The following is a 136,998-nucleotide window of genomic DNA, read 5'->3' as shown; positions in this document are numbered from 1 at the left end:
TAGGCAAGTACTCCAACACTGAGCCACCCAGGGCCCACCCTAACAGCCTCATTTAGCTCATCCTCTGGCCAACCTCATCCAAGCACAATTATATTCTGAGGTATGAGGATAGGGACTTCCGTGTACGGATGGGGTGGGGCACAATCTAGCAGACAACCCCATTGTCCCTGCCATTCAGTGACAGCAAGATCTCTCCACAGCAGCATCAGAAGGCTGAAGACAGAGGGAAAATGCCTTCATGCCGCAGAGAAAACAAGTCAATTTAGAGTTTTATACCTAGCTAAATTACTAACCAGGGATAGTTGGGGGAAAAAAATTTCAACACACAAAAATTGAATCATTAGCATTCACATTCCCTCACTGGAATAATTCTAAAAAGATATTCTTCAGAAAGATGAAAATTATAAAAAGGTGGAACTAAGATAACAACTCAGTATAACCTGTGAAACGGGATATCATTAGAGCTTACATATTCTAGGACCTGTGTTCTGGTTTGGATCTGGAACGTCCTCCAAAGATTCGGGTGTTAAAGTTGTGGTCCCCAGTGGGTCACAACGTCCAGAGGTGGAGCTCTTTGGGGGTGATTGGGTCCCGAGGGCTCTGACCCCATCATGGAGTGGACTCCTGGGAGGTGGTGCAAGTCAGAAGGTGGGGCCTAGAGGGTCCCTAGGGGTGTGCCCTGGAAGGGTAGATCTCAGCCACGGCCCTGTCCTCCCCGGACCCTCGCCTGCTCCGGCTGCCTTGAGGTGGGCAGCTCTCCTCCACCACGCCCATCTGCCATGATGATCTGCCTCCCTCAGGCCCCGAGCTATGGAGCCAGCCGCCCATGAACTGAGACTTCTGAAACCGTGAGCCAAGATCAGTGTTTCCTGCTGACATGAAGCTGTTTATGTTGGGCGTTGAGATCCCAGCAGTGACAAGCTGACGCAGTCTTGTTTGGGTCATAGAAGGCCTCCGAGATTTTGACTGAATAGTGTTTAAAAATCTTAAAAGTACCTACTAAAAGGATAGAAATAGAACTGAGAATATCCATACCATGAGAGGGGAGAAGAAAGGACAAAGACCATGCCATCGACCCAGTAGAAATCAGAAATGGAAAGCAGAGAAAAACATCGCAGGAAATCCCATGCTTTCCTAAGACATCTGATGTACGAGCACAGAACATTCATACGTCAAATGGGGAGAAAAAAACACTATGCTATTTTCTTAAAGTTCAGAAATCTATAATACTGTCAGAAAAAGAGATATCAAGAATAAAGCCTTAATAAGGATTAAGAGAATTACTACATACTGGTGAATATAGTTTCAAATAAAATATCAACTAAAATGCACAATATCATTGTCAATGAGACATTGAGAAATCGACACTCAGATTGGAAGATCAGTTTCACTTCATTACTGAAAATCACAAAAACTAATCAGGATAGGACGGAAGTGGAGAGATAGGCAGAGTGGTCCAGTGAAATGTAGCTAAAGCAATCCTCAAAGGAAAACGCACAGCCTGAAGCTGCTTATAGTATAGCAGAATGAATCATCATGATTCTTTTTTTTTTCCCCGGAGCTGGATTTGAACCCTTGTGCATGTGAGGCAAGCTCTCTACTAGCTGAGCTCTATCCCAGTCCCCATGAACCCAGGGCTGAGGTGCACACACGATGCCCTGGGTTTTATCACCAGCACTGCAAAATTTAAATAAAATCCAAATCAAGGAATAGAAAAATAATAACAGGATAAACCCAAGAAAGTAGAAGCAGAAAATCAGAAAGTCATGACCAGAAATGCCTGGGGCAGGAAGCAGGTCACAGAACTAACCACTGTCCCCGGGACAGAGGCCCTGACAGGCCGTCTCGCTTCTGCCACACCCACCAGCTCCCTGGCCTCGACTGTGCCCCACGAACGTGGCTAAGTCCCTTCATGATCTGCTCTTTGAACACAAACTGTTCATAAGCGTCTCTCCTTTCTCAGCTGTGGGTTCCATTTTGATGACTGACTCCTAGTTTACTGCACTTTGATCAGAGGTGTGGCCTGCCCGACCCCTGTGTGTGTGTCCACTTGTAGCCACTTCTCCAGCTGCCCCCTGGGTGCGGCCTCTGGCCACAGCAGCTGCCACGCCTCCCTTGGGCTGACCGGCCGGTGCGTATCCCATCTCCCATCCTTGCCCATCTCTGTAACCGTTGTGTTCCTTGTGTCCAACTGGTGCAAGAAATTGAATCTTATGCTGCACATGACGTAGACTAATTTAGATTTAACCAGCTGCACGTGGCTAGTGGCTGCAGGGTTTACAAAGCAGGCACAAATCTGGTCTCTTCAGCAAATGACGCTGGTAACGCGGCCTCCCACACAGGAAGGACTTGCACATTAAATCCCAGCTGGTTAAAGAAATGGGCAAAGGCTCTGGAAGGAGGCATCAGAGAGCCTGAGCACAGCACTGACCGGGAGCAGTCGATTAAGCCACAAGATCAACAGGCCTAAAGAGCACATGAGTGAATCTGCCTAGTGGCAACTATCAAAGTCTGAATGTCAAAAATGTACCACTAACAAAGAAAAAGACCTGGAGGAATCTCAGTAGTGCCTGTGGATAATTCAAAACCGGAGTCCAGAATACCGAGGAGCACCTGTAGGAATGCAGGTGAAAAAGAAGACACAGACAGCCCAGGTGGACACCTGAGCAGAGGGCGTGGGCGAGGGTGCTGTGTCCCAGCTCCTCCTGCTTCTCTCCCTTGCAGGGATGCCCCCTCCAGAGGCACCAGCCTCTGGCCACCTCCAGCCCTCTAACTCCTTACCAGACAGGATGGTGGGCAAGAGACGGCACGGCCCTTCTCAATGTCCACGATAGAACCAATTTATTATAGGGCTGCAAGGCACAGTCCCCGGGCAGGCTGCCCAGGGGGAGTGAAGGTGACCACAGAGTGCCCAAGCCACACACTCAGGTGGGCCTAGCCCCGCCACCTTCCCTCTGACAGGTGGAGGGTCATCTTCCCAGTGCCCGCGGAGCCCCAGGTCCTACTCACACAGCTCCCTGTCTGCTCGCCCCCGACACCCCAACAGGAGAAGCCAGCAGGTACGTCCAAGAGGGGAAGGCAGGACGGCCCACCTCAGGTGAAGGACCGCCGCACCACTGGGCAATGCCCGCGGAGAGGGGTGCTGTTCCCAGCCAGGGCGAGCCACCTGCTCTGGGGTGCCATGAACACGGCGGTCACCTTTGACCACACCAATGCCAGTCCTGCTGGGCCTTAGCGGCGAGTGCTGGAGGAAACGGCCTGTCTTCAGCCAGCAGCATCATGGGTGGGATGCCCCCTCTGCCAGAGCGCCCGCCCCAGGCACCTGCTGGTCTCCTGGGTACACACCTGCACTCAGGCGTGAAGGTGTGCGGCCCCCCAGGGCCAGCTTCTGCCCAGGGGGACGTGAAGCTGCTCTTGAGATCACAGGGTCCAGCGCAAAGCAGCCTGATGGTGGGCCACTGTGCTGGCGGTCAGGCTCCCGAGGAAATGGCAGCAGCCCGGGGCCCAGGAGTCGAGGCTGCCCGGTCTTGGCCCGAGACCCCGAGGAGCTAGGAGTGGGGCCCCTCAGTGGGGACAGCCATGCCCGAGGCCAGCTCCACAGAGACCTGAGTGCATGGCCACTGGCCTCCCACCTGCTGTCCTGCTGCCTCTGCAGCCCATGTGGCCCCACCTGACTGTGGGCACAACCTCCCCTGAAGCCAGGCCTCAGGCTGTTCCCAGCAGGATGGCCACGGTCTCTTCCCAGCATGGAGCCTGCCTTGTGACCCCTGCGGGTCCTTGACAAATCCAGCCCAATCCCTTTAGCCTGTTAGAGAGCCAGGGAAATGGCACTGGTGGGATGACTGCACTCAAGGACACCCACCAGGTGGAACAGCTGCTGCAAGTTGTCCCCCGGGCTCTCCAGGCGGCCAGGGTGCCTACTACCAGGACGAGCCCCACAGCACCCCAGCCTGTGTCTCACAGTCCCCAGGCCACATAGGGCTAGAGGGCTGGCCAGGAGCCGTCCTCGCTCCTCCCACCTGGGGGGCCCTGAAGGCAGACAGGCCCCTGCCTCCATCTCCCCCCCTCTGAGTGCCCCCCAATCACATCCACCTAGGACAAGACCAGGACCTGCCCCTTCCCTCTGCCCAGCACTGCAGCTGCACTGAGCCACGTCCTCCAGCCCAGCCTGGCCTCTCTGCCCAGCCACCCCCTGGAGACAGAAGGAGCTGGCTCCAACTGAGCCCCTAACCCTGGCCCATGGCCACATATGACAAGGAAACCGAGGCTCAGGGAGGTGACAAGCATCAGTCCAGCCTTGTGACCCCCAAATCTGTGCCCCTCGGGGGAGAGAAGATCAGGGCAACTTGCAACGGAGGCTAGGCCTGGCGAGCAGAGGCACAGGCCTGCCCAGCACCTCCTGTAGCCCACTGAGCCCACAGGGAAGAGGAGCCCCCACAGCCAGCCCAGAGCTGCCCCAAGAGGGCCCAGAGAGCCAACGGCAGGGCTGGGACATCACACAGGGGAGTCCAAAGGAGCCACTGACCCTCTGTGGGACCAGTGGGACCTGGGAGTCCAGTGACACCTCTAGGTGAGTGTCTTCCCTGCAGAGCCTCCTTCTCCATGGGGACAAGCCCGTCCACACCAGGATTTACTGCCCTATAGGGAGGCGGAAGTCCAGGAGGAGGGGGCTGCAGTGGGCAGACCACCTTTCGCCCTTAGTGACCCAGACAGCAATCCAGGAAGAGATTCCGAAATATTCTGAAGACATTCCCCTGGGGTAGACTCCAGACAGGTGAGATGGACCCCACAGGTGGACAGTGATGGGCTCTGCGTGCCCCTCAAACCCAGTGGCCTGAAGTGGGACAAGGTGTCAAGGCTCAGCAGTCACCAGAAAGAAGGGCACACCAGGGGGTCTGGCATTCCAACACCTCAGGAGCCCCGAGGGCTGGTCCTGGTGCCCGGAGGGACCTGCAGCCGGAGGGCCACCACATGCCCAGGTAAGAAATGCCTCCATGAAGACACGGAGCCTGTGGAGACCACCCGCCAAACCAGAGGTCCTGGGCAAGTGGGGGGAGCAGCGAGGTGGCGGGCAGGGCCTCCCCTGCATCCTCAGGTGAAGGGCACCAGAAGGCAGAAAACCTGGCCCGTCCTGGCCAGGCCAGCTAGGACATGGCTCAGTCCCCGGATTGCTGGGCCCTGACCTGAGAGGAGGGGGCTTTCCAGCCTGTGGAGAATGAGAAAAGGGGCTCCGGTCAGCTAGGCAGAGTTCCAGGGCTGCCTGCCCCTCCTGAGGCACATTTGGCCCTCAGATGCACCCCACCTGCCCCCCACTGACCCAGAGTACACAGGTCCCAGCCTCAGCTCGGCCCCACCCCTTCCAACCCACCCTCTCCCCTCCCCACCTCTCCCTGCTAAGTTCACAGCAAAGCGCTGTAGACAGGCTTCAACCAGAGGCGCCTCTCCTCTGAGGCTGGGTGGAAGCCGGGGTCTCCGGCAGGGGTCTCCTCCCAGCTGGCAGGGATGTCCAAACACAGCAGAGAAGGAGCCAGCCATCTAGGGTCTCTTCTTGCGGGACCACTGATCTTCCTGAGCCCACCTCTCACAGGGAGGCAGGGTGTGCACACACCCCACCTGCTGAGGGACCCTTGGGGCAGCCAGGCGGGGAGGGCCCAGGAGAGGTCCCTGCAGGAGACAGCTCAGCAGGGCCTCAGGGGACCGCACAGACTGCCAGGGCTTCCGGGCCAGCCCTCCCTGTGACATCAGGTTCTGGGAAGGGCCACTGCACCATGGCCCTCTCCTGCGAGGCACTGAGTCCCCATGTGAGGACGCCCAGGCCCACAGAGGACCTGCACTGGACGTTAGCCCCCCAGGAGGCTCTGCAGTGACCCACGCAGGAGACCAGCAGCCACTCGGTCCACCGCACAGCGCCCTCCCAGGAGGGGCGAACTCCATTGGGCTCAGCCGGGTGCACAGCACGGAGAGGTCCTGCCACGTCCGGCTCTTCTGCCCAGCAGGGGAAGTGCCACCTGCCCCGTCCACGCACAGCCCCGACCTCCAAGGGATGCCATGGCGTGGGCCACTCTCCCTGCCAGGACGCCCTCGTGGGCTGGGTCCTTGTCCCCCCAGACTCCCCCCAGCTCCGAGCTGCTCCCACAGTAGTTCCCAGGCCCAGGGCGGCCAGGCCCCACCTCCATGGACGCCCCCCCCCCACCCGCCACGAGAACTGCGAACCCTTCACAGGGCGCTTTGGTTTAATGGTGCACGCGGGCTCTCTGAGCTGCTGCCTTTTATTTTACGACTAAATTAACATTATACACACAAGAGCACGTTTAAGACACACACCACAGGAGCGGGGTGGGGGCCGTCACCAGGGAGGGGATAAATTTTTACACACACTTGTCTCTGGGCCATTAACAGGACGTGTCCATCCGTCTTTCGCGCTGACCTTTATTCCCAGCCCAGTGCTCATGGCCACCGCTCGGGCTTTTCCGGCCCACTAATTTGCCCGTGTTCAGGATATATTGAGTTTCATAACTTTCATATGCAAATAAAAAGCCCTTTGTTATCTCACTTAAATCACTGAATAATGAACCAGGTCAAGCCCCACCCCAAGCACCCCATTCCCGGCAAGTGAAGGGGTCAGCCTCTGCCAGGAGGACTGGCCCCATGGACTGCCCCCACCCCAGCATGGCAGGGGTCCTTATCGACCCCAGGAGCCCCGGGGCATCGACAGGAGCCTGGAATGGGACCACACTCCGGGATGTCTCTGAGAGGTCCTTTACCCAATGTGACCCCAGATGTCACCCCCCTGGGTCTGAGAGAGACCACTCAGGCTCTGGGAGACCCCTTAAGTGACAGGCAGGAATGGGAGGTGGGGACAGAGGCCTGTCCACTGGCATGAAAACCCACAGGCCCTTGGAGGGCCCCACGCACCCCTCGGCTCCATGCGCCAGCTGCACCCCAGTACCCTCCTCGCCTCCCTCACCCCTGCAGCCCTCCCTTCCAGCCCCTCCCTCGCCTCCATGCTCTGAACCCCCTTCCCTCCGTTCTCTCTCCCAGCTGCCCGATGCCCACCCTGCTCCTGGGCCTTAGAGAGCACAGGAGACGCTGAGGCGGGTGAACCAGGCCCTCGACACCAAGAGCTCCCGCCCCGTCCACGCACACTGCAGGTCTCCACAAGGGCACGGGTGTTGCTGGAGGAAGCTGGAGGAATCTGGGACACGGTGCCAGGCCCTCGTGTCCCTGCCTTCGCGGAGCCCTGGGCCCCGCGGGCACAGCAGCCAGAGCCTTCCTGGGTGGAAGGTGCTTGCTAACCCCTCAGGGACTCTACCACCATGCCTCACCTCCCTGTGTGAAGAGGTCCCACAGTTTTCCTGCTTTGCAGGTGAGACGCGGAGGTAGAGAAGCCCAGGGCAAGCCGCAGGAGGCCAGGGACAGCGCAGGCCCTGCCCACTGCCCTGTGCAGACCAGGAAGGAGGTCTCTGAGAGCCAAGCCAACACCAGAGGGCAGGGCTTGGGCCAGGATCGTCACTGCCTGTCCCAGCTGAGTGACCAGCAGGGACCAGACCTGAGAGGCCAATCCAGGTGTTGGGGTGGGGACCAGAAGAGGGCACAGGTGGGGTCCTGAGTGGTCTGGCCACCTGGGGCTGGGGTCCCAGGCGAGAGCTTCCAGGCTCAAGCTTCCTAGGCATGAGCAGGTGGGAGACAGCGCCTCTTCCTCTCCTCATAAGGACACCAACCCGTCATGGGGCCCCACCCTCAGGGCCTCACTGAAGCCCATCACCTCCCAAAGGCCCACCCCCAAATGCCATCGCACTGGGGGTCAGAGCTTCCACAGGCAGCCCCCTGCAGGCCACGGACCACGGTCAGGGGAAGCCAGCAGGTGCCACAACGAGGCCCAAGCCCTCCAGGGCAGACCAGAGGGGCAGCAGGTGGAGGAGAGGCGGCCGTCTGAGGGCCTGCCCCGCGGCAGCGATTCCATCAGTCCTGACTACAGGAAGCAGACCCATGGAGGCTGGGCCAGGGGGCCGTGCAGGACGCCACCTCACCTGGTGCCTCTCCACAGCCGCCCGAGTCCTGCCCTTTACAACAAGTTCCCACCAGAGGGGCAGCACTTCCCCAGTCTGCAAACCGGGCTCGTGAATGATCAAACCTGAGGGGAGTCTGGACCAGTTGGTCACAGTGCAGGTGGCCTGGGACCTCAGTGGGGACAGAAGCCAGGGACTGTATCCCTCAAACTGCGGGGTCGGCCCTGCCTGGGCGTGGCTTGTGCAGAACTGAAGCTTGGACCACAGTCGAGGGAAGCAGAGGAGTCTGCACCCACCAGGCGACACTCTCCGGGGCATCAGGCCAGATGGGACTTCCCCAGTGGGCTGGACGGCCAGGGTGTCCTGTCCACAAACCCTAAGGGTCACCCGAGGAAGGAGCTCTGGCTGTGACCCCAGAGACTTCCCAACATGTTTTGGTCAGACAGGGAAACCCCAGTGTCACACACCCAGACAGGCGTCAGCAGCTTGGCGGGGAGCCCGAGGGACGTGGGCGTCTCCTTGGGAGCATGGCACCCTCAGCACACTCCCAAGGCCCAGGGAATGACTCTAGACGGAAGAAACAGGACCCTGGTGACACGGAGTTGAAATCCGACTGAGTTCTGAGAGTGAAGACATTTTAGGATCACCTTAGCTCAGTATTCTTGCTTTTATTTCCCTTTTTGCAAATGCTTAAGAGCGAGCTCTGATAACAGGCTGTGATCACGTAAGTCTGCGGAACCACGCTTCGTGGAACGCACAGCCTCTCCGTGATGAAGCATCGTGACATGGCTTTACCGGCAGCATTTTTTCTTTCTTAGAGGTTCATAAAACAAGTGTGCACCTGACAACCCACGGCATTCAGCAAAGTGAGAACAATGCCACAGTCCCGTGTGCTCTCCACAGAGAGCAAAACGGCTCCCATTCCATCAGTCCACCAGAGAGCCACCAAGTCCTCTGGAAGGACTGAAGGACCAAAGTCCCACTGGTCTCACAGACACAGGAATGGACCACACAGAGCCCCGCACATACCTGTAATCCCTAAAGCTCTCAGAAGGCCACAAATAAACGAAGATCCTTTACTTGGTAAAACAGTTTCCCAAGACGCTCCGGAAACACCAGACATGAGGAGCCTAAGCCACAATCTGCAGGATCAGAAGTCAGACAAGAACGTCCCTTATCACCCCTCTGCTGATGCAATCTTGAAAGTCCCAGCAGGCACCACAAGCCAAAAAATGAAGGCAGAGGTGTGAGGATGGGGAAGAGAGAGACAAAGCTACTGAGACAGGGCCATCTCTGCAGGAAATGCAAACAGAGCAGCGAAGTACTGGATCGGGAACAGTGCAAGGTAAAGCTGCAGAGCTCCATCCTAGTCCTCTACGCCAACGGGAGTCAACCAGAAAATGAGCCCCGTTGTCCAGACAGCAACCAAGCAATTAAGTAGCTGCGGATTAAACTACCAAACAATGGTCTGGATTTTCAGGGAGAAAATGCTGGAGCTCCAGGAAAAGGCTGAGGCCAGCAGCAGAGAGGAGAAAGTGCCGTGATGGGGTGACTCGGAACTGTCACCCACCACTGTCCCCAAGTCTCTAGATTAAGGCCATGCAAATCAAAGTTCCCGCAGGCTTTTTTTTTTTTTTTCTGAAACTCAACAGCCCCATTCTAAGCACGTTGTGGAAGAAAAAAATCCCATGAAAGCGAAGCTGAGCGGGAACAAAGCAGAGAAAGGGCTGGCTCCCCAGGAAGACGCCGAGCCGAGCAGGGGCAGCTGAACACGGGAGAGCACAAAGCCGGTGGTGCCTGAAAGGAGCAGGGGATGGGTGACCCCACGAATCCAGGGGGGCCCCAGCGTCAGGGAAAGTGGATCCTCAGAGGGAGAGAAATCAAGCTGGGTCCTCATGCTGTCCCCTCTAAAAAGCTGGCTGCAGGTGGAGTAAAGGAAAACAGGGAGCCTCCCCCTGGAAGCCGCCCGGAGGAGGGTTCTTTTGTGGACAGGGATGAGTGCATCTCCCCCTGGACACAGAAGGTCAACCAAAAAGGGTCCAGCCGCAGAGCACGGCGGGGGGGGGGGCTGAGGACACGGTCACTGTCCCCAGGGGTACTCACCAATGTCAACATGCCCACCCCCCACTCTGCCAACTAGATCTTACTGAGGTGCACATGACTGCTAAACTCCAAGAGGGAACTGCTGCAGGCTCTGGCTTTGCAACTGGGGGCAAGGGTGGTGACTGTGGGGACTTTGCAGGTGTCCTCACAGGTCAGCAGGAGCCACTATCTGGGACTTGGGTGCAGATATCAGGCAAGCACTGGCTGGAGCCACCAGCTGGCAAAGGGAAGCTCCTCGGGGACAGACTCAAGTGACAGGTTCCAGCCCCCTCCCTAGAGACCCCACATCCCCGCCACCACCACCAGCACCAGCTTCAAACAGGTTCTTTGAGGGGGAGGAGAAGCAATCTCCTTCATATAAATGTTTAATTGGGAATAAATATTTATGAGGCTCTTGAAGGACAGGGCTGTGGGTTTAATAAATATTAACATGAAATGGGCCTCCCCCTCCTCCTGTGTTAATACCCCTGTTTGCATAGCATGCATTATTCAGGGACCCTCTGCAAGGACACGGTGTGGGACCTGCCCCCTTCCTCCTGGCTTCCTGGGAGAGCTGCCCCTTCTTCCTGGCTGTGGAGGGCATTGCCCAGGTGCGAGGACAGGAAGCCAGGACTGGCTGAGGACTTTGGTGGTCCTGCCCTAATTCCAGGATGCCCACCCCCCATCTCTCCTGGGCACAGACACTCCTGCTGGCCCCAGAAACCAGTGTCCAGCCAGAGTTCACCAGGCGTCCTCTCCCCCAGGAGGCTCCCAGCCTGTGGCCCCCGCCACGGGGGGGGGGGGGGGGTAGGGGGTAGGCAGCACCTCTTCCCCCCGGAACCCGCAAGAGCTCCGTGGCCCAGGCGCCCACCGCTCAGTTTCCCCAAAGCTCTGGGTCGGACCAAGCACCAGACTCCCGCCCAGGCCGTCGGCGGAGCTCTGGCGACCCCGTGTGGCCAGTGTGGGCACGACCTCCACTGCGTTTGGACAGCGAGGACCTGGATCCCGCCAGGCCCTAGCTCCACCCACAACCACCCTGCCCAGCTCCCACAGAGAACCGTCCCGGCCACTCCCACTCGGAGGGACTGGTCCTCAGCCCCAATCCTGGACCTACCCTGCAGGGATTGCGGGGCGGAGCACTTATGGCCACCCCACACTGGGCACAGGGAGAAAATGTTGGAGCTGTGGGCACAGGACTGGCAGCCTGGCAGCCCAGACCTACCTCCCCTTGGCTCAGACCCCCCTCTCCATGCCCCTCCCAAAGATGGGATGCCAAACCCCTCTAGTGACGCCCCCAGTGACCAGGCCCAAAGCCCTGGAGCCCCGCACTCCCCACAGAGTGGACTGCCGTGGGAGGGCCCCAGCGATGCCACCCACCTGGGCCACACCTCTGGGTTTCTTTGCCCACCCCATCCCTCCATCTGCCAGTGCCTCCCTGGGCCCCACCAATGCCCAAGAGGAGGGGGAAGCAGGGAAGAAGCCAACGGACCACCCAGAGCAGAGCACCCCACACTGGGAGCTGGAGGTCCCCAGAGAGGCCAGCTCTCCTAGGGCTACGTAGACCACCCTGCGGGCTGCTGCCTCCAACCCAGCCAGCCTAGTGACAGACAGGGGCTTGGGACCCCAACCCCAGCACAAGGCTTGGGAGGTGAGCCATCCCGAGGGCAAGGGGACTTCCTGGTGGTCAAGCCTTTGGGTAAGAGATTCTAGGAGCGAGGGGCCAGTTCCCAGCCTTTCCCTAACCCTTGCCATCCCTCCTGGCCCCAGGGGTCCCAGGAGGAGGCAGGCTGAGACAACAAGGAGGGGACACCGGTAGGGCTGTGGGCACAGGACTGAGGTCCCAGAGCTTCTGACGGCCCCATGACCCTCCCTCCCACAGCGCCACGGGAGACTGCCCTTCTGGCCTGGGAGAACTGTGCTTGGGGCTCCGCTCCTGCGACTGTACTGCCCAGCCCAGGCCCTGGCCCCAACCCCTGGGGCTGCCACAGTCCACACCCACCTCCTCTGCAGGCCCCTCCCTGCCCAGTGACCTCCACCCCACTCCCCCTGGGGACCCGCCCAGCCCTGAGCTTGTCACCACCAGGACCCTAACCACCACCTGTCTTCCTGCCCTCCGTCCCTCCACCCTTCACTCAGCAGGTGCAGACCTCCTCTGTCCCCGGCTCTCCCATGAGGCATCCCTGCAGCTGTCTTCCTCCCCTGCCCAGCCCCGAGGCCCAGTGCCATGGTCCAGGGAGGCACAGGTGTGGTGCACGGGAGGCTGACAGCTCTGGACCTGAGGTCAGTGCGGGGCCTGGCCTGGCCACCTAGGGCATTCTGCATGGGCACATGACCCAAGCCTGACCAACCAAACCTTCCTTGGGTCTTGGCAGGAATGTGGGAAGCAGGGGATAGTAGAGAAGCCCAGGTCCCTGAGATGGGCACCGGGGACCAACCATGGCTACGCCTGCCCTGCACAGTGGGCCCACACAGAGGCACCACAGGGAGTCCTGGCACACTGAGGCCTGCCAGCAGGTCTCCCTGGCAGGACCACAGGCCTGCGCTGGGGTCACACCCATCTCTCCCTGTCTGCGCTGTCCCCTGTCCCCACCTTCCCCCTGTGCTTTCTCCAGCCTGTCCCTTCTTCCCAGGTCCAGCCCTCACTGCCCCTGCTTCCGTCCTGGGCCATGCCCTGGCACCCCTGCAGCTGCGGCTCACAGCCCCACTGCTGATCCTGCGGGACACACAGAGCCCCTCCCCACGTGCAGCCCCCAGGACTCCCAGAGCCTCCAGGGCTCATGGACCTTCCTGTTCGGACCTCCCTGGCTCCCACTTGAAGGGCATCTGAAGCCCACCAGCCACCCCCACAGGGGTGTGTGACTTCTGGGTGTGTGCCCAAGACCAAGCGCCCTGGGGCCTGCTCTTTGTCCTCTGAGGTCTGGCCAGGCTGCCCTCTCTGTCCTCCCCGGAGAGGAACTTAGGCTCAGACCAAGGCTGCCTGCCCAGGGAGGCCACAAGCAGGAAGCAACCGTGATTGTTCTGCAGGAGCTGCACAGCTGGCCCTCCCCGCTGAAGTCCCATTTCCTTCCTTCCTGAGGCCACAGCTGGGCTTTGCATCCAGTCCCACCACCCTGCCTCGCCCAGCCACACGCTGGGACATTGCCAGGACGTGTGGGGCTCCACCTGCTCCCTGCTGTGGGAGTCTGCTGGGATCCACTGGGAGGGCCTGGGGGAGAACCAATCCTGCGGCACACAGTCTGGGGCCAGGGCAACTGTTCCAGCACAAGGCCGTTCTCGGGGCCTCTCCGGAGCCAGCCCTGAGCACTCACTGGGCCTCCCCGAGCAGGGGGGGCACGAGATGTGCTGCTCTGCGCCTGCTGGACAGGCTGAGGGCCGCAGACCACCGTGCTCAGCCGCACCTGGTGGTCAACCTGGCTGAGTCAATGGAACCGCCACCTGGGCTGGTGTAGGGGCCACAGCTGTCCCGAGTGAGAAGAGCCCTGGAAAACTTCCAGAAGGGCTTGGGCCGTCTTTGCCTGGGACAGGTGGGAGGGGCAGGGCTGACTGTCCGAAGTGTGGTGCTGCACAGGGCTCCAGACAGGAGGGTGCCACCCTCTGCCACCCCAGGTACTCCCCCACAGCCGCAGCTCAGGCACCGCAGGCCCAGGCCTGGCATCCACTAATGGAGACCCACAGCTCAGTATCCCTCACAGGGTCAGTCCTCCAAGTCTGGCTCTGCAATCACTGGTGCTTCCGGGGGTTCAGGGAAGATGGTAAAGGTGAAGAGAGTTTCTGCTGTTTGCGGAAAGTCCCTGACTCCTGGTTAAAATATCTTTAAGGAGAGCACGAGAGGCTGTCGGCAGGGAGCGCATCTGCAGAGCTCCCACTCAGATCTGCACTGCAGAGTGGGAGGGGCTCCACACCCCCAGCACCCCCCAGCCCCTGGGCTCTGGCAAGCTGGCCCTGGGGAGCGGGGGGCGGTATGGTGCCCACCCCAGGTCAGTGCAGAGCACTGGGCAGATGGGGAGGGACAGGGCCCCAGGCTGGGGAGAGCGCCCCAGCACAAAGTCCTCCCCATGGGCCAGGCCCTCGACATCCAGCAGCCCCGCTTGCTCTGGAGAAGTGATGGGCCTAAGGCCCCAACCAGGGAGGTCCCCCTGATACGTCTGAAGAGGGAGAAGAGGAGACAGAGCCAATGGCGGCATCCTATCAGATGGCGGATTTCAGCGCAAAAGCATGCAATGGAATAAGCAGGATATTCCTTCAGATAACACACGCACCCCGCCCGTCAGCAAGCCCTAGGAGAGGTGTGCTTTGCCCAGACATTGACCTCCAAGCAGAGAGCAGCCCCTGACCCCCGTGAGCAGCAACACCTTGCACATTCACAGACAATGCACACAGCCAGCCACTCCACACCACGGAGGAGGAGGCTCTGCAAGCAGGAACACCAGAGCCGCAGGACAGGATGACCTGAGGGTCCAGTGGTCCCCAGCAGTGCCACGGGCATGGTCGGGGTCTCCAGAGAAACAGAGCCAACAGGACTGTTACAGTCTGGGTGTGAAGCGTCCCCCAAAAGCTCACATGTGAGACAGCACAAGAAGGTTCAGAGGGGCAAAGATTGGGTTCTGAGAGCCTTAAGCAATTGGTGAGATTGAGTGGGAACTGAAGGCACGTGGGCGTGGCTGGGGGGTGGGCATCGGGGCGTGGCTGGGCATGTATTTGTATCTGGAGAGAGGAGCCTCTGTGCCGTCTGATCATCATGTGAGCTGCTTCTCTCCACCACGCTCTTCTGCCAGGATGTCCTGCCTCACCTGCAGCCTGTCGTCACTGGACTGAGGCCTCTGAAGCCACAAGCCCCTAAATAAACTTTTCCTCCTCTGCAGCCATTCTTGAAGTCACAGCAGCAAAAAACCTGACTAAAACAGGGACGGGTGGTGTCCTGGTCAGTTTTCCATAACTGCGACACCTGACAAGAGCAACCTGGAGTGGAGGAGTTTTGTTTTGGCTCCCAGGTCCAGAGGCTCGGTCCATGGCCAGCTGACTCCACTGCTCTGGTGAGAAGGAGCGCCCTGGCAGTGTGGTGTGTGCAGGAGAGCTGGGAAGCACAGCGAGGGGAGCCAGGGGGCCAAGACAGAATCCCCAAGTCACACCTGGTGACCCACCTCCCCCAGCCACCTGCCTTCAGTCACCACGCAGCACAGTTGTCCTCTCAAATTGCCGACCCATCAGATCCACCATTTATGAGGCCATGGCTCTTGTGACTGAGTCCCTTGTGCCTCAGACATCCCTGCATTCACACGGGAGCTCTGAGGACACCTCACACCCAGACCACGGGGGGCATAGACGCACTCACAGGGGAGGAACAGTCAGCAAGCCGGAGACCCAGGAGTCCCCGGTGCAGTTCCGGCCCAAGGCCAAAGGCCTGAGAAGCAGGGAAGCCAATGGTGTGAGTTTCAGGCTGAGCGCAGGAGAGGGTGGAAGTCCTAGCTCCAGCAGACCTGCAGAGGTCCCTTTGCACGGCCTCTTTGTTCTAGTCAGGCCTCCCACTGCCTGGACAAGGCTGCCCATCTAGGGGACAGCAGTGTGCTTTGCCCTCCTGCTTGGAGAGACTCCCCAAGACCAGCCCAAAGCAGGCCCCTCCCAGGGACGCCCCCACCACCTTGTGCTCAGGGACCCACACAGCCTGGTCCTGGCAAAGCTTTGTAGCCACCCCAGGTCCCAGTCCCATGGGAGCCAAGCCCAAGAAGTCCCTGCTGGTCATGGATGAGGCCCCAGCCCTCCTCCCTTTGCTAGCCAGAGGACACCCCAGCTCCAGTGTGGCACATGCAGGTGGCACTGGGCATCGTGTCTGCCTGTTCCTCAACTTTCTTTCACTGGCATAGAAGCTGAGATTGGTGTTTTGTTTCCTAAAGTCCTTAAGGAGCAAAATCCCACACCGTCTTGGAGGAAATTAAATTTAGAAATTAGATGCTAAGCTTGGCAGGGACCTTGGCGGAGCCCCAACAGGGCCAGCCTGACACATCCGCTGAGACCACATCACACCTATTAACCTCGTGCTCCACAGCATATGGAGAAAAGCTGCCAGAAACACGGGGGGGGGGGTGTCCTAACCCACAGTCACAGTGGGAGACTTCAATGTACCTCCTCAGTAACTGCAGATCAAAAAATGAGTAAAGGAAGAGAGGATGTCAATAAAACAATTAGCCACGTGCATTCATAGGCAAACAGGACGTTGCCCTCTACAAAGGAAGAAGGCAGGTTCCTCTCAAATACCAAGCAAACAAAGGACACGGGAAGGACCCAGAAAGCCCGAGGAGGTTCCGAGAGGGCACAGTGCGCTAAGTCATGCAACTAACAGAGACCTCGCTGCGGAAGCTCTCACCTCTAGTCAGCTCAGCATCGCCTCAAGGACAAGCCCACACTTGCCCTCCTGTGCCCTCACGGGCAGGTGGCGTCTGCCTTGTGTCTGTGGAATGAGGACCACGCTGTCACACACTCTGCCTCTGGAGAGGACAGGCAGCAAAGCTTCAACATGCGCAGCACAGGGGACACAGAGGGTGCTCAACAAATGCTGGTGTGAGACAAGAAGCACGGCCTTCTGCATGTCTCTGACTCAAGGAGGAAACGCAATCCCAGATTGCAGGCTCTTGGCCCAGGGGCTTAGCCAAAGCAGCTCTCAAAGGACAAGGTGTGACCTTAAGGAATTCAGCAGGAAATAAGGACGAGTGAGCCCACGCCTGTGTTCAGGAAGCCTGGCCAAGGTCGCATTCGACTGGACAGAGCTGCTTCCCTCCCTCCACCTTGGAGCTGTGTCTCCTGGGTCTTTATAAGGAGCCCGTGTTGCTCCTGCCTTCCGGAGAGCAGCAGCAGGCTGTTCCTGCTGCAGTGGGTCCCAGGCCCACTCGGCCTGCATGGATACGCTTTCTGGTCCACCCCCCGCCCTTCCCAAGACCAGGGACACTGCAGGGCAGCCGGCCTGAGCTGGGCAGCAGGCATGCACCAGCCACTGAGGCCGAGGCTGCCCGCCCTCTACACATTGTCCTCATCTTCTATTAGGAAACTTTCAAACACAGAAAAGTTGAAATCACAGCACGGAGGCCACCTCTCCCCCCGCAGTACGTGGAGTCCTGGATCTGTCCCCTCGCCTCCCGACCCCACTGGCCTCCATCCCTCTGCTGCTGGAGCTGCCGGCTGCTCCCTTGAGCCTTGCAGGTGGGTCGTGAGCTGGGTCAGGTTCCGTGCGTGCTCACCATTCTCTTTTCACTTGAAGTAAAATCTGCACGCAGCCAACGTCATTGGGCCACAGCCAGCTTGAGGACAGGGTGCCGAGGGAGAGGAGCCATCACAAGAGAAGACAGCAAGTCCATTCGTGAAAAGTCCAGCACAGGGACAGAACGTGGATCTGGGTCGTCCAGGGCTGGGGGACTCAGGGGCGGGGCCAAGAGCTCTCCTGAATGTCCCTCAGGAAAACCAGCCCACCCTGGCAGCCCACACCCTTCACCCCAGAACATCCCTCCCACCATCTCCTAGCCAACCCCCCCCCCCAGGCAGCCATGGGGTGACTTTGGCCCTGTGACTTCTGCTCAAGGGCTGATTTTGGCCATTCTGGAATTCCACATCACAGCGCTCCGTGGGGGTCTCTCTGGCATGAGATGTCTCTTACTTCGAGAGATGTCTTTGAGATTCATCAGTGTTGTCCTCTGTATCATCAGCAAACACTGACCTGCTTTCAACCACCGTCAGATCTGTCTTTTAAGAAGATCTAAACTGCAGGCCCGGGGTGCCCGCTGTCTCCCACTGTAAAAGACGATCCTGAACAGGCACCGACCTTTCTTTTACCTCCTACGTCCATTCCATTTGACCCACAGAGTTCTGAACCAATGTCTATGTCTTACACCTGAAAAACATTCACTGACTACTCCTCAAACAGCTACCGTTGGGACCAGCTGAGGGTCCCCAGGGTTCCTGTGTTGAAATTCAGCCCCCACCTGAGGTAGTGGGGGTGCAGAAAGAACCGACTATGGAGTTGAGGTCAGAGGTGGGGCCGCGGGGCGATTCAGACGGATAAGGGAACGGGGTGGGGCCCCACGACTGAACCTGCAGGCTTAGGAAGAGGGGACAGAGAGAAACGCACCCGCAAGCACTCTCCCTTTCTCTTGCTGTGAGGCCCTGCACCACCTGCCGGAGCCTGTCAGCGAGACTGCCCCTCGGCCTGGCCTCCCCACCTGGCACCTGGAGTCCTGGATCTTTTCCTTCAGAGTGCCCACAGTAGGGCGGGGGTGAAGCTCAGCGGGAGTGCTGCCTGGCTTGTGCAAAGTCCTGGTTCAGTCCTCACCTGCACTAAAAGGGGAGGGAGTTCACCCAATCACTATGTAATTGGCCACAGAAAACAGAGCTATAACACACCAACTACAAGTGGAAATGCCACTTCCCTGCTTCTGATCCCAGGGCTGGGACTGAATCCAGAGCTCTTGATGGGGGCAAGTGCTCTCCACGACACCCCCCACCCCTCCCTGCCTGGCACTTGGATTCTTTACCTCCTTAAGCTCTTTGTTAGTCCACATTTCTCTGCCAGATTTGGCTATTTTTACAATTATCAGCTCACAACTCGTCCAAACCACAATTTGGATGTAAATGATCTATGTCATACGTTTTGACACAAAGGTATTATGCACAAAAAGCCCGTCCCGTGGCCCTCCCGCTGCCGACGGGGCGGGTGGGGTGTAGCTGCTCACGTTTCCATGGATGAAAATTACTTATTGTTAAAAAGACACTGCTCAGCATCCAATTTACTCCTACTTTAGGGTTTTCAAAGATGTTAGCACCAAGCAACTGGTTCACATAAATGAGCACAAAGGGACAAAAGGAGCTTTGTCACAGAAATTCCAAAAACCACAGAGATCCATTATCAGAAATTACGGCAGTGGTCAGCTGATGTGCAGGGCCATCTGCCTGGGCGCCTGCGTCTCCCACTGTCCACAGCGGGCTCTGTTGGGCCCCCAGGTGGGGGTGACGCCCCAGGGCAGTCTGGACACCCTTTCACTGTCCGGCCTGGGGAGACCCTGCCCAGGGAGACCCTGCCCAGGGAGACCCGGCCCAGCTGCCCTGGGACAAAGAGGAGCGGCACCGCCTCTCACCAGCAGAAGGCGCACCACACCGCCAAACGAACTGGGGCCGGCAGACTGGCTCCTGTATCTGCCCAGGCTGGCGCGGGGACAGAGGGCGGTGCTGCCACCTGCATCTTGGGTTCCAACAGGAAACCCTCCTGCCTGTGTAGGCGTGGGGGACTCTTACCTATGTGAACCCCCAAACCAGACCAGAACTTGGAGGCACCCTGATGTGACTGGGCGCCCCCATACCCAGCAACTCTGCCCCCAGGTTGGGGAAGACCAGCCAGCACCCCAGCCTAGGTCCTGGGCCTGGAACCAAGTCTGTGGAGAAGAGCCAGGGGTGGCCTGGGCATCATGGACACCCTTTCTCCCTTCTGAAGGCGGCTGAGCACCTGCCCCTGCTCCAGGGGGCGAGGTCCTGGGCCCTCACAGGGAATAGCCTGATGGCTCAGGACCCTCCCCTGGGGATGGCCACACCCAAAGCAAGCCCTGACTTGGCCAGTAGGAGCTGGGTGGCCTGCTGCAAGTAAGGCTTGCCCCCAGCCTATGCCCAGGCACTGGGACTGCCCTTATGTCCCCTGCCAACCCACCTGTGACACAAGGGCTCAGCATGATGCCCAAAAAGAGGAGGGCCCAAGGTGCAGGTGGCCCTGGCTGCCCTGCCCTCCCCTCCCCTCCATCTCGGCCCAGCTCTTCCTGGAACTCACCTCCGGGCCCCAGCTTCCCCCTGTGCAGAGCAAGGGTGTGGACGGCTTCCAGCTGGAAGACTGGACCTGCGGAGCCAGCCCGAGCAGGCCATCAGAGCACGGCATTTCTGGCCCAGGACACTCCAGGGGCCACCAGCGCTTCTTGCTCTCCCTCAGTGATGTCACTCCCAACCTGTTGACCGCCCTCTGACCAGGCTGGGCCCCACACAGCCCCAGCTTCAGCTCCTGGGCAGGGAACAAGCCCCGGGCATTGCTGGCCTCGACCTGAGGATAGGGATGGAGGCCTTGCTGGCCCTTCCTCCAGCCCCAGGGCATGTTCAGGCCGCCAAATAGGCCCAGGGCCCTTCCTGCTGTCCGGCTGGAGAACTGGCAAGGAAGCAGTCTATCGGGACTACCATGGGCTACTGCTGTTAGGAAAGTCTTGGTACAGACATCACACCTGGCTTGGGGACCAGGAGGCTTCAGGAAACTGTCAGGGTCAGGAGAGGCTGGCGCTAGCCTGGGCCCAAGTGAGGGAGACAAGGCAGAGCTCACTGTGCAGGAAGAGCTCCCCAAGGCCCAAGCTCAGGAGGAAGGACACCCCTGGGGCAAGTGGGCAGAGGCTGGGCCAGCTGTGAGGTTTCTGCAGGGCTGCACCTCAGAGGAGGGTACCCTGAGCAGCCAGAGCCCCTTCCACTCCAGAGGAGGCTTTTGTATCCAAAAGGCACAGGGGCAGATGGCCTTGTAAGTCAGCTGACCACTGCCAGTCTTGGGTGGCTCCAGAGCCCTGACCACCAGGCCCACCCAGAGCATCACTCAGATTGGATTCGGCAGCGCCCAGAGCACACCCAGGAGTGCAGGCCCGTCTGCTGCCTTAGCTCTAGCCAACACCTGGCTTGTAGCTGCCTGTCTGCTGGCTTCTCTGGGCACAGCTGGAAAGGGCAGACAACCCCTCAGGGAGTGGCAGGGTGAGCACAGCTTCTCCCCAGAGCTCTGGCCCTCTTGTTCATGGTCGAGTCAGAGACCTGGGGAGAGGTCTAGCAGCAGAAGGTGGGTGTGAGAAGCCAGAGGGCAGGATTTGCCAGAGGCCCCCAGCCCTCCCAGGATAATGAGAAGGGGAATCCCAGAATCAGGAGTGGACAGAAAGTTCCCTGGCTGGGAGGCAGGACCTGGGCTCCCAGCCCCACCCCTCCTAGCCCATCCACCTGTCTGCACCACAGAAAGGAGGTGCACCCTGCAGGCCTGCTGAGCTCAGTGCTCCCCCTGGGCCTCCTGCCTGTGCTGACATCCCAGCTCACTGTGGAAATAAAGGCCACAGAGCCCAACACAGAAGATGAGGGGCATCTGCTGGTCCCTGCTCATGTGCAAGACACGCCACAGCCAGGGGTCTGCAGGGCCTTACCTGGCTGAGCCGGGACCGTGGCCTGGACAGCCACCCTTGTCAAGTGGGGACTCTGGGGACTCCTGGCAGGCAGGTGTGGGCCAGACGGGAGGCTGACACCAAGGTCAAGTAAGAGGAAGGTCCCTAGTGGCCCAGGAGTGGGGGACAATCGGGGCCAGCCACCTCACAGGGAGGCCGCATGAGGGGCTCTGGCTGTGGAAAGGCCAGCTGAGGGGAGCAGGACCCAGGCAGGGGAGGAATGAGGAGCAAGAGCCACTCTTCAGCCTCCCCGGGAGGACGGCAGGACATCGGGACGGCAGGACAACGTCCTAGAGGCAGAGGCCAGGGGCAGCCAGGCGACGGGTGTCAGGAGAGCCAAGGCCCAGGTGGCCACTGGCACAGGAGCTTCCTGACTGTCCAGAGCAGCAGGGCGTGCGGTGCCCTGACCATGGGCTCAGCTCTGCCCACACTCCGGGAGGCCCTGGCTGCAGTTAGTGGAACATGCACTTTAAGAGCAATCTGGGCCCCAAGGATGCCTGGGCTCCTGGGCTGGTCAGCATCTTCAGGCAACGTGAAACCACTCCGCATGCTAAGGTGAATGACCACTGTCCAGTGCATCTGGAGCCCCATTTTACCTCCTGCACCTGCGTCCAGTCCTTGGGACTGTGTCAGTCAGCGTCCTCCAGAGGAAGAGACCCAGAGAAGGCAGCTGTAGGTGCGGCTGTAGATGGCGGATTGATTAGATGTCTTACACCCCACGACGGCTGGAGAGCTGGAGGAGCCTGGAGCTGGGGCCCCAGATGGACCAAGGTGCAGCCCAGTCCAGAACCAGAGGCCGGGGGTGCCTTGGAGAACCGGGGGGCCAGGGTCCACTTGGGAAGAGTGAGGGAGCTGGAGTCCCACGTCCTCCCGGGTCCCAGCAGCAATCAAGCACCTGCTCAGGAAGCAGCGAGCTGGCGTCTGGACGGCTTCCTCCTCTCCCGCCTCCTTCCCACCAGGACCCCACCCCACTGGACTGTGCTGCCCACACTTAGGGCAAGGCTCCGCCTCAGTTTGCAGTCCTGCCAGCCAGCTGTCCCCAGAAACACCTCCCTGGGTTTTCAAGTTCGAGGCCAGCTGCAGCAACTTAGTGAGGCCCTGAACAACTTACCGAGACCCTGTCTCAAAATAAAATATAAAAAGGGCTGGGGGTGTGGCTCAGTGGCTGAGCACCCCTGGGTTCCCTCTCCAGAACCAAAACAAAAGTGTGGGGGACACACCCTCCCTGGCACACCCAGAAGCCTCTTAATCTTGGGCATCCCTTAATGATCAAGTTGACAATCCAGATTATCCACACCCATCCATACCCGTCTGCTCCCCGGATTTCCCCCGAGAGCCCCCAACACCAGGCAGTGCCTGCACTGAGCTGTTACCCAGCGCTTGTTCCCATACCTGCAGGAGAGTCCTCTAACCTTGCCATCCTCTTGCCTCAGCCTCCGGCGTGGCTGGGATGGCAGGCCAGGGCCCAAGACCAGCTGTTCATCCACATCCTGAAACATCTCCCACCGTTTACTCGCTGTGTCCCCCGAGTTTATTATCTAAAAGGTTTTCCGTCTTGTTTATTTTTCTTTCCCAAGTTCGATTCTGTCTTACGTTAATGCTTCATCTGCTCCACCACTGTTGTTCCACACCACCTGGACCTGGACCCTGAGAACCAGCCCAGGTGCTGCCAGGAGAGCAGAGTGCAGCACACGTAGCACAGGTCAGGGAACCCCCGAGGGAGGCGGGGTCCTGGCTCCTGCAGCCTGGACCAGAAAGAGCACAGCGGGGACTCTCCCAGGCTGCCTGAGCCTGGTTTACCTCAGGTCACGTCAGGTGCAGTCCTGGGCCGGTCTGGCGGTGAGCCTGCCCTGTGACTCCAGCTCTGCATCTGTTGGCGGGCTGCTGGGAAACGAGGCAGGGAAATCCAGCAAGCGCTCAGGACGGTGACTCACGACCCCACAGTCAGCGCTCATGACGGTGATGACTCGGACCCCGAAGGCAGGCCGGGCTGAACCCACACCAGTCTTCAGGGCCTGGACCTGGTTTGAGGTGCTGGGCTTGGTCTGGGCAGTGGCTGAGCCCAGGGACCTCAGTACCCAACTGCCCGGAACCTGCTCACAGTGCCCTGGCTGACTGGCATGGCTGGCACAGGTGAAGGTGCCCTGGAGTTGGCTGCCTGGGCTTGGCACAGGGGAGCCTTCACGTGGGGGCAAGCAGCCGCCAGTGGGAGGCCGCCGCATCCCCACGGAGAGGCCGCCGCAGACTGGCTCTTTCATCTACGTGGGTGCGTAAGTTTGGTAAAAACTGAAACTTAAAATAGAAAAGGGAATCGAAAACATAAGCGAGAAACAGGAGGCTACCAGAAATTTTCAGACAGATTAAAAAACAGAACTTCTAGACATTAAAAAAAAACACATTCTCATTGAAATTAAAAACTCATTCGTCATCACCGTGAACCCATTAGGATGAGTACCAAAAAAAAAAAAAAAAAAATCCAGAACCTGACACACAGTGGTGAGAATGTGGAAGAACTGGAACCCAGGCCACCGTGGAAGCATCACCGAGCGGCACTCCCATTTCCACTCAGCCAGGACTCCCTGCGAGCCAGCCGCAGTCCCACTCTGGAGACACACCCAAAAGAACTGAGAGCAGGGGCGTGGGCAGGCGCTCACACCCAGGTTCACAGCAGCACTGCTCACGGCAGCCAAAAGGTAGCCGCCACCCTAGTGTGCCGGGGAGACACGGTGGATGAACAGTGGGCGGTCCAGCCACACAGTGGTACTCATCCCTGCAGAGGGAAGCCCTGTCACGTGACCCAGCATGGTGAACCTTGAGGACACTGTGCTGAAGGCAGGACAAGTGGACACAGGACTTTAGAAGGACAAGTGCCACCAGACTTTACCCACGGGGAGTTCCTGGAGCAGCCAGGGCCATAGGCAGAGACAGGACGTGGTTGCCAGGGGCTAGGCAAATGGACGGTCCCACAGCACAGACGCCAAGCCGTGTGCACCCCCTGGTGCTGGGGGGAGGGTAGGACTGAGGAAGCCAGGCCTGAGGCACCACCCGCGACGGCCTGGGAAGCGACTCAGGGAAAGAAAACAGGAGGCGGTGTGCGGGTCGCCAGCACGAAACTCCGCATCAGTAACTTGAGAGCTCTGGGGCAAGATAGGTCCAGCTGCTGGCGAGCAGTGCCCTGCAGGACAGAGGGCATGGCCGGCCAGCTCCCCCACTGCCCCTGCGGCACCAGACACTGGCTATCTTCAGATTCCAAACACAGTGACCTTGTTAAGACAGAGCCCAGAACCAACCTCCACTTCACATTTTGAGGGAAAAAACACTCAAGTCTGGTCAGAGCCAAGAAAGAGCACACCCAGCAGAGAGCAGCCCTGCAAAGGCCCTGGGGCCAGAGAGGCACAGTGGGCTGATGTCAGCACCCTGGGGGCAAAGGAGACGTGCAAGATGCAGCTCAGGCAGCTGGCCCAGAAGGCAGGGCCAGGCTCTGGGGGCCAAGGTCCAGCTTCCCCACAAGCAAGAGCAACTGCAGGCTTCACCCGCAGGGAGGGGAGACGGGTAGGGACTGAAGTGGAGCTGGTGGGCCAGGTGAAGGAAGGAGAGCAGACCTTCAGGCCCTTGACACAGGGCAGGGCAGGGGAGGGGTTAGACTGGACAGGTTCAGGAAGGATCACCACCCCTGGGAGCCGGGGAGGCCAGGAGCAAGGCCAGGGCTGGCTGAGCTGAGCGGCAGGGTCATCAGCTGGGGTGGAAGCCCCCCACTGGCCTCTCCAACTGTGTGCCTCTGGTCCAGTCTCACTTGCTCCTGCAGAACCGACGGGAGGCGAGGGCCAGGCAGACTTCCTGGAGGACCTGGGTGAGGCTGAGCTGGGGTCTGCAGCAGGCAGTGCTGAGCCAGGGCAGGTGGACACCAGGGAGAACAAGAGCAAAGGGGGGCAGAGGAGGTGGTGGCAGGTCCTGGGAGCTGGGTGTGCTTCCAGGGAGGTGGGGGGCATCGTGTCCCCGAAATCCACATCTGGAAGCTGCTGGGGCAATCTCCCACCGTGGGCCTCAGAAGCAAGGTTCCTCCTGCTCTGTCCCCCCTCCTGTCGCTCACCCGCCACTCCCCCGAGGCAAGCCGTGGAAACTAGAATTCCTCTCCCCAAGATGGTCCTGGAAAGCAGAACCTGCTTCCCCCAAACCAGCCACAAAACACAAACCACTGCTCTAACTTTCCCTGCCCTTCCGGGTAGGTCCTACCCCGATTATAGGTCACAAGAGCTGTTTCCAGAAAGGGAGCCTCCTGCCCGCCACCCAAGGGAAGAGGGGCACAGAGGACCCTGGCACACCAGCTGGTCAGGCCCACTGAGCCTGAGGGTGAAGTGGCCAGCCCCTGGGCTTCAGGTCTCCAAGTCCCCAGTGCTCCTGGCCTTGGTTTTCAGTGAGCTGCCTTTCGTCACAGAGGTGTTGGCGTGACCCTGTATGATGGACAGCACAGGGCCAGCTCCCTTTCTGCCCCTACAGAGCTCAAGCCCCCATGTGGCCATATTTGGGGACAGGATTTTCAAGAGGCAATGACAGTCACAGCAGGGCACGAGGGCGGGTCCCAATCCTGCAGTACAGTAGCCTTCTCAGGACCTGTGAGGCAATGCTGTGGTTTAGCCGCCGCCTGTCTGTGGCGGTGTCACGGCTGCAGGGTTGACTGGCAAGGGGGAACCGAGAGTGTGGGGGCCGCGACACCCCGAGGGCAAGAAGGAACAGAACTGCAGCCTGCAGAGAACCACGAGACAAGGGCCCTGCACAAACCCGTGTATCAGCAAACAAGCATTTTCCTAATGCACACATGCACTGCCCAGACAGCTGCCCCCGGGCCTCAGAGGTGCCCCCCTTGGCTGCAACACTGTCCCCACACTTCTCCTGGACCCAAGCAGGACTTTGCATGGAAGTGAGCTGAGCGACCTGCTAGGATGGATTCTTTTTTTTTTTTTTTCCCCGTACAGGGGATTGAACTCAGGGACACTCAACCACTGAGCCACATCCCAGCCGTATTTCATATTTTATTTAGAGATAGGGTCTCACTGAGTTGCTTAGTGCCTCTCAGTTGCTGAAGCTGGCTTTGAACTCACCATCCTCCTGTCTCAGCCTCCCAAGCCACTGGGATTACAGGTGTGTGCCTCTGTGCCCAGCTGCTGGGCTGGATTCTGAGGATGCCACACTCATTCGTGTCACCCCTCTGGACACTCACTCTGGCACCCCAGCTCCACACTGCAGGGAAGCCAAGCAGTCCCTGGAGCCTGCAGAGACAGGAGCAAGGCCCTAACCCCAGCACAAGTGAGTGAGCCTTGCAGAGAGGCCCCGCCAGCCCCCACCTGGCTCCTCCTCAGGACTCTTCCTCTTACAGCACTCAGGCCTGCCCTGGAAGCCTGAGCTAGGTGCTGGGGCCTTCCCACCACGCCTGCACAGTGGGAAGCCTTTTGCCTGGCAGACGGGGCACCCCACTTACACAGCAGGAGGTCAGCCCTGGAAGCCAGGGGGTCCTGGCGAGGTGGTAGGGGCCCTTTTGCAGCAGTCTGAGCCGCACCACAGGAACACAGCCCCAAGCTGCCTCCCCTCCAAGTCCTCCAAGTCCTCCTGTGCCCAGCCCACCCCCAGCCCACCCTCAGCCTCCTCCAACTCTGCCTCCCTGTCTGTTCTGGGAACTGAATCCTCTGCTGACCGGTGGAGCAGGAAAGGAGGTGGTAGAGATGGGTAAATTGAGGCAGAGGTCGTGGGCATCCTCGCGGATCCCCAGCCTCAGCCTCTCTCTCCTTGCACGGGGCTTTACAGGCTGCTGCGAAGCCACCACTGGCTCCGCGCCCCTCCCGTCCCTGGGCCTCAGTTTCCCGGGCAGGAAGGGCGCGGGGTCTCTGGGCCTGGGGTCCGGGCTCGCCGGGACACCACCCAGACGCCAGCCAGTCTCGTGCGACGGAAAGGCCCGCCTCGCTGCCCTCCTTCCGGCGAGACTCCGCCCGGCGGCGGCGGGTGCTGGCACTTCCTAGGGGGCAGTGACCCGTCGCCTGTGGGCGGAGTCCGGCGGGTCCCCACGCCGCCCGGCCACGGCCTCTGGGCGCCACCCGGACCCGCCGCACCTGCTCGGGCTGCGCGGCGGCCTCGGGCCCTCGGGCCCTCGGGACCGTCCTCCGGACCGACTCGCTGCGCAGGCCGCGGGTTCGGTTCGCAGAGATCTGGGTTCAAACCCGCCCGCGCCCCCCGCCGCGCTCGGGGAGCGGCCGCCTCGCAGATCCTCGGCTTCCCCTCGAGGAGGAAGAACGGCCCCAGCCGGGGTCGCTGGGTGGCGGCGTCGCCAGGGGAGCACCGAGGAGTGTCCGGCTGGCGCTGCGGGGACTCCCCTGGCGGGGGAGCTGGGGTGGCCAGCGGAGGCGGAGGCCCAGCCGCTCACCCTGGGCTCGCACTGGCTCCAGCCACCCGGGGTGGAGCGCAGACCCCGTACGTCCTGACCCCGTCCCCGCCCGGGTCCTCGCCCCCACCCCAGGCCTTCTACGCCTGTGCCCAGGTCTTGCATCCTACCATGGGGGGACAGCAAGCCCCTCGCCTGGGCCATTTTCTAAGTCGTCTTAGATGCTTTTTGACCTGTATTCCTGGACGTAAAATCTAGATGACATTCATCATTTTCTTTAAAAGTGGAAAAAAAAAAATAGGAGCCCGAATCACATTGAGTATTCTTCCTGTCCACTCTGTTGGAATTATAGAATGGTTGCAGGGGGCCACCCTCAAATGGCAGGGCTCCTCGGGGTGTGCCTCTCCCCACAGCACTCCTGGGCCTGGGGGAAACTCCTCTCCCCATCAGGGGGCCCTGCCAGCCCGAGACAGGCGCTCCCTGCACACACTTTATAAGGAGCCCTTTTTAAAGTCCTCCCTGAGCATCTGATTGGAATGCGAACGTCCTTCCTGCTGGCTCCCCATAGATCTAAGGGGTCCTCCTGGGAGTTCAGGAACCAGTCAAGGCACATCCCATGTGGATAGATCACAGGACAAAAAGTATTGTTTTTTTCAAGTGATACATTAGTGACTTTTTAAAAATCTGGCAGATAGGGGCAGGTGAAGCCTCCCTCACAGGTGAACTGTTCACCAAAAACCCACCACAGAAGTACATTTGGGGGCGGTAGCTACGTGTAGACGTGGTGCTGGTCTAACAGGTGTGAGTCCTGGGTTCCATCGGAGCACTGCTAAACAATAAAAATGAAATGAAATGAAAACAAATTGGTGATAGCCAGGGGCTTGGGGGCAGAGAGGGAGTGGGTGTTAAGACAGGTGGAGCACAGGGGACTTGGGGGACAGTGAAACTGTTCCGCATGTCATTGGAATGGGGACAGTGACACTATGCCTGTCAACATAGCCTGACAGCAAAAGGCTGAGCCTTACTGACAGCAAGTTTAAAGACCTAGTAAAAGGTGAGGGTCCCAGGAAGTGGGCAGGCTGTGGCAGAGAATCTCACAAGTGCAGGGAACAGCCTCCCAGGGGCACCAGGGAGGAGCTGCCCCAAGTCTTTTCAGGAACGAGTAGAAATTGAAAACTGAAAGTGAGGCAGGTGGGCTAGCACTGTTGCCTCCTGTAGGATGGGCCACTGCTGCACTGGAACTCAGCAACAGGTGGATGGAGGGCTCGGGCCCCTCCATTGGAGAGGGAGATGCAGATGACCAAGGTAGGGGCAAGCAGGGTCCACATGGGATGGACTAGAGCCCGAGACATTGGCGCCAATTCATGTTTAGTCTAAATAGACAGATGGTCACACAGAACTACATATAGACATGTGTTTACGCAGAGCTTAGTATGAACACACTGTCTTACTCCGTTTTCTGTTGCTGTAACCAAATATTCAAAGCAGGGATCTTTATAAAGAAAAGAGACTTATTTAGCTCATGGTTTTGGAGTCTGAAAGTCCAAGATTGGGCCACCATGATGAGCCACATCAAGCACATGGGGTGGCCTTGCTTTATGACCTCTTGCTCTCATGAGAACAAACAGGGGTCTCTAAGAACCACATCAGCACCTTGCAAAGGTGATGCTCCTGTGACCTACTCACCTCCCACAAGAACCCATCTCTGAGGGGTGCCAGCTCTGGCCACCACCACCTCTCAGGCTCCCAGTGTGTGAACCTGTAGGGGACACACTCAAACCACATCTGAACCCAGCACACACACTTCCTCACTCCGTCAGTCCCCTGAGGTCCCAGAAGGCGCAGCACCCCGGCAACAACAACCACACCTGCACCCAGATCTGGGTGTCTAACCAGGTCCTCCAGTGCCAGGAGCCAGGGCTCCCTGAGGGGACGGCTGGGGCCAGGGCTGGGCCAGGAAGTGCACAGGATGAGCCTGCAGCTTCTTCAGAGCCAGGAAGTAAGAGCAGCTCCAGCACCCAGGGAGGGGGTGTGTCAGAGGACGCGGGTGCCAGTGAGATCAGGAGCTCCCAGCGGCCAGAGCTGGCACAGATGGTACCACAAAATAAATAACAGAGTACTGGATTAAAGCTCCAGTGGAGAATGGGTACCCACGAGTCCACGCTAACATAAATAGATGAGCACGTGGCAGGAGGCAAGTGTCCGGGTAGAACTCCAAGTAAATCTGTGCATGCCTCCAGGAAGGGTTCCCCTGCGCAGCCCCCAATAGACCTCGATTGTCCTGTTGGTAGGCTGCCCCCCTTGACGTGATGTGGTGAACATGCCACTGCCCATTTGCCTTCCTCCAAAGACCTGTGCCCCTGGCTCACCAGGAGAGAAGCAGGCCCATCCCAGAGGAGGGGCATCTCGCAGGCCCTGACCAGGACTCCCCGACCAAAAGTCAAGGGGAGAAAGATCTGAGAAACTGTCTTCTGGATAATCCGGAGGAGACAGGGTGACTGAGTGTCACCAATAGAAGGCGGCCCAGAGTAGACAGTCCCATTCTACAAGAATAAGGGCTTGGAAAGACGGGTGGGACCCAAGGGCCACGTGGACCTGCCTTCCCTGCTGCTCAATCCATATCCAAATTCAAATCCAAATCCATAACCAAGCCGTAGCCCCCCCACCGTTTGAGTGTTACACATTTTTCAAGGAATTTCATCTAGGTTTGGGGGTTTATGATTTTAAATAAACACATTATCCACAGTACACCTCTAGTTTTTAATCTTTTCTTTGTCTGAATTCATGGTACTGTGGAGAGAACCCAGAGCCTCACACATGCTAGGAAAGTGCTCTACCTTGGAGCTACATCCCTGGCCCTTTCAATTTCTATGTATTTTGTGACAGAATCTCACAAAGTTGCCACGCTGGTCTCAAACTTGCAATCCCTCTGCCTTGTTCTCATGAGTCACTGGAATAGAGGCATGTTCCTCCACCCCTGGCTGAATCTGTTGCATGTTATAACTTTCTTTCTAGCACTACTCCAGCCGGGTCTTGCGCGTCTTGGTGTTGCAGAGGGTTCTTAAAATCTCACAGGAAGGACTGCAGATAAGTTGCACGTGGCAGCAGGAATTTGGGAAAGTGAGCATAAGAGAAATCAGCATATAGAACAGGTGCTGACTGGCCTGGACCATCTCTGAAGGGAATAGCCCTTGGAGATTTGGGGGCTGGAAGGGACTTGGGCTTCTTTGATCTTGTTCTGTTCTCTTGGACCCCGTAAATGGCTGATTATCCCTGGGGGTAGCCTTGAGCCAGTTTCCTATGTGAAGGCCATGATGACCCAGTCACAAGGGGTAGTTGTGACATGATGTTGGTAATAAGGGAGGTCCTGGTGATCTGGTCACAAGAGACTGTGGTGACATGGTCTGGAGCCTGTCATTCCCTTAGGGATTGTAAGGTTCAGATGCACTGGGAGGTTCAGACGCACCAGCCTTGTGTTCCTGAAGCTTGTCCACGTCTACAAGGTCCCCCATGATTTTAAGTGATCGTTCTCCCAAGTCGGGCTCCCCCTGGCCAGGGTCTCACCTGTCCAGTAAGTCTCCCTCTGACCTCAGCTGTGACTCTCGGGTCTTCCTGGGGCTTCCCTGCAGGTTACTGGCCCTCTCTGCCCTTCCCCTGCCCACCTGCCTTGGCTGGCCGCCTATCTGACCTGGGCATTTGTGTGCTGTCATTTCATTCACCCTTGCTCTCCTCCCTCACTTCCTGTCTAACCCTAACCCTGTGGGGACAGCAGTGCTGCTTGTGTGCCCTCACGACAGTCCTCCAAGCAACTGCTGAATGCACCTTTTATGTTCCTGGCTGACACAGGGGGAAACAGGCCCAGGGCCACAGCGTGACTTCCCGGCGCCCCAGGTGCCGCAGCAGCCCAGGACTTGACCTGACTGCCCAGCACCTCCTTCCCTCCTGCCCCCTCTCGGGTGGGACCCAGGCCTTTGTGTTCTTGGACGCCTCTAGCAGCCTGGTGGAGCCCCTTTCACAACCTGGCTGGTAAGAACCCCGAACAAAATGCACCAGATTACAAAGGGAAACCAGTGATGTTGAAATCCAGTGACCAAAGCAATAACAAAGTCCACTTTGTTGTACAGTGAACAGTGGCCTCTCCCGTTAAGGTGTTGATCAAGGCCCAGCAGCAGGTCCCAGGGCCACCTCAGTGTCAAAGCAGGAGCAAGAGTGAGGCCTCGGGATGGCACAGCAGTTTCCTCCTCTGACTTTGAGAAAATACTAGCTTCCTGCTGGCATGGTGGGTGGCAGGCTCCGTGGTGCTGCCCACCCTGGCCTGACCCTTGCTGAGCAGCACCTGATCTGGGGGGTGGCGGGGGAGACAAAGAAGCAACGTGTCTCTGAGTGCCAGGGCACAGGATCCCCTCTTCAGGATGCTCCAGCTTGGTACCCGGGAGGGGCCCACCCTCCCTTCCCTTCAGCCTCTGCCACCCGAGGGGCACTGCTCCCAGCTTTACTTGCTCCAAACAGGTTTTTGGCGTAGGTTCTGCAAGAGAAGCTGACATGACAAGATCCCAAACAGCTGCCTTCTCCCATGGGTGCTGCCTTATCTGCCCTAATGCTGTTTTCCACATGTATCCCTGGCATTTATTACAACTTTTGATTTATGTATTTCAGCAACCGTGTCTGCAAACCTAATGTCGCAGGAGAAGAGGTGTCTCTAAAGGAGTCCCAAGGGAGAAAGGAACTCATTCAGGACCAGCGGGGGTCTTGGCTTATGTGACAGAATTTCAGCACGTACCAGTCAAAGGCCCAAACAGAGGTTTATTGAGGAGGTGAATACGCATTTGAGGGAGAAGCAGGCCATCTCGAGGGTGTGAGATGCATCTGTGGAACTCTCAGTTTTTCTTTTCTTTCTTTCTTTCTTTTTTTTTTTTTAAGGAAGCCTGGTGAGGGTGGGCAGGGAGAGAGTGGAGGGAGGATCTCGGTCTGGTGATCTCAAGGTGGGATCTGGTGCTGGGAGGTCTTCGTCACCGCATCAGTAGAAAGCACTGGGCAGTCCCCTGATTTACAGGTGTCTTCAAATACCGTATCTCATTTTTAATAATAAATTTTTTTGGGTGTTGGTTAACCGTGTGCAGGTAGATGCACAGATTCCAGGCATTCGGGAGGAGCGGCCGGCAGGGACTGCCCTGGAGCGGCAGGCCTGGACGGCACGGGGACCCCTGGGCGGGGTCTTGTTGGGCCTTGGTCTCCCTCTGGCCTCTCTCACTTCTCCCTCGCTGGCTTTGCCGCAGGTTCTGTCCTGCGACTGGTCCCTTCCTGACCACGCTCCTCCTCCTTCTCCTAGGCACACCTACCACTGGGCTTCATTTTTCCCGTGCGTATTTCAAGTTCCCCGTCCATCTTCTCCAGCAGCCATGCCTCATCCAGGGGAACTTTCAGATCCTGTCTTTCGTGGCCTGAGACCTGGGCGCCCTGCCACAGGGAGGGCAAGGGGAGGGGGGTGTGCCCCAGGATGTTGACTCCAGCCAACCCCCTCCGCGCCTCCCCTTTAGCCAGGAAGGGCTCCCCATGTAGGCCCCACACCGGGGCTTGAGGACAGAGGAGGGAGGAAGGAGGTGCCAAACTGGACCTACAGGTACCATCCTGCAGGAGCGGGAAGGGGAGTGGGCACCGAGGCCTGCTGAGTGGGCAGGGTGCTCTAGGAGACCCTCCTGGACAGTGCATGGGGTCATTGCCACCATCCCACGGGATACCGAGAAGGCATGGAGAGAGACACGGAGAAGGGCCCCTGGAAGGACTTGTCAGGGTTTGGAAATGAGGTGTTCCTCCAAATCTCCTGTGTTGGTTCAGGAATATTCAGAGGTGAAATCATTGGATGATGAGAGCTGTCACTTAGTTCATCCTAGTTTGAACGGACTGACTGTGGTCCCTGCAGGCAGGTGGGCCACAGCTGAAAGAGGGGGTCACTGGAGGTTTGCCCTGGTGTACTCTCCCTGAAGCCCCTTCCCCTGGCTCTTTTTGATGTCTGGTCACCATGAGGTGAGCAGTACTCACCCTTCACTGTAGGTTCTGTCTCACCTGCAGCCCAGAGCAATAGAATCGACCACTGTGGACTGAAACCTCTGAACCCCCCAGCAAAAATTCTTTTCATCCTCTAAATCAGTCTTGTTGTGTACTCTGATCACAGTGGTGAGCAGCCGACTAAATCGCTCTTGTCGGGTGTTTTGGTCATAGCAATAAGAAGCTGACTAGAACAGAAGTCAGTACTGAGAAGTGGGGTCTTTGCTATGACTAATCTGACCATGTGGTTCAGAGCCTTTGGAACGGATTTCCAGAAGAGTTTGGAAAAGCTTAGAAATGCAAGCTGGGGAAGCTTAGAGTGTTATAAGTGGAGTTGAATGGGTGATTCTGGTGGGAGCTCCGAAGACCAGAATGCAGACAGTGAAGACTGTAAGACTGTGCTCGGGAGGTGGCACAGGGGAACAAGGATCGTATTTGGAACTGGAATAGAGACCACTCTTGTTCTATTCTGGCAAAAAATAAAAAAAGAAAGAAAGAAAGAAAGAAAGAAATTCATCTACATTTTGCCCATGTCCTAAGACTTGTGAGGCTAAATTTCAAAGTGAAGGACTAATTAATCGGGCAGAGGAAATTTCAAGGCAGCCCAGCATTCAGTCAGCGGCTGGCAGCTTTTAGCCAGGTTTACTATGAGAACTGGGAGCAGAAAGCAGAACTGAAGATTTTTTACAACTTGCAATTTGATCAGAAAAGTGTGTGTAAACATGGGGACAAGAGGGTGTAGTTGTTAAAGAGATAAAGCCCCTTAAGAGATGCTGAGTACTTTGCCCAGAGACACTAGGAAAGATGGCCTGAGGACATCTCAGGAATTTATCAGACCATATCCATTGTAGGGCCAAGCATATAAGAAGGAAAAGTCCCTTGAGAAGAGATCCTGGAGGCACCCTGTGTGAGCAGAATCCTCTCACTGTGCATGGTTGTCCAGACACTCAGAGGCCCTCTAGGCAGGGTGACAGGGAGCCCAGCTCTGCTCAAGCTGCAGCAGACCTTGGAGTCGTCTGCTTGGTGCTGCTTCTTCAGGAATGCAAAATGCTGGAGTTAAGGGGTCTTGGGAGGCTCCTACCAGGTTACAGTGGAAGGTCCGGGAGGTCAACCAAAATGTAGTGGGTGAGAGCCCCTGAGAGGGTGACATGGGAAGCTGTGGAGGTGAAGCTGAAGCTGGAAGGGAGGCCCAGGAATTGAGAATTACCAGTCATGTGCCTGTCTGCCAGGAGAAGCTGCTGGCCATGGGGAAAGCCAGGCTACAGGAAAGCCGGAGTACGCTACGACCAGCGAGGCCAAGGGGCAGGGCTGCCAAGCCCTGGTAGGGCGCTCATCTGCCCAGTGTCCAGGTGCTGTGCAGGCATCCCAGGACCTGTTTGCCCAGCTGGGCTTTGGTTTGCACTGGTCCCCTCCCTTCACCCTATGCCTTATTCTCCCTTTGGGATGGTACCATTTACCCTGTGCCACTGTGTATTGAGGGTAGGTGAGTTGTTTTTGCATCTTTACAGGAGATCATAGCCACAGTTTGTCTTGAATGTCCCAGCAGATTTAGGACTTAGTCTTCCGAGGAGTACTGGAAATACTAATAGAACTCCTGAAGATGGACTAAATGTATTTTGCACTGTGAGATGGTAATGACTTTGGGGGGACCAGAAGTGGAATGTTATAATTTGGATATGAGGCATCCTCCAAAAAGCTTAAGTTAATGCAGGAATATTCAGAGGTGAAATGATTAGATTATGAGAGCTGTAATGTGGTCAGTCCATCCTAGTTTGAGTGGACTGACTGGGTGATACTACAGGCCCGTGGGGTGTGGCTGGAGGCGGCTGCTCCGGGGGTGAATCTCCCCTGGCCTCTTCCCTGCTCTCTCTCTGCCTCCCATCTTCCCTGAGCTGGGTAGCCTCCTTCCTCCACATCCTTCTTCCATGAAGTTCTGCCTCACCTGGGCCCAGAGCAATGGAGTCAGCCCGTGGGGGACTGAACCTCTGAAACCATGAGCCAAAGTGAACTTTTCCTCCTCTTAGTTGATCTTGTCAGGTGTTTTGGTCACAGCAACAAAATCCTGATAAACACAGGACCAAACACCAATATGGGCACCAGGACCATTGTCCTCCCAAAGCACACACAAAAACGCACACACATACACACAAGCACACACACGTGCAAGGCCTGCACAGCCTTCTCAGGCCACCTGGTATTTTCCCTGTTCCAGTGCACACAGCAAGACCTGAGAGAGAATCTGGGCAGTGGGGAGATGCTGTCTGTCCAGCTTAAGCAAGCCCGGGTACTCATTAACTAGGTGAATGTTCACAGTGAGCTAAAGTACCATAACAAAAGGCATCTAAATTTTCACCCTGACCAGAAACTAATTCCCTCCTCGCAGGTTCTCCAGTGGCCCATTGCCCTGCTGCCCCAGCCCAGGTGGATGTCCTCCCCCATTTCCTGCCTGTGAGGAGACGCCATGGCTGTTAATGCCTGAAATGTGAGCCCTGCAGAGCCAGAGGGAGCCTGCTGGACCTGGGAAGACCTGGGGAGGGAGGAGAGGGCCACAGTAGGGAGCCTGAGAAGTAAGGGAGCCCTCCCCGGGGTGTCGCTGATGCTCCGCAGGCCATGTGCACCCAACCCCAGGGCTGGGTCCCACCTAGCTGCCCAGGTGGCTGAGTCCCGGCACCTCTACCGCCCCAGACTGATGCCCTCTCCAGCCCTGGAGCAGGACTGTGCCCCACCCCCACCTGGCCAGTTGCCACTGCTGGTTAGAGGTGCTGCCCAGCAGCTGAGAGGCCCAGCATGGTCCTGAGAACTGGCCAGCATTCAGCAGCATCTCAGAAAGAAAGGCCTTGTGTCCTTGTGAGCCAACCTCTGAATGTGGCCCGCTGCCCACTCCTTGTTACAGGGTAGAGGGTGTCCTTGCAACAAAGAGGCCCAAAGGGCTTTTGTGACCCTGAGCCAGGTGGAGCTGCAGGAGGGGCAGCGTCCCCAGCTCACGGAGGTCTGCAGCGTCCCCAGCTCACGGAGGTCTGCAGCGTCCCCAGCTCACGGAGGTCTGCAGCAGGGCCTTTGCCATCTCCCCAGCATGTGCCTGGCTCAGAGCTTGTGCTTAGAGCCACCTGGAGGGCCGAGAAAGTGCCTCTGGGGCTTCGGTGAGCAGGCCCGAGGCACCGGGGCCTCTGGCCAGGAACAATCCACGTCAGGGTTACAGAGGTCCCGACTCGCAACACTCACACGCCTGAGGCCTGCGGGCTTTAGTGCAGGGAAATAGAACCTCAGAGACGCCTGGTCACAAAGATGCAGTCGTTGATCTAAAACACCAGAAAATATAGGCCAAGCAGCCAAACCCTGAATCACCACGAGGGCAGCTTCCCTAATAGGTACCCAACATTACAGGGTGCATAAGCCCCCCTCTTTTTCATCCAACAAACTACTTACAGTTGGAAATTTTCTTTCTAGGGTTTTTCTTCCAACTTTCCAAACAGCAGTGCTCAGCTATCCTGCCGCCTTAACATTCGAGCACCTTCTCAGCTGTCTTGAGACTGAGGCCCCGGGCTCATCTGTGGGGTTGGTGATGCGGGCTTCGGGGTGTGGGGTTCATTGTGCGGGTGCAGTCTCAGGTCCCACCCAGAGACTGGAAGTGTTGAGCGGCCGGAGCTTTTCCATTCTACCTGGGCAACAAGGTGCCACTCTTGGGTGCCGACCAGAAGGCAGGTGAATGAGCCTCTACAACTAAAACCAGTGCCCAGGCTTCGGCTTCATATGGGAAATGGTGGCTCTCCGAGGCGGCTGCTCCCCCCGCCCCAACTGAGGAGCCAGGCCCACTGCAGAAACCTTCCCACCAAGCTAGCTTCAGAAGTGGGGGGCCACGGGGCAGGTGGAGAACGGTCCCGGAGCTGGCGGCCCACTGCCCGTCTTTTGCGGGGACATTTGCCCCTTGGGGTGCGGGCTTGGTGCAGGCAGGAGCTGCAGCTCCAGGGAGAGGAGATCAGCCGTGCTTCCCACAGGCATGGAGGTCAAAGAGGCAAACTTGGAGATTCCAGGGGCCTCTGGTGCTGAGCGGACCCCCATCCCCCTCCAAGACCAGGGTGAAATCTTGACCCTGCATTTTGGGAAGGTGAAGGCTCCAGTCTGAACGCCTCCGGGCTGCCCAGCTCAGACCTGCCCGGCTTCCAGATGAGCTTCGAAGAGGCCAGTCCCTGAAGCAGGCAAGCCAGAGGAGGAAGACCCGTCTCACCAAACTCTGACCCAGTCCTGCCCCCAGGCCAGCTGGGATCCAGTCCTGCCCTGTCCACCCAGCTACTTCTGAGGTTTGGGTACAGAAATGACTCCATGAGACCATCTCCTGTGCAAATCACAGCCACAATTGCTGACCAAACACAGGAGACACTCGCCAAGGGGCCTGGAGGGGGCCTGAAGCCAGACCCAGACTGTGGGGACAACACTCGGGAGGAAGGATACCAGGGGCAGCTCCCTTGGTGCCAACCCCTGACAACCCATGGGATCCCTGACTGGTAGAACCAGAGGGCAGAGTTTGGGGTGACCACAGCAGCCTGGAAGTGAGGGGGAAATCCATAAAAAAGAAGGCCACAGGGCCAGGTGCAGTGGCACATGCCTGCCTGTAGTCCCAGAAGCTCAGGAGGCTGAGGCAGGAGGATCACATGTTCAAAGCCAGCTTCAGCAAGAACGAGGTGCTAAGCAACTCAGTGAGACCCTGCCTCTAAATTAAAAATACAAAATAGGGTTGGGGATGTGGCTCGGTGGTTAAGTGTCCCTGAGTTCAATCGCTAGTACCTGCCCCCTCAAAAAAAGCCACCGGGAGGGATCTCCAAATCCTGCACTGCAAACTGCTGAAACCTCTGGCTGACCCTGGAGCTGAGCTGGCCTGGGACAGAGTCCAAGCAACCCAGGTCGCTGGGCCAGGACTGCACCTGCCTGCCATGTGGGCAGTGTCTATAGTAGAAGTTCATTGGGTTGGTTGCTGGGTAAAATAAAATAAAAATAATGTTAAGAGGCGGGTAACAGAGTCCTGATGTTACCGTAAGGTCTGGTTTTGCTGCAGGGTGGCCAGGTATTCGGGGACCCGAGTTGGTGAGGAGCAAATTAGGTCTTACTAGGATAAGCTTCCTGATCCCAAAACCAGAAAACAGCCTCACAAATCCTGATACATTTTGTTTTGTTAGTTTGTTTTTGTTTTGTTTTCCAAAATAGGAAAGCTATTTTTCTGTGCTGCTGGTCTAGCTGCCACTGACTGCATATCGTTGGGCAAGTCTATTAGCCTCTCTGAGCCTTGATATCTACAAACGTAAAATGCAGATACTAATACCAAATTCACAGGATTTTCATGAGGATTAAATTCAATTATTAAATTTCAATTTAAATTATTACTGGGCTGGGGTGGTGGCTCAGCGGTAGAGCGCTCGCCTAGCATGCATGAGGCACTGGGTTCGATCCTCAGCACCACATAAAAATAAATAAATAAAAATAAAGGTATTTGAAAAACAAAACCTTTTAAAAATAAATGAAATGAAGCTATTTTGTCCACCTAAAACTAAAAAAAAATAAATGTTTAAATAAATAAATTATCATTAGAATTCTATTCTTAGTTTCTAAGTGCCTAGAGAGGGAAGAAGGCATGAATAGGCAGAGCTGCGCTTCCTGTGGTGGGCCTAGGTAGCAGACTTGGCCCCAAAGGAGATCACAGACCCGCAGTCAGGCCACTCCCAGGGCTCAGCCTGGGGTTCCAGGGACAAGAGGCTCTGTGGCTCTAGGGACAAGAGGCTCTGTGACCAGGAGGGCTCTGAACTGAGGTTGCCACGGCCTCCCACGACAGGGGACACCTGGGCTGCACCCAGCGCTGTGGGGTGCAGGCTGGCATCCTGAGCTGTACTGAGCTCAGGGAAGCCCTGGGGGTTCTTGGGCTCCTGAAGTGAGCAGGAGGGAGGCTGGGGGCTTGTCCCTAGAAGAAGTGCCTTCCTTCCTGGTCCTGAGGAGCCTGGGAGGCCCCAACCAAGGTCTCATGGGGCCCCTCAGGGGGCCAAACCCAAAGCTGCTTTGGAGAAAGCCACCCCCCAGGCCCCAGGGAACTGGCCTGAGTGGGCCCTCCCTTCTCCCTGTCTCCTCCTCCTTTCCCTCCTCCCCCTTCCTGCTTTCCCCAGGAGGCAGCTGGCGGGGGAACCTGCTTCCTCCGTCTTCCTTCTTCCGGAGCATGACTCAGTCCACAGCTGCTCACCCCCCGCAGGCAGTATGTCCCCCAGCAGGGGCCTGCTGGCCAGAGTCTCCTAGCTTCTGCCCACACCAGGGTCTCCCCAGATCCCCCAGTAACTCCGTCTGGGGAGTGCAGGGCCGCACAGCTGAGGGTCCCCACCAGGACCTCCCCAGGCCTGGGTGGAAAATGGAGCCTGAGCACACCCCCCAATCCTGGTGGCTGAGCTCCTGGGGGACCCCTTAGGGCCTGTTCCCATCATGCCCTGGAGAGCAGTGCAGAGGAGAGTACCTTCAGGGCAGGGAGGCTCTGGACTGGGCTGCAGCTTCTTCCAAGGGACACAGTGGACCTGCTGCTTCCACCCTCCATAGTGGGGGGAAGAGGGCTGCAGGGGAAGCCCAGGGGACAGCACCAGACAACACGGGAGGTTGGGAAGCATGGAAGTTCCTGGAGCAGGCGGCCAGCCAGGGCGGGAGCTGTGGGAACCGGGCAGGGCAGCCTCCACCCCGCCCTGGAATGCCCCTGGGGACAGACAGCAGGCCCTGAGCCAGGGACCGCTCCCCTCCTGCTCAGACCCTGGGGGGGGCCCCACGGGGGGGGGGGGGCACCCCAGCTTCTCTCTTCTGGGACCCACCTCAGTCACCTCCTCCTCTTTCACTTTGCTCTGTCTCACGGGGGGACCGGGCACCCCAGGCTGCTACTCAGCACCTCTGTGAGCTTGGGCTGTGGTCAAGGCCCCACTTCCAGTCCTAGAAGATGAGACCCCTCTGTTGTCCCCACCTCCTGCCTCTGGACTCCAGCCCTCCCATGTCCCCAGACAACAGCCACTGAAACAGAATCAAGGTCAAATTCCCTCACCCAGGGCCACGGCAGCTACGTGGTGACGCTGGGAGTGACTAGGGTCTCTGCGGCTCTCTTTCCACTTGAAAGCCCACTAGAGTCAGGCCGTGCAGGGGTCCAGGACCCTTGGCTGCTGGCCTCCTGCCAAGTAGGCTGCATGGTTGACTGAACACCATTGCCTGCAGGCCCAGGTGGGCCTCTGTGCCCCACAGAGGTCCCCCAAGAGCTATGCCAAGGGCTGATGTCCAGCCATGACCAGGCTCCTCCCTGGCCTCTGACAGCAACTGCCCCAACTGTCAGCTTGGGCTTCTGCATCTGTACATGGGGACGATGAGAACCCTGCCAATTGCCCCTGGAGACCTGCAGAGTTGTGGGGAAGGGGTGGGGTGCAGGGCACCCACCTCCTCTAGGGGTTGAATTGCCACTCCAAGGTGCTGCCTTGTGCCCACCAAAGCCCAGACCAAGTCACAACTGAGGCGCCATCTCCAGGCCTTGAGTGAAATCTTTGCAGGGCCTGGCTCTCTGCTGTCTCTGCCCAATGCAGTTCATGGGGCTGTGAGCAGCTGGCCCCAACCACATGGGCGAGTGTGAAGGGCAAAGTGAGGGTCTGACTGCATTGCCCACATAGGACCAGAGGCAAAGCTCCCAGTGACCTGTGGCTCTGGTCATTTCTGGCCTTGGCGGCGAAAGGGCAACAGAGGAGCCAGCCATCCCTGGAGGGACCCCAGCAGCTGTGGCTCTTCTCCAGGGGTCATGAGCTGAATGGGGGACTGAGGCCGCAGGGGAGGGCAACAAGTGGATCAGACTGACCCCCAGGGTGCCCAACTCTTTGTAAATTGCCATCTGACTCATCCTTGCCCAAACCAGCAGCTCAGCACGGCCAGCGTCCCTGGACGTCCACTAAGCAGACTCCCTGTGCAGAGATTCCTCCGCAGCCTCATACCTACCTCCTTAACTCAGTCCCCACCACGGCCTCCCCACCTCCCTACCCTCATCCTCTCAGCCTCTGGCCACTACTGGTGGGCAGAGCTCCCATAGCACAGGCAGAGCTGGGCAGCGGTCAGCACCCCTCCCCAGCCCCCATAGCCAGCTCTCCGAACTCCAGCTGCAGCTCCAGGGAGAGGGGATGAGTCAGGCCCCAGTCAGAGCCTCACAGGGAGGCAGCCACACAAGCGGCCCCAGGAAGGCCAGGCTCCGCCTGCAGGGCCATGGGAGCCCTGGCTGGAGCCCTGGACACTCAGGGAGGTGGATGGGGCTGGACTGACACCAGCCAGGGGAAGAGAAGCTAGAGTCAGTGAAGCAGGGTCACCACTCAAAGAGTTCGTCCCATGGGCCCCCCACATGGCAGGCCACTCACAAACCCCCACTGGAAACTCCAGGCAGGCCAAGGACACCCAGCAGCCACTGAGTCACTCTCAGCCACCACCCGCTCCAGGCAGGCCCTGGAGCTGGGCAGGGGCAGGGGTGCAGGAGGAAAGAGCCCTGGGGATAAGCGTTCCTGCCACTGCAGACCAAAGGGTCCTCTCCACACCCCACTGTAACATGGGCGGACAGATGCCTCTGTGTCCTGCAGATAAAGACGACATAAAATGTGCAAAAAGAAATAAAGAATGTTCCGGAGACAGCCAGCCACAGGAAGCCTGGCAGCCTTCTCCCTCACCTCCCAGACACTCCACGTGGGATGTGTGGGGATGCTGTATCCCATCTGGGCTCAGAGCTGGTGGGGGCGTGCAGGGAGGACTCACTGTAGAGGCTCAGTTTGGCTCAGACCCCCGCGTCAAAACCCATGGGCTATGCATGGGAATCCCCAGCCACCAACAGTGCAGAGATGCCCATGGCCAGTTACTGACCAAGAGCATCCCGGCAGGCTGGCCAGGCCCCTCTCGGGGCCTGACTGGCATTCCATTTTGCAAATGTAACCAAGGCTGGGGCAGCGCTGGAGGAGAGGAGGTGAATGCCAGCTGGGGGGCTGCAGAGGACATGGAGCGAACGCGGAGAGCCACACGTGTGCAGGGTCTGAGGAGGGGGGCCCCAGCCCTGGACACCAGGGTGGATGGCACCATGCAGGGCATGGAGCTGGGCCTGGGGTGGGGGTGGGAGAGAGCCACGCAGGCTGCTGCAAGAGGAGACCCTCCACCTCCTGCCTCGCCTCTGCACACGGCCTCCCCTGAGAGCGCAGGTGCAAGGGCCTTCCGAGAAGGTGAAGGAGCACAGGTGACTGAGCACAAAGCAGGGCTCACCCTGATGGGAGAACAGGGCACCTGGAGGCCTGAGCTGGGTCACCGGGGACGAGCAGGGGGCTGTGGGGCCTGGGAGCCTGAGCTGGGTCACCAGGGGCCAGCAGGGGGCTGTGGGACAGGGGACCTGAGCTGGGTCACCAGGGGCCAGCAGGGGACTGTGGGGCCTGAGCTGGTTCACCCGAGGTGAGCAGGGGACTTTGGGGCCTGGGGACCTGAGCTGGGTTACCCGGACCAAGTGAGGCCCACCAGCTGATGGGCAGCAACCCCTGGAGTCTCAGGGTGTCCTTGAAGGCTACAGGGCCTGCCTATCCAGGTAAGGGAAGAGTGCAGATCAGGACTCAGCCGTTAAAGGAGTAAGGGTCCATGGGGCTGGGAGCAAGCTGGACGAGGGCAGTCTTATCTACCCCCAATCTAGCAGTAAAGCTGAGGTTGCATAAGAACTGTAAGAAGCGGGTGTTACTCAACCTAATTCAGGCGCCCATTGTGCAACCACCCAGATCCTAAGGGATGGCCTAGGTGGCAGATTGACCAGCCCCCAGTCCAGGACATGGGTAGCCATCACAGAACTCCCGCTTCCCTCCTGGACAGTCTAGTGTGGATGTGGAGAGAAAGACAGCTGAGCCCGGGATTAACTCGTCCTGCCTGAACTGAGGTCACCGCTCACACTGGCAGGTGCCCAGATCACTGACACCTTCTCAATGCTAGAGAAACACAGTGTGTCCATGGGTGGTTCGGTGTCCTGCAGCCCAGTTGGAATGGCACTCAGGGCTGGGCCAGGAGGCACTTGCTGCCCATGGGCCCCAGGATGCTCCATAGGTCAGACTTCAGGGTGTTCTCCTCGGTATCAGCGCTCCTGGTCCAGCTCAGTCACAGGTAACCGAGTCATAGATTTCGTGATTTTAAGTAAAAAGAATAAACTAATTTAGCCCTCTTTGTAAGTGATATTAAGACTCTTGAAAGAACTTGAGAATCGTCATATTTAAAGGTTTGTTCCATTAATTCCACTGCCTGAAGTGTTAATGACGTAAATCACATACCTTACCTCATGAACACACTGGAAACGGAAGAGGAGCCACGCTGAAAGTCTCTCTTGGAACTTACTGGATTCCCAGCAGAACAGTAAGATGGTCAAACAGACCCCGGGCCAGTGTTGGAAGGGTGGCGAGGAAAGCGTCGCCTTAACAGACTGAGGCTTCGTGCTGGAAACCCAGGCCTGGCTTCTCAGAGTGCCTGGGCGTGGCCGGGCAGAGAGGGCCAGGCAGGGAGGGTGACCAGCAGACCAGGGTGGCCTGTGGGAAGGGGCACTGAGGGGGGCTGAGGAGAGCTGGAGTGAGGAATCGGGGGTGCCGCAGGAAAGGCCGGGACCTGCCGGGCAGTCAGGAGCCCGCTGACAACCGCGAGCAGCAGATGCAGGAGCGTCCATTCCACATCCCTCCGAGGCCTGGTGCCTGGCCTTGGCTGTGTCGACAAAACAGTCCAGGGCCCAAAACCACCAGCAATGAAACTGGGTCCTCCACACCTTGCGGGGGACCCCAGGCAGGTTCCAGTGCCTCAGCCCAAGTGCCCTGGGGTTGTCCTGCCCAAGCTTCTCTGCTCCTGCTTTCCAGCTGACCCTGCTGAGACACCTGGCAGGGCGGTTAGGAGCAGGTCTACATTCCTGCAGAAACCAGGCCTCGGGGCTGGGGGACTCAGGCGCCTCTCTCTGCTCAATGTCCCCAAGGAGCACAGATTCCACCTGTGCACCCGAGCCCCACCCCCAATTCCCAGCACAGGGTGCGGGCACAGCAGCTCCCCACTCCTCACTGGCAGAAGCCCTTAGGGCAAAAGATGATAGGGACTGGCCTGGACAGTCACAGCCGAGCAGATCCTCACCCCTTCCCACCAAGCCATCGATGCAGAACCAAGACTCTCAAGGGGCCAACTGAAGCCACCACAGAAAGGGAGGGGCGCCCAGGGGTCATGAGGGGTGGGTTGGGGTCAGCAGGCTGCTCCCCTGGCCAGTCACTAACTGCCTTGGACAGAGGGCCCGGAGCTTGCGACACCGCCAGCTCTGCCAGCTCCCTGTTCTCTTTGCACCTCCTCAGCTGGGAGGCCTTGCTGCCCGTCCAGCCTGCAGACCTGGGAGCCATGGCCTAACGTGGGGAAGCAGCTAGGAGATGGCGGCCCAAACCTGGCCCTGCCCAGCCCTGGAGCCCTGTTGGTTGGCTCAGAGGGAGAACCAGAGTCAGGGCTGAACACCTGCATCTGCAGCCCCCTGCGGGACACATCCAGATGCACAGGCCCTACAGCTGGACTGCACCCACCCACATGGCCAGCAGCCGTCCAGTTTGCTCCGAGGGCAGCAGCAGCCATGGAAAAGGATGAGCTGCTCACTGAGCAGCAGGATGGCTCTCGGCCCCGCATGGAGGAGAGAGGCCAGCCACCGGCACGCCTCCACAGCCAGGAAGGGGACGGGCCATACACAGGGGAGAGGAGAAGTGACCCTGGGGTGCATTAGGCACTAACTAGACTAGGGAAACACCTGGCAGCGTGCCATGGCTCCATCTGGGGCAGTGCCACAAGGAGGGAAAACTCCCGTGCTGTGCGCCTAGACTCAGTTGCCCATCAATAAACACATGCCCAGCGACTCTCGTCCTCACGGCAGTTGTGGTGCCTAGAGTCCCTGACTTGGCACCTATGGAGCCATTGCTCCCAGGGTAGGCTTCTGGGAGCCTCTGATTATGAGGTTCCTCCTCCAATCAAACACAGTCCCCTTGTTTTATGTGTCCCAGCTGCAGACGCCTAACGCACATGTGTGTCATCACCATAAACACTGAGCTCATGCCCCACCTAGCCCAGCACACGCGTGTTCTCCATGAGTCACAGCACAGCCTGTCTGTGCTTGGGAACGCCAGGCAGCACCTCAGCACTGTGCCTGGGGCCACTTGAAAAGCAAAGTCACCAATAAAAAGCATATATATATATATATATATATTTTTTTTTTTTTTCAAGGCACTAACTAGACCAAGAGAGGGCCCTTCATACAGGGTGAGTGCAGGGCAGAGCGGAGAGCGGCCTGGCTGGGCCCCAGGAGCACCTGCGCAGCGGGGGCTCCAGCCTCCACGGATGATGGCAAAACTCAGGTACTTGATCTTAGGGTTACAGGTACGCTTTAGGGTTACAGATAAATTAGGTAGGCAAATTCACAAATACAGAACTAGCAGGTATGAGATGCTGCTCTCTGTGTGGGTGACATTCAAATGAGGAGTACAGAGGCTCCTGACTGAGCTGAGCCTTGACTGACAGCTAAGGGACCGACTGTTCCTTCTAAGAGCAGCTGCGTGGTCCCAGCTTCTGCCTCCCCTTCCCCAGACCACGGATGACCCTGAGCAAGGTCCACCTGAGGTCAGCCTCCTGCAGCCGGACACTCAGCTGCTCTGAGGGTCAATGGAGTACAGGAGAAATGGGGGAGGTGGGCTGTGGGTGATGAGGGGTGGATGGAGGTGTTTTTAATGACTTCACTGTGTACCACACCAGAGGTCATCTCAGGGCACCGGCGCCAGGCAGAATGAGAGATCTGAAAAGGAAGACTGCAGAAAGCTTCTGGGAGCCAAGCTGACAAAGGAAACGAAACCCCCGCCAGGCTGTTGCTGGGGTCCGAGTGGTCCCGGTGGCGCTCTGGCCTGTGGACAGCCACCTGCAGCACTCGGGTCTTCCAGCTTTGCACAGGTGGCACTCGGGAGGAAGGTTCCTCTCGGGGAGTGCCCACGCCTGCCTGCCTCTTTCTGGTGGCTCAATCTGCAGCCCTCGGGCCTCTCCCCCTCGTCCCCGTCTCAGATTCTGCTTCCCAGCAAGAGGTGGGGGAAGCTGCCTGCAGACCTGCAGTGGCAGGACCACCCCCATGTCCTCCGCGTGGGCAGGCATGTGGCCTTGCCAGCGTATGGGCAGCTCCTGGGTGTTGGGCTGTGTCTACCTGCACATCTTTGGGATCTGCTGTCCAGAGCTGTGGGCAGGCATGTGTATACTTCCAGCTCTGAGGACGGCCCCACGCCCCAGGTGGGGAGCTGCTCACAGACATGGCTTCCAGAAGGAACTTCCTGAAGTCAGGTGGAGCCCAATATGCTGGGCAGTGGCTGCAGGAGCAAATGTCTCCCTCCCTCCCCCCCCCCCCACTCTCTCTCTCTTTCCTGGGGATGGGACCCAGGGTGCTCTGACACCAAGTTATAGCCCCAGCCCTTTTTTGAATTGTTTTTATTTCAATACAGGGTCTTGTTAGGGTACACAGGCCTCAAACTTGGAATCCTCCTGCCTCAGCCTCCTAAGTAGCTGGGACTATAGGCGTGCACTACCTCACCCGGGTAAAACTTCTGAGTCCACACTGGTCCTCGGGTCAACCTCAGGGATAGGGAGTAGCTCGGGATGGGGCTGGGAGGTACCCAAGGTGCAGAGGGTTACAATTGAGCCACTGGAAGAAATGAGAAGGCCCTTGAATGTCTCAGAAAATCAGTGGTCAAGGTAGATAGAGCCCCAGAAGCTGACTCCACAGCCCTGGACATGTCAGTCCAGGCCCAAAGTCCAAGAAAAAGCACCCTCTGGTTCCACAGTCCTCACCCGCACTCTGCCAAGGTCTCTGACCCCTGACCCCAGCTGCCCACTACTCACAATATACAGATACCACACAGGGACTTCCTTCTCAGCCAACCCTAGGAACTTCCTCAGTCTCCCCTGTTGACCCCAACTCACCTTGCCTTCTTCACCCTGCTCTGGCCTAGGGGGGCCTGGCCCAACCCTGGGTCCCTGGGTCTAGCCACCCGCAGGCAAGATCAGGGAAGCAAGCCCTTGGCAGAGCTGCCCTGGGGAAGTGGGCCCAATCCTTCTCCACCAGGGTAGGGTCCTCACATTGAGCGTGCTACAGAAGATCCTGGAAAGGTGGCCCAAGTGCTGCTGCCTGCCCAGCCAGAGCCCCTGCCTGTGTCTGAGTGGAGCTCAGGTGGACAGGCGCTGGCTGGCAAGGAGGGGAGCCTAATGCCAGTATCTCTCCTGCGCCTGGACTGTGGCTAAAGGCCACATTCCTCCTCCGGGTCAACAAACACACCCACTGACAGAGCACTGCAGCCTGGCGCCAGCACTGGACATGAGTCAACTAGCCTGCCCCTCCCCCCACTGGTACAAGGCCAGTCCACCACTGAGGTCCCGGCCTTCCTGCCCCCAGGTGGGACCACACCAGGACACTGATGGGGTCCAGGAGACATGGAGGCCAGAACCCTAGCTGGGGGGTGGTGGGCAGAAGGTAGGGCCTCCGCAAGGACTCATGCATTCCAAGAATGGCTGAGTCCCTGCACAGAGAAGAGCCAGTCAGTGCTGGCCCTGGCGGCTCCCCTGGGCTCACCGGGCACTCAGGGCTCTCCTTGGGCAGTGGCCAGCAGACAGGCTGCTTCTGTACTGGGGCTGAGCCAGGGAGATTTCCAGGGCTGAGGCTGCTGGGACTGGGAGTGAATCTGCTCCAGGAGTAGACATTCAGAGACCAGGAAGGATGAGGGAGTATGGGGAGCACCCAGAGGGCATGCCATCGGCTGCAAGGTTAGGAAGCCAGCTGGACTCAAGTCTGAAGAGCCCTCTCTGGCCCTGGGCTGTGCAGTCCGCTCACAGTGGAGAGTCAAGGCCAGGTGAGGGGTAACCCTCATGCACGGTCCCCATCCACCCTCAGGCTACTGTGGAGGTACCACTTTACAGCTGGGAAAACTGAGGCTCAGCAGAATCACAGCCCAGTCTGAGGTCACCTGGAGTACGGGAGGAGGTTCTCACAGAACTGGGGAGGGGGGGGCGGGGTATGCTGTCCATTCCCAGAGGGGAGCTGCCTCTGGACGCAGGTTTGACAAGGCTCTCCTTTACCCAGAGGGAGAGCGCCAAGGAATCCCGTCCCTCTGCCTCCGTGGGGTGGGCTCGCCAGAGTTAGGGCTATCCGTGGGAGTGGACCTTGAGGATCCTAGGAGGGCGGGGGAGTCGCGGGGGAAGGGGCAGGCAGCTGACAGTGAGCTCCGACTGAGGGGACGAATTCCTACCCCGGTCTGCGCCCACCCGGGCTAGGCTGGCAGGGTGGAAAAGGGGCCCCTCTCATGGGCGCTCGGGGAGACCCCTGCAAGCTCCCTCCTCGCGTGCAGCGGGCGGGGCCTCCCCGGCGACCCCACCCCAGCCCGCCCCCCACGTGGCCGCTGGCGGGCGGGGCGGCGCCTCCCTTTCCTCCGTCGGGCCCCGCCCGAGCCCGCGCTAGCCGGGTCTGACTGTGCGGAGCACCGCAGTGGGGCCGACTGCCCGCGGCCCCCGACCCGCCGGGACCCAGCGCTGGCCGCGCCACCGCCCCGCCGGCGCCCCCACCCGGTAAGTCCGCAGCCCCCGGGCCGGCCAGGACCCCAGGGTAAACTGAGTCCGGGAGGAGGCGGGGGCGCTGCGCGCTTGGAAGGGGACTCCGAGCCCCCGCGGGTGCGCCCCGAGTGATGGCGCGGGCCCGCGGGCGGCGGGGGACCAGTTCCCGGGGTGGGGACTTGGCGCCCCTGGCCTCGCCGTTCCGCGCGCCCCGCCCTGGTCTGCGGCCGGCGCCGAAGTGCGGCCAGAGCGCAAACCACCGGCGGGTGGCGGGCCACGATCCGCTGGGCCTCCCTGGGGCAAGCAGTTCCCGCCTCGAGGCTGCCACATCCTGACAGTGAATCAGCCACAGTAGAGAAAATAAACTTTAACTCCAGTCCCCTGCCCCGGTGGCACCCCAGGCGTGGGCGGGTCTGCGGCCGCGCCCTGACTGCTAGGTTTCTAGCTGCCCGTGCTTGCGCTGGTGGGTGCTGCCCCGCCCTAGCACAGCAGCGCCTGGCCTTGGGGAGTGTGCCCCCTCACAGTTGAGATTGTTGGGGGTGGGAGTGTTTTATGCTCCTCTTCCTAGGCAGGGACCCCAGGAGTGACCATGACTTTGGGAGGGAGGCCTGTGCACTGCCCCAACCCAGCCCACAGCTGACCCTGGGGAGCACAGTCCCGCAGCCAGGTCTTTCTGATCCTCCAGCCACCCAGGACTCCAGGCTGCACAATGGCAGCACCACACCCCAGCTGGTCAAACCCAGGCTGGAGTGGGGAAGTTCCCTTCTGCCATCCTTGTCCCTCGCTCTGGCAATGCCATGGGTGGGACCCTGCCTCTCTGGGTCTCAGTTCCCATCTACACTGAAGAGTGGGATCGGTAGCTGAGGCACAGATGTTCTCCCTGCTGCCCTGCAAACCTGGCTCAGGGAGCTGCCCAGGGCAGGGCCTTCAGGAAGTGAACACTGTGGCCTTTGGTTGCAGGGATGGGGTCTGAGGCTTCACCCTGCCCTTGTCCCCTCAGGTCATCAGCAACTTTCTGTTAAAAAAGTCAGTTTGGCCCCCAGAGCTGCAGACACCATTGCCTGGTCTGCCTCCCAGCCTCCCCAAGAGCTGGATGTCCAGACTATCAGAGGCCCCCTGGCAAGCAAAGGGCGAGTCTCCAGGAGGACTGAGGGGCAGGAGGGGCTGCCCTCCCTCTGTGAACCGGCCCAGCAGGCTGCTGTGGAGGGCTCTGCTCTCCAGGACCTGGTAACTGGTAGGGCAAAGAGTTAACCCTCGTCACCCCCCCCACACTTTGTGGGGGTGCTGACTCCTGTCAGCTAATTGCACAGGCTGTGTGCTCTGGGACTGAGCCTCCTACCTGAAGTAGACTCCGCCTGCCATCAAAGTGCAGTTGTTTCCAGGTTGGGAAAGTTTCAGGGTCGTGAAGGCCACAGGAGGACATGGGATCCTCTGCAGCTTGGGCCAGGTGGAGCTCACCAGCCCTGGGTGGGGCAGTGGGTGCTGTCTGAAGCAGGCTCAAGCCCCAGGTTTTTGAAGTGCCTTGTCAAGGACCCCATGGTGGGAGGGATAGGGCCTGATTCTGCTGCCGGACCCCTCCCCTGCTTTGGTCTTGCATACAGCAGGAGTCTAATAGGTGGACACAGTGGACATGGCCCAGTGGACACAGTGCATTGAGGAGGGCATGCCCACTTCTGTGGACAAGGCCAGGAGAACTGGGTGGCAGAGGCCAGCACAGTTAGTCTCTGAGGGGCTGTCCCTCAGGAACACCCAGTGTCAAGGACAAGGAGGTATCCGGGTGAGTGCCAGTCACTGGAGGTGTGAAAGCAGGCCCAAAACATGTGGCCTCCTGTTAGAGGCCTCTACCCTGCCGGCTCACTTTAGTGAGGAGACTCCTTCCCCCAGGTACTCAGACAGCCTGAGTCCCCAACCCGCTCACAGCTTCGTCTGCCTAGCACCTGCGACCTCCAGCTGACCACCAGCTGTGCATGAGCCAGGCAAGGAAAGCAGGGGCAACTTGGCCTGTCCCCCACGGGGGCTGTTGCAAGAACTCTCTTACAGCCCCTTTCTCAAGTGATTAAGTAAAGAACAGGGCTGGGTGCTGCCCAGGTCTCCCCTCTGCCTCATCCCTGAAGAGCTGGCCCAAGCCTGGCCTGTCTTCTCACCACTCATGGCTCCTGAGCGGTGTCTGTGAGCTGAGAGAGTGGAGGGAAGTGGACTGGCCTGCCATATTCCCACTGCTCCATCTGGCCCTCGTGCCTATCCCATGAGGTGCAAGTACTTAAAATGCTGTCCATTTCACGGGTGAGAACACTGAGGCGGAACCATTGGGTTACAGACTTGGGGTCATCCCTTCTGGCAGGAGACACTTACAAAGCCCTGTGGGCATCTGCCCTTGTGCCAGCTGCCCCAGGCCCTGGAGTTGCTGCTTTATCGGGCATTGGGGTCATGGTCTGGTGGGAAGACTGAAGCCAAGGCCCCTTTCCAGCACTATCTGAGGACAGAATGGCCATGGCCTCTTTCCTGTTCTATCTTCCCAACCCCTGTGGCTTCTCCCAGCTGCACCCTGCTACAGGAAGCAGGGGTGGGCAGGATAGCAGAGGGGGTAGAATGGGACTGGGAGAGTCTGGAGTAGACAGCCAGGCAGGGCTCTGCCAGCCTCTATGCCCTTCTTCTTGCTCCCCTGGTGTGCTGGCACCCAGGAGACCAGGCTGGGCCCTGGCCAGTAATGGAGGCCTCTGCAGAATCCTGGGGCAGGTATCCTGAGCAGCAGGCTTCCTGCCAGCACGTGACCACAGCTCTCTCCACTGCCCCTTCCCTGAGCTGGAGCTGTTCTGAGTTCTCCAGGTCCAGCATGAGAAGGGAGGGGAGGGTGGCCTGGAGAGCTGCCCCCCTCCCCTGGGGATGTGCCCTGGCCAGCCTCACAGTGGAGGCAGACATCTCCCCAGGCAGGGTGTGTGGCCTGGGCTGCCAGGAGGCCAATCTGACCAGGGCCCAACAGGGAGCCCTTGATGGACGGAAGGCCAGCCAGAAGACACTTGGGGAGCCAGAGGCAGGGTCTGCTTTCCATTTTGCAGTTGGTGCCACTGAGCCCCAACATCAGAGCTAGTGTGGAGACAGGTCCCAAGCACAGTGGGTCAGAGAGCTGGCAGGTGTCCTAGCTGGACATGCCCGGTGGCAGCTTCCCCCAGACAGTCTGACATGTGCAGCAGGGGCTTCTCCGTGCTAAGCTTGATCTTGGTCCTTGTCCAGTGCTGGACATGGCCTGGAAGTCAGCCTCCAGCTGCATGAGAACATCTTCATGGCCTCAGTCTCCCCATCTGTGCCTGGCCCTGGGCTGTGGCCTCCGCGTGCAGCCTGCCTCCCCCACCTTCCACGTGCCTGTTGTCCCCGTTCTGCTCCAAGTACAGCTTGGCACTGCCGCCTGCGCCCAGCAGCAGGGGGCAGGCTGCTCTTCACTGGCCCAGGCGCTGCCTGTCCCCGCCTGTCTGCCTCCTGTGTGCACAGATGTGAGTGGCTTGAGAGCAAGATTCCTGGGGGACCCCAAGCTCAAAGGGCCCAGGCAGGAGAGCAGGGGCTGCTGGGCCCAGGAAGTTGCCTCTGAGGGGTGAGGGGTGGGCACTGCGGGCAGTGCTGGCCGAGCCAGCTGAGGACAGGAGCCACAGGCCCCTGGAGAACACCCTGCCCATTTTACAGATGAGAAAACTGAGTACAGAATCAGCTGGCTTTCCTGAGGGCCCTGGCACTTCCCCAGGATGTCAACAGGCATGCCACACCCATGCCAAGGATCTCACTCACCCAGTCAGTTCCGACAGGTCCCCTGGTGCTGGCTGTGGAGGGGCAGGAGCCTGGGAGACGAAAGCACTGTCCCAGCTGACTCCTGGTTGTCGAGCTGGCCAGGTCTTTGGGTGTGGGCAGTCAGAGCATGGCCCTTTGCTGCACTCCAGTCCAGGAGTGGCTTTGACATGCTCCTACGTGTGGAAGACGGGAACGGGAGTCCAGTGGGCCGTCCAAGGCACCTGTGCCCAGCTGCAGACCCCTTTGTGCCTGGAATCGGAGCTGAGTGCCTTCCCTGGCAGCTGCCCTCATGCTGGGGGCTGCAGGCCGGGCCCCTCCCGCTCCCAGGCTGCCTTTGTTCTCCCTGCTCCTGGGGGGTGGCCTGGTTCTGGGATACCTGGGGGGGCTTGTGGAGCGCAGGCTCAGGACCGGACATCGCGAGGCCCAGAGGAGCACTCAGCAGTCAGAACCCGAGTCCTGAAGCCGGCCATCCCTCCCTGGGGAGCATCGGGGAGATCGGGAGGGACAAGTGACCAGTCTTGGGGAGAGGACCCCGCAGGCATCCTGGGATGAGGCAGGGCCTTCAGGCTGCCTGCCCCATCCCCCATTCAGCTCCTGTAGGTGGACAGGCCTGTGGCACATCAGCCCAAGGTCATCCCAGCACTGCCGCCTGCAGGGCCTGGCAAGTCCCTTGGCTTCCTCATCTGAGCCCAAGAACCACACCCCTGCACTCCACATTGCTGGTGGGGCCCAGCACAGAAGGCGCTGCTGAGGGTGAGGACCTTGGACTCCAAGAGTCCCTGACTGGTGGCCACCGTCTTTGTCATTACCCCACGCCTCTCTCTGGCCCCAGACTCTATACCAAAACCCCCAGAATGTTGGAGGGGGCCAGGCCCTAAGCAAACACCCAGTGGCCCTACTCTGTGCAGTTGGGGAGACTGAGGCCCAGAGGGACCCCTCTGGTGACAGTGCAAGTCTAGGGCACCCTAGCCCTGCTTTATGTCAGAGCAGGTGGAAATGGAAGCCCAGCGTCCTGGCGTGGAGGCCTCCGCCCTTCCTGTCCTCCTAAGGCGAGCTTAGTGAGCTGAGCTCAGGAGGAGGGGACTCTGAGGCCACCCCAGCCCCTTAATAGAGTCCCAGACACACAGTGCTCAGCACAGGCAGCCCTGTGCCAGACCCTCCTGCCCGGGCCCAGGCCAGGCATCGCCCACTGAGCCCCAGCAAGCACTTCCTGTTTACTGTTTCTGTTGGCATTCAGCAGGTGTCCCAGGGATACGTCACAGGCATGTGGGTGAAATCCTACCCAAGGCTTCTTGCTCCTGTGATTCTGGCTTTGGATTCAACACTGCCAGGAGTGCCTTCTGCCCGCCCCCTCCTCGGACCCCCTTTTCTGGGCTGCACACTCAGTGCTCCGCAGGGCCCTACTGCCCCAGCCTGCTCCCTGGCCACTGCCACCTCCGGCCCTATATGATCCACGGCCGTGGACATGCAGACAGTGGGTGGACACTCCTCCACCCTTTCCTGAGACCTGCTGTGCACAGGACTCCTACCTGGGCCGAACCCACAAGGCAGGTGACCCCACAAGGCAGCCCTGTCCCCAACGGCCTGCAGCCTGATGGGAAGGTGCTATACTTGCTGGGTCAGGCTCAAGGGAGCCCAGATTATAGTTAAGAGGGAAGTTGACGGGGTCGCAGCAGGACAGACTCATCTCTGGGGGCTGCTCCTGAACTCCAGGGAGCTGCCAGGAACGCGAGCAGCTATGGAGAGCTGAGGGTTGCCAGGCAGTGGAAAAATTTGGGCTTTTGGAGGAGCTAAAAATACAGTGTGGCAGCCCCTGCTGCAGTTCCGGAATCCCGCTCCTGCCATGCTCTCCGCCCACCCCTGGAAGACAGGCTCCCTCCTTCACCCTCTCCACGCCTCTGCTGGGTCTAGGCCCAGAAGCATGCCAGCCCCCACGCTGGTGCCAGCAGGCCCCCTCAGACCTGCCACCCCACCCCAGGCCCCCCTCCCAGGCCTCACGTGCCCCCCCCCCCGCATTGAGGTCCCCAGAGCCCCTTGGATTGGCAGTCCTTGCAGGGATGGGCCACAGATGGCAGCACCCACCTCCCCAGTGTCCAGGCTCAAGGGCCAGCCTGCTCATGAGGAGCCTGACCAGAACATGTCTCGGATCTCCAGGCCTGGTGGGGCTGGGGACCCAGGGACCCTGCCCTGTGCCATATGCAGCAGCCTGTGGTTGACTCCTTGGAAGCCAGGGCTTCGGTTTTCCCTGCTGCATGGGTGCGGGAGCTGAGGCCCAGAGGCTGAAGGGCTCACCAGGTCTCCCAGAGAGCCGGGATCCTCACGGTGGCCTGCTGGAGGCCAGGGTAATGTGCAGGCCTCCTGGCCACTGTGCACAGCTTGGTGCCCACCTGGGCAGCCGCCCTCTCTGGCCCTGTTTCTCCATCTACTCAGCAGGGGCTGGATAAGTGGTGTCTGACCTTGGGGGCAGCATTGGTCCTGCTCTGCATGCCCCAGCTCATCCTGACAGGTGACTACCAGGCAGGGGCAGTGGTCGCCTGGCTTCCGTGAGCAGCACAGTGGCCAGGCATGAGGGAGGCAGGCAGGCGTCTCCATTCCGGATTGGCCAGGCCCAGGCAGAGGAGGCAGACAGGAGTCATACCCGGGAGGTGGCCCAGGGGCCTCTTGGACCTCTCCTCCAGAGGGCAGGGTTGGCCCTCAAATCTGGGATGGCCCTCACAGGGAGGGAGACCAGGCCTTTGGCATCCGCAGTCTGTGCTGTGCTGGCCCATCCCAGTGGAAACCCTTGTTGGGAAAGAACCACAGTGACCCCAGCAGTGTGGAGCTGGAGTCCCCAGGGCTTCAAGCACTGCACCTGAGGCCCTTCCACTGCGGTTTCACTGCGGTTTCACTGACTGGAGAGGGGCTCTGGGGGCAGAGGGGACCTTTCTGGGTGCCCTGACCTTCAGCGTTCCAAGGGGCTGAACCTAGGTGCTCGGGCCCGCAGAGCTAGGACCCTGTGGAAGCTGTGGGAATGCAGATTCCTATGCCCCGGGGGAGGCCACGCTGCCACCCCAGGGAGTCTGAGCTGAAGATAGTCCTGGGTTCTGGCTTGTGCCAGGCCCATCTGGGACCCTGACTCTCAGCCTGAGGACATGTAGGGGTGGAGGGGAAGGGCCAGGTGTGTGCGGACCGTGTCGACATCCGTGAGCAATCCCGAGCTCTCACTTTGCCCCCACCCCAGTTCCTCTGTGCGGACCCCACTGCGTCTCACTTTGCAGATGGAGAACAGAGGGGCAGAGTCACTTGCCCAGGGTAACGTGGAACATGGCTGGTAAGCCCAAGAGGAGCTCTGGAGGCTTCCCGAGTGTTCCACATGGCCTCGTGACATCTGTAAACTGGATTCCCCTGCCCCGGTGCCCATGCGCAGCCCGTGGGGGCCTGTGGAGGCTGCTTATTTGGAACCATCTGTAGGGGGTCAGCCGCCACCTCTTGTGCCAGGCAGGGGAGGGAGAGAGCTTTATAGATTTGTCTGTAGAAAAGAGGGACGCCTCGGGGATGCGCTGGTGGAGGCCACCTGAAGAGGGGATCCTGCAGCTTAGGGGTCTGCCTTCCTCTGGTTGGTTCCAAGTTAGAAGCAGGTGCAAAAATTATGGAAACTGTCAATCATTAATCAAGTCCCAGCTGTTGGGGCCAGTTACTGCCAGGTTTTGTTTGACGTTTGGACTGGTGGCTACAAATCGTGGGTGGGAGTTCTGTCCATCAGTCACCATGGTCCCTTTGTGTACCCAGCTGCATCCTGCAGAGCTGGGATGTTTCCAGGAGGACATCCCTGGTCAGGGCCTGACCCTATGAATGGGCCCGTCCCCCATGAGATTTGGCAGCTTGGCCAGTGTCAGAGGGAGGAGTGCCCTCACCTTGCCTCTGGGTGTCTGGCTGAGTTCCCTGCCCCGCTGACCCCACCCAGCAGACCCCTGCCCCAACCTGCTGCCCCACACAGGGCCAAGTGGGGCAGCGTGCAGCTCAGCCCCAGGACAGGGCATGGGGCCAGGACACAACCTCCTGCCCAGGTGCTGCCCCACAGGCTGAGGGCTCCTGTCAGTTGGGGTCTATAGGGAGAGAGCCTGTAGTCCTGAGGATGGTGGGTGCCCAGGGCCGGGAGGATCCCGAGCACCCTGAACTTTGGTCTGACAGCCTGGAGCCTGGTGGGTCAGTTCTAGGTGACTGCTATCTCTGGAAGATCAGGTTCCCCTGCACCAAGGGTCCCTGGGGCTCCTGGTTGGAGAGGGCACCCTGGATGTCAGAGGCCTGGCCTGGGAGGGTTCACACTCCGTCCCACCCAGTCTGTGCCAAGGGGACGGCAGCTCTGGCCAATGGAGCAGAGGATGGGTGGGGAGGGAGGGTCAGTTCTGGGAGCCTCCTCAGGGTGGAGGGAGGTGTGCAGAGGCCGGCAGTCTTGCTCCTCCTGGCTCTGGAGCCCTGGCTCCCTCGCCACCCAGAGGGCTCTGGGAACCTGAGGCTGCCCAGGAGGGCCGAGGGCCGAGGTTGGTGGAGGCCACCTGAAGAGGGGATCCTGCAGCTTAGGGGTCTACGGTGATGAGAAGCCTGAGACAGGAATGGGTGGGCAGAGGCAGCCGCAAGGTTTTGCGCATTTGGGTAAGTGAACAGACGGAGGGAGGACGGCCTGAGGGCCAGGCCTGGGGGAGGGCGCGGGCTCCCCACTCTGAGGCCCAGCATAGGACCTAGATTGAGGAGCCGTGGGGGCTGGTATCCACCCAGACTGCCCCCTCACTGCCTGTAGGCCAGGGGTGTCCACACTCACAGCCCCTAGGATGCTCCAGCCAGCAGATGTCCAAGACACAGATGAGGAAACTGAGGCTTTGATAAGAATGACTGAGCGGAGGCCTGCTGATGGCCTGAGCTGGGTCCACATGCATAGGACAGCCCTCCTGTCCACACCAGGTTCCTGCCAGAGGGGGCCCATGGGCCCTGCAGGGCAGGTGGATAAACAAGAGATAGGGACTAGGCAGGCTGGGTGCTCCCAAGATGCTCACCAGGGCAAAGCCCAGCAGGGCCCCAGGGTGAGGGCAGGCACTGGGACCCAGAGCCTCCCTTGGCTTACTCCTCCAGTGTGGCCATGGTCTCCTGGGTGGTCCCTCTGGCCTGGGGTCTTCCCTCTAGTTTACTGGGTGAGGGAGTACTTGATGCGAGGCTGCACTGGACATTTAGCAGACTCCAGGTCACCAGCTGTGGGGCCGTGGGCATGTGACCCTGCCTCCCAGGGGCTGCCTTGTTTCCCCCACCCACACCTGGCCAGTGTAAATGCCTGCCACGGGAGTGGGGACAGCTGGGGTCAGGTGGAGGGTGCGGGGAGAGCCTGGGGCTTTGGAGGGGTCTGAAGCCCTGGGGCCGTGTTCCACCAAACCCTGCCTTCCCACTCCCTGCACCACACTCTGGTTCTCAGGGGCTAAATATAAGATCCAGCCATACATGGTTGCATGAGGGCCTGGGATGCCCCTGACCTTTGAGGCCAGTCTCTGGGGACTGCGGTGGGGACGGCAGCACAGCCAGCTGGACCCAGGCAGGGCCAGGGGTGGGTGGAGGTGAGAGCAGGGTGGTTTTGCCTGTCCCGTGTTCTGCTTTGGGGAAAGGTCTGGGCTGCAGTCACCCTGTCGCCCCTGACCAGGTGCACCCCATGTGCCCAGCGTCCGCTCCTCACTAGTGCGCCCTCCCCCCACCAGAGGCAGCCAGGCCTGGGGAGACCGGCCTGGGGGGGCTGCTGCCCGCTGGGGGCAACTGGAGCCCCGGGACCCGCCCCTCCTCCCAGCCCTGCTGCCAAAGCTGTGGGCGGCCCGGGAAGCACCCAGAAAGAAAAGGGCGCTTTGTTGTGTCGCTGCCACTGCCCAGTGCTGTTCCAGCCAGCCTGGCCACTGCAGCCCACCAGGATCCAAGTTCTGCAGGGACGGCAGGTCCTCTGACCCTGCTCTGAGCCTCAGGTCCTCGTGGGAATGGGGGACTCGCTGCCTGTGCAGGCCCAGGGGAGCCCTCGCTGAGGCCTTCCCACCTCCGCAGGGCTTGAGCTGGAAGCACGAGGGGAAACTGAGGCAGCAGAAAGTGGCATCCCCATGCCAGGGTGACAGCTGGGCCCTGGCCTCCCCTCTGGCTGAGCTGACGGCCCTGTCCCTCTTGGACCCTGCAGTTTGGCAAGATGTCAGTGAAGGAGGGAGCACAGCGCAAGTGGGCCGCGCTGAAGGAGAAGCTGGGGCCGCAGGACTCAGACCCCACGGAGGCCAACCTGGAGAGTGCCGACCCTGAGCTCTGCATCCGGCTGCTCCAGATGCCCTCCGTGGTCAACTACTCAGGCCTGCGCAAGCGCCTGGAGAGCAGCGATGGCGGCTGGATGGTGCAGTTCCTGGAGCAGAGCGGCCTGGACCTGCTGCTGGAGGCGCTGGCCCGGCTGTCGGGCCGTGGCGTGGCCCGCATCGCGGACGCCCTGCTGCAGCTCACCTGCGTCAGCTGCGTGCGTGCCGTCATGAACTCGCAGCAGGGCATCGAGTACATCCTCAGCAACCAGGGCTACGTGCGCCAGCTGTCCCAGGGTGAGCCAGGCCTGCCCAGGTGACGTGGGCGCAGCCCCTGGCTGCCAAGCACAGGGCAGGCCTGGGGCCCTGGGGCAGTAGGAAGTTGGGCCTGCAGACCGCCTCTCTCCCTCCACCACTCCCACGGGTTGTCCCCATTCTCCCTCCGCCCTGTGACTCCGTCAGCCCTGTGCTGGCTCCACCCCTGGCTTCAGGCCCTGGTTCTCCCAATGTCCACCTGAGTGGCCCCCACATATGCTCCATCTGGCTGCAAGCCTGTGGACCTTAGCCATAGCAGCCCACTCCTGCTATTGCCGTCCACCTCTCAGCACCCTCCACAGCTCTCCACCCTGCTGTCCCCCCTCCTGCCCTAGAGGGCTTGTCCTTCCTGGTAGGCAGAGCCTGGCCTTGGCCCCTTGTGCCTACTGCTTCCTGCCTTGTGGCCCCAAGAGCTGCGTGTGCTTTATGTTCTGGCCCCAGGGGGTCTCCGCAGGCTGTGGCCAGAGCTCATTGCGGCCTCTGTGAGACACATGGCAGTCTCTGGGTCCTCTGTCCCCCAGCTGTGCTGCTCCAGGGTGGCACTCAGCCTCCAGGGACAGTGGGAACAGCAGGGGCCTATGTGGTGAGGAAGCCAGAGGCCACCCATCGCTTGTCCAGCGTAGGCCCACACCAACCTCAGCCCCTTCTAGGCTGGGCCCGGCTAGCCCCTGTCAAGCCCTGTGGCCTGTTCTCAGCAGGACGAAGGAGAGACCCCCCTGGACCTTTCCCAGCTCGGGAGATGGGGTGAAAGGCAGAGGTTCAGGGGAAGAGACATCAGGCTGTCGGCTGGGAACACAGCTGGTACTGAGCTCGGGGAAAACAGCCCAGAGCCAGCGGCAGGGGCCATCCTAGTCCAGCCTCATCTGACCCTGGGAGTGCTGGGGTCACCTTCCCCTTCTCCGGGTGGTCTGGGAGGCAGGGTCAGCTTGGCAGGCAGGGCCCTGTGCCAGCACCTACTGTGGGCATGGGTGAGCGCACAGCGCCCCCTGGTGTCTATGTGCCAGGCCTGGAGGGAGTTCCCCCTGGCAGGCAGTGCCCTGAGCAAGGCTGGCCAGGGAGCGTGGATAGGGGACCCATGAGACACCCCCATCTGCAGCCCTGGACACATCCAATGTGATGGTCAAGAAGCAGGTGTTTGAGCTGCTGGCCGCCCTGTGCATCTACTCGCCTGAGGGCCACGCACTGACCCTGGATGCCCTGGACCACTACAAGGTGAGTGCCGGCCTGTGGCTGGGCGCAGGACCGCCCCGAGCACACTGACCCCACCCTCCCTGCAGACGGTGTGCAGCCAGCAGTACCGCTTCAGTGTCATCATGAACGAGCTCTCTGACAGTGACAACGTGCCCTACGTGGTCACCCTGCTCAGCGTGGTCAACGCTGTCATCCTTGGCCCCGAGGACCTCCGTACCCGCACCCAGCTGCGGAGCGAGTTCATCGGTAACTGCCATCCAGCCTGGTACCCTCTGCTGCCCAGGGCTCCTGACTGCCCTCCTCCTGGCCAGGCACCTGGCAGGTCTTCCCAAGAGTCCCCTGGGCCAGCCCAGCCCAGGGTAGGGGAGTCTCCTGCCACCACTGTGCCTTTAGTGGCCACAGGCCTCAGAACTGGACATCCGTCTCTGTTTAGAGGCTGGTTGGGCAGCAGAAGGAGAAGGGTAGTCTGGTCCCTAATTGCAGTCCTGCCCACCCTGGCAGTGACCACTGAAGGAGTACCATGGTGTAGCCAACATGTCACCACCTCTGGAGCCTCAGGACCCTGATGTCCTGTGAGCCGGGTGATGCGTGCAGTGGGGTGAATGGGCAGTGGTGGTAAAAGACTCAGATACGAGGCAGGAGACCCGGGGGACAGAGGCAGCCTCTGAACCCTCTGACCCCCCATCCCTTTCCAGGGCTGCAGCTCCTGGACATTCTGACCCGACTGCGGTGAGTCCCTGCTGTGGCTGGTTCTGCTGGCCTCCCCTCTGCTCCCCAGACTGAGCCCACCTTCCCTGGTGTCCTAGCCTGGCCCTAACAGACCTTAGATGGCAGAGGTAGCTTCCAGGAGAAGCCCCAGTGGCCTGCCCCAAGGCCGGGTCTCAGGCTGACACCCGGTACTTGAGTAGCCAGACACAGTGCGAGACGTTCGGGTGGTTCAGACCGAGCCCAGGGATCCCCAGGAGTCACGCTGGCAGCCTTTCATCCCTCCTCTGAATCAAGTGTGTTCTAGTTGCTGACTCGGAATCCTACCCTGCCAGACCCACCTGGCCAAGAACCCCCATCTCAACCTCAGGACTATACTTAGGGTGGACTCCCACCCCGGAAGCCAGCCTGAGGGACTCAGCGGGGCCTGGTTCTGTCAAGCTAGCCTTGGGCAAAGGTCTGCTGAGTGGATGGCAGGCCAATTTGGGGGTGGGGGTGGGGGGCTGGCCTTGCCTGCTGAGGGCTTTGCTCATTGGCCAGGCTGAGCTGACTGGCAATGCCTGAGCCCAGTGAACACTCAGGCCCTCCTGCTAGGGTCAGAAGCCCCACCCCCTGCTCCCAGGTAGGCCTGGTGGACCTGCCTCAGGTATGCTCTTGACCACACCCTCCCATCCTCCGGAGGAAGTCCTGGCTCTACCCTGCACTTAGCCCTCAGGAGAACGTGAGCTCCGTTTATGAGGGGTGTGGAGATGCCCAGGTGGGCAGCCCAGCAGGTTGCGAGGCTCCAACCTGAGCCCACCTCTCAACCTGCTACCCCTGGCTGCCGTGGCCACATGTCAGACACAGGAATGTCCAGGAGACTTGCCCAGTGTCCTCAGGTCAGCAGAGCAGGAACAGACATGCAGCGGGGCCCTGGGCCACCCTGTCTCGCGTTCCTGGGGAAGCACGGCTGATGGGAACAGCAGGTCAGCTGGCCCTGGTCTCTCTTGCCCCAGAGATCTGGAGGATGCTGACCTGCTGATCCAGCTAGAGGCCTTTGAGGAGGCCAAGGCAGAGGACGAGGAGGAGCTGCAGCGTGTGTGCAATGGCCTCAACATGAACAGCCACCAAGAAGTCTTTGCATCCCTGTTCCACAAGGTGTGTTTGGGCTGTGCATGGGTCAGACCCTCCGGTGACCTGGACAGTAGAATGAGGGTCACACTCCAGGGGGCAGCAAGGGATGAGGGCGCAGAGGTGAGGCAGAGCCCAGAGCAGGCAGCCTGGGAACAGGGTTGGGGCTGCAAGATCCAGAAGGATCGGTTCCAAGGGCCAGGGCTGCCCTGAGTTGCCCTGAGTTGACCATGCCATCCTGGGCCCCGGCTCGCTGGTCACTGTCAGAGGACTTTAGGGAACTACAGGGCCAGTTGAGAGTCTAGGAGACTGGGTTTGAGAGCACCCAGGCCCTCCCTCTAGCTCACTGACTCTGCACCACCCAGAAACATCTGGAGACATTTTTGCTTGGTCACTACTAGGCAGGGCCTGCTCCTGGCATCAAATGGGTGAAAACCATGGATGCCATTTAATATCCCATAATGCACCCAACAGTCCCCAGAGTCACCAGTAACACAAAGAACCCTGTCTCTGAGTTGCTCGTCACCAGGCCTTCAGCTAGGTGAAGGGGGTCAGTGGGGACGGACGCCCTTGGCAGACAGGCAGAGGAGGGCACTGCCACTGACCTGCCCTTTGTCGGCCTGCCCCGCTCAGGTGAGCTGCTCTCCAGTGTCAGCCCAGCTGCTGTCAGTGCTACAAGGCCTCCTGCACCTGGAGCCCACCAGCCGCTCAGGACAGCTGCTCTGGGAGGCCCTGGAGAGCCTGGTGAACCGGGCCGTGCTCCTGGCCAGTGATGGTGAGCAGCGGGGTGAGCCAGGCAGGCAGAGGGGTCAACCTGGTGGGAAGAAGCAGGTCTTAGACCATGTGGGGAGGCCCACCCTGACCCCTAACCCATCCTCTGTCTGAGGGAGGTGGCCTCCTTCTGTCTCTGTCCCCAGCCCTCTCTCTTAACCCTGGACATCTCCCCTGCTGCAGCCCAGGAATGCACCCTGGAGGAGGTGGCTGAGCGTCTGCTGTTCAGCAGAGGGAGGCCCCGACCCACCTCCCTGGACAAGGCCCACAAGAGCATCCAGGCCAACCTAGGCCAGAGTCCAAGGGACAGGTCCCCCCAAAACACTGCTGCTCCCATGGCTGGCATGGAGGGCCAGCAGCAGGCCGCAGCTCCTGCCCACCAGCACCCAGTTGGCCTCCAGAGCACCAGTGGGGAGACAGCCCCCCAGCAGCCAGCACACCCCCCACCCCCACCCGCACCGCCCCTCCCCAGTTCCAGCCCTGGGCCCCTTTTACCCCCACCTTCCCTGCCAAGCCTGGAAGCTGGGTCTCCCCCAGTACCCCCTCCACCTCCATTGCCAGGCCTAGGGTCCACGTCTCCTCCCCCAGCACCCCCTCCACCTCCTTTGCCTGACCTGGGGACCACTCCTTCCCCAGTACCCCCTCCACCTCCCTTGCCAGACCTGGGGACCACGCCTCCCCCAGTACTGCCCCCACCCCCGCCTCCCTTGCCAGGCCTGGGGGCCATGTCTCCCCCAGCACCCCCTCTGCCACCTCCCCTGCCTGGCTCCTGTGGGATCTTGCCCCCACCACCTCCTCCACTCCCCCCACCACCGCCTGGAGGGGGCTGGGGCCCCCCTCCACCTCCAACCCTGCCTGCGGGTGGCGTGGAAGAGCTCATTGTGGCCCACGTGGACCACAGCCTGGGCTCGGCCTGGGTCCCCAGCCACCGCAGGGTGAACCCACCCACACTGCGCATGAAGAAACTGAACTGGCAGAAACTTCCATCCAACGTGGCCCGAGGTGAGGCTGCGGAGCCCGAAGGCTGGTGCCACACGAGAGGTGCTGGGGAGGGGTGGTGCACCTGCATTTGCCCACTCTTGCATGGCCAGGGCAGCCTGGGTCCTGCTCGGGCTCAGTTTCATGTGGTTTGGTGTGGGGCAGGGCCGGAGCAGGGCAGAGGCTTCCTTTGAGGTCCCTCTGGTCCTGTGGGCAGTGTGCATCTCTGGTACTACAGCCCATGCCCAACCTGTGCCTGGCACCCTGGGGCCTGGGGTGCTGATGCTCAGAGGAGGCCCAGGCCAGACAGGGCAGGTCACCGACCACGTGGATACATGAGTGCATGTCCACATACATGCACAGAGTAGAATAGCAGCCAGGGGTCTTCCTTTGCCAGGCACTTATTAAACGCCTGCTGTATGCTTGGCCTAGGACGGCATCCAGGCAAGGTACCCTTGACGGCCCTCAGAGGCCTGGCCCACCTGGCCCTGGCCCCCCAGACCTGGGAGGGGGTGTGAGCTTGATGGTGGTGCCCCTCTCCTGCCCCTCGCCTGCAGAGCGCAACTCCATGTGGGCGACACTCAGCAGCCCTGGCACAGACGCGGTGGAGCCTGACTTCTCCAGCATTGAGCGGCTCTTCTCCTTCCCCGTGGCCAAGCCCAAGGAGCCCACAGCTGCCCCAGCCAGGAAGGAGCCCAAGGAGGTAGGCATGGGGCAAGGATCATCAGGGTCCCCCCATGTCACCCTCTGGGACCCATTCATGTGGTGGTTTTCCAGGTCACTTTTCTTGACTCCAAGAAGAGCCTGAACCTCAACATCTTCCTGAAGCAGTTTAAGTGGTGAGCCTCTCCAGCCAGCCCAGCCGGCAGCGCCCTCTGCAGGCTGCTCTGGGGCAGTGCACGCTCCTTCCCCAGGGCAGGAGACCCTAGAGGCCACCAGTCCTGGCTCTTGAGGAGAAAGGCCCAGAGCATCCAGGACTTTCCCCCAAGGTTATGGACAAGCTGTGGCCAAGTCAGTCACATGGTCCCGCCTCCCAGCCCAGGTTCTTCCATGCTGCAGCTCAGGCACTGGCCCCTGCAGGAGCTCACTGGGTGACCCTGAGCTGTGTCCACCCACCCGGTCTCCTAAGCAGCCCTCTGGAAGGGGGATACTGACAGGGAGTGAGCCGTTGGACCCTACCCTCATTATCACGTGACCCTGGGCAGATGGCTTGCCCTCTCTGTGACCCCCTCCCCTCACCCCTTCAGCTCCAACGAGGAGGTCACCGCCATGATCCGGGCTGGGGACACGGCCAAGTTTGACGTGGAGGTTCTCAAACAGCTCCTGAAACTACTTCCAGAGAAGCACGAGGTGAGCTGGGACCCTGCCCCGCCCCCCAGCAGGCAGGCAGGGAGGGTCCCAGCACCTCTCCGCCCCAGGCGGTACTGCTGCAGGTGGTGGAGGCTGGGAGCAGCCCCGGAGGCCTTCCTGGGGAGGAGGGCTGGCATGCACACCTGCCCACTCGTGGCCTCCTCTGGCAGATCGAAAACCTGAGGACATTCACAGAGGAGCGAGCCAAGCTGGCCAACGCCGACCAGTTCTACGTCCTCCTGCTGGACATTCCTTGGTGAGTAGCCTGCCCAGAACCCAGGGAGGGAGAGGGCAGAGGGGCCCTGGGGCAGAGGGGCCCTGGACAGCTGGCTGGCTGCCAACGTCGCTCCTGCCCCACATCCCCCACCCATTCCCTCAAAGAGGGGCCTCTGGGGCTCCCAAGAGGACCAGGGTCTTCCTGAGAAGGCCTCTCCAGCCCAGGCTGCCCTGGCTATAGGGGAATGGGGTCTTTCCCTAGGCCCCTGCCTGGCCCCACCTCATCCTGGGGCAGGCCCTAAAGAGCATGTGGAAGGGTCCAGGCTGTGGAACCCCTCCTCTGCCCTGCCCATCAAATCCAGAACTCTGTGCCCAGTGGACTCTTAGGGCCCCCTACACTGCAGAGTCAGGCAGGCTTTGGGAGCCCCCAGCCCTGACCCCTGCTCTGCCCGGACAGCTACCAGCTGCGGTTGGAGTGCATGCTGCTGTGTGAGGGCACGGCCATTGTGCTGGACATGGTGCGACCCAAGGCCCAGCTGGTGCTCGCCGCCTGTGAGAGTGAGTGGGGCTGGGGAGCCTGGGGACGGGCCTACCAGCAGGAGGGGACGGGGGCTCCTGCTATAGGCCGAGTTGTGGTAGCTGCAGAGGGCCCACCCCCACCTCACCAGAGACCACCCTGTCTCCACTGCTGCCCCCGCCAGAGACACAAATGCATCAGACACACATGTGCACGCAGTGTCCTGCACACACAGGCACAAGCGAGGGCAGACTAATGCATGCACATACCTGTCAGATGCACACACACACACACACACACTTCAGACACATACACACACATGCACACACCTGTCAGACACACACGCACACACACCTCAGACACATACACACACGCACACACCTGTCAGACCCCCACACGCACACACGTGTGAGACACACGCACACACCTCAGACACATACGCACACCTCACACACACACAGGCACACGCCTGTCAGACACACACACGCACACACCTCAGATGCATACCGCACACACACACACCTGTCAGACCCACACACACACCTCAGACACACATACACACACTCATGCACCTGTCAGACACACACATGCACACATGTGTGAGACACACACGCACACACCTCACACACACACGCACATGCACACACCTGTCAGACACACACGCAGACACAGGTGCACGTGCAGACTGCCACCTGTGAGGAATGGGCAGGGATCTGCCAAACCACAGAACAGGGACACAGGTGGGACCCGATGACCAAGGCGCAGTGGACGTCCCCTCCCATCTCAGCCACTGAGCCAGGAGGGCTCTCTGCTGCCCAGAGGGGTGCTTAGCTGAGAACGAGAGCATTGAGGGTTCCAGAGGTTCCTCCCAGTGCCCTGGTGGCCCTAGTGGAAGAACAGGTGGTGGTCCTCTGTCCCAGGTGTAGTGAGGGTCCAGAAGACCTCTGCCCCAGAGCCTCTGAGCTTGGTGGTGAAGGGCTCATGCCCACTGAGCCCCTGCCCCGTGTTCTTCCCCATGTTGGGCTGAGCTGGGGCAAGGGGCTTGAGGGTGGGGAGGGAGGAACAGACCCCACGCCAGGGCACCTGGGGCCTGGGGCCTCTGTGCCCGCCTTTAGCCCTGCCTGCCCGCAGGCCTGCTCACCAGTCACCGGCTGCCTGTCTTCTGCCAACTGATCCTGAAAATCGGGAACTTTCTCAACTATGTAAGTCAGGGACCTACCCCTCCGCCCTCTAGGCCCCGGAGTGACAGGGAGACTCACTCCCGGTCCCTCCCAGGGCAGCCACACCGGGGACGCTGATGGCTTCAAGATGAGCACCTTGCTGAAGCTCACAGAGACCAAGTCGCAGCAGAACCGGGTGACGCTATTGCACCACGTGCTGGAGGTGGGCCCCAGCAGGAGGGGCAGGCTGGAGTGTGCCCCCTGCCCAAGCCCCCACCCCAGCCTCCCCAGGACTCCCTCCAGCCTGCTGGAGCCACGCCACGGCCCCTCCCCAGCACGCCTCCCTCCTGCCGTCCCCGTGCCAGGACGGTCCTCCATCCCGCCCCAGGACACCCACCCCTGTTGGGAGTGAGGCAGTCCCAAGGCAAATCACACCTGTCAAGATCATAGCCAGGCCCCAGGGAAGGGTCCAGAGGACCCAGGAGGGCCCTAGGGCTGAGGACTTCCTGGGCCTCAGTGCTCAGAGTTTGAGCTGGGGCAGGGGCATCCCCAGGTACGTGGGGGGCCAAAATAGGGTCTCATAGATGCATCCTATTGCAGGAAGTGGAAAAGAGCCACCCTGACCTCCTGCAGCTGCCCCAGGACCTGGCACAGCCCTCCCAGGCCGCAGGGTAGGCAGCTCTCCCCAGCCCGACCCCTGCAGCCCAGGCCAGACCTCAGCCCTGAGCTCCGGTCCCCACCACGAGGCACTGGCAGGCCAGGTCTCGGCACCTGGAGTGTACGAAGCCTAAGGCCCCAGTAGGGTGGGCAGGGCCCCACAGTCGTAGTGTGGCTGGACCTCAGCTATCCCCTGACCAGGCCCAACCCTTTGACGCCTTTCAGAATCAACCTGGAGGTTATCCGCTCCGAAGCCAGCACCAACCTGAAGAAGCTTCTGGGGACGGAGCGGAAGGTGTCCACCTCCGACCCTGAGGTGCAGGAGCAGTATGCCCAGCGCCTCCAGGCAAGCAGGAGGGGCCCTGGGGCTGGCAGCCAGGCTGCCTGGTGGGCTCCCGGGAGGCTAAGCTGTGGGCAGAGCAGAGCCCAGGGGGCCTCGGGGGAGGGTGGCCTCTCGGGTTCCTGGCTTCATTTCTGGGAGAGAGGGGCCTCCCTGAGCCTGGGCTCCAGGCACCCAGGGGTGCACAGTGCCCACATCGGTCCTGGGCTGACACCTGTGCCCGGAGGCTGTGGCTGCCACCTCCTGATGCAGGGGGGTCCCACCCTACCCTTGGGCCCAGCCTGGGAGCCCTGGGTGGTGACCCAGCCCCTGCCATCAGGACAGCATCGCGACCTCCCAGGCTTTGGACGAGGTGTTTGAGGCCATCGAGCAGAAGAAGCTGGAGCTGGCCGACTACCTGTGTGAGGACCCCCAGCAGCTGTCCCTGGAGGACACCTTCAGCACCATGAAGATCTTCCGGGACCTCTTCACCCGCGCCCTGAAGGTGAGCCAGGAAAGGCCCTGGGCAGAGTTGCCCCTCAGTCCAGGGGGTGTGGGTGGGTACAGCCACGTGAGCCAGCCTGGCCTGTCCCTTGTGCCCCTGCAGCCCAGGGAGGGGGACATGCCCACCGAAGGCTCACAGGGTGACTGAGAGCCGGACAATGGGGCTCCTGTCTGCCTGCACAGGAGAACAAGGACAGGAAGGAGCAGGTGGCAAAGGCGGAGAGGAGGAAGCAGCAGCTGGCGGAGGAGGAGGCACGGAGGCCGCGGGGCGAGGATGGGAAGCCTGGTGAGGCCTGGGGTGCAGGGCCAGGTGGGGTGCCTCCCCCCAGTGCACTGCCCCGGGCCTCTCCTGCGGCTGAGAGCAGCTCTCTGCCTGTCTCTGGCTCCTCAGTCAGGAAGGGCCCTGGGAGGCAGGAGGAGGTGTGTGTCATCGATGCCCTGCTGGCTGACATCAGGAAGGGCTTCCAGCTGCGTAAGACGGCCCGAGGCCGGGGGGACAGCGAGGTGGGCAGCAAGGCCTCAGCAGAACTCCTGCGGGCCACAGTGCCAGGTGAGACCCTGGCCCTCCTCCTCTCTTCGGGTTCCCTGGGGGCACTGGAGGGAGGGGACAGCAGGGGGCAGCTCTGACAGCACAGCAAGGGGGCTGCCCTGGGGGTGGGTGCGTCTGTCCAGCCTCTGAGCAGCCAGGAGACATGGGGGATGGTGCCCACTGCGTCCCTGGGGCTCGGGGACCTGAGGTGGTGGGACAGGCAGGCCTCGGGGAGAGGCCCCCATTCCCAGGTGGCCACCTCAGGATCTGGGGACAGGGGTGGCTCATGTGGCCCCTGGGGTGCCCTCTTTTATCCATGTTGTGGGCAGAGTGAGGATGCAGGACCCTGTCCAGCCTGTGGGAAGCCACACATGGGGACCCCGGAAACAGTGGAGTTTAAGGAGTCAGATGGGCCTGGGGGTCAGGAAGGCTGTCCAGGGAGGGGCTGGGCTGGCCCTTCACTGACGCGTCCCTCCATCTACAGCAGCCGCCAGTGACCCTGCCCAAGGCCCCCGTGAGGACGCCAGCCACCCCGCCCCCGAGCTGGGCCTTGATGCTGCTGCAGCTGGGAGGCCACAGGGCTGGGACCTGGCGGATGCTGTGACTCCCAGCCCAGGGCCCCCCAGGGAGGAGGGCAGTCCTCGGCCCCTGGAGAGGCGCTCCTCCTGGTACGTGGATGCCAGTGACTTCCTGGCCCCCGAGGACACGCAGAATCCCCAGCCCTCCGAGGGGGCCTGGCCAGTGACTCTGGGAGACACCCGGGCCCTGAAGCCCCTCCAGTTCTCTGGAGACAAGCCCCCCGGGGCTGAGAGTTCAAGCCAGGACCCGGAGAAGCTTGGAGGCTTGCAGGACGTCCACCAGGCCAAGGCGCACAGCACAGGCCAAGGACCAGAGGACACAGCTATCCAGGGCCAAAGTGCTGGCCCCCCTGCCACAGGCCCTGGTGGGGATGAGGATGAGGAAGACACAGCCCCTGAGTCTGCACTGGACACATCCTTGGACAAGTCCTTCTCCGAGGACGCAGTGACAGACTCCTCGGGGTCTGGCACCCTCCCCAGATCCCGAGGCCGGGCCTCAAAGGGGACAAGCAAGCGGAGGAAGAAGCGTCCCTCAAGGAGCCAGGAAGGTAACTTGGGGCCAGGCCAGCGCAGGTAGGGCTGCCGGCCTGTGGTCAAGCTCTGCGTCCCACATGGGCCCGGCCTCTCCCTGCTGCCAGCGGCCCCTCTCCTGTCCTCTCCAGGGGTGCTGCAGGCGCAACCCCACCCTGGAGAGGGTTGAATAGTCTTGGGCGCACCGCCCAGGGAAGCAAGCCGCACACAGGCGGGCAGCTGTGGGGGCCTCCGCTGACAGGTTGCTGTTCCCCTGACCCACTGACCCTGCCCCACTCCCACTCCCACAGGGCCTGGGGGCAGGGCGGCTGCAGCCAGAGGCTGTGCAGGGTGGACTGGCGTGAGCTGCCTTGGGCTCAGTGGCCAGAGAACTGGGGCACTGGACCTCAGTGGCACATGGTCCTGGGGACGTTGGTGAGGCTGGCCTGGTCCCGTGGCCCCCAGATGCCTCATTCAGGGCTTCTCCCCTGTGACAAGTGCTGAGAGTAGTTTCTCTTATTTGAAAGCAGAAGTTGCCCCTGGTTCTGACGCTAATGTAACAAAAAGACTGTGTGCCGTCCAGTGAGGTATGTACGCGCTGGCGCCTGTGGACTAACGGTGGCAGCGGGCGCTGGGCCTCAGCCTGCAGGATGCTAACCCTGGCCTCCCTCCAGCCTCCTGGGCGAAAATGCCCAGGCCTTGGTGGCAGGCTCCTTCCCGCCCTCCCTGCCGGGGAGGGCCAGGCTGCCTAGCCTCGCTTTCCTGCCGCCTCCTCTGCTACCACAGGATGCAACCTCAGAGCTGGCCCAGGCACGTGGCCTCGAGAGGGCGGGTGGACAGCACCAAGCCGGGCTCCCTTCAGGACTCTGGGCCCCCTGGGACACAGTGCCAGGTCTTTGGGGGTGGCCTAATCTCCTGGCCAGCAGGACAGGCTGAGGTTGCTCCTATCCCACGTCTAAGCCCTAACTGCTGCCCGCTAACCTGCAGCTTTGCTGAGCCCACACCTTCACTCCAAGTCGGCACCCAAGGCTGGGCCTCCCAGGTCCACTGCAGTCCTGCTGTGGCCCAGGTGCTGGCCAAGCACACTCCCGGGGAGGCTGTAAGGAGACCAGGATAGTGCCCAGGGCAGATACTGTCCTTGCTAGGGACAAGGGTGGACAGGCCCCCTCTGCCCCGTGGCCAGGTCCTTGAGACTGCAGGCTGTTTAGGTGCAGTGTGTGTCAGTTGGTCTCCAGGGCCCACATATGGACAGGACAGCCAGGGCAGTGGATATGCCCAAGAGGCTGAGATGCGGCTCGAGCAGCCTGGCCCCCGCGGGTGCCTGGCCTATGTCTGAGGGAGGGCAGAGAGCCCGGCTAGCCACGAGCTCTGTGAGCTCAGCTGAGGGGCCATCACCCGCAGCACTGCTCCGGTGGCCACATCTGGCCACGCTGCACATGGCCAGGCCTGATGCTCGGAATTTAGGCTCTGGGGGGTGGGGTCTGCTGTGTGGTGGCCAGACCAGTGGAGACCAGAAGGTGTGCTTCTCTTTACAGTCAGTCGGCCCTCGCTGCGGGACCCACCTACGCTTGGCCCGAGCCTTTGCTGCCTGGGGCTACTCTGTGAGCTGGGCTATCAGGTCACCCGGTTCCCCTCAGAGGCTAGCTTGTGTCCTCACAGCTCTTCTCCCAGCTGCTGCCCTGGCCTAGGGGACAGTGGGAACATGTAGTCTGTGGGCTTGGAGGGCTGGCAGTGACACGTGGCCCCGGTCCAGTGCCACCCTGGCTCAGGAAGAAGTCCTGCCCTTCTAGTGTCCCAGCTCTCTGGGAAAACGTGGCCCCGACAGGACATTGACAGGATCAGGACGACAGTGCCCTCTCCCAGAAGTGCGGAGGCGGCAAAGCCTAGCCTCGCCAGCCCTGGCTGCCCCCGCCAGGCTGGAGGGCCGCGGGAGAGTGTGGGTGGCGTGAGGCTGCCCTCGTCACCAGGGTGTGTTAGTCAGCTTTTTTGCTGCTGTGACTAAAGGGCCTCGACCAGCACAACTAGAGGAGGAGAAGTCCATCTGGGGCTCACGGTGTCAGAGGCCTCAGACCAGAGACAGCAGGCCCCACTCCTTGGGGCTCAAGATGAGGCAGGACCTCTTGGCCCAAGAGTGTGGCCCAGGGAAGCAGCTGACCCGTGACCAGGAAGCAGAGACTCCTCTCTCCAGATACAAAATAGAGACCCAAGGCCATGCCCAGGGCCACCTCCCAGCCACAGCTGCCACTTAGTCACCACTCAGTTAACCCCCCAGGGGGTTGACTCACTGTCTCCTCTGACCTTCCTGCATTGTCTCGCATGGACCCTTGGGGGACAGCTCACTCCAAACCCTAGCACAGGGACACAGAGGCCCATGGAGCACCCTAGACACCAGAGCAGCTAGGCAGACGCGGCCCGTGTCCCACGGCACCTCCCAGAGGGGGTGTCTGGTGTCTCTGGAGGCGAGGTTCTGTCCGGAGCCAGGGTATTTGGAGTCACTACTCGGTGCCCCGCCCTGTAGGTCCTGCCTCTTGTCTCCTGTGATGTTTTGGGAGATCCTGTGGCTCTGGTGTGTCTGGGTGGCCTCCCCCGGTGGGGACAGGAACCCTAGCAGAGGGCGCCGGGAGGGCCTGGGCTCTGTGTTGAGTGACGCCGACTCGTGGCTGAGGCGGTGGTGGCCACAGACCTCCCAGGATGCAAGGCTACAGCTAGGGTGCCACCTGAGCCACACGCCCCTTGCCACCCTGCAGCAGGGTGCCCGACGTCTCTTCTAGGTCTCCTCCCCCTCCTCTGCTGCCTCTGACTTCAGTGCAGGGTGCTCCACCAAGCCCGGCCCTTTCCTGTGCCTCTGGGTCAGCAGCCCCCCGTTCTCTGAGCACCCCTACTCTGGGCCCAGCCTGCAGTGCCCTCCCGTCTGGTTCCCTGGGGTGGGAGGGTCCTGAAGTCCCCCTGAGTGATTTTACTTTTGCTCCTGCTCACTGTCTCTTTTGAACATTGGGTTTTCAAACCCAGGTCCCCCTGTACCCTGTACCAGGGTGGCAGTAAGGGAGGGCTCTTGGGATAGCTGAGTAAAGGCCATGGACAGGAGCCCAGGGTGCTGGGGACAGGGCACCTGTGGGGTCGGCAGGGAGGCGGTCCAGCTGAGGGGACTGCTGGCACTGAGCCCTGGGGCTCTCAGCATGCAATGGAGAACAGGCAGGACAGAGTCCAGCAGAGGGGCCAGGAGGGGCAGGCATGGAGGGAGCTCCAGGTGGGATCAGTGAGTGTGGACATGGGGGAGCTGAGCCACGTGGTCCCATCTCAGCAGAGGATACAGCTCAGGGCACCAAGCCTTGTGGAGACGGGCCCTCCACAGGTGCCTCCTGCTCACATCATGTAGGTACCTTCCACGTGGATAAATTTTGCTGCCCCAGGGAAAGACCCTGGGGTCAGAGTGGACCTGGGATACATAACTCAGTCCTGGCAATGGTTGTAGAGGAGTGCAGGGGCCTAGGACCCTGAAGAGGGCACCCAGGGTCGTCCCCAGCAAGGTAGTTTCTTATGATGTCATTTTCTCTTCCTTTCCACAGGCCTCAGACCCAAGCCCAAAGCCAAGTGAGAGAGCCCTGGCCAGCCTGGGCACAGCAGTGGGCAGCTGGATGTAATGTTAGAAATGAATGAAGCTTTCCAGGGCCAGGCTGGGACTGAGCCCCTGAGAACCAAACCTCCGTGCCTTGCCCAGCCAGGGCCTCCGGAAGCCTCCCTGGGTCGTCCTGGCTGGAACCCCGCAGGCACCCATGCCCTGGGCCCGCCCTCCCCCCGGGCCTCTTGCACGCCCACCTGGTGATCTGCTCTTCAGCCACCACCCAGCCCTGCACCTGCATGTGCCACAGTGGGCTCCTCCCATCTGCCTGCATCGCCTCCACGGCCCTCGGGGGCTGGGCCCCTGTAGTGGGCACAGCGCCCCTGTCCAGCCTGCCACTGCTCAGCTGCTTTTTAACTGGAATGCTGTCCCCAGGCCTCACTGTTTCGAGGCAGCTGGCTTGGGGACGGTGAGGGGGCTCCAGGCCTAGGATTAGGCGGGCCCTGCTGTGGGCAGGCCAAGGCCCCCTCCATTTCTGGCCCCTGGAGGTAGGGAGGGGTCTGCCTATGGACATAGCCAGGCCTGCCAACCCTGCGCTGGGCTGGCCCCAAGGGATGGGGAGGGTCCACCTGCGCAGCTACATGGTGGTTCTCAGCAGCTGCTGGGGGTCTCCTCAGTATCTGCCCTGTGAGGGGCAGCCCGGCCCTGACTCCTCCCACCCCCAGGTGTGTGCTGAGGAGGCTGGAGGCCAGCAGGGACTCTGACCAATAAAAACCAAGCCTGGTCAGCTGTGTCCTTGTGTTCCGAGCCATGGGCTGGGTGGAGGGGTACTTACGGTGCCGCCCCATTGTCCGGCCTTCCCAACAGCTGGGGGGGGGGGTGGCGGAGGGAAGAGAGGGGCAGGCAGATGGAGGAGTGGGTGGGATAGCAGGCGGGGCAGGGGACAGTGAGCAAGGTCTCTGCCCTGTGGAAAGGGGAGCAGGAGGTGGAGCAGAGGGGGACAGGGCTCTCCCTGGTCCAGCCTGGAGTCTGCTGCATCTCCAGGGCCTCCCTCAGGTGCCTCACCCACTTATACCTGAGGGAATTTGGGGACTGAGGGCAGGCACCCCCTCAGCACTCTTCTTGTGGAGAGTGGGTGGAGGGACAGAGGGAGGGGTGGCAGGTTGGAGGAGTGCAGGGGTTTGAAGCAAACACCTTCCAGATTAAATTTTTTAAAAATTAGGGGCCGGGCTATTGGTCAGTGTCAGAGCACTTACCTAGCACATGTAAATAACTATGGTGGGCAGTCCCTGACCACAGCAGTGAGGCACTGGGTTCGATCCTCAGCACCACATAAAAATAAATAAATAAAATACAGACATTGTGTCCATCTACAGCTTAAAAATATATCAGTGCAGCAGCCAGCCATGGTGGCCCACACCTACAATCCCAGTGACTCAAGAGGCTGAGGCAGGAGGACTGCATGTTTGAGACCAGCCTGAGCAACTTAGCAAGACCCTATCTCAAAATAAAAACTAAAAGGTGTTGGGGAGGTAGCTCAGTGGTAAAGTGCCTCTGGGTTCAATTCCAAAAAATACCAAGCAGGCCTGGCTGTGAGCTGCCCCGGTTGTCAGGTTTGCACACTCGAGCAGCCATCGGGCCCGAGCACCTGCACCCAGGCCCCTCAGGTCTCCTGGTGAAGGGAGGCAGGCAGGGTGCCCTGTTGCAAGGCTCCTTCAAGCTGGGCCATGCCCACCCAGAAGGGAACAAGTCACAGTGCTTCCCAAGCCACTGCCCAGGCCCTCACTTGGAGGCCTACTGAGCCAGACTCAGCCCTCCCTGCCCCTCAGAGCAGCTGTTGTCCATCTGCCCTTTGCCCAGCCACCTGGGTTTAGCCAGTTTCTCCCAGGACTTCCCTGGGCACTGACCAACACGGGCAGGCCACCACTACCTTGAGATGGGAGCTAGACTTCTGCTTTCCTTGAGGGCACACGGGGGTCCTCCTCGATGGCCAGCAGCAGCCCTCTCTGCTTCATGGAAACGTGCATTGACATGTTCACTCCAGAGTAGCTGTGAGGGCCTGGGGGCCCCGGGGAAGTGGGAAAGCAGGCCTGCCTGCTCCCCCATGGCACAGGACAAGGCCCCCAGGTGGTGGGCAGTCCCTGACCACAGCATGAGCCAGGCATGACTTGCATACTGCAAACTGTGCCCACTGTGAGCACTGGCGGTCTACAGGACCATGAAGCCACCACCAGCAGGCCTGGGGTGCTTCCGGAGAGCCCAGCTTTCCCATGAGCAGGCCCCACCGGCTTCCTATGCCCATGAGTTTGCCTCTGCTGGACATTCGTGTGAGGGAGGTTGGACATGACCTTCTGTGGCTGGCCTGTTGCCTGTTTCCGAGGTTCGCTGTGCTATGGTGCAGGCACGTCGCAGTCCCTGGCTGCCTTGTTCCAGGCTCCAGACCGCGTGCCTGGTCTCCGCCCATCCGTCACTTTTGTGAAGGACACAGCTTGGCACGCTGTCCTTGTGTGGGCTGTTTTCGCTGCTCAGAGGTACATCCCAGGGAAGAGCAGCTGGGTTTCACTTTTTAAGAAATGGCGAGCTGTCTTGGGAAGCGGCTGTGTCTTCCACTCCCGGTTGCGCTGTAGTTTTTAGAGAGCTCCACTCCTCCCTCCCTCTGTCCCCCACAAACTTCCCAAGGTGCCAAGTATTGGACTGTGTGCCCTGTGGGGACCCCACCCTCCTCCTTACAGGGGCGGGGAGGCGGCCCACAGTGAGGCGCCTCCAGGGCCCTGTCCTCACTGCCCTCCCCCCACATCAGCTGAGCCGGTTACAACCAGGGTGAACACCCACCCAGCGGGAGCTGGGTCCCTGCCACAGAGCCGGTTCATGGATGCTGTGTAGGCGCCAGCATCTGTGTGTGTCCTGGCCACCATCTGTGACATCATTCCGTGGTGGCCCTTGGGCCCACAATGTGGTGTTGAGGCCACTTGTCTGAGGTGCACAGCTTCAAGGCTGGGAGTCCCGGGCTTTGGGATTGCTGTGGTGCCCACTGTGGTGACAGGCCTGCTGCAGGGGGGGTGTTCTAATTTGGGAAGGGCCATGTGACTGTCAGGGCCTCAGCTGTGGGGCCTGGACAGGGCTGTTTTTAGAAAAGCCCTGCCCCCCCCACTCAGGCCCATGGCTATTTACAGTCTCAGGCCTGGGGGAATCAGTGCCCCAGGCCAGCTTTTGGCCCTGAACTGCCTCCTGTTTAAGCCCCCATGGTGGGGCCATCAAGGTGGCTCCTGATTCCTCCAAATCTTGACTCACACCTACTGACCCTGAGCCCAGGGTCTCCCCAGTGAGGAGAGCTAGTGCCCCAGGGGGACAAGGGCAAGCACCCTTTGTCTGAAGTGCGTTTAAATTGGGCATTCACAGGCCCAATTCCTCTCTCCTGGACACAAAGCCCTGGCAAGCGACCCCGGTTTCCCCTGATAAGGCCCTGTCCTTCCTGTCTGCTGCACCCCCAGCTGCACCCCCGCCACAGTGCAAGGTGGGTCAGCCTGCTCTGCCTCCCTGGAGGGGCCCTCTGCCCTGCCTCACCACCGCCCTGGGCTGGAGCAAGGCCAGGTCATGCGGTCTATGTGGAAAGGCTGCAGCTCTCTCCTGGGAATGTGGTCTCCCAGTTCCAGGCCCCCTGACTGCTGCAGCCCCAGGAGGCATTCTCACCACAGCAACCCAGGGACAGGGAGTGTCCAGAGGGACCTGCCCCGGCAGGAGCAGGGCAAGGGCAACTGGTACATTCTATGTGGCTGGGAACAGGCTGAGGGGACGGGGCTAGGTCTCCAGTGGGGAGGGGGAAGAAGAGCGTGTAGAGGCCACAGGAGGAGGAGGGCAGGGGCTGCAGCACTCTCCTATTCTGGGACAAGCCAAGGGTCCACATCCTTCCTCATGGACATTGTCCAGTCACCCTGGACTCCTTGCCATGGACCTGAGAGCCACCTCAGGAGCCCAAGGCCCCTGGCAGCTCTGTGAGCCACATCCACAAGTGAGCCAGTCAGCTTCGGGCCCTTTGGCACAGGGAACCCCCAGGGAGAGAAGGAAGGCAGTGTCTCCCAGGCCTGGGCCCTTTCGAGGCCCCCTCTCCAGCTCTGGGCTAGCCTCCTCCAGGTCTACAGTCACAGGCTAGCCCTCCAAGCTAGGTCCACCTGGAGCCAGGTGGAGGGGTGTGAGCAGTGCACCCAACCGGGCGCACAGGCGCCAGCAGACCGTGGCCAACGTTCTGGGCCCTCAGTCCCTCCTCTGGAAAAGGAGGGAGGTCTGGTCTGGGGGCTCCTGGAAACCTAGGCCCTACCTTGACGTGGTGCACATCAGGTGACCCTGACAGCGTGGTCCCTCTACCCCAAATTTGGCTACTGAGGGCTGGGTGCTGCAGCCACCTGCACGCTACAGCCAGACCCAGCGCAACAGTGCCCCGGGCCGGTACAGTGCATAGAGAGAGGGCGCCTTGCGCGTCTGAGGGCGCCATGCGCGTCTCTCCAGGACCGCTAGGGGGCGCGCGCCCGTCCGAGGATTCTGGGGTTCACGGCGGGCAAGTGAGGCAGGGAGAGAGGACCCTCCAGGTGCGCGCGAAGACACAGCCCCGGTTTCAAACCACACTCGCGCCCAGTAGGGGAGACCCACCGCCGCAGTTTCGAACCCTGAAGTCCTGGGCCCGGCAAGTCCGGCGGGGCGGGGACGAACGAAACACAGCGATCCCGGCTGCAGGCAGGACAGGCTCACCCGCGGGGGTCGCGCGCGGGACACAGGTTTCCACTGCTGTGTGTCGGTGCGCCTCCGCCATACCCACCACCCGACGCGCTCCCGGGCAGCGGCGACCGAGGAGCGGTAGTTTCAGCCGCAGGGCCGCAGGTCACCGTGGCGCGTCACCGCGAGCGCCCGGACCCGCCCCCGGCCCGCCCCCCGCCCCGGGCGGCGGCATTTAATGGCGCGGGCACGCGGACCGCGGCGGGCTCCCGGGCAGCCCAGCGCAGCGGACGAGCCGAGCCAGCATGTCGGGGACCCGAGCCTCCAACGACCGGCCCCCCGGCGCGGGCGGCGTCAAGCGGGGGCGGATGCAGCAGGAGGCGGCGGCGACCGGCTCCCGCGTGACCGTGGTGCTGGGCGCGCAGTGGGGGGACGAGGGCAAAGGCAAGGTGGTGGACCTGCTGGCCACGGACGCCGACATCGTCAGCCGCTGCCAGGTGCGGGCCGGGCGCCGGGTCCCTCCCCATCGCGCCCAGCGAGCCCCTCCCCCTCCCCGGGACCCAGACGGACCCTGTCCTCCTGTGCTCCGGCTGGGTCAACTTCTTGGATTCCTTCCCTCCAGGAGCACCTGCTCCAGGAGCGGCCCCCACCCATGCACGCACGCACACACGCACCCTTGCCCACACACTCAGCCCCCTCTTCCACCTGACACCCTGCCCACTCCCCCCCCCCGCCCCTGCCCCCGCCCCCGGAGGTGGCCAGAGCCAGAGCTATAAATACAAGTCGCTGAGTTGGACACACCTGATCCTCAGGGGGTGGGGCATACCAAAGGAGTGACGGCCCCTCCCTAGGGGGACGACCCAGCTCAGGGTGATTCCAGGGCCCCACGACATCCAGGGTCCCTCCCTAGGACACCCCTTTCCTCATTCTGGAAGGAGCCATCACCTGGGGCCCACTGACATCTGGGACAGAGCTGGCTGACCACACAGGGTCAGTGCATGGCTAGGAGAGAGAGCTGCCTGTCTGGCAGGGAGTGACCCTAGTGACTCAGCCAGGCAGAGGCAGGACACAGACTGAGCCACTGTCCTGTGGAGTAGCCACCAGTACTGATCTGAAGGAGAGTTCTGGAGGGTCCTGCTTGCCATGGAGGGAGGGGCCACAGCCTTCTGGCCAGGGTGACCCGGTGGCTGGTGGTGCCACAGAGGCCAGACACAGGCTTTGTCCCCTGAAGGCCTGGGCGGGGCCTCAGCCAGCTGCGGGGTGCTCTGCCTGAGTCTGTTCTGACAGTTCTGGACGCAGTGGCCACCACCCTGGTCTCTGTGGGTCCCTGCCTGGTGCTGTGCTGGGGCTTGGAGCCATGCTGCCTGTGGGCTGTGTCCAGCACAGAGGGGTCAGCTGTGGTGCACATGAGGGTGCTGCGGACCAGGTGGGGAGGAGGGCACCTGCTGGAGCTCCTCCCCCGTTCTGTTGACTCCTTGCTGAGCTCCAGGCATGCCTGAGCTGGACCGCCTCCCCAGAGCCTGTGGGCTCAGAGCTCTCTGGCCATACCTGCCTGTCAGGGGATGGGAAGTTCCTGGAAAGTTCTTCCCAGGGTCGGGGAGACCTCTACCTCTCTGCCCCAGGCCATGCCAACCAAGCCCATCCCTTCCCCCTGCGGGCCTTAGGGGCAGAGCGGCCCTCAGATCCCCACTCCCTCTGCACTGCACATTCTGCCCCTGGGCATGTGCCACAGACCCTTGTCCCCCTGCCGCCCGGGTATAAAGTGGTCCATGGCTCCGGTGGGCCCCAGTCCCAGGGCCCCGCCTGTCTTTGCTCCAGTGGTACCCAGGGCCCCTCCATATAACTCGCCAGCCCTGGTCAGCCCCGTATGCTGCAGTGGTGCGAAGACCCTGCCAATCTCAACATAGTGTCTGTCTGGGTGGCTGCAGGCTCTGCTCTTGGCTGTGGAGACAGTTCTGAGAGCAGGTCCCTCTGCCCTGCCACCTGGGTCAGCAGACCAGGTCCTGCCCACTCCCATCACTTGACAGGATGAGCAGAGTCCAGAGCAGGCTGGACCCTATCACCTGAATTTGGGGTCAGAAGGTGCCCTCTCCCCTAGCTGGGCCTCCCCCGCTGAGGAGTCCTGGACTCTAGCAGAGTGGGAGCAAACAGTGGAGCCAGGACCCTGTCTCTTCCGGCTCCTAACAGGCCACCAGGCAGGGCCCTTGCTCTGAGCTCCTTTACAGGTGGGGAACCGAGGCCCAGAGAAGTGAAGAGTGACAGTAACGCCTCTTTGGAGCCTCGCAGCTCTTGCCACAGGCCCCCCTGGTAACAGGGCCTGCTCTCCTGCCTCACCCCCATGGAGAAGGTATTGGACCTGGGAGTTTCACTCCAGGCCCCTCCTCTAGGCAAGGCCTGGAGCCCTTTCCCCTGGAGGTCTGGCCCCCAGCTCGTTGCAGGTGTGCAGTGACCTGGCTTCCTGCATTTGCCTCTCCCCTTAATGGGGCTCTTTGCCTATTACCAGGCTCCCCAACGTCTCCGTGTTTCTCTGCCCCGGAGGACCACCCCTGTGGGGTCACAGGCTGGCAGAGTGAAGGCCAGGCCAGAGGCCCACAGAGGCCACCCTGTGCTTAGTGTGTGCAAGAGCCAGAAGGGGATGCCTGAGGCCAGACCTTGCCATGGACCCCGGGGTTATGCAGGAAGGGGCCAAGGGAACTGGGCAGTGAACGCATATGTGGTGGGCAGAGGGCCAGCCTGTGTCCCTGCAGTGAGTTGGCCAGGCTGCTGGTTCCTTAGGCTCCAGGGGGTCACCTGGCCTGCAGCCCAGTTCATCCTAGGTGGCTGCTTTGTCCCCAGGGCGGCCCTGGCCTCTGGAGGGTGCAGGTGCTGGCTCGGCCTCTGCCAACACTGCCCAACAGTCCGGTCTAAAGGTCCAGCTCCCACACATTACTGTGTGCCCACCTCACTCCGAGATCTGACTCTCCGCCTGCCCAATGGTGGCCTGGGACTGCCCCAGGCCCGCAGCTGTCCTGCTTCCCTGCTCAGTTGTTTGGGGCCTGCAGTCAGAGTGTGCCCTGGTGGACCAGGGGCACCCATGGCACCCAGTGCCTCTGGCCTTAGGCCACACCCACCGTGTATCTTTGCCTTGCAGGTCCTGCTCTCTGCTGGGCTGCTGGTGCCCAACCCACCCACAGCCCCCGCATTCACCATGAGCAGCCCCACCTCCACTGCATGGCTCTGGGCCTCTGGGGACCGTGGCACCCTCTGCTCGCTGCCCCTTGCTCCCTCCAGGCCAGGTCTTTCTGAGCCAGGCTGTCCTGCTCTGTCACAGCCTGGGGCACCAGCTGCCTCTGGTGCTGGGGCTCCTGCTCTCTTCCCCGGGCAGGGACATGCAGGGCGTCCCAGGAGCCCCTCGGTACCTCCACCTGCCTCCCTCTTTCCATGTCCCTGTGTTTCCTTCTCCGTTGCTTGACCAGCCTCCCAGCCCAGCTGCCCCCTCGGGCGGGCTCACTGAGAGGTCTCCTGGCTGCACCCCAGCGCTGGCCTGCCCTTGCTCTCTGGATCCTCCCTCCGTCCCACAGAGCCTTCCCGTGGTTGCGGGGGCTCCCTGCCCAGGACTGCTGCACAACGTCCCTCCTGCAGTGAGCAAAGGCACTGGGATGCCGATTGTCTGGCTGTGGGGGCTTTGACCTGGTTAGCACTGTGAACTCAGGCCCCTTTGCCCTGGCTCCTGCTGGGGCACTCTCTAGGTAGGGCTGGCAGGCTGGGGCCGTGTGGAGAGCTGGCTGTGTGTGTTGGGCCGTGGGACCCCAGGGTCTCCCCCGTGTGTCCTGAGGTGAGCGGTGCTGGTCAGAGCAGACATCCCAGGCACTGAGGGGCCTGTCCTGGGGTTTGAGGGCACTCTGGAGCTTTTCCCAAGGGAGTTATTGGAAACAGTTTGCTTTGGTCCCCAGGCTGCTCCTGGGTGTCCTGGGAGAACAAGGGCCACAGCCTTGAGCAGGGAACACCAGGGGTTGCTTTCAGAAGCAGGTCTCTCCCACCACCTGTGGTCACTGAGCCACGGCAGAGGCCCTGGGAGTGGCACCCACCTCAGCACTGCCCTCAGCACACACCCACACATGCCCACCCATACCCACAGAGCCTCCCCTGCTGCCTCCAAGGAGGAGGTGCTGGCCACAGAGGGGTGTCAGTGTTCCCAGTCGGAACAGAGCGGGGGTGACCCAGAGCTGGGAAGGTAAGAGCCGGGTGGCCTAGGAGAAGAGCCCCAGAGAGGTGCCACAGGTGGTGATACAGTATGAAGGCTGGAGGGCTTCAAGGGAAGGTCAGCACCAGGACAGGGGGCAGCAGGAGCAAAGCTGGGGAAGTTGGGCCATGTCCAGCCCCAGGCTTCGCTGGTGTGGGGGTGCGCAGGTGGCAGCCCCAGGCAGCAGGAGATCATGAGTGCATGGCCCAGAGGGCACCCAGAAGGGGAGAGCACGCAGGCGCCAGGGTTGGGTCTCAGGCTGACGGAGCCTTGGGCTCCAGGGCAGCCGGCAGGGGCCGTGCAGCCCTCGGCTCCAGGATGGGTAGGGGCAGAGTTGGGTGTCCATGTTGCAGGGCCACAGCCTCCACACATAGGGCCTGCAGGGCCTGGACCTAACCTCTCCACACCTCCCCAGCCCGCCAGCCCTACCTGGAGAGTGACCCCAGCAGAAGCCAGGCCCCCTGCACTGCAGGAGGAGCAGCAGTCAGCCAGGCCATTCTGAAGTGGGATCAGGCCTCAGTCCCTCTATCTGTCCAGGAGGGAGAGAAGCCCATCTTAAACTCCTGACCACCAGGGACCAAGACACTTTGAGTGACTGTCCAGCTGGGCAAGGGACAGTAGGTGGACATCAGTGTTCACAGGGGCTTCAGAACTGAGGCTCCACCCCAGAGGGAGAAGGCCTTGGGAAGGGTCTAGAGGGACTGACCATTCTATGATGTCCAGTCGACTCCTCAACACCCCTGACCCTGGGCCCCTGGCCTGGTCTCGAGTGTAGGTCACTACAGGCAGGTGCTCTGGGCCACCATCAGCATGCTCCTGAGAGCAGGGACTGTCTCCTCACCTGGCAGACGGTGGGAGGCACATGGGGTGCTAGAGACGGCCACACCTCTGGGAGCATCGTTCATGCCATAGCCATGTGACAGCACCCCTGCAGTTGTGCAGTGCACATTACATGGGACCATCTCTGGCCACCCACAGCATGATCCAGCCCATTGGCCATGCAAATCACTCCTCTCCCAGGGACAGTGGGCCTGGGCTTCTGATCTGCCCGCAGGAGATGCAGCGAGTATCTTAGGTGAACAGAGCGCTCTGCAGAGCCTCCTGGAGGACCCTGCACCTGAAACTCAGGTACTTGGGTTCCAACAGGCCACAGCTGCCTCCTGCTCCCAGCAGCAGACAGAGCAGGGCAGCCACTGGGCATCTGCAGAAAGGGGCCAGCTGGCTGGATGGCAACCCAGGCTGCAGGCAATGTTCTGAGACGCTCAGCCTGGCTCTTGTGTCCATCAGTTACTCCTGAGTAGAAGGAGGGTCCGAAGGAGGGCTTGCCCCTGGGGCCCCGCACTGGGAGGGGCTGAGTAGAGACACATGCTCCATGCAGATGGTGCCCACAACACCATGTCCAGGGGCCTGGTGTCCACCTGACATCAAGATCCCAGTGGACCCCCAAGGAGGGGGACTGGGCAAGGGGCCCACCCAGGGCTGGCCCTAGTGTCTCAGTCCCTTCTCAATCCCACCAACTGCCCCAGCTCCCTGGGCAGGTCAAAGCCAAGTCAGAGCTGCGGGCTGCGTTCCCTGTCCTGCACACGAGGGCCCTGCCTCTGCCCGGCCCCAGCCTGACTGATGGAGGTGTCAGCAAGACACTTCTGCCCATCTCTGACGCCCAGAGCTGCCCACGGCCAGGCCCAGTCCTCCCCCAGGGCTGGAGTGTGGGCCCCTTGAGATGGCGTTCGCTCCCCTGGAGTGGGAACACTGAGCCCAGGGCAACGCGTGCTTGGCAGCTAGGCTCCCCTGGGCCACCGTGCTCATTGTCCCACCTCCTCACAGCAGACCACATGGCTGCCAAACTGGGCTGCAGCCCAGAGTGGCCTGTGCAGGGCAGGCCTGGATGCCCCGACCCGCCTCGGGACTGGTGAGCCCACTGTGCCCAACCCTCCCTGGCCCCTTATGCCCGGCTGTCCTTGGGTGCCTTTGTTCTGGGAAGCCCAAGCCAGAGGTGGGTCCTCTTGTTCCCAACCCCACCAAGTGCCCCAGATGAGACCCTGCCTGGTGAGGGGAGGGGACACTACCCCACTACACTGGGCTCCACATGCTGGGAGCCCCCATGTGCAGAGGCCTGGCACTTGGTGTACTGGGCTGGCTGGTGCCCCTCAGGAGTGCCTGTGCCTCACGCCTGGGCCCTGCAGTGGGCACTGCCCTGGGTCATCTGATGCCAGCTGGCCCAGGACGCCTGTGCTATTCCTGGGAACCTGTGTTTACCCCCAACACAGGCGGGCACACGTCATCTCCATGTCCTCGGACCAGCTGAAGAAGGCCAGGGAGACAGGGCACCGCCCAGGGTGTCTGGGCTCCCTGGCCTCTAGCCCTCGTGGCCTGCAGCCCTTGGCCATCTCATGTCCCTGGAGGCCAGCCAGCCCTCGGGGGAGGCCGTGTGTAGCAGAACTTGCCAGTCCTGACTGCGCCACAGATTTGCCTTCTCTGGGGACCTTGGCTTCCCCAGCTGTCACAGGGACCTCCCTGCCTGCCCCCAAGTGGCAAGCACCCCATTGTGAAGGTGGGGGACACTGTGCCTGCCATTGGGGGCAGAGAAGGTAGGCTGGCCCCATCCTGATGGACTCTCCCCACAGGCCTGGGACAGGACCCGGGCCTCCTGAGACCCACAGGCAGAGCTGAGGTCCCCAAGCTGCCCCTTCCTCCCCACCCTGCCACCCAGCCTCTCATCCCTTGCCTGCAGGCAGCCCCTCTAGGTCCCTCCCTGTGTCCTCTCTGTGGAGGCCCACGCAGACCACCTCCAGCACCCATGCCTGCGTCCCTCTTTGTCCCTCTTGCCCTTTCCCCACGGGCACCCTGGGGCCATCGTCATCTGCTCACAGAGCCCTGGTCAGGTCAGACTGCCCCACACACACCTCCCAGGGCTCTGCTGGCCAGGGACACTGGGGAGGGAAGGTACTGTCATGTGGCCAGAGCCAGCCCTGACTGGGGTGCCCGCAGTGCCTGGGCCAGGTTGGATGTGGCTGGGAGGCTCCTGATGGTTCTGCCCTGTGGGCATGGGCGGCAGCGCCAACGTCTGTTCATGGGCATCGGGGCAGACCTGACGGAGCCTCACACATGCATTGGAAAACCTAACTGGTGTCAGGGGACCGTGTGGGGGACTGGCTTCTGGCAGGTGGGTGTCAGACAACTGCTGAAGGTTCTGGCCCAGGTGGGGCTTCGAGGAGGCCCTGGGATGGGGAGGTGGCTGAGGTGTGTAGCTCTCCAGCTCCCTCAGGACCAGCTCTCACCTGGGGCCTTGGGCATCTGTCCTCTCCCTGGCCTGGGCTAAAGCTGCGGATCTGCCCAGTGCATCAGGAGGAGCCGTGGCCACGGTGCTCATGGGGAGAGGTGAGGGCCACTCTCCCTGCAGGTCTCACCTGGGCGTCTGCTCGGCTGGGTTGTGAGGGTGGAGGACCTGATGCCCCTCAGTCCCATCAACTGGTTGCCCTCTAGCAAGGCAGAGAAGATGGGGTGCAGCTGGGAGGCAATCAGGGTCCCGCTCCTCGGGGCTGCAGTGCCACTTGGTGGCAGGAAGCAGGACGAGCCTGGAGCCTCCCTCCCAGCTGATGCTCACCAGGCCCCTGCAGGTCTGAGCAGGTTCTCAAGAGGCACCAAAAGGTTCTCAAGTGCCTGTGCAGGGGACCTGCTTTGGGGGCAGCACACCATCTCAGGAGAGTATTCTGCCTGCCGGCAAATATGTCCATGCAGGGTGGGCCTCCTGCCCGGGGTTCAGACATACCCCTGGGTCTGCCAAGCCACCCAGTGTGGGTGACAGTCTGCCCAGACATGGCAGAACTTTGATAGCACTCCATCCCAATGGGGCCTCTTTGCATCTGCAGCACCAGAGGCCTACCTCATGAGGACCTGGGACATGGGGTCAGGGGCGGAGCCTGGGCTGTGCTCCAGTGGCTGGTCAGTGGCAGGAGAGGGGCTGGAACCTGCCGCCTGGTCCTGCCTCCCCCCACCTGGTGCCCACCCCAGCCCCTCGGCCTGACACCGGGTACTTTCCAGGACAGGGCTCCTCTGAGTTGCTTCCCTTGTATTCTCAGGTGGGAGATGCTGGCCAGGGGGAGGGCCGCTGCTGAAGGGGACAGGTTGGGCCTGTTTTGAGAGGGCTGGGCCTTGGTCCTCACCAGAGGAAGCAGCACATGGGGTGGCCTAGAAGCTGAGGCCTGTGCTGAGCCACCTCCTGGAGCCCCTGGGGCCAGCCTGGGCCAGAGCCTCTCCCACCTGGGATGGCAAGCTGCCCAGCCTCTGAGGACAGGCTGGGTGGTCACCGGGAACACCTGGAGAGCGGGCTCTGTGGTCAGTGCAGAGGAAGGACGGCCCCCTGCAGAGGCTCATCCCACGAGGGGCAGACGCAAAGGCCTGACTGTCCCAGGAACAGGGTCACCCACCCGCCCAGGCCCCTCCCCACGTGTCAGAGTGGCTGCTGTGCTAGGCTGCCCCAGTCCCACCGCCCGGGAGTCTCCTCACCTCACGGGGATGGCGCTGGCCCTGGAGTGAGGTGGGGTGCTGGGAAGCCCCCAGGGTCAGTCCTCAACTCCTGCCCAGTTGTGTCTCTATTCCCAGGGGGGCAACAATGCTGGCCACACGGTGGTGGTGGACGGCAAGGAGTACGACTTCCACCTGCTGCCCAGCGGCATCATCAACACCAAGGCCGTGTCCTTCATTGGTGAGTGTCCCCAGGACCAGCCCACACCTGCCTTTCAGAGGCTGTGAGCGTGGGGCCCAGGAGCTCAGCATGCAGGGAGGGTGGCGGCCACCTGCCCCCAACGCAAACCGAACTGGGAGGTAGAGTCAGTGTGGGTGCAGGGGGCCCTGAGAGGGGCCTGGCCTGGCCTGTCCCCAGGGCCCTGCAGCCAGAATCCTGGCACAGGCTGGGCCTGCCCTGGGGCGGGGCTGCAGGGGGTCGCTGCGCAGGGACCCCTGTGTGCTCCCGTCCCTGGCACATGCGGGGCGAGTGTGGGCGCTGCCTCTGTGTGTGCAGGGGCCCCTGCTGTGTGAGGTGTGGGCTGTGTGGACGGCTGTGCTTCACTGGCCCTGCCCGAGGGGCTGTTGCTCTCGCCGCTGACTGACCTCAGCACTGCCTCCTCCTGTTGACCTTGCTGCAGCCACCCAGGACCTTCCAGTGCCACCTCAGTCTCCACGACTCTGTGGCTCTCCCTCTCTTCCTTCCTGCCCCCTGGCCAGTCAGAGGCGCCCAGTGTCCTGCCCTCTGCTCTCAGCCCCTTCTTCTCCCTTTCCTCCCGGCTCTGCCTGGCACACTTGGGACTCAACTGACCGCCATCCCGGTCAGGAAGTGCTGTGTCTGTGCCCAGTTGGTGGCACAGGGGCCTGCCACTGTAGACCAGCTGGGGAAGGAAGACCTGGCCAAAGCGGCCGTGAAGGGTCAGAGCCCCGCCAGAGCTCAGAGGCTCGGGGCCTCTCCCCGTGCAGCCCTCATCTCTGTCCCTTGCCGCGGTGACGATCCACATTTCACACCAAAGAACCCAGAGCACAGTGAGGTGACCGCCTTTCTGTGTCCCAAGCCCCTGTCCCCAGCTCCCAGGCAGCTGTGACGTGGTACCAACCTGCTGCCTGGGCAGTGATGCAGGGGACTGGCTGCCAGCCTTGCTCTGCTGGGCCCCGGGCCGCGCTGGGCAGGAAACGAGGCCCAGGAGCCACGGCCGGCCCAGGATGGCATGCTGCCCAGCCTCTGAGGACAGGCCGGGTGGTCACTGGGAACACCTGGAGAGCGGACTCTGTGGTCAGTGCAGAGGAAGGACGGCCCCTGCAGAGGCTCGTCGCACGAGGGGCAGACACAAAGGCCTGCACCAAGCCCTTCGCTGGTGACACTCCTGCCTCTCACATGGCTATTTTGAGATAGTGGCATTTAGGTGACCTTCTGTGCTCCCTGTGGCCAGTCACTCCCATCTGGACTGGGGTCAGCCTCCCTTGGCCAAACCTGTGCCCCAGTCAGCCCCATATCACCAGCAGAGGGAGAGGAGTCCCCGAGAAGGCAGCCTCGGTCTCCACTGTGCCTCCTCCAGCCTTGGAGAAGAGGGCTCCAGTTCAGCACCCCCAGCCCACACTCTACCAGTGTGCTGTGTGGCCTTGGGCAAGTCACCCTCCCTCTCTGGGCCTCTGTCTTGCCTATGTGGGACATCTCTGTTTTACACGTTGGGAAGAGCATGTCTCCGGGGGAGGTGCCGCTCTGCTCCTGGGGCACGCTGGTACTGCGTCCCTCCCAGGCTCTGCTCCCCATTTTCATGCCATTTCAGTAAAATAACAGCCAGACTGAGGAGTGATTGGCACATCATAAAGCACAGCTGTGCCACACCCCCCACCTCGACGGCAGAGCCCCCCCAGGCCCCAGGAGCCGTGGGGACAGTGCCGCCCACCCACGCAGGCAGCCTGACTGCAGTGTGCTCACCTGGCCCGGGGGCTGCTTCCACTGCTCAGACACAGTGGTCACTATTAGTGGTTCTGAATGCCTCTGTGTCTCCGAGCCGTTGGAGGGTCACAGCAGACTTGAGAGGCAGGGACGGGTTTCCTGATGCCCTGCGCTCGTGCAGACTGGCGTGTGCCCGTGGCTGGGGGTCAGGGGGAGGGGGGCGTGCCGGCTGCCCGAGGGCAGCTTCTGCTGGATTCTGTGGGCTAGGATGTGTGAGGACTCACCAGCACAGCACCAGACAGGGCCACGGCCCAAGCCCCTGCGCCCTGCTCAGCACGCCTTTGCCCAGCCCTGGCACCCTGCTCAGCACCCCTTTGCCCGACCCTGGCTCTGCCAGTGTGCACCTCACGCCTTTGCCTTTCCTGGTGACTGAAGATGGGGTTCATTAAGTTGAGCTTTGGGGTGTAAGTGCCTTCACCGGCCCCGGGAGCGGCACGGGGCAGTGCGGCTCGGGCTCTGCTCCTGTGCAGTCTGCGTTTCAGGGTCCCCGCGCCCTCTGTGGCTTCCTGGCTCCTTTCTTTGTGGTGCTGAGTGACGTCCCGTGGCCTGAATGTGCAGTTCGTCCTCCACTCGCCCACTGAAGGACACCGGGTAACCTCCAGGCTCTGTGTGGGTGGGTTTCCGGTCCCAAGGAGCACGACCCTGTGAGCACCACGCCATCCACCCGCAGGGCCTCCCATCGCCCCAAACTGAAGCTCTGAGACCTGAAACCTGCCCACCCTTCCCCCACCCCTGGGAGACGCCCTCTGTCTCTGTCCCTGCGCTGGTCAGTGCAGGGACCTCCTGGGATGGGAGCCTCTGGTTCCCGCGCAACAGCATCCATCCAGCTGATTGCACTGAGCTCACACCCACGGCCGCAGTGCGGTGAGAGGCTTCCTTTCAGGGCTGAATTACAGTCGGTGTTGGGCTGGACCATGTGGCTCATCTGCCCATCCCTGGACGGACACCTGGGCAGCTTCGGCCCCTGCCTGCTGGAGCAGAGTGGCTGTAGGCAGCGTGTCTCAGGGTCTGCGACGCGACCCACCCTGTCGGTGTGTTGCAGGCAATGGCGTGGTCATCCACTTGCCCGGCTTGTTTGAAGAGGCAGAGAAGAACGAGAAGAAAGGTAGGCTGGGTCCCTGAGGCCTGCCCGCCCACGCGCATTGGGCCAGCAGGTGGGGCAGCCTCTCCAGCTGGGCCCCGTCTCTGCCCATGCAGAAGGCAGGGTCCTCTCCCAGTGGGCAGCAGCTGGGCAGCCTAGAGGCCTGCTTCAGGCCACTGCCTCAGCGTCACAGGCAGGTGGACGCTGGAGCCTCAGGCTCAGGAAGTCCAGGAAGGGCGGCTGGAGCAGGAAGAGCCCTGGGCCTGCAGGGTTGTCCTCCCAGAGCTCAGCAGGGGAGAGGCAGGGGTCAGAGTGGTCACCTGCTGCACCGTGTGGGGGACCCACTTGGCCTCTTGGCCATGTGCTCACCCATGGATGGCCGGGTGTGCTGGCCGACTTTGGCACTTCTCACCTGAGTACGGTGCACCTGTGAGCACAGCCAACCTGTGTGCCCTGTCCCCACAGGACTGAAGGACTGGGAGAAGAGGCTCATCATCTCTGACCGGGCCCACCTGGGTGAGGTTCACACTGGGGGGCTGGGGGGGCTGGGCCCCCACCCCCTCACCCCGGGAGGCCCCCTCTCCCTCCCTCGCCCCTGCCTTTCTCAAAGAGCTTGAGCGGGAGCTGGGGCCAACCCATCTGCAGACAGGGGACTAGGGCACAGGCAGCCTGGGACTCAGGGACTCTGGCGTCTACTCCTGGCCAGGGTGACAGTCACACCCAAGCCCTCCCACGCCCTCCCAGTGGCCACCTGCCACAGGCGGGCCCCGCTGAGCTCTGTCCTCTGCTGTCCCTGCCCCCGGTGCCTGCGGCCCGCAGTGTTCGACTTCCACCAGGCCGTGGACGGGCTTCAGGAGGTGCAGCGCCAGGCGCAGGAGGGCAAGAAGTGAGTACCCAGGCGCAACTGCTGTGGCCCCCATCCCTCAGCTGGCGGCCTTGGGGGGCATCCAGCCCCAGGGGCAGGATGCCAACCAACTCAAAGCCACTACAGAATGCTAGGCCATCCACCTCTCGGGCCACACCCTCCCTCCCCTTGGTGGCCCGAGGGAGCTGAAAAGAGCCGGCCATCTGTCCAGCCAGCACCACTGTGACACCAGAACCCTGTCCCTGCACACCCAATGGCCACACACTCATCCACTCAGTGATGTCCATCAGAGCCGCGGACTCGAAGGGCGATGGGGGTGAAGCACCCGCATCCTGCCCTGGGAGATGATGGTCTCACTCGTGCGCTGGCTCCCGGTGCTCCGACTGGCCTGTGTGATGCATGGACACAGGCGGCCCATGCAGTGCCCCCGTCCAGGAAGCCAAGGTGGGGCGCAGGTGGGGTGGCCAGGGCAGAGGGCTCTGCCGGGGTGAGGGGGCTCAGCACACTGCCCACCAGCCCCAGCTGGCTCTGCAGGCGGCAGCAAGGGTCAGCGGGGGCCTCAGCAGCACGGGATCCCTGTCTTTCAGCATCGGCACCACCAAGAAGGGAATCGGACCAACCTACTCCTCCAAAGCAGCCCGGACGGGCCTCCGCATCTGTGACCTCCTGTCGGACTTTGAGGAGTTCTCCACCAGGTGCCTGCACGTCCACGCCCTGGGCCGGCAGGGAGGTTGGGGGGCACATGGATCCAGGCAGGGGTGCGGCTCCCCGTGTGGACCGTCAGGGGTCACAGCGAGGTCACTCCTGCAGATTCAAGAACCTGGCCCAGCAGCACCAGTCCATGTTCCCCACCTTGGAAGTAGACGTGGAAGGGCAGCTCAAGAGGCTCAAGGTGACTCTGGGGCCTGGGCAAGGCGCCTGGTGGGAGGCCGCGTCCCATGCCATTGCTGCCTGGGAGCCTGGCCTCACCCTCCGCACCCGCAGGGCTTTGCTGAGCGGATCAGACCCATGGTGCGCGACGGTGTGTACTTCATGTACGAGGCGCTCCACGGCCCCCCCAAGAGGATCCTGGTAGAAGGCGCCAATGCAGCCCTCCTAGACATTGACTTCGGTGCGTCCCCCTCCAAGCCGCCACCCAGGGGCCATGCTTCCTGACAGGCCTTGTGTGCGGAAGCAGGTGGGGGTGAAGCAGTCACACCCTCAGGCTGCAGGGCACCCATACCCATAAGTGAGATTCCTCATCCCCCGTCCCCCTAATTTCAGCTCGGAGAGGAAAGAGGGAAGGGCTGAGCTAGAGATGAAGGAATTGGCAACCAGAAGGCCAGGAGGGGGACCAGGGGCCCTGCAAGGCTGGGTCCTTTCTGTCCCTGCTCCACAGGGCACAGTCTGCCACACTGTCGGGCAGCCAGGCCGCCTCAGTCTCACCAGACTCCTATGTGAGCCACATGGCCCAGCACCCAGTGCCCATGTAGGGCACTGCCCCAGGACAGCCCCTCAGACCCCTGGCCCTGTTGACCCTCTTTGTGGAGAAGGTCTTGGGCCCCAGGCCCGCAGGGTGAAGGGCAGCCCCAGTCCTCTGTCTTACAGGGACCTACCCTTTTGTGACTTCTTCCAACTGCACGGTGGGCGGCGTGTGCACGGGACTGGGCATCCCCCCGCAGAACATAGGCGACGTGTACGGAGTGGTGAAGGCCTACACCACCCGTGTGGGCATCGGGGCCTTCCCCACCGAGCAGATCAATGTGAGTGCCAGCCCCAGCACCAGGCGGTGGAACTGTGTGGGGAGCCACAGGGACCTTGGTTGGCCATGCCCGACCCCCAGTGGGGCCCTCCTGTGGCACAGGCAGGGCTCCTGCACCATTTCAACAGCAACAGCACTGTGGCCAGAGTGTGTGTGTGTGTGTGTGCATGTGTGTGCATGTGTGTGTGTGTGTGCGTGCGTGTGCACACGTGTGCGCCCACCACTACCCCGGGAAACTCATGAGGCCCACGGGCAAGTGGGGGCACCTCAAACCCCTCAGAGCACCCTCATGTTGATTAGCCACCCAGCTCAGAGGGACACCCATGTCCTCTGGGCCTCTCCGGGGTTTGGGTTATCTCTGTCCTTTTCTGGGCCTCATCCAACTAGGGTGTCTGTCCACCAAGCACAGGAATCAGGGCTGAACACACAGCCCTCTCCCCACCTCAGAGCACTTCTGGAAGCCACGGTGGCTCCGAATCTGCAGGAGCCACTGGCCTTCCTTCCCCAGCCTCACCCACCTTGGCAGGGTGGGATGACCACAGGCCTCGTCCCAGAGCAGGGGGGCAGGAGCAGGTGCCCACGAGAGCCAGAATTGGGGAGCTGTGGCTCACATGCAGAGGCAAGCAGCTCCCGGGTGGGCAGGGGCATGGAGGAGGAGATAAGCACACCCCCTGCCCCCAAAGTCCAGCTGCAGGACCAGGCCCCTCGCATACCTGCCCTCGCCCAAGCAGGAGGGAAGACGGCCGGCTCCTGGCCTTCTGGGGACAAGGTTCTGCCAGCCCAGAACTACACTGGGCAGCAAGGCCCGGAAATTGTGCGCCCAGGTGGGGATGTGGCTGCCAGGAACATGGAGGTGTGGGGCGCGTCGGCTGCCTCGGAGGCGCCTTCAAGGACTGCCGAGTCAGGAGAAGGAGGAGGGCAGAGGAGGAGCCGGAGGGCAGGAGAGGACACACAGCTCCTGTCACGGTTCCCATCGTGGCTCCCGTGGACCGTCTTCTCTGTCCTCGTGCAGGAAATCGGAGACCTGCTGCAGAACCGCGGCCACGAATGGGGGGTGACCACGGGCAGGAAGCGGCGCTGTGGCTGGCTGGACCTGATGATCCTCAGATATGCCCACATGGTCAACGGGTTCACGGCGTAAGCAGCCCCTCCTCAGCTCGCCAGAGCTGACTCCTAGGAAGGGCGCAAACCCCTGATCCATGAGAAGGCCACCTGGGAAGCGCCAGATATCTCTCCCCCACGTGGGTGGATCCCACAGAGGGGACCTGAGTGGGACCTGAGGTTAGGACCCAGAGCGCTACAGCCCAGGCCGCACAGCCCTTGGGAGAAGCCTCTCTGGCCCTGAGGGAGAAGCCCGAGGGGTCCCTGCTGCCAGCTGGAACGGCTGCGGGCATTTTCCCAGGGGTGCAGCAGTCGGGGCAGGGCAGCCTCCAGTGGTTCTCTGTGAGGACCCTGAGGTCCAGTTGCTCAGGACCGTCTCCTGGGAACAGAGGCTTGCTGGACCGAGGGTTCACTGCTTCATCTCCAGTTTGGCAACACAGGCCAGGGTCGTGAGCTACCCCCAACCAGGTGGAAAGGTCCCTCCCTGTTGGGTTCAAGACTTAACCAGACTTAACCTAGCTCACAGGGCTAGGACCCCACACAAGCCATGCTGCGGGCCCCACGGGGCAGGAGGCACAGGCAGAGGGAGCTCTGACCGCCAGAGAAAGCTGAGATGAGGGGGAAGGGGCTCCCTGTGGGGACACTCAAGGAAGGGGAGCGTCCTTGAACGGCCAAGGCAGGGTACAGCCCTGAGGTGGGCTTCCTGCCCCCTGGCCTGTTCGTCAATCACATTTCTTTGGGGATCACCCGTCTTTATTCTCAATTGACAGTCTGCTGATGTCTCTTGGTTTTTGGACAGGCTGGCCTTGACCAAGCTGGACATCCTGGACGTCCTGGGTGAGATCAAAGTCGGCGTCTCGTACAAGCTCAATGGAAAGAGGATCCCCTACTTCCCAGGTACTGGAATGAGCCACTGTTTTTCTGTCCATTGGGACATCTGTTTGGCTTTGATGGAGGCAACCCGAGGTTCCTGAGACTGAGGGGTTTCCCGGCTCAGTGCCAGAGGGCGGGCTGCTGCTCCCCAAAGACCCACATCCTTCCTGGCTTTGGTCTTTCGCGGGTTCTTGGGGAAGCCTGACTAGGTCTCAGAGCCAGGAAGGAGGTGGGTCTTGACTGCAGTGCCTTCTGGTGGCCTGAGAATAGCTCAGGGGACAGGACTGTTTCTGACTACCTATAGTCATTGCCTGGGGACCCTGGGGACCCCGAGTCACTTCGGCAGAGGAGGACCTCCTCCAGGAAGGGCAATGCCCCATGAGTTAGTGGACGTGAACTGCTGTGGAAAACTGGGACATGGAACTGGCCCTCCCCTCAGCGAGCCATGCCTTGTGGCTAGCTGTACTGACTTGGCTTTTCGGTGCTGGGGGAACCCAGGCTGGGGGAACGCGCTCCACCACCAGGCCCCTGGTCCTGGCTGGAGTCTGAGGATCTCCTGGGCTCCGACTGGGCATCCCTTCCTTTGGAAAGCATAAGGGGTGTTGCTTTCCTGGGTTCCAGTGCCCATGGTCTGGAAGGCTCCCCTCAGCCTCACACCCAGGGTCATGCTGACCTGCTCTTCCTTAGCGTCCTCTGCAGTGGCCGGGGTAACTGCCCCTTGCTTACAACCTCTGAGCAGACCTGGGTATGCATGGAAGTGCCCCTTGGCTACAGGAGCCACGTGTGTCCTCAGGGCCCTCCTGTCCCTGTTGACCCCTGACCTTTGAGAGCATGTGGCTTGGAGGCTGAGTCTCCTCCTGGTGCTCAGGGCTCTGTGCACAGTGAGCACCAGGACTCAGGAACCCTTGGTGGGCACTCATTCCAGTATCTTCCCCGAGTCAGGGATGGCACCACCTTGGGCCATGGTGTCCCAGCACAGAGCAGGTGTCTCTGTGCCTGAGGCTTGATGCTCCTGGGCAGGGGCACATGTCCCTCAGGGTGCCTCCTGCCTCAGAATTCAGATTTCCAGGTGGGGCCTCATTGAAGAGCAGTGCTGCGTGCGAGTCCCCAGTGGGTGTGCCCTGGCCTGGAGGGCACAGCCAGTGTCTGCCCCCTGCTCTTCCCATGCTGGGAAAGCCACAGGGCCGCCTGCCCTCACTGACATTGCCCTGCAGTCGTCAGTGTCCGAGGGACCACTCTGCCCGTGTGTCCCCCAGCTAACCAGGAAATACTTCAGAAGGTTGAGGTGGAGTACGAAACACTGCCCGGCTGGAAAGCAGACACCACGGGTGCCAGGAAGTGGGAGGACCTGCCCCCCCAGGCCCAGAGCTACGTGCGGTTTGTGGAGAATCACGTGGGTGTGGCAGGTGGGTGCCTGAGCCCCCATAGCCACCCTTCCCTGCACCCTGGACCTCAGGTGCCCCAGGGGCCTGTGTCCCAGTGCAGGGCCTGGAGGCTATAAGACTCCTGCCAGGTGCAGTGACCAGGAGGGTGTATCAGATGGCAAGAGGGGAGGGGCCGGAGCTGGGGTGGCTCCTGGGACACCTCACTTCAGCAGCAGTGGCCAGGGGCAGCCCCGTGACTCTGCCAGGAACAGCTGCCCCAGATGCAGATGGCCACTAGGCATGTGTTAGCCCCGTCCAGGGGGTTCTCGCCACGTGGCAAGCCCTGGGAACAGGCGCAGGCTGACCGAACCGCCCACTGTGTGCTACCATTGACGCTTTCAGTCAAACATTTTCACTTAAATTTCCAACTTTGGAATATCTCCATTTGGAGAAAAATCGCCCCACTGTCAGATGTTGACACGTGTGTTGTGACCACTCTGCTGTCCTTCCAGTCAAATGGGTTGGCGTTGGCAAGTCCAGAGAGTCCATGATCCAGCTGTTTTAGATGAGCCGACCTGGGCAGGCCACAGCAGCCCCTGTCCCCGTGTGAGCCGCTGTAGGTGTCTCAGCTACACCATCCACGGAAATAGGAAAATGGGTTTCTGCACTTTGATTTTCTATTTAAGCCTTCAGCTCAACCCACTGAATTCTGCGATGGTCTTAATCATCTGCAAGTGAGCTCCATGTACAGTTTTTAAGATTCTGCTGTTTAAAATGAGCCTAAGTGCTTCAAACAGGGCCCCCGGCACACTGATGTCACATGGTGTGTCCAGCTGGAGCCCTGTTGCAATAAACACATCCCAGAGCCACTGAGCAGTGGTCACTGTGTGCTTGCCTTGACCTTGTCCTTGTTGCTTTTCAACACTGAAAGGCACCTACTCCCCATGACCAGCATCCAGATGATGCAGCCTCCTAAGAGAAAGGCTCAGTCAGTAGCTGAGAATGGCTGCCACTACCAGCAGGCGCTCTGAGACCCCAGGAAGAGGCAAATGGGCCCAGGGTTACACAACACACAATTCATTGGGACTTAGAGACTCTGGCAGCAAGTCAGGGAAATCCCACATCCTAAGGCAACAGGCTGGAGTTTACTTGCTAAGCTAGACCATGCCAGGCCATGGTCACCTGAAATGTAGCTTTTCTCAAAACCTGTTAACATGTCCAGCATCAGTTAACAGTGTGGATGTCAGGGGCCCACATGTCACACTGGGCTGGCTATCTGAAGGACGTCATCCCACAGGGTTTGGGGTGAGGCCAGGGTAACTGGTGGGCAAAATGGAACCCCTGCAGTCGGGTATCACAAAGCTAAGCCAGGTACATGCTCAGAAAACAAAATGGAGCAAGCTCATGTAAGATGGACCAAGTGTATTAAATATGTTTTTCAAAACTAACCAACTACGTTGAGGATGAAGTTCAGGGGTAGAGCATTTGCCCAGAGTGCACAAGGCCTAGGTTCCTTCCTCAGCACTGCAAAAAAAAAAAAAAAAAAAAAAAGAAAGAAAGAAAGAAAAAGAAAAAAGAAAAGAAAAGAAAGACAAAATTTCAAAACTAACTACCTAAATGAATTACACTCTAAGGCTGCTACCCAGCTAGGACCCACTGGATAATCCAAGAAAGATAATCACACCCGCCCGAGAGGGCAGTGGAGCCCAGGGGCAGCCCCTCTCCACTCCAGCTGGGCAAGCTTGGGCACAGTTCCTCCAAGCTGCATCCAATGCTCAAACACTTCTTGACTGGTCTGAGCCTTCCAGTGCTGACCATGGTCTCTACCCACAGGGGCGCCAAGTGGCCTCCTTCGATAACGTTTCAGAGTTTGGGGTACATTTAGAAAAATAACTGCCCTCTGATATCCTTCCAGAGGGCAGGGATTGCATGGAGGGACCCAGAGTCTCCCAGGTGACTCCAGACTAGTTGGCACCAAGTCAGATGGTCCCACCTGGGTTTGCTTTCCAACAGACTTCAACGGTCCAGGAAGTCCTACAGGCTGGGCCTGACTGGCTCACTCCCAGAAGACACCAACTCATATGACAGTGGGCTCAGGGCAAAAATCCCTATGACTCCAGGCTCACCAGCAAACTCCCAAATGGTACCAAGAAGGACCTTCAGGGTTTGAAAGGAAATGGGAATTGCCAGTGTGGCTACCTCCCCACCTCTTGGCCACTTGGTGGCCTCCCTGTGCCTTCCTGGTGCTCAGCACGCAGCCATGGGAGGAGACAGAAGCAAACCCAGTTCCTTGGGTTTTCTGGGAATTTTTTTCCTTCCACAATACAGCAGGAAAGGCAAAAGGAAAGAGTTTCCAGCAGCAGATATTTGGAGGGTTTGGGATTTTTGCACTTTATATAGACAACACAGCCCTTGGGCAGACAGTGTAGGCTAGGTCTCTGTTCAACACAGGGGTAAAAGAAAAATCAGTGACTTGATGGCCACGTGAAGCTTGCAATTTCCTGTTACCTGGGCACCCACCTTGAGTGCAAGCTGCACCTCACACCAGAGGCAGGGCCCAGGCACCCTGAGTCTGTGGGTCCCTACCTCCTCCCAGGGTGGTCCTCAGGTTGTCCGGCCACAGAGCTTTCCCTGAAAATGCCTCCCAGACCCCCCCCCCCCGCCGTGGAACGGAGAGAAACAGCCTGGCCCAACCACTGACCCACACTGCTGTGGTGCCCACCTTCAGTCCCAGCAGGTGCCTGGGACCTGGCACCTGCCAATTCTACTACTTAGAGCTCCCTGAGAGACCCTGCTTAGGTAACACCCTGGACCCCAGTAGACTCCCCCATAGGTCTTGCTCTCAGGCTCTTGCCCATGTGCTGCCTGGGCATGTGCTGGATAGCTCCCACGGGTGCTCGCCAGGCACCCTGCTCTCCTCTCTTGGTTCTGGGAGGACTGAGCTCTTCTATCCTTCTCTCTGTTTTGTTGAGCAGCCTCCCCTGTGTCCCTCCCAAAGCTGACCTCCCATCAGGGCTGTCCCAGAGAGGGCTACCTTGGCAAGCATAAACTGGACACAGGTCAGAGACAGAGCTACAAGGACACTGTAACAAGTTTCCTGTGAGAGGGACACAGTCATGGGTTGGAGACTCTGGCATCAGGTGTCACCAGGACAAGGAAATACCCTGTGAAAGGCTCCCAATAAATGTTCATGCCCAGGTCAGGAGCCTGGTCAAGAAAGGGCTAGAGATCATGGCCACTGTCCAGATGCCCCCTCAGAACCAAACCAGGGGAAACTCGTGACGGCCATGTTCTTTAATAAGTGCATTCCCTAGCACTTCTGAAAGCTGCCGGCTGGTTTAGAAGTTAAACTATATCTATCGGCACCTGGGCATCCGTCCCCCGTCCTGGTCCATGATAGGTGAATCTGGGTGTCCAGAAAAGGCCTTCCATGCACAGGCTGTCCAGAGCAGCTCAGCCATTACAGCCAAGGCCTGGCATCAGCCCAGGGCCCAGTGGGGTGGGCAAGCAAACCAAGGTTCTGCTAGACAGTGAGACACTTGGTGCCAAAAGGAACCAGCTGCCCACAGGTGCACGACGAAGGTGGGGGCAAAGTTGGAGTGCTGAGAAGTAGCCGGACACAGAGCTTCAGAGCAGCAGTGCCACCCTTAGGAATGGGACACAGAGCAGAATCACTGCTCAGGATGAGGAAGGTAGGATAGTTACGGGATCCCAGTTCTTTTATTTTAATGTAAAGGCACTCCATAAAGTTAACCTGTAGAAACATTCCAGCCAACTCCTTCATCCTGGGGTGATGGGAATAGGAGGAGGTCAGACCTGAGTTAAGGCTACAGCCGCAAGAGCTAACCGACAGCCTTTTCCAATGTTTGTGTAGCATGGATTTGACCATTGCCTCTACCCAGAAGCCATAGAAGCCCCTAGACTAGTACATGAAAGTGGCAATCTGCTGAGGTCCTCTCTCAGCTTGTGGGAATTCTGTGTCTTTTGTTCTCACTTAAATAAATCCTATTCTTTTATGCTCACTCCTCTTCATCTGTGAATTTCATTCTTTGAATTCAAAAGACAAGGACCAAGAAAGAAATTGGCAGTGAGCTTCTAGGGTTTGCCATTAAGAGCTGCAACATACCACTCCACAGTAGTGGAGGAGAATCTGGTTTTGCCAGCTGAGACCCTTGAAACATCCCCTGCTGTGATTAGCTCTAAGGCTAAAATGGACTTTCTCAACTGCAGAGGCCTGCAGTTTAGGCAGACCTCACCCCTCAGCAGAAGCAGAGAACTGAGTTTTGTCCCAAACTCAGGTTGAGCAGATACATCCAACACTTAATGCACCCTCAATGAGTGGTTCTTGAATCCAGACTCGACTGAAATGGAAGAGCTAAGAAGATTCTCTGTCGCTTCTTTGCATGTATTTACTATGTTAAAGATTCTATGGCAGTTTTGCAGTGGAGCATTCCTATAGCCCCAGAATCTGGAGGTTGAGGCAAGAGGATTGCAAGTTTGAGGCCAACCTGGGAAACTGTCACATCCACAGCCCAGCTGTGCCAGTGATAGGTTTTGGGAAAGCCGAATAAAGTACCCAGAAACAGCCTGGGAGCCGTGATCGCTGGGGAAAGCTGACAGGAGACTAGTCTGCTCTAGGGAGAGTCCATGGCCACAGGCCAGGTCAGCAGCTCCTCCACCCATCACTGCACTTTCTCCCCAGGGCATTTAGTCCAGTGGTGTCAGGCTGGATGAGGGACACGAGCTTTTCCCCAGTGCCCCATGCTGCACCCATGGCCACTCAGAGAGGGTCTCACCTTTGGCTGCAGAAGCAGTGACATCATCAGCACAAGCTTGCTGAGCTTGCTAGGACGTCACGGAGCAGCGCCCTGGCCTCCATGCAGGAAAGTGGCTTTCTACAGATAACCCCCTCTGCCCTGGTGCCCAGGGTGCAGGAAAGAAAGCCAGCGTCCTCCAGGAGGACGTGCATCTGAACTCACCAGCCCAGGTGTTTTACTGTCCCCCTTTGCTTTAGGGATGATAAAGAGCAACTTAGCAAGATCCTATCTCAAAATAAAGGGGCTGGTTGTGGTGGCATATGCCTGTAACCCCAGTGGCTCAGGAGGCTGAGGCAGGAGGATCACGAGTTCAAAGCCAGCCTCTGCAAAAGCGAGACGCTAAGCAACTCAGTGAGACCCTGTCTCTAAATAAAATACAAAATAGGACTGGGAGTGTGGCTCAGTGGTCAGTGCCCCGCGTTCAATCCCAGGTACCCAAAATAAAATAAAATAAAGGGATGTTCCTTGGTGATGAAGACTTGCCTAGAACGAGCGAGGTCAACCCCGGACAACAATTAAAAAAAAAAATTCAAAGAAGAAAATAAATAAGTCCTAAGGCAGTTTCAACCGCCCTTCCCGGCGGCCGGCCTGCGGAGCCTTATCCTTCCGATGGAGAACTCGGAGCAGGCACTACGCCCTCACACTCGGGGCTGGAAACAGAACCGCCACCTGCCTCCCCAGGGCTTCCGGGGCCCGCTCGCCGCGCCTGCCGCTACCGCCCCCGCCCTTCCCACGCAGCGCCACGCCGGAGCCACGCCCCCGAGCGAGCGTCGGCCTATCCGCGCCCTATCGCCCAGGAGCCCCGCCCTGCCTCGCCTCTGACTTAACACAACCCACGGGCCTCCCAAGTTCCGCCACTGAGATCCCGGAGTACCCTCGGCCTCCACCTTGGCCTTTCCCGCGCCGCCGAGCTCCGCCCCCCGCTCGGCCCTCGACCTATCCCGCTCCGAGCCTCTCACGAGCCCCGCCCCCAATCTCTTACTAGCCTATCCCGCGCCGCGCCACGCTCTAGCCACGCCACGCCCTCGCCCGGCGGTTGGCGCGCGGCTGTGACGTCGGGGTCAGCGCGTGGCGCGCGCGGCGGTCGGCGTCCTGTGGCCCCGCGGCCATGCCCAAGCGGGGCTGCCCCTTCGCGGACGCCGCCCCGCTGCAGCTCAAAGTCCGTGTGGGCCGAAAGGAGCTGAGCCACGGCGTGTGCGCCGAGCGCTACTCTCGGGAGATTTTCGGTGAGTGCGGGCGGCCGCGGCTTCCCATTGGCCTGGCCCGGGCAGCGGTCCCGGGACCCTCCCGCCCAGAGCAGTGGGAGCCGGAGCGGGCGGGCAGCGCCGGTAGGGGGCAGCGGACACGCGAGTGACCCAGTGCACGCCCTCCTTCCCCCAGCCTGCCCCCGCCCCGCTCAGCGCCAAGCCAAGCCGGGACATGTCTGTCCCTCGAGGACGCGAGGGCCGGGAGGAATGAAGGTGGCACCGATGCACGAGCACGGGCACGGGGAGCAGGGATGGTCTCGGGAGGCCAGAGTCGAGGCCGAGTCCTGGAGGGTGAGCTAGCCAGGAGGGGAAGAGGCCAGGGCCCTGGAAACAGCGAGGCAGGCGTTCTGGGTATGTGAGGCAGTGGAGGCGTGGGAGGCCGCCTCCTGCAGAATGCCAGGCAGGTTCGTGTTACTGAGCATCACTTTGGCGAGCCTAACTTCTGGGGCAGATGCAGAGTGGAATTTACTTTACCCTGGTGGTTGTAGACACAAAGTTTATACTCACATTGGCAGTCAGAAAACATCCTGGTGTGAGTTTGAGGGTTGCTGCTTGTGCCTTTGGGGTGTGGAGAAGAAGCCTGTGTTTGGAAAAAAAACAAAGACCCCTTTCAAGGCCCTGGTTCTCCTCCCATGTCTGCAGTTCTGTGCCCTCTCCCTGGTCAGGGCTGCCACCTGAAATGCTTTTGAGGCCACACAGGTGATGAAACCAATGAAGCCAGAGACTGTGGCTGGACTTAAAGCATGTGCCCTTAACAACTAGAAACAGAAGTATTAAGTAGAATTGGAAGCTAAGTCATCTCCCTCTCTACATCCTCTCTTGAGATTCCTATCTTGGCCTGTTGGCAGGAGCTTGTTCCTCCTCTCTGGGTCAGGAGGGGTGCTGTGCTCTGTAGTGTGGGCAGGACTGACATGCAGATCGAAGTCACATGGGATGAGTTCCAGGCCACAGCAAGCACCTTAATCTCCACTTCAGATGGACCAGGAACCCTGTCCTCAGCATGTGACCCCCCCCTTTCCCACATTCTCACACAAATATAGGTGGAAGCACCCAGTTGGGCTGGCATTAACCACTCCATTTGAGTTCCCACAGCCATTATTTGCATCTGGCATCTCCACTGGGGCCACGCTGGGCAAATTTTTTCTGGGGACTGTCGGGTTGGCATTTGATTTTGTAAGGCTTCCTGGATACCTTTGTGTAGCAGTGGAAAGCCACTGCCCTGTGCACTGAGCAGTCACTCCAGCTCTTAGGCATGAGTAGGTGTTCAAGACCTGTAGAAGGTTCTGGGGTCCCTTGATCAGGAGTTGTCTGCTGTCCTGTCTTTTTTAGTTGTAGATGGATATATAGCTTTATTTTTATTTATTTATTTTTATGTGGTGCTGCGGATCAAACCCATGGCCTTGTCATAGGAGACAAGCACTCCACCACTGAGCCACAACCCCAGCCCATGCTGCCCTGTTTTGCTGGCCTCTCTGGAGGTGATGGGGATGTGCCCAGGCTTGCAGGCTCAGCTGAGCCTCTGGTTTCCCCCTACCTCCTTGGGGGCACCTTTTTGAAGAGTAGTGTTCAAGGGTGCAGAACTTCTCCTGCATGACACAGGCCACCTTGAGGATGGGAGTACAGGGGAGGAGAGAGGAAAGGGACACAAGCCCCATGAAGTGAGGCCAGCTGTGGTTGCTGAGAATGAGCAGACCAATAGAAGGAGGACCTGTGTGGGACACAGGTGGGGCTGTAGTGATGCTGGCTGCCGAGACAGAGGAGGCCTTGCCTTTCCAGGGAGCAGTGTGAGCCAGGGTAACAGGGGACAGGCACAAAGAACTCCCTGTGCCATCCTGATAGATCATAAGATGGCTGTTGAGGGCTTCATGGCTGCACAGTGTACATTTGAGGAATGGTCTGTCTTCCCCAGAGAAGACCAAGCAACTCCTTTTCCACGGGGCCCAGGCCTGCAGGAACTATGTTTGGGGTGAAGGCTGTGCCCTCGTCCACCTGCCAGAGTCCCCAAAGCCCGGCCCTACAGGTGTACCTCGAGCTGTAAGGGGGCAGATGCTGATTGGACCAGATGGCCGACTGATCAGGAGCCGAGCCCAGGCCCCTGAGGCTGGTGAGTGGCTGCCAGTGGCACTTCCTGTCTGTGGTGCTGCGGGTGGGCAGTGCAAGATAGTCAGCTCAGATGTTTTTCCTGCCTCACAAGCAGGAGTCCGACCCAGAATCTGATACACAGGGCAAGTGGCAGAAGTTCAGAAGGATTCTGCTGGGAGATCTGATTGTCAGGCCAGGAAAGGAGTAGGACTCACCTGGCCTCCTGCCTGCTTGGCACTGCCCTTCTCTGTTCTGTGGAGGTGGGAATGTCAGGGGTGCAGTGCTCAGACAGAGTCCCAGGCCCACCTGGATCTGTTCAGGGGGTCAGAGAGGGGTCCAGGACCCTTGGTTAAGTAGCGGGACACATCTTGCAACACAGGAACACATCAGGTTCGGATAAAGCAGTCAGCAAGAAGTCCTGTGCTCAGTAGCAGGTGATGCAGCAGTGCGCGGACCTGCAGTCTCGTGGAGGGAGCACTGTGGATCTCTAGTAGAATGGGATCTGGGCACTGTGCCCAGCTGGAGGGTTTCTAAGGGATCCAGTGCCAGAGTGGGGCAGACTAGGTCAGTTGCAGGGAAGAGAGGTGAGCCCACAGCCCCTGCGCTCTTCCACTCCCCTTCCAGGCTGACAGCATGCTGTTTCTTTTCCTCACAGACCTGTCGGGGGCCACAGCCATCGCCTGTTCCTCATGCGTGCGAGCTGCTGATGGGAAGGTGGTCTGCAGCCAGTGCGAGCGGGCCCTGTGTGGGCAGTGTGTGCGCACTTGCTGGGGCTGTGGTGCAGTGGCCTGTGCCCTGTGTGGCCTTGTGGAGTAAGTGCTTTGGTCCATGGTGCTGCTAGAACCATGGTCACCATGCTCAGGGTGTGCCCACAGGGTAATGGACAGGTCCTCTATAGGTGCCATCTACCATCACCTAGCAGGACAGGACATGATGACAATAAATGCCTTGTATAGCTTTATTTATTTATTTATTTTTTTCTGAACCTTAGTAGTTCTTTCTCAAGGAAATCCAGATTCACCAATGGTCAGTTCTCTCTGTGGCCTCCTTTCTTCAACAGCTTTGTGTCTTGGTCTTCTCGGCTCCACACTTCCTCATAGATTTGCTTCCTGCGTTGTGTGCTTATGTTTAAGGAACACCTGATGCATGGCAGCAGGTGCATGCTGCATGTGTGTTTGCCAGGTTATTAGCTCTTTAAGCAGGAAATGGGAAGTTGGCTTAGTCCACTGTGTGTGAGTGCATGCTGCTGCAGCTGGCTGGCTCTGGTATCCACAAGGTGCCAGGAGGCTGTTCCCACCCCAGCAGCTATGCCTATCTACTTGTCCTGCCCCTTCAAAAGACAAGTTCCCCCAGACATGCAAGTGGCTCTGAAGATCCAAACAAGCTCAGGTCCAGCGGTTTAAGGCTGTGTAAAACTGAAAACCAAATGTCAGAGGGCATCTTTCCCTTGAGGTGCTCTTCAGTTGGGGAGACCTGGACGGCCCTGGAGGGGTGCTGTAGGGAGAAGTCCCAGGCCCCATGGCCAAGTGGGAGTCCAGTGACATGCAGCATTCAGTTTGGGAACTAGTGTTAGGCTAGTCCTGAAGCGGGTGCTCCTCCTGTGGTTTCCCAGCCTGATTTGGGTCTTTTTCCTACTGACAGTAAACTGAAAGAGCAGTGTCTTTGTAGCCCTTCCCTGCAGGTCCGCAGGAGGTGGGCTCTCCACCCTTTGTTACCAGTGAATGACCTGCCCCAGGTCACTTCCTAGAAGTCATGTCCCCAGGCTTGGATGCCAGGCCTACCCCACCCCTTGCAGCTTCCGCCAAACATGGCCCTGGATTCCCATTCAGGACAAGCAGCTGCAAGAGTGGCAGAAAACAAGGGCTTCTCTAACGTGGTTCTGATGTAACTGAAATGCAGCTCAGCTGGCCGTTACCCACCTACCTGGTGGCCCCGCTTGGCCCCTACCTGCCCCGTTGCCTCAGGCTCACAGGCTGGCTGCTGGCGCTGTGTTGACTGCTGGCCTCTGGCGCCACTGGCAGATGGTCTGAGCACCAGGTAACCGTCAGCGCTGGCTTTGCTGACGCGTTTTAGATGGCATGTCCTTACTTGCATCTTGGTTAGCACATTGTTCCTGTGTGTCCTTTGCGTGTCCCTCCCAGTCAGTGTCTCCTATGACTGACTGGCTCCCCTTAAAAGTCTCGTTCATTAGGAGAGAGCGCTGTTCCATGTGCTTCTGATGCGAGCCGTTGTGTTTTGTGAATTCTGACAGGATGTCAGTGGGGTTCTGGGGAGATCGTGTCCTGTGTGAAACCCAGCTGGGCTTCTCAGCCTGTGTCACTCCAGCGGCGCTGGGTCGTGGCTTAGGCAAACTTACCCTCATGTTCTAAGAGGCTGGAAGTCCAAGATCAGGGTGCCTGCAAGGTGGGCTCCTTCCGAGGCTGTTGGGAGAATCCATTGCAGGCCCCTTGGGGCATCTGGTGGCCGTGGCCGTGGCCGCACTGGGCTTTCCTTATGGATGCCTATCTCCGTGTGCTTTGATGTCCTCCTCTTCTGTGTCTTTCTCCTTGTGTTACCTTCTCTGAAGGCCCCCATTGCTCTCCTATGGGGGGACCTCATTTTGACTGATTGCATCTGCTCTGCAGCTGGGAACAGGGGAAGGATGTGAGCCAGTCCCTGAAGACGGTGTGCCTGCATGCTGGGCCACCCCTGGGTGGGGGGTGTCCCAAACAGGCGCTGCAATGTCCTTGCCACATGAGCCTGTTCCAAAGGTCTTATGCTTCTGTCCTGGGTTAGGACGGTGGGGGACAGGGAGGCATAGCCCAGGCCCTAACACAGCTCTCCTCTCTCCCCTACCCCCCGCCCCGGTGGCGGTTCAGCTGCAGTGGCGTCTGGGAGAAGGCCCTGTGCACCAGCTGCGCCATGTTTGAAGCCTGAGGCTCCTGTGGACGGCACACACATCCGTGCTGAAGAGGGCAGGAGTGGCTTGTGTGTTGCATTTTGTACCCTGATGACAGAATCAAATAAACCCCTTTATATTTGCATGTGAGGACTCCTGTCATAGCCATCTGAGGGTGAAGTGTGGGGTCTGCCCAGGCTGGGGGCATAACAGGTGGGCAGCAGCTGCCTCCTACAGCCTTGCAGAGTGTTCCTGCCCTCTGCATCAGAAGCTCCTACTCATCACCAACCTGGCGCAGGGACCCAGAGCCCAGAGTCTGATTGAGTGGTTTCCAGTGTACAGTGTCACCTCATGCTGGTGTCCCTCCCAAACTGCCCCCTGAAATACCTTGTCACATGCATGGCCAGGGCCCCAGGCAGTGTGACAGGCCCTGCCCTCCAGGAGCTCTCTCCAGCAGAGGAGGCATCCTAGCGGTGCTGGGGGTGGCAGTCCTTGCCCCGTTTTGAGCAGGCAGAGTTGCACAGGGCCAGGTGGGGCTGGGCATGGAGGATGGAGCAGGGCTAGAGTCGTACAGGAAGGCCATGGGTGCTGGTCCTTGTGAATCCAAGGGCCTGAGTTGGTAAGGTGGATCACAGTGACACTGTGAAGCCCTGGGCTGGACTGAGGCAGGGTAGGACTGTGTGCTGGGAGACCCTTCACTTCTATGGGCACTGGGATGTGCTGGCCAGGGTTCAGGGGCAAGTGACACTGAGGAAGGCTGGTGGTGAGCAGGTGACAGCTGGAGCCTGGAGTGGGACTTGGGGCTGGAGCAGCAAGCAGGCTGCTGTGGCAGTGCCAGGTGGCAGAGGGGCCCACAGAGGGTTGGCAGCCTCTCCCTGGACATGGAGCACGCTGAGGCTGTTAGCCAGGTGCTGGCTATCCTTGTTGAGGGTGACCTCCTGCCACAGAGGCCCAGGGCCTCGCTGCCATGGCTTCTGTTGCTGCCTGCCCCACGGCCCAGCTCTCTGCAGGCCTTGTTGGTTCTCCCTTCTGCATCCTCCAGCCTGTCTACCCGGGCCCCAAGGAATGCCATGGCAGCCATTCTGCCTCCATCTCCACTCAGGATGGCTGCACAGCCCCGCCACTGCAGGCCGTCCTAGGACAGCCGCTGGCCCATCTCTCCTCCGCCCAGCCCCTGGAGTGGGCCTCGAATGTTCCCCCTTGGAACCCTCACTTCCTCTGCCTGGGGCTCTTCCTGTGGGCACCTGTGAGGTTTGCTCTCATTTCTCTCAGGTTTGGGCTCAGAGAAGCCTCCAGTGTCTAGTTCACAGCTCCCTTCCATCACTCCCTCAGCCCCCCAGCTGTCCCCACTAGACATGACATACGTGTACACCTATCAACTCTTCCTGCTGCAAGGGGTGGGACCTGTATGAAATGGTACCTGGCAGCTTGGTAGTGAGTGTCTGTCTGGTGTCCAGCTATGGTGGAGCCACAGGGATTGGCCTTCAGACAACTCACAGAGAAGACAAAATGCCAGATGTGGCATAGCAGCCAGCACAGGAGAGTGACCCCAAAGAGCAGGGAACAAATGTGCAGAGCCAGCCACCACCTGGGATGGCACATGGAGAACTCAGCGGCCTGAATCGAGACAGCTGAAGGTCGGCCAGGGCCTCTGGAGTTTGCACACTTAAGTGGAGATCACCCAGAGCATCCTCTCAAGGCCCTTTTCATACATGAGAGAGTCAGGAAGAGAGGGAAGCCTCGTCCTCGTGGGGCACCAACTCATGGTTGGAAGGCCATGTTCACCTGGAGCAGCTGCCCTGTGGAACCCACCTCACCAGGCCAGACCTGGGTGGTACTCCACTGCGTCCAGAACAGAACTCCAGAGTGAAGAGGCTTTGTTTCAGTCCAACATCCAGCGGAATGAAGTCTAGTACCTGGTGTCCATGGAAGAAAACATGCCCAGAAGCAGGACAGCAGTACCCATAGGGCCATCGCCAGCCAGGGGGACACTGGACTCCACCCCAGACAAGGGTGCTGGCGGCTCACTGCGCCCTCCTATTCAGAAAGCAGAGGAAGCTGGGGCTCGCGGAGGCGGGTGAGGGCGGCGCAGCCCAGGTGCCTCACTAGGCGACAGGTGGGGAGCAGGGTGGACACCGCGGAAGAGACTGCGAGCCTGCAGGGCGCTGCAGAGCCACAGAAGAGCAGGGTTTGGCCGAGTGGAGTCCTGGGGCAACCTGGGGGCTGGAATTGGGGTGGGAGTGGACAGCTGCTAGAAGAAAAAGTGGCTATAAAATGTCCCCATTCGACAGAATCATAAACCCACTGATGCAAGAAGCCTGACATGGCCCCGAGGAAAATGCTACACACGTCATGAGCCAATTCCCTGAAACCAACAGAAAAGGAAACTCTTGAGCAGCCAGAGAAGAAAGACACCCTATGCTGGAAGGATAAAGATGAGAACAGCAGCAGAGGATCGTTGGAGACCAAGCAGGCACAGTGGGACAACACAGTAGGACAGCACCGTGACCGCTTTTCAGGCAGCCTCAAGTCCTCTGTGCTGTGCCCCAGGAGCAGACCGTGGGGACCTGGAGAGCCAGTCTGCACTGAAGACACCTTGGGTGGGTCCCAGGCTTCCCTGTGCCACCCCACAGAGCTGCCTGACGAGGACCAGAACCACCAGCCCAGTGAACCTCTTTCTTTTGTGACTTACCCACACTGTGGTTTTGTCCCTAGCAACAAAATGGACAAACTCATTGAAAATTTTTGACAAAAATGAAAAAGAAATGCTTTTCAGACAGGCAGGGGCTGTAGAAGAATGACAGGAATGTCAAAGAAGCTTTCAGACAGGAGGAAAGTAGGACTGTGTGAAGAGCCTGGCGGTCGGGGTGGTGGACATGGTAGGCTTCCAGGCTGTTTTAAGATCTCTGGGAAGGACAACCAGCCATGTGGCGAGAATGCCAAAGACCCAGCGCAAAGGCCACAGGAGAACATGGGCAAAGGAGTTGAGTAGACCCTTCTCTGTAGAAGAGTCACCAGCGGCTGTCAGCAGAGGGTCCAGCCCTACTGACCCCAGGAAATGCCACACCTGTACTGCACACCTTCAGTATGGCCTTCACCCAGTGAGGAGCCCGTGCCCTGATGAGGGAGTTCTGATATCGCTGCCACACATGAACCTGAAAAATTCTGCTGCGCCCAGTAAAGCCAGCCAGACAGAAACTGCACGACCCGCCTTGAGGCCCTGAGCAGTGGGGCTAGCAGCAGCAGAAAGCAGAGGCCGGGACAGGGCAGTGGGAGGTGCTGCTTGAGGGCCCAGTGTCTATTGGTGGAGACAGAAGCTTCCAGAGGAGACAGCAGTTTCTGCTCAGCAGCTTCCTGTACTTGATGCCATTAACTGCAGGTTATAATGTAAAATTTGTATCTTTAGCACAACAAAAATAATTTTTCAAAAAGCATTTGTTCAAACAAAAACGTATTTGGGATTTTATGATAAATGCAGACAACATTTATGATGACAATACTAAGGCACTAAGGCCAAGAAAGAAGTGGGAGTGCCCTGTTGGAGGTTCCCAGGGGCTGTGCTTGAGGGCCCAGGCACAGGCAGACACCTTGAACAGCAGGCCCAGCCTCGCCTGCAGCTGCGCTTTCTTGGTGTTGGGCAGACCCGTGTTCTACGGCAGCACGGTGTCCTGGAGTGAGATGCTGTTGCTGGGAAAGCCCAGAGAAGTAGGCCGGTAAAGACCAGAAAATGGGGTGATAAGGAAGTCATCCCAAAGGCAGAAAAGGAGAGAAGGGATCGAGAACAGATGGTGCAGGAGTAGCAGGGTGGCATGTTTGAGCTCACCATCACCCACGTTAAATGTGAAAGTCCAAATGAGAACCTCAGCTATACAGGACAGAGGCCACTGGGCCTGTTTTTTGTTGTTTTTTAACAAAAAAGAAAAACCTAAGCTGGGAGCAGTGGCACACACCTGTAATCCCAGCTACTCAAGAGGCTGAGGGAGGAGGACCATGGTTGAGGCCAGCCTGGGTCTTTTAACAAAACCCTATCTCAAATCTAAAGGCTGTGGATGTAGACAAGGGGTGGAGTGCTCTCCCCGCCTATGTGAAGCCTGGGCTCAACCCACAGAGCTGTCTTGATGGTCTAGAAGAAAACCGCTTGAGTGTCAAAGAACCAAGTTAGAAGCCAGAGGGTAGGATGAGCATCTGTCATTAGGCAGATTTCATGCCGGTGGCATCCCAGGGAAGTACAGGCCCAACCCTTAGCACACCCAGCATGCCCAGCACATCCTGTCACCAGGGCGGGCACAGCCTTTAGCCACACCTGCTGACACGTGGAAGTTCCAGGTGCTAAGGCCACTCCTGTTATCTTCCTGTCCCTCTGAGCCTGCCTTGCGCTGGGCTCAGGGAACCCAGCAAGGACAGCTGCTTCCTCCTGGCAGAATCTGAGTCTCCCTGGCTGGACCCTGCTGTGCAACAGCCTCCTGTGTGGCCACATAACCCTGCCCCTCTCATCTGCCTTGCACTCTAGGCCTGTGCTGCCCCTTGTGAGGCCACCTGTGCCTTCTAGGAATTTCACAAAACGTTCAGCTCCTTGCAACCCCCCCACCACTGCTTCCCCCACTCCTCTGCCACAGACAGCAAGGAAGGTCGGGTGGGCTCAGTGGGCTCTATCCCTGCCTTTGTTCCTTTAGGGCTTTGCCTGCCTATGACAGGGACACAAAACAGGCCTGCTCTGAGTAGCAGTGACCCCAGGGGCTCTTGTGGAAGGAGCAGCACTGGCTGCAGCTGCCCCCTTTCCATATCACATGAGCCACGGTGGTTGGGTTTTGCGCAGTGTGAGGGTGGCACGTGGCTGCTGTACTTTGGTTTCGTTGCTGCTCATGAGCAGATGTGCAACCTGGCCCTCCAGATGCAGGGTCCTCCCGCAGAGTAGCTGAGTTCTTACTGGTGTGGCTTGAAACTCAGCCTGGTGGAACCAGACCCTGGACCACCCAGAGAACTTGGGCTGCTCCAGACATGGCTCTGTTTGGCTACCAGAGGTCCACACTGTCACCCCCATCCCACCCCCAGTGAAGGTGGGACAGCCAGCCCTTCTCAGAGAGGGGCCAGCTGCCATCCCTGCACACCCACCAGCCTTGGGCTCTGCTTGTGCACATCTGCAGGGAGTCCAGGCCATTAGCCATGAAAAAGCAGAGGCTGTCCTTAAGAGCCACTCCTGGCCTTGTTGAGGGTGCAGTTCTGCCAGGTGTCCACCGGGTGGCACCAACAGCATATCAGTCCAGCTGCTTGGACTCCATTGGTTCTTGGTGCTCTAGCTGTGCCCCTCCCCCTGCAGCCTTTCTTGGCTCTGTCCTCTATCAAGCTGCTCCTAGGGGCTTCCTGGAGCCTTCTTGCACTGTGGCCCAGGTCATTACTGCAATCTGCTCCATCCTTCCTGGGAGTCCTGCTCTTACTAGCTGCTCTGCCTGACAAACAGCAGCAGGAGCTGGCAGGCAGCCTGGACAGCCTTTGGGGGAGAGGGTTGGGTACGGGGAGCAGGAACAGTGCAGGTGCCCAGCAGCATCTTCCCTTGGAGTCTCAGGACTCTAGCCAAGTCCTTGCACCCCTGAACTCACTGGGATGTGAGGAAAGGGCTCCTGCTGAGCCTGGAGAGCCAGCTTCCCTAGCCACGAGCCCCACCCAGCCCCAGCAGAGCCAGCCACAAGCTTGAAAAGCAATTTTTATTGAAGAGTTTGGAGGGAAAGTATCATAATAGTAAAAATGCTAAAGTTGACTGTTGTAAAAAACGGCGTGGTACAGCAGCGGGCGCCGTCTGGCCAGGGGCAGGAGGGCCAGGACACGGCCTGGAGTAAAGCATCTGGAAGGACAAGTGCTAAGAGACATCTGAGTGGAGGCCATGACCCGAGGGGAGAGGGCTTTCCTGTCACTAAGGTGAACCCCCAGTGCCTCCACACAGCAGAACAGACAGCAACAACTGAAACTCGTTCCCCGCCCTGTCAGGCCCACCCCCAGCCCCATGTGGGGCCGGCTCCAAGGACCTCCTCAGAGGCACAGTCCTTGGGCTAGGGGCTCCCATGTGCCTTCCTGAGGGAATGAAGGTGCTCCCGGTGCCCCCAGGCCGGGGCAGGGGCCTGGTCCTTAAAGGCAGGTGATAGCCGAGAGGGATGGCGGCAGACAGGGCGGTGGCCAGACCCACAGGCCCACATTGCAGGGGGCTGCAGAAGTCCTTAATGTTCTCCTAGGGAATTTAATGTTCTGAGGGCCAAGGCCATATCTGGAGAACAAATCGGATGAAATAAATTAAGAAAAACTGCAGAAGAGTTTTCCTTTTGACCTGGCGGGGAGGCAGGATGCCATCCACAGCAGGAATATCCTCCCACCCGTGGAGGCTGGCATAGCTCCTCCCCAATGCGTCTGAAAATGAGACCATCAGATACAGATGAGGCTCCACATGAGGCTCCTGGGTCCAGGACATCTCGCAGCACAGGGCTGCCAAGGCCCTCCTGGCGGCCCTCAGGCTGTGCCGCTGGCCGAGTAGGAGAACTGGGGGAAGTGTGGCCTGCGCTCGCTGTCCACGCACTCCATGTTGTCATCTGCGGGGCCACAAAGATGGCTCAGACCTAATGCTACCCATCATGCAGCAGGGCCCCCACCCACAAGCCATGAGCCTGGCCCTCAGAATGCCAATTCCCTACCCTGGTCACTACCAGCCTTCAAGAGGAACTGGATCTTAAAGCATCTGAAGCCAATAAAGCCAGACACTGCTGCCCCAGGCAGAGGCAGTGACCAGTCTGCCCTGGAGAGAGCGGCTCTCCCTCACCTTGGTCAGGCGGTGTGATGGTGATCATCTGTGCCGTGAACTCCTCATCAAAATACCTGGTATCCGTCTCTGATGTGACCTGGGGCTTGAAGGGTGGGCTGAGCTGCAGTGGGGGACAGGAAAAACAGGTTAGAGGCCTCCCTCCATTCCCCAGCAAACCCCACCTCAGGAGGAGCTGGACCCTTCCAGTGCCTGAGCTCCCCCAGGCAGCAGTGCCATCCTGAGAAGGGCACGGCTCTGGGAGGGGTGCCCCTGGGAACCCCAACAGTAAGGGGAGGGACAGTCCTGTTCCCTCCCTGGCTATCATTTACTCAGGTTTTCTTAAGAATGGGGAAGGAAAAGGTCAAAAGCAGACTGGGCCAGGGCACCGGGTGAGCCTGCCTGCCTCTTTCTGCCCAGGGAGCACACAGCATTCAGCTGGGCAAGAACACAGCTGGGAGAGGACCTCCAGTGGCCCCAGGGTCACAGGCAGGCACTGTCCTTAGTCACCTTAGGACAGGACTACCCCTAGAGGACTCGTGTGGTTTTGGGTCAGGGCTGGGCAGAAGGTGTCAGGAAGCTGGGCAAGAGCAAGGGACCCTGTGTTGCAGGGAGGACTGAGGCATGGGCCTAACCCATCAGTCACATGTGAACTGTGATGGGCATTCGGCAAGGGTGTGCTCAGTGACAGGACTCATGTAGTACAGCCCTTCTGCCTGCTGGTGGACTCCACACTGCTGGTAGAGCCGGTGCTGTCCCCCACACTCAAGGGGGCATAGCTCTCCTAGCAGCAGCAGGGCCTGAGGTCGAACCCTAGAGGAACCGGTAGCGAGCAGGGGGTGCCACCCCAGCCAGCCCCCACCCGTGCAGCACTGGGGAGGGGCCCTGGTACTGGCACCAGATGCAGTGCAGGCGAGGCACAGGGTGTGTGCAGTTCCTCTGGGGGAGGAGGAAGGGCTGGGCCAGCTTCCAGGAGGACGGCTGCTTTGTCAGACCCTCTGCGTGCAGGCCACAGAGGGGCATGGACAAAGCTCCTGGTCGCCGGGCCTCGGCAGGCCCAGTGGCCAGTGTGCCAATCAGCCACGCACTACCCTGTGTGTGAGGGAAGGGTACGCTCCCTGGCGGCTGTGCGCATGTGCAGAAGTGAGCATGCTCGCAGGGGAGGAGCCAGTCGCAACTGGGTGCATGGGGAGCTTGGCACCTTCTTCTCATACACATCCTGCCACACGATGCTGGCAAAGAAGCGGTGCTGCATGATCTCCTTGGCGTCCTCGGAGCCCCCGCCGAGCCTGCAGGGAGACAAGCGAGAGGCTCAGGCCACGCTTAGCCGGGCAGCACCTCTGGTGGGACCCAGCATGCCCCTCTGAACAACTGTGGGAAGCCCCGCAGTTAGAGCTGCAGCAGATTGAGGTCCGCCCCCAACCTGGGCCTGCCCCGCCCCTCTGCCTGGGCCTGCCCCGCCCCTCTGCCTGGGCCTGCACCCCCCCTGAGGACGCTGAGCACAGGCCACAGATGAGCACTGTCCCTCACTGTTGGGCACGGCTCTAAGCACACCTGGGGCAGGGCCAGGAGCAAAGCTGTAGCCAGGCTGGCGCCCTCACCTCTGCTTGGGGTCCTTCTTCAGCAGCCCGGAGAGCAGGGACTTGGCCTCTGGGCCCAGCGTGCGAGGGAAGCGGATCTCCTCCATCAGTATGAGCTCAAACAACTTCTCGTGGTCCTGGTTGTAGAAGGGCAGGCGGCCGCACAGCATCTCGTACATGACCACACCCAGCCCCCACCAGTCCACGGCCCGGCCATAGTCATTGTCCTCCAGCACCTGAACAGGGGCTCAGTGTCACAGCGTGCCAGGACACTGGAGAGGAGGGGCAAGAGGGTGGGGTGCTCAGTGCCATAGTACACACATGACATGTGTAGGGACACCCACCTCAGGGGCCAGGTACTCAGGTGTCCCACAGAAGGTCTTCATGGTGGCGCCGTCCTTAATGCCCTCCTTGCACAGCCCGAAGTCCGTGATCTTAATGTGCCCGTCCTTGTCCAGCATGAGGTTCTCCAGCTGTGCAGGGAGGTCCTGGTCATTGACGCCAAGCCCCACCCCCTGGCTCCCGCCAGCCCGTGGCGCACCTTGAGGTCGCGGTACACGACATTCTTCTCGGAGTGCAGGTAGTCCAGGGCCGACACGATCTCTGCGCCGTAGAAACGAGCCCGGTCCTCGGAGAACACACGCTCGCGGGACAGGTGGAAGAAGAGCTGCGGGAGGGGAGCCTAAGGGGCGGCAGGAGGCTCCGCCCCACCCCGGCAGGGGAGGGGTCACCTCAGCAGGCAGCTACTACCCCCAAACACCACACCGCTGGAGCAGGACGTCTGAGGCCCCCAGAGGGACAAGCGCCACCCACGAAGTTCTCCCACTGTGAAGCTGGGCACCTCAGGCAGCAAAGCCATCCGTCCACCCACCCTTTGCCCAGCACTTCACCCAGCCCTACCTCGCCCCCATTGGCGTACTCCATGACGAAGCAGAGGCGGTCGTGGGTCTGGAAGGAATACTTCAAGGCCTGAAATGGAGCACAGCTGGAGCCAGGCCTGACACAGGCCACCAGGCTGGGCCCAGGCAGCCAAGAGGCACAGGGCTTGTTTTAAAGGCGAGCAATATGGGGTCTGGGTTCAAGTCCAAGGGAAAATTAGGGTCTCAAGTGGATAGTGTGCCAGGCTCTGAGGCCACCAGAATCAGGTAAGAAGCTGAGCATTGGCTTGGGGCTTCTGGCCCTAGGCTCCCAGCTGCCAGGGCTACCTTCCCATCTGTGCCCAGAGCAGCCTTGTCCGAAGCGAAGGCCCACTAATGACCAATGCTGAGCCTCCCTCAGAAATATTACAGGCCCCTGGTCATGTGCCACTCCTGGGCCAGCTCCCCAGGGCAGGGGTACACCCAGCCTGCACCTCAACAGAGGTCTACAGAGAGGCAGGGTGTGGGGTGCTTGGGGCCCAGGGCCTTGGCAGGGTGGAAGACCAAGGTCACCTGCTTTGCCTTCCGTGGACACTGAGCCAGCAAGCACTGCCCAGGCCCATACCAGGTGCCCTCTCACCCAGCCTTCCGCTGGCCACATGTGAAGCCCTTGGGTGTGCCTGGAAGACAGGACAGCAGCCCCGTGCCAGTGTCTTCCTGCCCTGCCCCTCCCTGCCTAGGCAGGACGGCGCCCACTCACTGTGAGGAAGGGGTGCCTGGAGTTCTGCAGGACGCGGTTCTCAGTGAGTGTGTGGGCCACCTCGTCCTGAAAGGCAAGGCCAGGTGAGCACCTAGGCCACCCTGTCCCCTGTCCCTGCCCCATATGCTGCCCACCCCATACCTTGGCCACGATGACCTCCTTCTTCAGGATCTTCATAGCGTAGTAGCGGCCTGTGGCCTTCTCCTTCACCAGGATCACCTTCCCAAAGGTGCCCTTGCCCAGTAGCTTCAGGTACTCAAACTCATTCATGGTCTGTGGCAGTGGGTAGAGCCTAGTCAGCACCCTGCTCAGCACCACCAGCCCCGGGGGCAGAACCATCTGCTGGACAGTGTACAAGGTGGTAGGGCCTGTATCACCTCTGGCAGGCTAGGTGTGGATTGGGGCCCCACCCTCACACCTGTGGGACAAGTGGGAGGCCAGTGCTCATAGCAGAACTGGGCAACACCCCAGGCCCTCTGGCCACTGTCCTGACTTCACTTCCAACACAAGGGGGTGTCCAGGGAGGGAGCAAGGCCTCCTGTCAGCAGAGGCAGGGGCTAGGCCTCACCACACGGTGCTTGGGTTTGGCCAGGGACACCTCCATCTCCTCTGCTCCCGAGTTATCACTGGGTGAGCCCGAACGGAAGTCCATCATCTCTTCCTCTTGCCTCTTGAGTCCATCAGCCACGGTCTGGATGGCTGTTGTCCACTCCTCCCTGCAGGGGCTCAAGTGAGACTCTGGGCACCAGCAGGGACTCCACCATGCATCGCCCACAGCCAGCTGGCAGTTCCAGCTCAGGCGGCTGTCTGTCCCCAGGCAGAGCCCTGAGGGGCCACCTGGCCTAGACTGCACACATTCCAGGACACTGAGGTCCAGCCCCAGCAGGATAGCATCCCCTCCCACCCTGTGTTCATTTCCAGCCTCAGTTTCCCCACCCATACCCTACAGGCCTAGGCTAGTTTGCAAAATGACCTCTGAGGAGGGCCATCTGCCAACCCAGGCATCCATCTCCAACCCTGGAGGCCACCTTCTACAGCCAGGCCCTTGCCCTCACCCCACATACCGCTCCTCAGGCGTCTCCACATGGAAGGTGCGTTCGATGACCGTAGTCCACTGCAGGCAGCGGATGATGAAGGTGTTGGGCCTGGGCCGCTCTGTTTTCATCAGCTGGCATTCTGGGTGGGCAGGGAGCATCTGTCTGCACTTGACCTCCCTACAGTGCTGCCACAGGGACTAGGGCCCTATTCCAGCTGGGACACTCTACTCTGGAGCTGCAAGGCACCCTGGGAGGGTGTCCGGGGCTGTGAGGTCAGCCCCACACCATCGCTCCTCCCCAGTGCTTCCTGTGGTCTCTGAGCCCCAAATAGTGCCAGAGCCCTGAGGAGGGCAATGGAGGTGCGTGGAGATTGGGGCCACAGCCACCCTTCCTACCCGGTGCAGGGATCTCTTGCTGTTTTCCCAGCCACAGCTAGAGCACCTGCAGAATATGCTCATCTGCAGCACACACACCTGGAGCAGTTCACACCTGGTGCGTACACACCTGGAGCATGCACACCTGCCATGGCTGGATTGTGGGGGACACACCAGGCCCTGAGGGGTATGAGTGCTATGAGCAGAGAGGGCATCTCAGCAGGACTCTGTGGGCAGGAGGGGCTGAGGGGCCAGCCCAGGGGCCTCCCGCATTCCATCATCCGGGCCCTGGCAACGCAAGGGGCTGCCTGCCAGGCCTGGGGGCCCGGAAGGGGCTTGGGGCCCAGTCTTGGGGAAGGACCTGATCAGCACGGTGGGAAACCTGCCTGGGCCCTGTCATCTGGGCACACGGCCTCCTGCTCATTCCCAGAAAGCCTGTCAGTGGGAGGCAGTGCCCAGAGCTGGGGTCTCGCCCCGTCTCACCAGATCCTATCCTCAGAGAAGCTCCTGGACGGGGGCTACAGCACAGACGCCCACTCCATGCTCTGCTGCTTAGCAGGCCCCAGAGGCTGGCACCGCCCTGTGTGTGCCACCTCCAGAGCCCCCTCCTCGTCCCTGCCCTCAGCCAGGGCTGCCTCCCGACAGCAAGGCCCTGCTTTGGGAACCCAGGGAGAGCTTGCGGGGACCCTACTAGGGGATGGTGGGTCTGTTTCCTGGGTCTCTTCCCATATGGGTGTCCCCCACCACTGCAGGGCCAGCTCGAGGAACCAGGAAAAAGGAAATCAGGGCTCAGAGAAATCTGATCCTGAAAAGGCCCCCACAGGAGGCCCCTCGACCAGGAGCCCCATAGGGCAAGGCCTCTGCTCCCTGATGAGGAGCCTCATCTGATGGTAGGGCTGCTGACATCCTCCCCCTCAGCCCAGCGCCAGGCACACAGGAGGGGCTGGTGAGGAGCAGGTGGGGGTTCTTCCCCATCCAGCCTGGGGGTGGCAACCTGTACATCTCCTCCTCCAAGGCCCCAGAACCCCAGGGACAAGCAGGGTGGAGGGGTTGGAGGACCCAGGATCCCAGGAGGGTGAGCGGAGCTACCTGGTGTGAAGGGTGACATGAGCAAGGGACCAGGGGTAGAACCCAGGTCTGGGGCATCACACTGCACATCCAGATGCAGCCCGAGACGGATCCCAGAGACCTGCCTTGAGCCCACTGCTCCAGATGTCCCACAGCTGATCCCTCACCACCCACAGTCACACCTGCATGCCTGGCCAGCACCCTGGGCCAGCCCCTGGGAAGACTGGGCCACAGGGTGGCCCCACGGGAAGCAGACCAGACCGGGAGGTACACCTGCCCCAACGTCTCAATCACTCTGGCTCGTGTGGGCTGGAACCTGCAGATGCCCCCAGCAGACAGCCTGGAACAGCCTTGCCACCTTCACCCATCAGGAGGGTGGGACACAAGCTAGGAAGGCACAACAGGCCCCACAGGCCAGGGCTCTGGGGGTAAGGGAGGTGGTGCTCTCTCTCTGTGCCCTTCCCACCAGGGGGTATCCCAGTGGGTGCCCCTGGTACTCTGTTAAGCCCCAACCAGAGGAAGGCCCAGTCTCCCCAGAGGCCAGGCTCTGTCCACAGGTGAGACCCTTCGTCCTTCCAAGCAAGAGCACCAGGGCTGGGAAGTAGTTTGGATGGCCTGGGCCCAGTCAGCATTGGCCTCTCAGCAGTCCTACAGAAGGTGACAGGAGCCAGCTCTGCTAGGCCTGTTCCCAGGGACACAGAGGCCAAAAGAGGGCCTTGGCAGGGAGTTTGGTGGGCACAGAAAGCTCTAGCCCTGCTCAGCCACCTCATTCCAACCCAAGGTGGCCAGGGGGACACTTACGTGCCACAGAGAAGTTATTGAGGGGGGACTCCCTCTGGTCAACATCCTGGGGCCGCTCCTTGTAGCCGATGAAGGTTCCGTCATTCTTGAGGAGGAAGTATCGTGGCCGCCAAGTCTTGATGTACTCCCCTGTGGGACAGGGCTGTGAGGGTCTATGTCAACCCCCTCCTGGCCCCACCCCACAGGACATGTGCATGGGCAGCAGGCTGGGGTGGGCTGCTTGTGACAGTGCTGGGTCCAGGGGAGGCAGGCTTGCTGGTGTTTCAGGCCCAGGGCACCCAGACTGAGGGAGTAGCACTGATGGGGAAATGGGGAGGGGCCAGAGGGCACGCAGGGTCTGGCAGATGGCAGCCACAGGTGACAATGGCATGTGTGGCTGCCTACCACAGCCAGAACCTGGTGTCTGGAGGGGAGAGGACCAGCACCACACTCCTGGCAGAAGTTGATCTCTGTGCCGGAGTCAGCCAGAGGTGCAGAGCTGCCGACTGGGGGCATGGGGTGCCCCTCAGCACCGTCCATTGACCAGACCCAGGAGGCACCCAGAGCTGGACACTGTGGGCATCAGGACCCAGGCTGGGACTGCCCTGGGTCAACCAGGTGCACGGGAACATCCCCCTCAAGTTTTGCAACATCAGCCGTAAGCAGGCGTTCACATGTAGGAACCAGAGCAGATGTCCTCTGTGAGCTCACAGTGACTGTCATTTTTCATACTGACACCCGGAAAAAATGTTTCATTTACATTTTGCCGAGCAAGGAGTCTGAAGAGCAACGGGGAGCTCACTAATGAGGCGACTTCTTCATCTGCAGGGACACTGGGCAGGGGGCAGAGGAGCCGGCCCATGGGGCAGGGTCCTCCTGCCACACTGAGCTCTGGACGAGGGTACCTGGAGGGACGTGGGGGACAAGCAATGGCTCTGTCACCAGGCCATCTACCACTGGGTCCAGCAGGGTGAGGCCTAGGTGCTTAGGCCCCCAATGCACGGTACACTTGCTATGGCCAGGCACCCAGGGGACCAGGCTCCAGCCCATGGAGATCGTCTCCTGGGGTGTATGGGTCATAGAGGGCCAGGCAAAGGTGCTGCTCCTCTCCCCACAGCCCTGAGGGTCCTGGCCAGCCTGCCTTCTCTATCCAAGGCCACACTGCATCCTGGTGTTCCAGGTGGGGGCACTGTCCTCCTAGTGCTGTGGGTTGGGACCCTCTGGGAGCCACTTCCTTCCTGCATAGAAGCCTGTACCCCCTCGAGGCCACCCACCTGCCAGGTGCAGGCCGAAGGAACTCTGGGTACAGTGCACCCCCTGGGCTCCCCCTCCCTCTGGCTCCCACTACCCAGACACTGCAGCCAGACGCTCCACAAGCAATGCAGAGGCCTGCCTCATTCTGCATGGCCTGAAGTGGGAGTGCCTGTCATGGGAGTGGCCCCCGGCCAGCCCCAGGGTGGCCAGAGCCCACTTTCAGGCCACACCCCCAGCCCAAGAACCTGTCCTCAGCACTTAGGAAGGGGCAGGGAGGAGCTCTCCGAGATGTTGTGCAGAGCTTACGTGTGGGAAGGTACCTCCAAAGGAAGGAAAGATGTCACCTGCTTTTTGATGGCCTACAGCTCACGTGGCCGCAGGGCAACTGCCAACCCAGCTCCAACACCTCTGGCCCTGGATCCCATGGCCACTTGGGGCCTTGCCTAATAGCCAATGCCAACGCTGGAGAATGGGGTCTGAAACCCCAGCAACTGGCCTCCCCCAGCACAAACCCCGGGCCAGCTCTGCCTAGGTCAGCGCACCCCACCTGCAGCTCCTCCAGGAGACCCTCCCTGTGGCCTCAGGGCCTGGGAGGTGCAGCAGGCAGCAGAGACTCCAGAGATCAGGCAGAGCCGGCTGGGGGGCTGCACGCCCACCCCATCCTGCCCCTCTCACCCCCCACGTGTGCCCACCCGCCAGCGCCAGTCTGGAGCTGTCGGCCCCTGATGGAGTGCCTCCCATCTCGCCAGCTGCCGCTCCCCAGGACGCTAACTGAGCAGAGAGGCTGATGAGCACCGCACCCGCTCGCCCCGGAAATCCATCTTGATCCCACCACCACGGCCCCCCGTGTGCCCTGCACGGCCCCCAGCACCACCCGGCACTCAGTGCGCCCGCCTGGCTCCCAGCCCTGACCCAGATCTGTCTCCTCCCAGCTCGTGCTCTACAGTCCCAGCCCCCCATGGCCCCTGAGCACCCTAGGACAGGAGGTTCTAGGAGCCAGATCTGGGGGTGCCCAGCCCCCCAGAGATCTCAGGAGGGGCTCGGTATCCTCCCCTTCCCAGCTTTCAAGGCCCTGGGCCCAGGAGACCCAGGTGCACATAGGGACAAGGACAGGACCTGAGCAGGCCTTTGCATGCAGCAGCTTGACACACAGGAAAACCCTCCAGAGGGGAGCAGGGCCCTGGGGCCAAGGCTCCAGGACACACACATCTCTTTCTTCACCCCACCTCATGTCCAGCCGGGCTGTCACTCAGGGTGTCCACCAAGCCAGCTGCAGCATGGGCCATGGCCTGCATGTTAATGTGTTCAGCCCAGACAGAAGGCTAGGCCAGCAGCCAGCTCAGACAACAGCACTCACTCCAGGGCTGAGTGACACAAGATGGACAGGTGGAGGACATGGCTGCCCTTGTGGTCACAGGATGCCTGTGGAGTAGCACTTGCCCACCCCTGGGTCTCTAGTGCCAGATCCAGGCCTCTCTCCACCAGTCTCACCAAGCTCCACACACCAACAGGAAGAGACTGACTCAAAGGGGCCACCCTTCTTCTTTAGTGTCACCAGAGGTACGGGCACTCACCCTGGCTGCCAAGCTCCATACCCCATCACAGTTGCTGAATGTCTTGCACTTGGGTGGGAGTCCAGCCTGGAGGGACTGTGCCAGCCAGTGTCCTCCTCTCCCTGAACAGCCCACAGGGCAGCAGAAGGACAAGGTCCCCCAGCGAGCCCATATTCCAGACAGATGTAAGGCAGTGATAAGCTGCAAGGCCAAGACTGCCACTCAGGCTGTCACCTCTAGACAGGGTCCCTACTGCTCTGCACAACCAGGGCCTTCTCCTGCTCTCCACTTGGTGGACGGCAAATCATAGCAAACCCCCAGGCCCCGGGGCACCCCCAACAACACCCCGGAGCTCAGCTGGGACCCACAGTCCATGCCGGGTGCAGTGCGCAGCCTGGGCCTCAGCCCGGCACTGCAGCAGTTCCACTTCCCATGGGCAGTCAGTCAGGACCCTATGTGTGCTGTGAGGACATGGTGGCCCATGCCCATCCCCGCTCCAATGCCAGGACTCCTGGGCAGGGCACAGGCAAGACATCAACCAGCCTCCAGGTTTCCCTAGAGCCTTCCCCGGAGGCAGAAGAGCCAAGGAGGGGAGGGGACCCCTGCTGTGCCCACCCCCAAGATCAGGTCCTGTCAGGCCCAGGGAAAGAATACACATAGCCAGCAGAAGTCCATACCCGCCATGGCCCATGTACAACTTGGGGATCCAGGCACAAGGAGTTGGATACAGGGCAGTGTCCCCCATCCCCTTGCAGCCCCTAGGTCCCTCAGTATCCCTGAGGGTCAGCCCCTCCTGTGCTGAAGGCTGAGGTTCTGGCAGGCCAGCCTCTCCAGGAAGTCTCCTCACCCAACCTCCCACAACCCAAGTGCTACCATCAGGGCCACAAGGCCGGTGCTTGGGGAGAAGACAGGCCAAGGCCTGCCCTCTCCACGCTGGGCCACGGGTCCTGGGGCACCCACAGCCCAGGCCCCACCTGGGCCCTCCTGAGTTGCTGTGACTCTCGACCCTCCAAGCCACGCCACCAGGCCACCAGGTCCTGAGCTCCATGAACATCCTCTGAAAGTCCCCAGTTCTCGGGAAACTGCTGGATAAACACTTTGCCACAGCGGCGATGACAGGCGGCAGCTGGCAGGGGGCCAGGCGGCACCGAGCTGTTTCTCCACAGCAAAGTGAGCCCCAGCAGGCCTGGGGAGCAGGCGCCAGCTGACAGCGGGACCGCACGGTCCCCTACCGCAGACACATCCATCGCCCACCGACAGCTGCCGGGCGCCCATTTACCTTCTCCAGCACACTGAGCAGACGGCCCTGCCGACAGCAGCCCACAGGCTATGTGTCCAGCTCTCGCTGCCTACTGGGTGGGCAGTGGGCAGCACGGGTCATCTCCAAGGCCCAATGTACCAGGCCCCTGCCTGGGTCAGAGTCCCACTGTTCCTTATCCCATCAGGGTCCACAGGCAGGTGGACCCTGTGACCACGAGCCAGAGAAGGAAGGGAAGAGGCCACGTGATCAAGGCCACAGACTCGGCCTGGTACAGCCCAGCCAAGGGCACACGAGCTGCCCCCTGGATGAGCCCTTCTAAAGACGGCACTTGGGGTCTGAATAGGGATGGGGCACAAGCATCCTTGGTCAAAGAGGTATCCAGCCCCTGCCCAACGGAGGCTGATGCTACACAGATCCTGGCTGCACCTTTCTCCAGCCGGAGATCCTGCCCCACTCTCCCAGAAAGCCCAGCTGGGTGGCAGGGGTCATTGTGTCCATTAGCTCTCTACGGAAACCAAGACTCAGAGGGACCCTCAATGTCACAGACATGAGCCAGGTGCAGTGGTGCATGCCTGCAATCCCAGCAGCTCAGGAGGCTGAGGCAGGAAAATCACGTGTTCAAAGCCAGCGCCAGCAACTTAGCAAGGCCCCAAGCAACTCAGGGAGGCCCCCGTCTCCAAATAAAATATAAAACAAGAGCTGGGGATGGGGTCAGTGGTTAAGTGCCTCTGGGTTCAATCCCTAGTACCAAAAAAAGGCAGATATGACCAAAGCCCCAGGTCCTGCTGGGACACACCCTGAGCTCCTTCCTCACAGGTCTCTGGTCTTCACGCAGGCTGGCAACAATGCACACACAGGTGGGAGAAGGGAGGGCGGGCCTGGCACCATCAAACCCACTCTTGCCAAGGTATGGCTGAAGCACGGGGCCCCTCAGCTCCTCCGGCCACTCCAGGGCAGCACTGCTGGGCCTGTCCTCCAGGCCCCCAGCCCCCCCTGCTGAGCTGCAGCAGAATGCACACCAGGTCCCACCCACCCAGCCCTTCTCCCAGACCCCACATCCTCCAGGACACTGCACAACACCCACCCCTTGGCAGAAAGGGGCCATATTGGACCCCTATAGGACACAGCTGGTTCTTGTCCCCCAGATCATCCCACTCAGCAGTGTCCACGGCCTCTGCACTCAGCAGGCAGCCCTGCCCCATGCCCACCACCTGGCTTCAGGTCACCCCCACCTGGCAGCCCAACACCTGCCTGTCTCTGGCCATCCTACTTACTCAGCTGCAGCCCACTGACCAGGTGCCACCCACTCTGCTCTGGCCAAGCCATCCCCACCTGCAGTCTGTGTCAGAACCCACACTCTGGGGCCTCCTGCCACCCATTCTACCTGCCTCCCCACCTAAGGGTGGCACAGCAGGGGCAGTTCACTCAGCCCACACGAAGGGGCCGTGAAGGAATATGCTCTGGAGGGGCGGGGAGGACAGGGGGCTGCTCCTGTCCTGCTCCAGGAGGGGGCTCCTGCCCCAGCCAGTCCCAGCCTGGACCCCCACACAGCACCAGGCACAGGGGCTCCGGTCCAGGGCCTGCAGGCCCCGCCTGTAGCCCAGATGGGCCCAAGCAAGAGAGGTAATGAGGTTCCCAGTAGGACAGAGGACAAGGAGCCAGGATGGGGTGAGCAAGCAGAGCCACCCTGTGGGGGACAGGGAGCTCAGGAGGAGGAGTGGGGAAGAAGCCTGGGAGCCACCACTTCCCAACCCTGACAAAGCTGTGGGAGGCCTGAGCAGGGGCTGAGCCTGCAGGGGAGGCAAGGGGAGGGGACGTGACCCTAGAGCTCTTCGCCAGCAGGTCACCCCCAAGCCCCACCCCCCTCAATGACAATGTCTCTAAGATACAGACTTATTATTACTTCCCAGGGTTAAAGTTCCCCAAGACAGGGAGACAGAGGGGCCACACAAGCCTGAGTGGGGACAAGTGCTCCAGCAGGCAGGGTCATCCTGGCCGGGGCCTGGGGCCTGGGGCCAGCTCTGGGCTGGGGGAGCCTCTGGGTGGGGTGTGCCAAGCGGGCACAGCAGTGGCCTTATGGCTGTGGGGCAGTCCTGGGCAGCGGGCAGCAGTCCCACTCCTGTCGCACGAGGGCCCAAAGCTGGGCACTGGCCCTGGGCCTCGCCTGGGGTTCCCGGGAGGGGTGAGTGCCCTGCCAAGCCCCTCCCTGCGGCGTTTCTAAGAGCCCCCACTGAGGCCTTGATGAGAGGGGGTGGCCAGTCACCTGGGGGCTGTCCCACCACACTTCTGCCCCTGTGCAGGCCTAGTGTCCCTCCTGCCAGTGCTCTCCATGCCACCCTACAGGGTGGAAAGCAGAGCAGGTCAGGAGGTGGCCCCAGGGCCCTGCTCCTACTCACACCATCCTTCCCTGTGACCCTTACCATAGAGTCTGGCCCCCTACAGGACACCCATGCCCAAAGAGGACAGGCAACCAGGCAGCAGAAGCAAGAGCACTCCCCACTCAGAGCCACCAAGCTCATCAGCCCCAGGGCCAGGCTGGGCCATTGGTGAGTGACCCCACGCCCCCAGTGTGAGGCTGCCCAGCTTCCTCTTTTGTTGTTTGTGTTGAAGGGTGAGCGCAACACATTCACCAAGCAGGAAACAGCCCCGCACCAGCCCAGCTAAGGCTGCCACCATCGGCCAAGCACCATGTCACCAGGCCCGTCCCCTGGGCTCAAAGGCTGGCACACGTTGCCTGCCCTCTCCCTGCACACCTACACATCTCTTCCAGGCTGTCCCCATGGCCAGCACAGGTCCTCCTTAAGGGGGACACTTGGTGCTCACTGGTCAGGCTAAGGGCATAGCAGGGCCCCCGGGGAGCACCTATGGCCAACCCACACCTGACCCCAGGGAAACGGAGGCCCAGGGAGGCTGGCAGCACTGCTCACAGGTTCAGGGGCCTCTGGGGGGCTTCCCTCAGTGGGTCTGCAGAGCAACTCCCACCTTTGCACTCAAGCAGTTGACCTGCAACCCTTGCTGTGCAGGCTGACACGGGTCACCAGGCCCCACAGACTACCTTCCACTCATGTCCGCTCAGCAAAGCCGCGGCCTCCCAGGAGAAAGGGAGCTGGGCTGTATCCTCAGAGTGCAGACCCCCGCCCACACAAGGACCCTGGGACTAGCTGACAGCATGGCCAGGGCCACAGCTGGGCATGCACGGGGGTCTGTGTCACTGAAGTGGACCACTCTGCACCCCAGAGCCCCCCACAGGGACAGCCTGTGCCAGGACCTCAAGACTGAACCAGAGTGGGTGGGAGGGAGACAATACCCAGGAGGCCCTCAGGGCCAGAGCCAGGCCTCAGTATCCCCACTATGCCTGAAGGGGTCTGGGTCAGGGGGAAGGTCCATGCAGGATGGGGCATCCTGGCCCCGGGCAGAGGCCTAGCTTCCAGGCGTTAAGTTAAACTGAGGCCAGGCCTATGTCTGCAATCCAGCTACGCAGGAGGCTGAGGCAGGAGGATGGCAAGTCCCAGGTCAGCCTGGGCAACTTAGCAGCAAGACCCTATCTCAAAACAAAAATTAAAAAGGGTTGCGAGGGGCTGGGGATGTGGCTCAAGCGGTAGCGCGCTAGGCTGGCATGCGTGTGGCCCGGGTTCGATCCTCAGCACCACATACCAACAAAGATGTTGTGTCCGCCGAAAACTAAAAAATAAATATTAAAAAAAATTCTCTCAAAAAAAAAAAAAGGTTGCGAACGTAGCTTAGTGGTAAGTAAAGCACTACTGGGCTCAAGCTCAGGACCACACATATAAGAGGAAAACCCAGAAAGTCCAAATGAGGTCCCAACAGGCCTCCTACACACACCCAGGCATACACACCTTGAAGACCCACTCAGGTGACCACATCTGGGAGAGGGGACAGGCTGGCTCCCTCCACCTCCACCCCATGGCCTCAGGCTGCTTCCTCTGCTGGGCCCTGCTGGCCCCTGGGAGACTGGGAGGTGCCCACTGGTCAGCACACACTTCTACTTCCAGAGTTCATCCTGACCCAGCCTCCTGGCCACCCTCCCCTCCCTCTCCTCATCGGGCCACCTGCTGTGAGTCAGGGACACTGAAGACAAGCATGGCCAGGAGGACGACAGTGGGGTCCTTGGCTGGAGGCTTGACCAGAGCGGCTGTCCACAGGGCAGGGTGGAGCGGGACCTGTCAGCACTGGGGCAAGGAGACAAAGGTGGCCCAGGCTTTGAGGGGACCACACTCCAAAAGCAGTGGCGCAGCCGGCCTGTTGCACAGCACAGAGCTCTCCACTTGAAGGCCAAAAACTGGGTGCCCTGGGCCAAGCCCAGCCACCTGCAAACTGCCCCAGGGTGGCTCCTGAATGCCTGTTCCCAGGAGCTCACCTGAGGCAGACCTCTGGAAACGGGAAGCGGGCAGCACTGATCTGGCCTGGCCACCCACCGGGTGGTACTGCAGCTTCCTCCACAACCCACCTGAGGCTGCCTGGTTGGGCCACCTCCCCACGAGCTCTGGCCCTCAGCAGCTTGCATCCATGATCCCGGGATGGCTCCCTGTTAGACACATGGGGACGTGGAGGCCCAGGGGTGCCTGGCCAGCTGCAAGTCTGTCAGCAGCTCTGGCTCTGGTGTGGGTGATTCCGGCAGGCATGTTCTGAACGCAGCCTGGGGCCACTCCCCAGAGATGGGTGCCCACCACCTCAGTGGCAAGAGAAAGAGCCTGGGCCTGGTCTGCAGACATGGCCGTCTGGCCCCTCATTTGTGGTAGGACACCCATCCACTCTCATCCCCATACCTACACAGCCCCAGAAGGCACGGTCACCCCACATGGGGCCAGCCCAGGTGGCCATGGTGGGCTGTGCCTGGGGACTTGGGCTGAGAACCAGTGTATTCCAGGTCCCCGATGAGGGGAGCCAGCAGAGAGGCAGACCCAGGCCCACCCTGGACAGGTCACTCCCCAGGTGGCAAAGACAAGTGGCCAGGGCATCAGAGGGCTGGAGGGCCTGGAGGACACCTGTGTCCCCCCCCTCCCACTAGGAGGTCCAGGGCATTCAGAAAGCAGGGCAGTCCAAGCAAGGGCCCTGGGCCAGAGCAGAACTCAGAGGGACCATGCCCGGCCACCCTGCTAGAGCCCATGCCCCTGGGCTGGGGCTAGAGGAAGACGAGTGGGGCTGGGGACAGGACCCTCTCCCCTGGTGTGGCTGGCACCAGGCAGCAGGGCCTGGAGGCTGCTGAGACTGCCTGGATGGCAAGCCCCACTTAAAGGATCCCCCTCCATCCCACCAGGACAGGGCGTCTCAAGCAGGGGGACCCCCACAGACCACGAGCCCCCTGCACCAGGTCTCTGCCCCACCATTCCCACTGTGTAAATGGGGAAGCCAAGGCCCGAGGTGCTGGAGGTGCACAGAGCAGCCCCATGGGGTCTCTCGGATGCCCCCTGGGGCCCACTTGCCCCCCCCCCCAGGTCCTTTCTGAAGGTACAACCAGAGTGGCAACCTGGTCACCAGGAGCCCAGGCCTCAGAAGTGCTCCTACCCAAGTCTGGCTGGCTGCCACAGGCCCTGTGTGACTGGGGCCAGGCACCTCCTGGGTTGGCCCTACATCTAACAGTCACTCAACAAGCATTCACCAAGAAAGCAGACTGTTTGGGGCACAGAAAAGGGTCAGGGGTCAGGGCTATGAGATGAGGCAAAGGGTGAGATGTGGCTGAAGGGCCTGGGAGAGTAGGCAATGGCTCCATGGACCCAGGCCCAGCAACACTGACCAACCGAGCTCCAGCACACAGCTGACCACACCTTCAATCCCCACCTCAAGCCCTGGGCCCTGGCACCTCCCAGCCACCCTGCAGCCTCCTCCAGTAGCTCCCAGACCTGCCCTGCTGGGGGGCTCCCGTACGTCCCCTAGAACCCTGCCTCACGATACCCACTTCCACCATGACTCCCTGTCTGGGGGGCCTGGGGCTGCCTCCTCCCCTCAAGACACGGGGTTCATCTGCTGGAGGTGGAGTGCGAGGAGTGGTGAGCTGCTGGCACGGATCGCCAGAACTTCCCGGGGAGCAGGTTTGCAGGAAGAGGAAGTCAGAAGGGGGCAGGCTAATGCCCGCCCTGGTACAATAGGGAGTGGCTGGCCCAGGACCCCTGGCTGTGAAGCCCACCTCCAGCAGGACAGAGGGGAGAACAGCAGGAAGGCGAGGGCTGCATTCAGGTCCTGTTCCCCTGCTCCTTGCTGGGCCCCTTGGGCAGCGCCCTTCCCCTGGGCTGCGGGGCTGCAGGAGTGGGAAGGCAGGGGGCGGCCAGCTCTGCAGCTCCAACACAAACAGGCCCCAGTCGGCCAGGGCCCTGGGTGGAGCAGAACCCCCTCCCCGGAGTCCAGGCCTCAGGTGGGCAACAGGCCAAGCCCAGCAGCCTGCCCTGCCCTGCCCTCAGGAGCCCTTGGGCAGTGCCTCAGGCTGCCAGCGTGCCAGGCCTGGAACTGCTGGGTCCTCACCGCCTTCCAGGAAAGCCAGGAGGAAGGCTGGAGCGGCCTGGCGTGCCCCGCCCACCAGGCCCTGCCAGGCAGGGGCCCGAACAGCAGGCCCTGCACAGGGCCTCCCCTCCCACTCAGGAGGCCCACAAGGCTGTGACCTCCACACTGTGGAGGGGTGCTGGGTCCAGGAGCCTCAGGAAAGCGGCCCCTCCTCCCAGCTGGCCTGGCACAAGCCCCCACACCTAAAGGAAGCCCACAGGCCGGTGGCCCCACTGGCTCCAGGACCCCAGGTGGACCAGGGCTCACTCCCTGGCCCTGCCCCCCAGGGCCAGCCTGAGGGCAGGCACTGACCTCGTTTGTGTAGCCACCCCTCTTTCACGATGGCCACGTCGTTCATGGTGTCCGTGGCCCCTGCTGGCCGGGGTGGCCCAAGGGTGCAGACACGCTCCTCCAGCAGGCTCCCTCTGGGCTCTGGCGGCCTAGCTGCAGCCTCTGGAAGAAGCAAACAGAGAGTGTGTGAGGGCCGTCTGCTGGGGGCGCCCCCCAAGCTCTCAGAGAGCCCCGGGGCCACGCTCCTCGCCATCTTAGCCAGGGTCTGCCTTCCCTGTGGCCCCTCCCGGCTCCCAGCCCCCATCCTCACCCACCCTCCTCTGCCAGCCAGCCTACCCCCGACAACACCAGACCAGGCAGAAGCCCACGCCACTGGACACTGCTCCCCAAACCCATGTGCTCAGAGCAGCTGCCACCTCACCTCCCAGGTCTAGGTGCAAACCACTTCCACCCCAGAAAGCCCTCTGGGGTATCCCAGCCTCCTCCACCTGCTGCACCAGCTGAGAGAACACCTCCTCCAGGCAGCCTTCTGACCCTTTCACCAACCCTGATGACAGTGACCCTCTCTGCTCTCCCTGTCCAGGTCATTTCCAGTCACAGGTTGAGATCCCCAGGGCAGGGCCCCAGGGCTCCTCCCTCCTGCTCCCACCACTGGGAAAGCAGAAATTCAAACAAGAAGGCAGGGCCAGGAGAGCAGCGGCCGAGCCCTCCAGGGTGAGACTGAAAACCTCCCCAGGCCCCTCCTAAACCACAGAGCCCCTGCCACTCTGAATCTGGTTCATTCATTCAGCCAACATGTACCAGGCATCTCTGGTTTTGCCAGGCCCCGCACTGGGGCTTGGGGACAAAGAGATGTTCAGATGGTCCTGTTAGTAAGGAGCACCCAGAGCAGGGTGGTTTCAGACCCATAATTACAGCATTCAGGAGGCCAGGGACCGGGAGGAGGGGCACTGAACAAGCCCCTGCCCTGCAGTGGCCTACCAGCCAGCCATCACCAAAGTACACTTTGCCCATTGATCCCACAGGGCCCTCTCCACAGCTCCCAAGCTGGAAGAACTCCTAGGCATCCCTCAAAGCCCCGTTCCCACGTCACCAACTCTGGGCATCCTGGAAAAGAGTGCTCAGACACTCTTCCTGCCAGCAGCCTTCCAGGAGGGCACTCTAAAGACAGGCTCAGGAGAGGCCCCTGAGGACCACTGTGCGATGGATCCCAACACAGCAGCCCAGACACTGCCACAGGCCACCTCTCTGGCCTCCTGAGGTACAGGATAGGCACCCCCTGAGAGTCACTTTGCCTTAACTGTCTTAAACTAACTTGACACAGCAGGAAGGCCCTGCTGCCTGGGTCAAACGTCCCAACAGGGAAGACCACGCCTGGCCCTGAGGAACTCTGAGGAACTCCAGGTGCTCAGCAGGTCCTGCGGGAGTGTCAGGAAGCAGGACTAGAGGGCTAGGCCCAGCAAGGGCCCACAGGGGGATCTCTGGGCGTGGCCTGCAGGCAGAGCTGGACTGGAAAACTCCGATGTCCCCCACCCCACGTGCCAGGCCTGAGGCCTGCTACTGACAGTCAGACAGCTGTCCAGAGATGTATGTAAAAATATATCCATGCACACAGCAGTGTCCACACCAAATCAGAGGCATGGCCTCTGCAGGGACCCTGCCTCTGGGCTCTGTGGCACACGCCTCACCATGAGGGCATATTGTTGCTATTATTACTGAAGTCACAGCATTTATAGAAACACAAGGCTCTGAAGAGCTCCCTCCCAGGACAGGTCTGTGAGTGGCATGTTAGGCTGGGGCCCCATCAACATGCCCCGCCCTTCACTTGGGTGAGGGGCTCTGCAGGCAAGACTGGCCCTCTGCAACCAGGCCATGGGGGCCCAGGAATGGACAGGGGGTGGGGATCTGGCCACAGAGCACAGGCCTTAGTCCACCAGCTTACGATGGCCCAAATCAGGAATCAGTCCCACCGGACATGTCCACCAGCTGGCCCAGGATCCCAAATCCCTGGGGCAAGCCCCAGTGGCTCCAGGCCTCCAGAACCCACCCAGGGCAGGAAGCAGTTCCGGGCCCAGAGGGCCAGCAGTCCTTTGTGGGCTAACCTGGGCACCCTGCCCCCACAGACAACTTTTGTCCACGGGGAACGAGGTCTCCCTTCCAGGTCCTCCCCAGGCTTGCAGGCCGCCCGGGGCGAGCCTTCTCCTGGCCCCCAACCACCCTTTCTGCCGCCGCCTCCCGGGCCCCCGCGCCCCGAAGCGCTCCACTCCCGGCGCGGGCCCCTCGCGGCGGCGCGGCTGCCAAGGTCAAGGGGCGGCCTGGCGGGCGGACGGCACCCCGCGCCCCGCGCGGGCCTCCAGCGCGGCCGGCCTGCGCCCCGCGCCTCGCGCCCCACGCCCAGGCCGCCGCTCGGCCACTTCCTGCTCGGCCGCCGCGGCCCGCCCGCGCCGCGGCCCTGCCGGGAACAAAGCGGCCCCGCCACGGGGCAGATCGGGCGCGGCGCGGGCACTCACCGGGCCGCCGCGTGCGGGCGAGCGGGGCCTAGCCGGGCCGCGGCCTCCGGCGCCCGCCGCTCCGCATCCCGCGGGCCGGCGCTGGGCGGGGCCGGCTGGGGCCGCGGCGGGGCGGGCGCTGCTGGCCGGGCCTCGCGAGGCGCCGCGGTGCCGCCGGTGCGCGCTGCTGGCTCGCGGCCGCCTGCTCCCGTTCTCCGGGCGCGCTGGCTGCGCTGGGCAGGCCGCCCGCCGCCTCGGTCCTGAGCCACCGCCGCCGCCGCCGCCGGCCCGCCCTCTCCCCGCCCCGCGCCCGCCCCGCGCCCGAGCCGCCGCCCACATCCGCCTCCGCCGCCCCGGGCGCCCCCAGCGCGCGGCCGTCGGCCAGGGCGGAGCGCGCCCGGCGAGCGCGGCGGGCGGACGGGCGCGGCCCTCGGGTGGCCTGCGGCCAAGGCTGGGCAGTAACGGAGGCCCGCCGCGGGAGTGGGCCGGCCACCGTCGGCCTGTCCCGGGGCCACATCCTTTTGGGCCTCCGTTTCCTCGTTTATAAAGTAACGCGGCTCTCCTTTGCCCAGCTCCCACGCGCCCCTATCCAGACCTGGGTGGGGTGGGGGAGGTTAATTTGACTTTCACAATGTGCCCCAAGTGTGCACGTCCCTGTACTGGGGCCAGGGAGGGAGTGGCCACTAGTGTCCTAAAGGGAGGAAGGGGCGACTCAGTCATTTCTCTCTGCTCTGACAGCCACTAAAGCAGATGGAGGACTTTGCAGGTGACAGAGGGAGAAGGGGGTCCACCTGGCCTGGGTCCCAAGCAAGCTGGATTCAGATGCCTGGATGAGGAGCTGTGTGCTGCAGGGTTGTGGGGCCAGAGACAGCCCAGGATCTTTCTCAGAAGGACCCAGCACCCAGTCAGCAGAAGGGTTCCATCCGGTTTCCTGAGGGAATTAGAGAACCTACTCCTGGCCAGGGGGTCCACCACCCTGCTCCTGCCTGAGGCCCAAGGAGATAATGACCCTTGGCAGAGGAACCAATGAGCTCCTCCTTGAGTGGTGTCTTTGGGGAGATGCCATTTTCACTTTTCATTCAAAGGTCAGAATTCAGCTGGAGGAGGCAGATTCAGCCCACCTTGCCACTAACACTCCCCAGGGAAGGACTCCCCCTGCACACCAGGGAGTGGCTCCTCCCTGAGGCTGTTCTGCTCCCTCTCCAACGCAGCTGACCCAGTGACTGCCTAACCCCAGACGTAGACTTGCCTGGAGGGAGCCTAGTGAGAGGCCCAGTATGCTGCTCAGACTGGATGCCCCCAGAACCTGGGCCTTAGATATCTGTCCATTACTCAATATATGTTGACCCTGGCCACAAGGTCCCCCAGGGCTGATTCTCTAGGCTGACCTCCAAATGGCCACTAGGAGCCATCAGGGCGCCCTCTTGTGGAAGCCTGTGATTCCCTCTGCTCTCTGGGGCTGGTCTCCAGAAGGCCTCCCTGTCTTCTCTAGCCCATGGGTCTGGCCTGGGCAGTTAGCCCATGCCTGCTGTGAGCTGTGCACCCATGCAGCAACCAATCCTACCTCTGTCTCTGAGTCTACACTCCTCCCAGTCCTGGGTCTCCCGGTGGCAGGGCCACCCTTCTTCTCTGACCTCCCAGAAAGAAAGCAAAGCCCTCTCTTTGGAATATCCCTCTCTCCTCCATCAACACAAATGCTGAGGAGAGGACCCAGCCCCATGGCTCAGCCTGGCTGCTGCTCTGACTGAAGTGCACTACAGCCAGCTGTTTCCAACAAAAACTGTGGCACTGGCCCCTGGAGAGTGCAGCCACCTGCCACTCCTGGAGTACGGACCTCCAGTCCTGTCACCTTCTGCAGCTGCAGGCTGTGCTGGCCATTGGGCAGGACACAGGCTGCAAGGTCTCAGCAGCAGCTGCAGGGCGGGGCCCTGAGGCAGCTCCCAGACCAGATGGTTGGCCTGAGTCTGGAGAGGTACTGCCCACACCACTGTCACCCCAACTAGGGCTCTGTGGTGGCGTCCTGTCATCTCTGTACCTGAGACCCAGCATGGTCCCCAGCACCAACTCAGTGCTGCCTAGACCAGCCTGTCTTTCAGCACAGGGCGAGCAGTGGGTACTTGAAGTTAGATCTTCTGACCTAAGAGGTGCAGGGCCTTCTTGCCACTGTCCCCTCCTCTTCTCTGGCCTATCCCTAGTTGGGCAGGCCATCCTTGTATTGCAAGCCTCCTTTTGACCATCTCTGCACTGCTATCTCTTGGTTCTGGAGGCAGAGCACAGCAGTGTCCAGTCTGAGGAGATACTGCTAGATAGCTGCCATGGAGGAGCTGGGCACGGCTACTTGACACTGAACACCCCTCTGTGCCCATCCATGCACTCGGCAGTGGACACAGCAACCTGGGCTCTGACACGGGAAGGGATGCACCTGACCACACTGCCCAGGGAGCACCCTGGAGAAGGCCAAGCAGGAGTGGAAAGTGGCCTCAGGGTAGGGAGGGTCAGGGAAGACCATGCTAAGGAGGTGATCTCTGGTCAGAGACAGGAATGAAGAGGAGCCAGTAAAGGGCTCTTTGGGGGAGAACATTCCAGAACCTGAGTGACCAGCACTGCAGAGGCTCCGAGACCTTGCTGTGGCCA

General features: G+C 60.6%; 4 protein-coding genes across 11 annotated transcripts; 3 read left to right on the top strand and 1 right to left on the bottom strand.

Annotated features, from left to right (window-relative positions):
• The first annotated feature begins 49,215 nt into the window (after positions 1–49,215).
• Positions 49,216–75,210, top strand: Inf2 (inverted formin 2). 5 transcript variants are annotated; one of them, XM_077800215.1, is made up of 23 exons: positions 49,216–49,331; positions 59,269–59,668; positions 60,783–60,898; positions 60,964–61,123; positions 61,573–61,606; positions 62,578–62,719; positions 63,326–63,467; positions 63,647–64,465; positions 64,999–65,144; positions 65,219–65,280; positions 65,689–65,791; positions 65,962–66,047; positions 66,465–66,565; positions 67,656–67,726; positions 67,800–67,907; positions 68,285–68,355; positions 68,567–68,687; positions 69,001–69,165; positions 69,348–69,450; positions 69,556–69,714; positions 70,178–70,819; positions 71,309–71,368; positions 74,348–75,210. In XM_077800215.1, the coding sequence occupies exons 2-22, from the start codon at positions 59,278–59,280 to the stop codon at positions 71,365–71,367; spliced, it is 3,801 nt and encodes a 1,266-aa protein (XP_077656341.1). In that variant the 5' UTR covers positions 49,216–49,331; positions 59,269–59,277; the 3' UTR covers position 71,368; positions 74,348–75,210. The 5 variants fall into 5 exon arrangements, 4 of the variants coding, with proteins under 4 accessions (XP_077656341.1, XP_026261296.2, XP_077656339.1 ...); XR_003302278.2 differs by lacking the exon at positions 49,216–49,331 and adding an exon at positions 57,542–57,725 and having other exon boundaries at positions 70,934–71,368; positions 74,348–74,368; XM_026405511.2 differs by lacking the exon at positions 49,216–49,331 and adding an exon at positions 57,542–57,725 and having other exon boundaries at positions 71,312–71,368.
• A 4,081-nt stretch (positions 75,211–79,291) lies between these two features.
• Adss1 (adenylosuccinate synthase 1) lies at positions 79,292–97,633 on the top strand. 2 transcript variants are annotated; one of them, XM_026405502.2, is made up of 13 exons: positions 79,292–79,544; positions 87,872–87,974; positions 90,778–90,840; positions 91,282–91,332; positions 91,636–91,702; positions 92,269–92,376; positions 92,492–92,573; positions 92,666–92,792; positions 93,269–93,423; positions 94,435–94,559; positions 95,323–95,420; positions 96,653–96,802; positions 97,273–97,633. In XM_026405502.2, the coding sequence occupies exons 1-13, from the start codon at positions 79,353–79,355 to the stop codon at positions 97,323–97,325; spliced, it is 1,374 nt and encodes a 457-aa protein (XP_026261287.1). In that variant the 5' UTR covers positions 79,292–79,352; the 3' UTR covers positions 97,326–97,633. The 2 variants fall into 2 exon arrangements, with proteins under 2 accessions (XP_026261287.1, XP_026261286.2); XM_026405501.2 differs by lacking the exon at positions 79,292–79,544 and adding an exon at positions 86,240–86,432.
• A 4,984-nt stretch (positions 97,634–102,617) lies between these two features.
• Siva1 (SIVA1 apoptosis inducing factor) lies at positions 102,618–107,934 on the top strand. 2 transcript variants are annotated; one of them, XR_013343707.1, is made up of 4 exons: positions 102,618–102,803; positions 104,734–104,928; positions 105,562–105,932; positions 107,765–107,934. XR_013343707.1 is itself a non-coding variant. In XM_026405554.1 (4 exons), the coding sequence occupies exons 1-4, from the start codon at positions 102,686–102,688 to the stop codon at positions 107,820–107,822; spliced, it is 528 nt and encodes a 175-aa protein (XP_026261339.1). In that variant the 5' UTR covers positions 102,619–102,685; the 3' UTR covers positions 107,823–107,934. The 2 variants fall into 2 exon arrangements, 1 of the variants encoding a protein (XP_026261339.1); XM_026405554.1 differs by having other exon boundaries at positions 102,619–102,803; positions 105,562–105,718.
• A 5,537-nt stretch (positions 107,935–113,471) lies between these two features.
• Positions 113,472–132,028, bottom strand: Akt1 (AKT serine/threonine kinase 1). Of its 2 annotated transcripts, none has more exons than XM_077799435.1 (13): positions 131,897–132,028; positions 121,043–121,171; positions 118,827–118,938; positions 118,331–118,478; positions 117,904–118,035; positions 117,763–117,828; positions 117,046–117,114; positions 116,687–116,812; positions 116,490–116,618; positions 116,167–116,381; positions 115,767–115,854; positions 114,587–114,689; positions 113,472–114,359 (listed from the first exon to the last, which is right to left on the bottom strand). In XM_077799435.1, the coding sequence occupies exons 1-13, from the start codon at positions 131,940–131,942 to the stop codon at positions 114,280–114,282; spliced, it is 1,443 nt and encodes a 480-aa protein (XP_077655561.1). In that variant the 5' UTR covers positions 131,943–132,028; the 3' UTR covers positions 113,472–114,279. The 2 variants fall into 2 exon arrangements, with proteins under 2 accessions (XP_077655561.1, XP_077655560.1); XM_077799434.1 differs by having other exon boundaries at positions 114,275–114,359; positions 115,657–115,854.
• Between the last annotated feature and the right edge of the window lie 4,970 nt (positions 132,029–136,998).

This window comes from Urocitellus parryii, chromosome 6 (assembly GCF_045843805.1).
Source record: "Urocitellus parryii isolate mUroPar1 chromosome 6, mUroPar1.hap1, whole genome shotgun sequence".
Taxonomy (NCBI): Eukaryota; Metazoa; Chordata; class Mammalia; order Rodentia; family Sciuridae; genus Urocitellus; species Urocitellus parryii.
Note: the sequence above shows the minus strand (reverse complement) of the source record. Positions and strands in the feature narration are given on the sequence as shown.

Coding starts and splice junctions, on each gene's coding strand:
- Inf2 (XM_077800213.1), top strand. CDS start 57,666: ATGAGAAGCCTGAGACAGGAATGGGTGGGCAGAGGCAGCCGCAAGGTT. Junction 69,451..69,555: donor GGGCGAGGATGGGAAGCCTG/GTGAGGCCTGGG, acceptor CTGGCTCCTCAG/TCAGGAAGGGCCCTGGGAGG. Junction 69,715..70,177: donor CCTGCGGGCCACAGTGCCAG/GTGAGACCCTGG, acceptor CTCCATCTACAG/CAGCCGCCAGTGACCCTGCC.
- Adss1 (XM_026405502.2), top strand. CDS start 79,353: ATGTCGGGGACCCGAGCCTCCAACGACCGGCCCCCCGGCGCGGGCGGC. Junction 79,545..87,871: donor ACATCGTCAGCCGCTGCCAG/GTGCGGGCCGGG, acceptor CTCTATTCCCAG/GGGGGCAACAATGCTGGCCA. Junction 91,703..92,268: donor CAGGCGCAGGAGGGCAAGAA/GTGAGTACCCAG, acceptor CCTGTCTTTCAG/CATCGGCACCACCAAGAAGG.
- Siva1 (XM_026405554.1), top strand. CDS start 102,686: ATGCCCAAGCGGGGCTGCCCCTTCGCGGACGCCGCCCCGCTGCAGCTC. Junction 102,804..104,733: donor CTACTCTCGGGAGATTTTCG/GTGAGTGCGGGC, acceptor TGTCTTCCCCAG/AGAAGACCAAGCAACTCCTT. Junction 105,719..107,764: donor GCCCTGTGTGGCCTTGTGGA/GTAAGTGCTTTG, acceptor GTGGCGGTTCAG/CTGCAGTGGCGTCTGGGAGA.
- Akt1 (XM_077799434.1), bottom strand. CDS start 131,942: ATGAACGACGTGGCCATCGTGAAAGAGGGGTGGCTACACAAACGAG. Junction 116,382..116,489: donor CTGAGTACCTGGCCCCTGAG/GTGGGTGTCCCT, acceptor GCCCCTGTTCAG/GTGCTGGAGGACAATGACTA. Junction 115,855..116,166: donor AAGAAGGACCCCAAGCAGAG/GTGAGGGCGCCA, acceptor GTCTCCCTGCAG/GCTCGGCGGGGGCTCCGAGG.